Source organism: Atheta coriaria, unplaced genomic scaffold (genome assembly GCF_025399875.1).
Source record: "Atheta coriaria isolate IRGN ID8LTWV9N9 unplaced genomic scaffold, Caltech_Dcor_3.1 hic_scaffold_8_pilon, whole genome shotgun sequence".
Taxonomy (NCBI): Eukaryota; Metazoa; Arthropoda; class Insecta; order Coleoptera; family Staphylinidae; genus Dalotia; species Dalotia coriaria.
In genome coordinates, this window is record NW_027045450.1 from 1 (window position 1) to 120878 (window position 120878).

The 120878-nt window shown below is 39.0% G+C and overlaps 12 protein-coding genes across 23 annotated transcripts; 6 read left to right on the forward strand and 6 right to left on the reverse strand.

Annotated features, from left to right (window-relative positions):
• The first annotated feature begins 28121 nt into the window (after positions 1-28121).
• On the forward strand, positions 28122-29874 carry LOC135797043 (protein shifted-like). Of its 2 annotated transcripts, none has more exons than XM_065309209.1 (2): positions 28122-28631; positions 28714-29874. In XM_065309209.1, the coding sequence occupies exon 2, from the start codon at positions 28722-28724 to the stop codon at positions 29616-29618; it is 897 nt and encodes a 298-aa protein (XP_065165281.1). In that variant the 5' UTR covers positions 28122-28631; positions 28714-28721; the 3' UTR covers positions 29619-29874. The 2 variants fall into 2 exon arrangements, with proteins under 2 accessions (XP_065165281.1, XP_065165280.1); XM_065309208.1 differs by having other exon boundaries at positions 28140-28647.
• A 275-nt stretch (positions 29875-30149) lies between these two features.
• On the forward strand, positions 30150-32877 carry LOC135797042 (protein phosphatase 1J). Its single transcript, XM_065309207.1, has 2 exons — positions 30150-30829; positions 30943-32877. The coding sequence occupies exons 1-2, from the start codon at positions 30401-30403 to the stop codon at positions 32014-32016; spliced, it is 1503 nt and encodes a 500-aa protein (XP_065165279.1). The 5' UTR covers positions 30150-30400; the 3' UTR covers positions 32017-32877.
• Positions 32878-32966: 89 nt separating this feature from the next.
• Positions 32967-41453, reverse strand: LOC135797040 (F-box/LRR-repeat protein 7-like). Its single transcript, XM_065309206.1, has 4 exons — positions 41195-41453; positions 34148-35274; positions 33904-34083; positions 32967-33643 (listed from the first exon to the last, which is right to left on the reverse strand). Exons 2-4 carry the CDS (start codon positions 35259-35261, stop codon positions 33108-33110), a joined length of 1830 nt encoding a protein of 609 aa, XP_065165278.1. The 5' UTR covers positions 35262-35274; positions 41195-41453; the 3' UTR covers positions 32967-33107.
• Positions 41454-44023: 2570 nt separating this feature from the next.
• On the reverse strand, positions 44024-49709 carry LOC135797287 (retinal homeobox protein Rx-B-like). The gene is made up of 6 exons (XM_065309559.1): positions 49001-49709; positions 48820-48968; positions 45745-45977; positions 45191-45248; positions 44322-44542; positions 44024-44258 (listed from the first exon to the last, which is right to left on the reverse strand). Exons 1-6 carry the CDS (start codon positions 49471-49473, stop codon positions 44067-44069), a joined length of 1326 nt encoding a protein of 441 aa, XP_065165631.1. The 5' UTR covers positions 49474-49709; the 3' UTR covers positions 44024-44066.
• A 1373-nt stretch (positions 49710-51082) lies between these two features.
• nAChRalpha6 (nicotinic acetylcholine receptor alpha6) lies at positions 51083-71105 on the reverse strand. 6 transcript variants are annotated; one of them, XM_065309020.1, is made up of 11 exons: positions 70717-71105; positions 68677-68816; positions 68403-68447; positions 65874-65983; positions 62403-62583; positions 60966-61041; positions 60642-60836; positions 60397-60483; positions 59491-59577; positions 56357-56466; positions 51083-56205 (listed from the first exon to the last, which is right to left on the reverse strand). In XM_065309020.1, exons 1-11 carry the CDS (start codon positions 70784-70786, stop codon positions 55717-55719), a joined length of 1590 nt encoding a protein of 529 aa, XP_065165092.1. In that variant the 5' UTR covers positions 70787-71105; the 3' UTR covers positions 51083-55716. The 6 variants fall into 6 exon arrangements, with proteins under 6 accessions (XP_065165092.1, XP_065165091.1, XP_065165087.1 ...); XM_065309019.1 differs by lacking the exon at positions 60397-60483 and adding an exon at positions 67880-67924; XM_065309015.1 differs by lacking the exons at positions 60397-60483; positions 68403-68447 and adding an exon at positions 67880-67924.
• Positions 71106-71993: 888 nt separating this feature from the next.
• Positions 71994-74981, forward strand: Ubqn (ubiquilin). The gene is made up of 5 exons (XM_065310081.1): positions 71994-72143; positions 72229-72415; positions 72476-72650; positions 72780-73918; positions 73981-74981. Exons 2-5 carry the CDS (start codon positions 72257-72259, stop codon positions 74182-74184), a joined length of 1677 nt encoding a protein of 558 aa, XP_065166153.1. The 5' UTR covers positions 71994-72143; positions 72229-72256; the 3' UTR covers positions 74185-74981.
• A 263-nt stretch (positions 74982-75244) lies between these two features.
• Positions 75245-77952, forward strand: LOC135797616 (uncharacterized). The gene is made up of 4 exons (XM_065310085.1): positions 75245-75506; positions 75973-76743; positions 77034-77119; positions 77185-77952. Exons 2-4 carry the CDS (start codon positions 76112-76114, stop codon positions 77679-77681), a joined length of 1215 nt encoding a protein of 404 aa, XP_065166157.1. The 5' UTR covers positions 75245-75506; positions 75973-76111; the 3' UTR covers positions 77682-77952.
• On the reverse strand, positions 77809-86133 carry PAPLA1 (Phosphatidic Acid Phospholipase A1). Its single transcript, XM_065310079.1, is given in 5 exon segments — positions 77809-79565; positions 79625-79923; positions 79926-79958; positions 80017-81432; positions 85965-86133. Coding segments are annotated over 5 exon segments (3432 nt in total). The 3' UTR covers positions 77809-78050.
• LOC135797612 (uncharacterized) lies at positions 81873-85859 on the forward strand. Its single transcript, XM_065310080.1, has 8 exons — positions 81873-82379; positions 82445-82695; positions 82758-82916; positions 82982-83111; positions 83176-83475; positions 84394-84630; positions 84691-84910; positions 84975-85859. The coding sequence occupies exons 1-8, from the start codon at positions 81923-81925 to the stop codon at positions 85615-85617; spliced, it is 2397 nt and encodes a 798-aa protein (XP_065166152.1). The 5' UTR covers positions 81873-81922; the 3' UTR covers positions 85618-85859.
• On the forward strand, positions 86003-88495 carry LOC135797615 (G2/mitotic-specific cyclin-B2-like). Of its 2 annotated transcripts, none has more exons than XM_065310083.1 (2): positions 86003-86142; positions 86948-88495. In XM_065310083.1, exon 2 carries the CDS (start codon positions 86965-86967, stop codon positions 88324-88326), a length of 1362 nt encoding a protein of 453 aa, XP_065166155.1. In that variant the 5' UTR covers positions 86003-86142; positions 86948-86964; the 3' UTR covers positions 88327-88495. The 2 variants fall into 2 exon arrangements, with proteins under 2 accessions (XP_065166155.1, XP_065166154.1); XM_065310082.1 differs by lacking the exon at positions 86003-86142 and adding an exon at positions 86334-86810.
• LOC135797617 (collagen alpha-1(IX) chain-like) lies at positions 88362-90483 on the reverse strand. 4 transcript variants are annotated; one of them, XR_010549591.1, is made up of 3 exons: positions 89564-89952; positions 89359-89511; positions 88362-88775 (listed from the first exon to the last, which is right to left on the reverse strand). XR_010549591.1 is itself a non-coding variant. In XM_065310086.1 (2 exons), the coding sequence occupies exons 1-2, from the start codon at positions 89135-89137 to the stop codon at positions 88516-88518; spliced, it is 324 nt and encodes a 107-aa protein (XP_065166158.1). In that variant the 5' UTR covers positions 89138-89351; the 3' UTR covers positions 88362-88515. The 4 variants fall into 4 exon arrangements, 2 of the variants coding, with proteins under 2 accessions (XP_065166158.1, XP_065166159.1); XR_010549592.1 differs by lacking the exons at positions 89359-89511; positions 89564-89952 and adding an exon at positions 90001-90483; XM_065310086.1 differs by lacking the exons at positions 89359-89511; positions 89564-89952 and adding an exon at positions 89074-89351.
• Positions 90484-91921: 1438 nt separating this feature from the next.
• vri (nuclear factor interleukin-3-regulated vrille) lies at positions 91922-102412 on the reverse strand. Of its 2 annotated transcripts, none has more exons than XM_065309394.1 (2): positions 102251-102412; positions 91922-94231 (listed from the first exon to the last, which is right to left on the reverse strand). In XM_065309394.1, exons 1-2 carry the CDS (start codon positions 102285-102287, stop codon positions 92973-92975), a joined length of 1296 nt encoding a protein of 431 aa, XP_065165466.1. In that variant the 5' UTR covers positions 102288-102412; the 3' UTR covers positions 91922-92972. The 2 variants fall into 2 exon arrangements, with proteins under 2 accessions (XP_065165466.1, XP_065165467.1); XM_065309395.1 differs by lacking the exon at positions 102251-102412 and adding an exon at positions 97288-97501.
• Between the last annotated feature and the right edge of the window lie 18466 nt (positions 102413-120878).

Below are 120878 nucleotides of genomic sequence, written 5' to 3' on the forward strand. Positions count from 1 at the left end.
TAACTCCAGGAATTTGACCTTGGGTAGTGGCTTGGTCAGCATGTCTGCAATTTGCTCACCTGTTGACATATGTTTAAGAATTATAGTCTTTTTCTCACATTGTTCACGGGAGAAATGATATTTTATGTCAATATGTTTGGATCTTTTGTGGCTTGATGGATTATTAGCTATGCTAATACATCCATTGTTATCTTCATAAATTAAGATAGGTTCTTTAGTTTCCAGGCTTATACCTGCTGCTAAAGTTTTAACCACATTGCCTCCTTGACAGCTTCACACAGTGCCATATATTCATCCACTGTAGGTGAACCTGCCACAGATGTCTGTCTTTTAGTATTCCAACATATTGCACATCTATCATATCACTTAAATAAATATCCCGTTGTACTTCTTCTTTTAGAATTTAAGTCGAGATTTTCATTTTCATTTCCTCCCCAATCAGAGTCATCATACCCTGTAGGTATATTACTATATGTTCCCTGTACATACTTTAATTTTAAATCTATTGTACCTTGTAGATATCTAAGTACTCGTTTTAAGCATTGCCAAAGTTCTTGGTTATTTTTATTCATATATCGACTCAAAATACTTATAGCAAGAGTTAGATCGGGTCTTGTACATACCATTAAATACATAAGGCACCCGATGAGACTTCGACACGGAGCACCGTATTTGTCATCGGATTCCATTGCCTTATAATCTAAATTAGTCACTAGCGGTGTACTTACAGGCTTACAATCAGCCATATTAAATTTATTTAATATTGCTTTGATATATGTGCTTTGATCCAGCGTTATTATATTATTTTGTCTAATAATTCTAATGCCTAAGAAGAGTTTTATCTCTTTTAAATCAAGCATTGAAAATTTATTCATTAAATAATTTTTGAAATTTTTCATTGTAATTTCATTTGCAGTGCATATCGCTAGATCATCCACATATAATACAATGTACATGCACCGATCTCCATAGGAATTTGTAAAACCTATTTCTTTAAGAGTCTTTTCAAATTTTTCAAACCAACATCTGGCAGCTTGTTTCAGGCCATATAATGCTTTATGCAATTTACAGACCTGATTTGCTTTGCCTTTTACACCCTCAGGTAGTCGCATATATATTTCCTCTTTTAATTCACCATTTAAAAACGCAGTTTTTACATCCATCTGATGGACTAACAAGCCATGGTGATTTGAAAAGGCTATTAAAAAAAACTAAAAGATGAAATTTTTGCGACTGGAGCAAATGTTTCATCATTATCTCCAAGATAATTTTGACTAAAACCTTTGGCAACTAAACGAGCTTTATACTTTCATGGATTTCCGAACTCATCGTACTTTATAGTAAATATCCATTTGCAATCTACAATATTTTTATTACTTGGTTTTGGTACTAAAGTCCAAGTTTTATTTATCATTAAAGAATCTAACTCATCTTTAATTGCTTGCTGCCATTGTTTAACGTCATTCCTATTTTCAATTTCCTCATATGAATTAGGAATTGGACATACAATGGTAAGTACTTCACTATCTTTATTCTGAGATGAAGAATTATCAGTTTATTTAATACTGTCTGTGTATCGTCAAGTTCAGATATTGTATTATATGTATTTCTAATACTACTTTTGCTATCTGTTTTATTATTGTAAAGTTTACTAGAGGGGTCGTCTACTGAGTTTAACGCATCGTTAGGGACTGCAGTTTTTCAACCTGAATCGACTTGACACCCTCAAGTACTTTTACTTTCGGTCTTGACTCAACAAAATTGTCTCATCGACAATTACATCTTTTACTACCACATATTTATTACTCTCCACTTCATACACTCTATACAATAGAGTCTATACCCATTTGGCTCGTAATCTACCAGTATTCTCTTTGATGACTTTTCATCAAACTTATTTTTACTGGTTTTTGACATGTGCACACACATACACTGTCGATTCGAAAACCTTTAGGTATTTTAATTGTGATTTCTTATTATACCACATTTCATATGCTATACCCATTTGGCTCGTAATCTACCAGTATTCGTTTTGATAACTTTTCATCAAACTTATTTTACTGGTTTTTGACATGTGCACACACATACACAGTCGATCCGAAAACCTTTAGGTATTTTAATTGTGGTTTCTTATTATATCACATTTCATATGGTGTTTTATTTGCATTCAATGATTTTGTTGGTGTCTTATTAATTAGATATGTTGCAGTTAAAACTGCATCACCCCAAAATATTTTTTTCTAATTTTGCACCTAACATCATTGTTCGCGCATATTCTGTAATGGTCCTAACCATTCTTTCAGATACACCATTTAGCTGTGGAGTTCGTGGTATTGTAAGATGATAACTAATGCCCTTTTTTTACACATTAATCTTTCATCTCGTTAGATAAATTCTCTCTACCATTATCAGTATATAAATTTACTATTTTTAAATTAAATCTGGATTCACTCTTTGCTACATAATTTTTTTAAACTTTGCAAATACATCAGATTTACGTTTAATTAAATATGTTACACAATAATGAGTGAATTCATCAACAAACAATACAAAATAGTTTTATCATTTATATCAGAAGGCGTAATAGGACCACTTACATCCGAATGGATATTAAATTATGGTCTTTCTTTATAGCCTTTATTTATGAATTTATTGAATGATATTCGTGCTTGTTTACCGTTAATACAAGCTTCACATAAATCATTATCAGGTATTATTTTACCTAATTTCTCTAAGTCATTTACTAATTGCTTATTTCTGATTTCATTAAATTTATCTTTTCCGATATGACCCAATCGCTGGTGCCATAATTTGTAATCAGAATCAGATGCATTATTTGAATAATTGATAAAGCTTTTACTTACAGAAAATTCCAGAGTAAATAAATTGTTTCTCAGCTTACCAGTCATTACCGTTTTACTACTACGGCTTACTGTCACTCCAGAATCACTGAAGTTCATCTCGATTTATCAGATGATCCGAGGCACCTGAATCCAACCGAAAAGAAATCTTCTTTTCTTCATTGAAAGTTTCCAGCCATAAATGCAAATCCGCCTTCTTCTTCCTGTGGGGCAGTCTGGATAGCCTGAATGGTTCTTGGTCTTTCTGCATTAGTTTTGGACGTTATAGTTTGCAGGTAGTAACGGCATTCATTTTTATAATGTCCTTTCTTTCCACAATGATGACACTTAACATGCTTCTTATTATTTGTATTTTTCTGTTTTGGTTTGATGATTATTTCTAAACTTATTGAAATGTCGTTTCGAGTCATTATTTTTCTGCTCTATGTGAAGAACCTTTAAACTCGTGTCAACATTTTCATTCCCAAGTTTGATTTCATGGTCTAATAATCGTGTTTTTACAAAACTTAACGTCATGTTGTCTTCCGATAAAGTCTCAATAGCCGTTATCACGCCATTGTAAAATGCCGGTAACGTCAGCAATAGTTGGGCCACTTTATCAACTTCTGAGACGGTCGCTCCGGCTGATGCTAACTCCGTTATCAAGGAATCAAACTGCATAAAATGCTTGCACAAATCTGTATCACCTTTTAATTTTAGGCTGAACAATTTCCTCCGAACACCGAGCTGTTTCGCTACACTCTTTCGTTCGAAGATATTGTCTAGTGCGGTAAAAATATGCTTAGTAGACGATTCCGGTTTCACATAACTTAAGAATGAATCCGACACATATTCTATTAGCACATTTTTCGCGGTCGATTCCGATTTCTTCCATTTGTTGTCAGGATTCGCCGGTTCCGGTTTGTCGATCACATGAATCACTTCTAGTTCAGTCAAAAGACTACGGATTCTAAACTTCCATTTATTATAATTATCACCGTTGAAAGGTTGAATGTTTCTTTTCGACTTTAAATTTTCCATATTATTCACTAAGTAATAATTTACTTTTAATAATTGGAAATAGTTAATTGTTTTCTCTTAGAAACACTCAGACACTTATTTTTAGTTTACACTCACTAACTTTTAAATGCACATTGAAATTTGATTTTCTTTCTTTCACGAAAACTTGTAATTTAATAATTTCAATTAATCACGAACGTAACCTGGGCTCATAACCTGTTGGAATTATGGATTTAGGTACCGGTGATTTTATTAAATAATTACGAAGTTTAATTGTGAACGATTGCCGTTTATTCAAAATTAGAGTTTTCGGAAGTATGTCTTATCGATATCAAGGTTCGAAACGAACTAACTGCATACAACTCAGTATGTCAGAGTTACTCTGGTAACAATTTCCTGTGCGAAAATTTTTGATTGTGGTAGTTAACAGAGGTAGCAATGATAAAATATGTCGATTTGATGATTCTCAAATATTAATTACTAACTGGATTGTTTTTTATTAAATCTTAAGATAATTATCTAAATTATTTGAAAAAATATTTGTCCTACAAAATCTATGGTTTCATCAAAGAGTCCTCCCCCTCCAACATGTATTGATAACGAGATCACCAAAAATTATTACTAACCAGCTGATTTTTTTTTATTACTTAGTTAATATATATATAATGTCACGGTCATATTGTCCTACAAATTCCGTGGTATGTTATCCCGGTCCTACGGTCAAAAGTAGTAGTACAGATCATTGATGTAAATATAATTACTATCAAGCTGAATCTTCGTGAATAGCATCGTTTTGATGAGACGCCCAACAATTTCCTGTGCGAAAATTCTCGATATTGGTAGCTAACAGAGGTAGCAGTAATAAAATATGTCGATTTGATGATTCTCAAATATTAATTACTAACTGGATTGTTTTTTATTAAATTTTAAGATAATTATCTAAATTATTTGAAAAAATATTTGTCCTACAAAATCTATGGTTTCATCAAAGAGTCCTCCCCCTCCAACATGTATTGATAACGAGATCACCAAAAATTATTACTAACCAGCTGATTTTTTTTTTATTACTTAGTTAATATATATATATATATAATGTCACGGTCATATTGTCCTACAAATTCCGTGGTTCGTTGTCCCGGTCCTACGGTCGAAAGTAGTAGTACAGATCATAAAAGTAAAAATAGCGTGGTACGCTATTGCGGTGCTCCAATCACTACATAGTATAAAGTAAAGTCGCTTTTTTTTCCGGTCCCTTTGTGAGCTTAAATCTTTGAAACTACGCAACGGATTTTGATGCGGTTTTTTTTAATAGATAGAGTAATTCAAGAGGAAGGTTTGTATGTATAATAACATCCATTAAATAGTGGAGAAGTACTGTTGTTTTTGAGGTTTCTAATATGATATTATCGCCGTCTACTCTTTGTGCGATGCTTCGTAGCTTCCCCCCCCTAAGCACAGACGTGTGCGTGTGGGTTGAAGTTGATCGGTTGATGTTTTTGTTTGGAGAAGGAAAGTCGCTTTCTCTGTCTGTCCCTTTGTATGCTTAAATCTTTGAAACTACGCAACGGATTTTTTAAAAATTGCGGACGTAGCGTTTTCGGCGGTACCGGCCGGCCGCGGTTTTCTCTGTAGCACTTTGAATTTCGCAGCGATCGGGCACGTTTATTATATCGGAGCTCTCCAGCGAGGAAAATAGCAATACTTAGGTAATAAAAATGTTCTTTTCAGCGCGACAACGTATCAGTAATTATAAGTAAGTTACGATAAATAATTGTATGATAGTAGTTTTAAAATATAAATTAGAGGTACCTATTTCAGTAAAAAAAAAGAACTGAATTGAATAGGTATCTTTTGTTTTTTATGATTGTTGATTATCTTTTGTTTCTAAATGGTAAGAATTTAGATATTTTTTACTGCGGCACATACTATAAAATGTAAAAAGTAAATAAGTAAAAATGTAGTGTATGAATTTAGATATTCCAAAGATAGCAGGAAATCTTCATGGTATAGGGAAAGGGGGATTGTTTTACTCCAAATTTAACGCGTGCGGGCCACGGGCAGTAATGAATAAATCAAAACTACTGGATCGATTTTAATTACATGGGCTATATATTTTATACCACACGTTCACAGTTTTTCTGTAGTGTATTTAGTATCAGTATTGCAACCGTGCGAAGCCGGGGCGGGTCGCTAGTTGAATATATATTTTAAAGTCATGAAATTAAAATCAATTTATTTCTCAAGCGTGAGAAAAAAAAATCTTGACTTTTCGGTAGATTTCACTTAACAATAAGTTAAAAAATTACTGAACGCCAACTGAAATTAAACAAAACAATAACAAAGAAAACTTTGTGCCGCTTGGGTTTCTGTATTTTTCTACAACAGCTGATTCACGCCGTTACGCGTGCGCAGAGCATTTTTACTCCGTCGTAGTAGGTATCACACGTTTGTGTCGAGTATAAGCGTGTTAGTAAGCATTTTTCAGTTCACGTGCTGCAAAATAATTATGGAGTGTTTTTTGTGTAATTTGCTTTGTGAAAATCCTACTTTCCGAGAGAAAAGGGAAGAAGTGAAGAAGTTTAATGCAGACATTTTTTTAATGTTATTATAGAGTCAGATATCACAAGTGAGGAAAGTGAAACAAATGAAGATGACAGCGATGTTAGTAGCGAAGATTATGATTATGATTATGATGAAGATTAATTTTTGTTATCTATAAATACACCAATACACCAATTTTTGTACCTCATTTTTCAAAAACATAAACTTATTTAAATTTTAAAAAAGATTTTCTCACTGTATCTTATGTTAGAAATCGGAAAACGAAAAAATGACAATTTTTGTCGGACTAGTGATACATATAGAGCGAGAGCCAGTGACGGCCAGACTTTCGTCATTTTAGGAAAGATGAAATTTTGTCCATGTGTTTCTCCAACACAGGTAAGAACGATCCCCAATTATGAAACCTGGATCGTGGTTACTTTGGCAGTTAACAGCTAACAAAGATGTACACTTGATGACCTATGTTTCGTTATTTTAGCAAACTCCATTTTTGCATATTTTGTTCGTAACATTATTATAACATGCGCTGCTCATTGCCAGTCACCTGGTATGGTTCCAACCCTAGCCAGACACCCCTAAAGTATATTATTTTTTAACTTTTTTACTTTCGTTATATTAGGAAAGCTGAATTTGATACACATTATACAGAGAGCTATGAAACTATGTTTTCTTTCGTGCCAGACAGTTTGGCCGGTTCTATCATCCTGCCAGACGCTTTCCAATATATATTCAACTAGCGACCCGCCCCGGCTTCGCACGGTTGCAATACTGATACTAAATACACTACAGAAAAACTGTGAACGTGTGGTATAAAATATATAGCCCATGTAATTAAAATCGATCCAGTAGTTTTGATTTATTCATTACTGCCCGTGGCCCGCACGCGTTAAATTTGGAGTAAAACAATCCCCCTTTCCCTATACCATGAAGATTTCCTGCTATCTTTGGAATATCTAAATTCATACACTACATTTTTACTTATTTACTTTTTACATTTTATAGTATGTGCCGCAGTAAAAATATCTAAATTCTTACCATTTAGAAACAAAAGATAATCAACAATCATAAAAACAAAAGATACCTATTCAATTCAGTTCTTTTTTTACTGAAATAGGTACCTCTAATTTATATTTTAAAACTACTATCATACAATTATTTATCGTAACTTACTTATAATTACTGATACGTTGTCGCGCTGAAAAGAACATTTTTATTACCTAAGTATTGCTATTTTCCTCGCTGGAGAGCTCCGATATAATAAACGTGCCCGATCGCTGCGAAATTCAAAGTGCTACAGAGAAAACCGCGGCCGGCCGGTACCGCCGAAAACGCTACGTCCGCAATTTTTAAAAAATCCGTTGCGTAGTTTCAAAGATTTAAGCATACAAAGGGACAGACACAGAAAGCGACTTTCCTTCTCCAAACAAAAACATCAACCGATCAACTTCAACCCACACGCACACGTCTGTGCTTAGGGGGGGGAAGCTACGAAGCATCGCACAAAGAGTAGACGGCGATAATATCATATTAGAAACCTCAAAAACAACAGTACTTCTCCACTATTTAATGGATGTTATTATACATACAAACCTTCCTCTTGAATTACTCTATCTATTAAAAAAAACCGCATCAAAATCCGTTGCGTAGTTTCAAAGATTTAAGCTCACAAAGGGACCGGAAAAAAAAGCGACTTTACTTTATACTATGTAGTGATTGGAGCACCGCAATAGCGTACCACGCTATTTTTACTTTTATGATCTGTACTACTACTTTCGACCGTAGGACCGGGACAACGAACCACGGAATTTGTAGGACAATATGACCGTGACATTATATATATATATATATATATATATATATTAACTAAGTAATAAAAAAAAAATCAGCTGGTTAGTAATAATTTTTGGTGATCTCGTTATCAATACATGTTGGAGGGGGAGGACTCTTTGATGAAACTATAGATTTTGTAGGACAAATATTTTTTCAAATAATTTAGATAATTATCTTAAGATTTAATAAAAAACAATCCAGTTAGTAATTAATATTTGAGAATCATCAAATCGACATATTTTATTATTGCTACCTCTGTTAGCTACCAATATCGAGAATTTTCGCACAGGAAATTGTTGGGCGTCTCATCAAAACGATGCTATTCACGAAGATTCAGCTTGATAGTAATTATATTTACATCAATGATCTGTACTACTACTTTTGACCGTAGGACCGGGATAACATACCACGGAATTTGTAGGACAATATGACCGTGACATTATATATATATTAACTAAGTAATAAAAAAAAAATCAGCTGGTTAGTAATAATTTTTAGTGATCTCGTTATCAATACATGTTGGAGGGAGGACTCTTTGATGAAACCATAGATTTAGTAGCATAATAAAGTGACTTCTAGCACACTTTCTTATGGGATTTAACATTAGGGTAAAATCTGCAGAAAGTGGTGGGGGTAAAAGTGGGAGATCATCCGAGGTGAGGAGTGGGGGTACTGACTTGACATTTGACAGGTAATATTTTCTTGGCGGGAATTTTGAAACTTGAGCCTTCGGTATTTGTCGGCGTTCATCGGAGATTTGAATATTCTGTTGGCGGGAATTTTGAAACTTGAGCCTTCGGTATTTGTCGACGTTCATCGGAGATTTGAATATTTTCTTGGCGGGAATTTTGAAACTTGAGCCTTCGGTATTTGTTATTTTGCGTGCATTACACACGATAAGATACGGTGTGTGGATGTGTTGACAATTACGTGTTCGGCGCTGTTCGGCTGCGGAGTTACAGCTGACAGTTGACAGCGTGCATACTGGATGTTGCAAATTGTATATACAGGATGTTAAAACAAATCAACCATTTACATGAACATGGTTACAATGAAGTAGATTGTAGGTAGTTTTTATTCTTTATTTTTTAAATAGTTCGAGTTAACGCGATTAAACCAACTACGATGAGAGATAATTGTTTGTCCAACTAACGATTTATACTCGTTAAAACAATCAGTGCACACATGTAGGTTCCCACTTGGTATTATAAAATATGAATGACACATGTTTACATAAGGTGGTACAATTACATCCTCGTGGTCGTGATCCTCATTGATGCAATAATTGTTGTTGTCATCATCGTTGTTGTCATCTTCGTTGTCGTTATCGTCGTGACCAATGGGTGATGATGGCGGTGGAAAATAAAAATCGCACCAGTCGTTGTAGCAGAGTATCATGAAGAAATCTCTTTCTTCGGCGATAAAATTACCAAAATAATAGTCATTCCACACCACATATGTAGTTTTTATATGTTTCACCATTTGAAACAATTTTATTTGCTAACGCGGATAATGAGATGCGTTCTAGCGGGAACATTTTTAAGTGTGCACTATTTACGTTTTTGTTGAAACACTGATTTGGATTGAAGCACTATTTAATGTTGCGCGATGCGCTAGAGCGACACTTGCCATTGAGTGTTTACTTAAGCAATGTCAACCATTTAATTATAATCGTAAATTTTGTACTTATATAAATAAAGTTATAATTTTAATACAAAACCAGTCTTGCAAACGTAACTAACCCGTATTGCAAACGTAACTGGCGCTGCGGAACAGGATAATAAACGGTTTAATTTCGCGAATCCGAAATAACCGTCCAAACGACTAATATCATTAGTTGGTGATTTTCAAATCTTTATTGGAACACTTGTGAAAAATCTGAGAAGGTGATTGAACAGTTGGGACTTTCCATTGTCGCATCAAGGCAGAGTGATCAGAGCTTCATTCTTTGGCGTTCATTCCAATCAAGGGGAACAACAATCGAATCTACGATCCTCAACAGCGGCGAGGGCGACGGAACATCTCACATACCATCACGTCAACTTCGATCATGATAAAGGAACTTCTTGTGTGAGTACCTATTTTCCATTTCCTATTTTATTATATTATACAAAATACACGTAACGGTTGTTCATGATATGAAATCGTTCGCGATCTCCATTAGAAAGACAACGAGAATTGTCTGATTCTGAGGACTCATCTATCGATTTAATCGCTGAGCCCTTACCGACCGAAATGGCCAATCCTAATATTTTTGGAGAATTAAACCTTGCTAAAGAGATCATTCCAACCTATGAGGGTGGAAGTAAAAATTTATCTTACTTTATTATACAATGTGAAAAATTTATTGAAACATACAGAGACCAAACACCCGGTAGAGAAAACGGTAGTTTGAATAAATTGTTATTCGAGCTTTCTCTCGATAGTAAAACTTCTTTTTAAAGTGCGCGTCTGGTTTGGATTTCTTTTCTTCGGGCTGGTGGCGTTGATATTTCATTAGCGCTGGGTTACGACTTGGGCTTTTATAATAAATTTTTGCATAACTCTACCTCCATATTCATCCTTAAATAAACCTAGCTGTGCTTTATTTTGTTGTTTTATGTTGTAAACATTACCTTTCTCAAAGTTTGATGTGTCGAAGAGTGTTGGATTGTTTAATATAACATCATAGATGCTTTTGTCATAACAATGAATAGTTAGGCTGTCTGTATCAATGTATAGAAGTGATGTTAGGTGTGGCACTTGTGAGGGCAGATGATTAAGGATAAGCATGAAACAATGAGCACTTGTAATTGTAAAAGAATGTCGAATAGCGTTTATTGAATAAGGCGTCTCTGTATCAATGTATAGAAGTTTGCTTGCATTATTTGGAGATGTATCAGGCAATCTCGTTGAATATTGCGATAGCTGGAGATTATTTTCTTTTGTTTCATTAGAAATTTTCATGGTAACTTTATCGTGATTCGTCTGAGCTATAGGAATTACTTTTGAGATTGCTGCCGATTTATTCACAGTGGAGTTGGCATTAGTATTAATCCGATTCGATATCGGTTTTTGAGTATTAACTTGATTTTCATGCGAATTTTTCGTAGGTAACAATTGCAAATGGTTTATGTTAGGGCTTCACGCGATACCGAGACTTTTCTCGTATCATCTCGGTCTCGTCTCGGAAAAGCGAGACGATACCGAGACGAGACGTGTTTTATCAATTTCTCGGCGATAGCGAGACCACAGCCCGAGTCTCGTTTTTGGTCTCGTTATTGGTCTCGTGAAATTTTTTGTATGAAGTTGATATTAGTAAAATGAGAAAAGGGCCAATATATGAAATCCAATATATGACCATCTGTGAAATATTTCTTTTGTATATTCAAAAGAACAAGTCAGTAACCGAATATCATGACCTTCTTGACTTTTTGAAAGTTTTATGAAAATTTTGTCTTTGTTTATACATCCGGGGACATATTTTGGTGTTTTTCTGTACTTCTTGAAGCAAATATATGAACAGCAAACGTATTGTATTCACTGGGCAAGGGTATATAATAGATCTTGTCAAATAAAATTTATGCTATAGTCCGGGACGAAAAAGTGTTCATGGTGACAATATTTTGTAGACAACTTAATAATATTGTGATAATGAATATTTTAACCTATGTATGTATTTTGGGAGTAATTAAGTTACTAAATTTTTGAACTGCAAAGATCTTCAATGTTTTCTTTACACTTAAAACCATTAAATGTGAAAAAAAATTATAAGAACAAAGGCTTCACGGGTATCGCGAGACTTTTCTCGTATCGTCTCGGTCTCGTATCGCTTTTACGAGACGATACCGAGACCGAGACGATACTGTTGATAGTCTCGTGCACTCTCGTCTCGTGTGAAGCCCTAGCAGCAACCGGCAAGAAAAAATACTCAAGTTTCAAATTCTAGCAATGCGCAATTTACTAATCGGAATTTATTTTAAAGATAAAAATCTAGAAATTCCATTTATACAAGCATGCCAAGAAATTTATAACGACGAACTCAAAATTGTTAAATCTAACACGATTTGTCAAGACATTACAAACACTAGTGATCAACACAAAATCGTTGAGGAATACCACACGCAAAATCATAATGGTACGACCGAAACCTTAAACCACCTGAAGAAGGAAGTTTACTGGCCAAAAATGCACGAAACAATAAATAAGATAATCAATACATGTGAGTTATGCCTTCAAGCTAAATACGAAAGAAAACCTTACAAAATTCCAATGTTAGGTCCGATGCTTGCTAAAAAACCATTCGAAGTCATTCACATTGACACATTCTCATTTGATAAAAGCAAATTTCTTACCATAATAGACCTTATCTCAAAATACGCACAAGCTTATTATGTTTCTGATTTAACAGCAATAATCATACTCAACAAATTAAGACATTTCTTTTCGCATCACAACTACCCTAACAGAATTGTTTGCGACGAAGGAAAAGAATTTAAAAATAGTGTGTTTCAGGAATATTGCAAGCTTTTCAAAATTGATTTACATTTTACTACAAATTACAATCCCAGCTCAAATTCACCGATAGAGCGTTTTCATTCCACCATTCTTGAAGAAATCAGGATTGCAAAGCTCAAAAATTAAAATGACACCTCTCAAAATTTAATGATTTCTACAATAACAATGTACAATCAAACAATTCACTCATCTACAGGATTCACACCATTTTTACTTTTATATGGTCCTTATGACAATCTTAACGCTCACCAACTCGATTTAGACAAAACTTTATATCAAGATTATAATAACAGGAGAAAGGATGAAATATTACCTTTCTACGAATTGTTATATCACCAACAGTTAGAAAAGAAAACAAAGATCAAAAATGAACAAAATGAACGAAATAAAAACGATATACCAACAATTGAACCAGAAGAGTATATCAGACGACAAAAAATAAGAAAAGCTGATCCTGTTTTTGACAAATTGAACGTTACGCGAATCAGTAATTATAATAAAGTCGAAGGGATTCGTGAGAATTCTAATAAACCAACAAACATAAACCAAAAGAAAATTAAACGACATAAGAAATCTTTTACGTTGCAGGACTTTGATGATCCTGGCAGTCCGCAACCAGACCCTTCAAGTAGATAGATATCATAAGTTTTATTTTTATCTTAATATTAGTGAAATAGAATCTAAGTATCATAAGTTGTTAAGTCATGTTTACATAACCGAGCTAAAATCAGCTAATTTCAGTAATGCGTTGCGAATTATGACCATCTTGAAATCAAACTGCGAACAGATTGAGGATACTTTAACAAAATTCAATTTACACCAAAGAAATAAAAGAGGACTTGCAAACATAGTAGGAACGGGAATTAAGTTCATTACAGGAAATTTAGATGATGAAGATTTACAAGAAATTAACAAAAATATTGATGCACTTTTCAAAAATCAAAATGCGATAATAAAACGTATTGATAAATTTACATCTTTCGCCAACCATTTGACTGACAAATACGCTAAAAATTTGGACATTATCGAAAGCAACATTAATAACTCTTTCGCAGCACTTCAAAACCTTCATACCGAGTATGAATTGCACTCTATTTTACAATATGAAATTTACCTAAGCCTACAAATTCTGGAAACCCTAAAGTCAATCGAACGAACAATAAGCCTCGCTTTTAACGATATTTTCAATTTAGAATTAATCTCAACATCTGATTTATTAAATATTACAAATCATCTAGCATTAACACACAAGCCAAATGAATTATTAAAGTTGGATCGGACTCACCCTTTCAAACTGCTCGAATTTTCCAAATTCAAAATAATTGTCAAAGAAAATACTTACCTATACCAACAAATTTATCCGATCCCTAACGATGACATGCAAGTACTTGTGCCACCATCGCAGCACCACCTCATTGGAGCATCAGAAGAAATGTGGACGGACGAATCGTGCAACGAAATCGAGACTGAAGTGTTGTGTGTTGAAAAGCCCAAAAGTGATAAGTGCTCGTTAGAAAGTCCAGAACAGTGTACTTTTGCGTCAGTGAAAAACAATTTTGAAACAGCAATAGAATTAAGTAATAATCAAGTTCTCGTATCAAGTTTTGATAAAATCGAAGTTTTGGAAGAATGTAATGTAAAAATTGAAAAATTCATTATTAAGAAAAATGCACTGATCGCATCAAAATGTAAAATCCTAGTGCATGGGAAAACCTTTGAAAATTCAAATATCAGCTACAAAATTAAATTAACAAAAATCAACGATCTGGATATCAAAAGCAATTATGTTATTAACTTGGAAAATAAGCATTTGGAAGATGCAAAAGAATTAATTCGAGATGTCAGAGTACTGGATGACGAAGAACTTGAAATCAACCCCGTTGTTCATGTTACGCACTTTACCATTACCACTGTATTAATGTTTGTATCAATAATTGTATTAGCGTTTATCATAATTAAGAGCATTGTAAATGTTAAGAAGGAACGCAAAAACATTATCACCAAACCTCAAAAAGACGTGGACGTCTTTAGTTAAGGGGGAAGGAATTATATTATGCGCATCTCGCCTTATCTTCTAAGTTGTAGAGTCAGCATTCTTCGCGACTACTTATGGCGCGCGTTGCAAAGCAGCGTCACTTATTATTAGCAGCTCGACTAGATAAGTCAAATAGTATAAGGCATTTGTTCAAATTATAATTAAAACACAAGTAATAATAAACGTTCTATTTTAAACTCATCTGAGTGTTCAATATAATTATATACACAAAGTACAAATATATGTACACATATTTGTGTGGGGATCTACTCAAGTTTTTCCTGATAGTAGACGCTGGCATGCTAATTTTTTTGATTATTGTTTTTCCATGACAAACGCGCCAACCTCACACGGATAAATAGCTGTATCATTTGCATTTCATGTTCAGTCATTGTGGCAATAAATCGGTATGTTTAACTTTAGAGAGTGTTTTTCTTGAGTAAAAAAACATCAATAGATTTAGAAAAACCTAAAAAAAACATCAGCACTGATAACAATGTAAATGAAGTGCCAAAGAATACTGATGCGACCCCAGTAAATCAGGCGCGGGTAATTAGCAGAATAAAGAGACTGAGAAATCAGATCTTGATGAAGAGGCCCTCCGGGTTCTAGGGTTTCGAGTTTCGGAGAAGGTTGAGGAGCTGAAGATACAGCCGGAACTGAACTCATTAATGAAAAACTGGCTAACAAAAGACCATACAAAAAAGATTGACGAAGATTTGATGAATAAATATCCCTGCTTGATCCAGGGTTGCAAAGTCGTGGCTCTAAAACTCAGCCATAAAGTAGTGTCTTGTTCTCCTGAAATAATAGTCAAAAGAGACAAGCACTTTGTAACAAACCAGAATATTACTGACTCGGCGTTGGTTGCATTGTCTGCTGCAGTTGATATGCTTTTAACTGCAGACGAAGACATGGAATAGTGTGATCTGCTTGTAAAGATGCGTAACTCATTGAAGATTGTAGCACAGCTGCATTACAATTTTTCTCAGGAGAAGCAGAGAGTACATAACTCCTACAATTAATAAAACTTGCAGGGCTACGCTAGAAGAATCAGTGCCTTCACTTTCCTATATAGGGAGAATCTTGCAGAGAAAATAAAATCTGCAAAAGCAATCGCTAAAATCGGCGATGACCTACAGATGAAGACAAGCATGACGAAGAGCGCAACCAAGCCTTTAAACTGGAGAGGCCCTCCTGTGCGTCAATTCAAGCAAACCAGGGACGTGAGCAGACGCGGAGACAATTGAGCTACCAACGGAGCTCGAAGACGAGACGTTAGAGGGGTATAAAATTCCATTCAAAGCCCCGGCCTTTTAAAATTTTGTGTCAACTGAATCCACGCGATCCTCAAGTGAGGTCAATATGATCAAACTTGCAATGGGAAAGTTAATTCGCATTGAGTTCCAATACCAGAGGGCACAGCCAGATTTATTCTGAATCTTAAGGGCCTGAATGAATTTCGCAAACAGCAACACTTCAAATTAGAAGATATAAGAACAGCACAGACATTTGTTGATCCTAGTACCTTTATTGGTTCGATAGACATGAAAGATGTCTTTTCTTATTCCTATACATAAGAAATATCGGAAATAATAAAGATTTATTTTCCAGGGTAAAATATACGAATTTAAATGTCTCTGTTTTGGGCTATCTTCAGCTCCATTTGTATTTACAAAGATTATGAAACCTACCGGTTTATAGGCTATTTGCCAGAAAGAAGGTTCATATCTTTAATTATCTAGATGATTTTCTCTGTGTCGGCTACACCTTTAGTTTTTGTTTAAATAACATAACAGACAGTAGCCTTTCTACGAAAATTAGGGTTTGTAATAAATTTTAAGAAGAGTATGATAGTACCGGCACAGTGGTGCAAATACTTGGGATTTATAATTGATGCAATCAAACTAGACTAGAATTACCAGAGGAAAAGCGTAGATCGCTCGGCAAAGGAATTAGTATAATGCAGGAGAAGAATAGATGCAAAATTAGGGAATTTGCTCAGCTCATAGGATCACTCACACTCTGACCATACGATAGAGATTTCAAAATTTATCGAATCTGTCGGGGGATTATAGCTAACGGCGGTATTCTTGAATTTTAGAACTTTTGCGCTTAATTTGACAAATTGTGAAGTACCTCTACGCACCCACAACAGCGGTATCGTACGTGAGTAGGTATGGGAGTAAGCAATACCATATTGCTAAGCAGATTTAGCAGTGGTGCGAGGCCAGGCGACTTTGAATTTTTGCGTCTTATAGTTCGTCTAGACATAACTTCGAGGCAGATCGAGAATCACGAGTAAATAGTAAAGAATAGTAAGAATGTTTAGAAGGCCGGATATAGATCTATTTGTATCGAGAACTAATGCTAAATGCAAGATGTATTGTTCTTGGAAAAAAGACCCATATACCTATGTAGTCGATGCGTTCACGTTAAATTGGTCATCATGGAATTTCTATGCTTTTCCACTATTCTCCCTGATCCTCCGTACTTTACAAAACGTTAGAATTGATAAAGCAAATGATATTATTGTAGTGCCATTATGGCCCACTCATCCTTGATACTCGCTTTTTCAATCGATTCAAGAAGCAATTACATATTGAATTCCGACCTTCTATCACTCTTTTATGTTCTCCATGTAGGACACTGCAACATCTACTGGCCAAGAAGCTTTCCCTAGTGGCAGCATGCTTACCCTGGAAAAGTACATGAAGCAGAAGCTTTCAAGACAAACTGCAGAGGTAATTTTAGTATCGATTACCTCATCTACATTAAGATAGTATAATGTACACCTTAAGTAGGAGAAATGGTGAAAATACTGCAACGAGAAGAATCTAAATGTTCTCTCAAGAACTGAGGAATTAATTATTGAATTTCGCACAAAACGATTCAAGGAAGGATCTTCGTACAGCACCTTGAATTGTACCAGATCCGCCATTAAAAACTTTATAAGAAAGAACCAGGAGAGAATTCACTGATTGGGCGTTTTTTACAGGGAATTTTTAACCTAAAGCCCCCAAAGTCAAAAGACGAAGTTATTTGGAACACTAATGAGATACTTGAGTTTATCCATAAACTAGGGCCTATAAAGAGACTACTTTTAGTTACATTAACAAAAAAGATGGTGCTATGAATGACATTATTAACATGTCAGAGGTTACAGACATTAGCCAACATAAATATAAATGATATCAACCAATCTAGCCCGTCTAAAAACCACACGTCCAGGGGTAGCTCAGCCGTTACTTTCTTTACCATATTTACTTAGAGAGACAAGATTATGTGTTGCTAGAACTTTTGACGAATATATCGAACTTGCCTCGATATTACGACAAAACGAAGAGGGTCTGTTTATAGATGTAAGAAAACCTTTTAAGAAGGTTTCATCCCAAATATTGAGCCATTGGCTTAATAATGCACTGGAAGATACGGGGACGTTTAAAGAGTATAGCAGCAAGAGCAAGAGGAATAGACGTAGTTTTTATAATCGCCCAATTGTCACAGTATGATAAGGAGTATGCAAGAGCTATTCTCCCAAGGAAAAAGAAGTAGAATAATTATATAATATGTAATCCTTACTAATATTATAAATGCGTATGTCCTGAAGTTTATCGTGCTTTCACGCAAAAACTACTTAACAGATCATCATGAAAATTTGTACACATATTCTTAGTGGTCCCCGATAGGTTATAGGCTACTTTTTATTTAATAAAAATAATTATTTTTTTAGATAAAATAAAGAAATTGTTTAGTCACTAACACCTCTGCATCTGGTTATTTGACTACTTTAACGCCATCTAGCATTCCAGCAATGAAGCTCACACCTAGGTACTATAGTACCATAACACTGTATTACCGACAGCTACGTCAACATCAAATCCGTACACATATTCTTAGTGGTCCCCGATGGTCCCCGAATGGTTATAGGCTACTTTTTTATTTAATAAAAAAAATTATTTTTTAAATAAAATAAAGAAATTGTTTAGCCAATAATACCTCTGCATCTGGCTAATTGACTACTTTAACGCCATCTAGCATTCCATCTAAAATTTAAAACTTTATTGCATGTAGTAATTTTTTCACATAGATAATCCTAGCCAAGCAGTGAAATATACATTCTTTCTATCAATCCGTTTCAACTATGTATAATGATTTCTAATATTTATTTGATGGATTCAACGCGAGCGAAGCCGCGGGTTAAAGCTAGTGTATTATATAATAACCGTGTTTCTTAAGTAAGAGTAAGCGAAAGAATACCGCAGATCTATAGAAGAAGATCATGGTACTTTTTATCTTTATTTTGTTGTTTTTTCTTATCTCTCATCGACATTCGAAATAAAATAGAACGATTAAACGAACTTACCTGTACGTGAGGTTCGATCGTTATTTTATGAGAATATCGCTCTATATAAAACGTTTAAGAACTATTCATATAGAAAAACAACATGTTTTTACCTTGAATCTGCGTTTTAACGCCAAAAAGAGCATCAAAACCCAAAAATGTTTATTGTTTTTTTATTAAAAATAAGGATTTTAATGCTCAAATAGTTATTTTAAACCACCTGAACAATGCAAAATCGCACTCTTTATATTTTCTTGCACATCACAACTATACTATACTTGCAATTGGAATAATAATTAAATAAAACCAAAATAAATGTTTAATACAATTTTAACAATATAGAAATTTTGAAAATCAATAATATAGCAAAACAACATGTTTTAAGTTATAAATGGATTTTAACTGGGTGAGTTTTAGTCGATTATTCTTTCCTGACGTTGTCCTCACCGGCCAAACAATTGTCGATTTATCAGTAAACTTAGTACAAATGGACTAAAACTCTCTCAACAACTGGTTTAAATTACCAAATCGCCACCTGTACACGTGGACATCACTCCGAGACGGATACCCGATTAAAAATCAGATTAATTAATCAACAAACAGTGAAACTGTATCAAGAAAATACAGAATTACCCAGGTGCGAACATTGGATCAGACCATAACCCACTCATAGCGGACATAAAAGTAAGGCTTAAAAAATAGAGAGACATATCGCTACAAAACCTATCGACACGTCCACGTTACAAGATGAAACTGTAAAAGACATGGACACAAAATCCCTCATCGGTAAACTAAGACAAATAGCAAGATCCAAAGATGATACAAATGCTCAGTGGGTCCTCATCAAAAACACTGTCAGGGAAACTAACACCCAACACCTAAGGCGAAAAGAAATGGAAAGGAAAAGGCGGTAAGAAGAAGAGATGGATGACTAATCCAATACTCAACAAGATGGAAGAATGCAAATTACTGAAAAACAACAGCACAAGATATGACATTATACAATGCAAAATACGTAGAGAAATAAAAACTGCAAGAGCACAGTGGATGGTCATGAAGTGCAAAGAAATCGAAGATTTAATCGCTAAACACGTCATATTAAACATGCACAGACTGATTACGGAAGTTGCTGGCATAAATAAACGACATGTACCCGTGACAATCTTAGATGACCGCAATAGGCCTATACTAAACGAATCAGAAATTAAGAACGTTTGGGAAACGCACGTTTCGAAACTATTCGAGGACGATGGAACCCGACGTTCTAAAATCTGAGGTATTACACATGATAGCGATTTCAAAACCTTGGAAATTAATAGGACCTGACGAAGTCTTTATAGAGTTGATTAAACTTACTGAAGAATACAAAATCGACCTAATAGTAAGGTTATTGAACAAAATATATCGTGGTTAATGTCAATATTTATATCAATCCCAAAGAAACAAAGCAAATGAGCCTCATGTTGAAGTGATTTCTGCGAGTAATCCACGGTCGAATCAGACAAAAGTGCGAGGATGATCTAGATCAGCGATGGGCAACTGCCGGCCCGCGGGCCTAATCCGGCCCGTTACGATGTTAAAGTTGGCCCGCGGCATAAATGAAAAATTGTGCAAGCAGTGTGACGAGATTGCGGTGTAGAAAAACTTTGAGCAAAGATGATGATGATTGTGAATGCCAGACAAAGACAAAAGACATTTAAAGGGTGAGATGGAGAACTTCGCAAGCTAAACGTGCATTTCAATCGTGTGCAACCTGATACTTTGAGCGACTTTGAGAGACGAACGCGGCGACTGCGGTCGCCGACGCACACGTGCACACACGTGGTTGAAAAGTTAAAACTATTTTAGTGTTTCATGAGCCACGGGTAGGTGCGTACGTGCATCGTGGTTGTTTATTAGTGTGCTGTGAGCTAGAGAACAATTCGAACAATATTTCCTTAGATTTTGGACTTTTATAAGGTATTTCAAAAAAGATAGCAAATTATTTTTTTTGTAATGAATAGAATTTTAATTTATTACAGCCCATAAAATGAGCCAATTAAAGAAGAGAAAAATTGATGGCGAAGGCCGCAGTTTTAATGATAATTGGACCTTCAAATATTTAATTACAAATATACAAGATAAAGCCGTATGTTTGGTTTGTAATAAAACTATTTCCGTTTTTAAGGAATATAATTTAAAACGGCACTTTTCAACAAATCATTTCGATAAATATAAATTATTTTCGCCAGAGCAAATGAAAGTTGAAGCAGAGAAATTAAAAAATGGTTTAACTAAACAACAAAATACTTTCAAAAGCCTGTCAGAGACAGATAAAGCTTTAACAAAAGCTGGATACATTGTTGCACATAAAATTGCGAAACAAGGCAAAACATTTTCTGATGGAGAATTTTTTAAGGAGTGTTTGTTAGATGTTGCCGAATTATTAATTCCTGATAAAAAACTACTCTTGAAAAAATTAGTCTCTCACGAAGAACAATTGTAAGACGTATAAATAATATTTCACATAACTTGTGTGATCAATTGAAATTAAAATTGGAAAACTGCACTTATTATGCACTGGCTTTAGACGAGTCGTGTGATATTACCGATACGAGTCAACTTCTAATTTTCATTCGAGGTATAAATGATCGATTTGAAATTATCGAGGAATTACTTTCTACATGTCCTATGAAAGGCACCACCACTGGCGAAGACTTTTTTACGGCGATCCAAGAAGTACTGGAAAAACAAAATGTTAAGTGGGACAAAATTGTCAATATTACAACCGATGGATGTCCCAGTTTTACAGGAAAAAACATTGGATTGTTAAAAAGAATAAGTGATGACATAAAGTGCACTCCAGGAAAAGAAATAATTTTTTTACATTGTATTTTACACCAAGAAACACTTTGTAAAAAGGTTCTGAAACTAAAGCACGTGATATCACTTGTAACAAAGGTTGTTAATTTTATCCGTGGACGAGCATTAAACCACCGTCAATTCGTAAACTTTTTGAACGAAATTGAATGTGATTTTAGTGATATTCCTTACCATACGGAGATTAGATGGCTAAGTCTTTCAAAAGTATTAAAACGATTTCACTTGATTCATAACTCGGTTTCAGCAAAGCATTTGGGACAAGGAAGGCACGTTTTGGATATAATATACTACTTCAAAAGTGCCGAGATTAGAGGAAAGTCGTATTCGCATGCTTTATCGATTATGAAAAAGTGTTCGATAGGGTACAACATAACCGATTACTACAGACTTTACAGGACATTGAACTGGACAACATTGATGTACAAATTATCAAGATCCTATACTGGCAACAAAAAGCTAAAATTACAATGGGCCATCTAACAACAGAGGCACTGAAGATTTTCCGCTTCTCTTCAATCTATACGCAGACAGAATCTTTAAGCAAGCACTAGACGAACTTGAAGTTGGCATCAAAATTAACGGCGTATGTTGTAATACGATCAAATACGCAGATGACACAGTCATTATCGAAGACCTTTAACTGCTCTTAGACAAAATCGGTACAATTGGGAATTAAACAAGATTGAACATCAACATGTTTAAAACTAAATTTATGATTTTTAGCCGTCAAAATCATCCGGTCGCATCCCCATACATTGGAAATGTCCAACTTGAAAGGGCGAATAAAATCAAATACTGAAATATAATGTCGGATCGAATATGTCAGAACTGCATTTAACAAAATGAGAACTTTTTTTGCATAAACCTCAAACTACGTCTGAGAATGATAAATGCTATATATGGCTTATACTACTATACGGGATGGAAGCAAGACCATTAAAGTTGGCAGCATGAATCGCATAGAAGCCTTCGAAATGTGGCTCAGAATTACGTGGATAAGTAAAACCACTAACAACGAATTGCTTCAAAGAGCAAACACAGACCGCGAACTTCTAACCACAATTAAACTCAGAAAAATAAGCTATCTGAGACATGTCTTGCAAGGTGAAATACACCCTATTCCACCTAATAATAAAAGGAAAAATTGAAAACCGCCGAGGAATCGGTTGAAAACAAATGTCCTGACTAAGCAACATCTGCCAATGAACAGGGATTTAGAGGACCAAACAACTTTTTTGAATAGGCAGAAGATTGCCAGGAATTTGCCAAAATGATCGCCAACATCAGGGGGACCGGACAAGGTAATTAGAAGAAGAAGAAGAAGAAGAAGAATGGAAACACTTAATTTTTAAATTTTATTCTTGAACAAAAATAAGTTTACAGATTTATTTATTTACTCAACTACTACAACACTTGTAACCTTTATCAACAAATACAGTTCGCAACGGTAAGATAAAAAAATATACCTAATATTTAATATGTAATATGTGTGCTTATGTTAGCGTTTTAAAGCAAAAAATACATCATTTTTAATTATTACCGGAATTGACTTAAATTTGACTAAAATTCAGAAAATGTCGTTTTTTAATCAAAAAACCGATTCTTATGTTTATATCTGAATTTAAACTGATTACATACTTCTAAAATACCCTATAGGTTTTTAATTTCTAACCTAAATAAACTAAACTTAATACATTAATAGTAGGTATACAGTGGAATCCCGGTAATCCGGACCCGGCTTGATCCGGTACACCTTGTAATCCGACATTGTCATATGTCATATGTGTGTACTTTAGGATTTGTAATTTGTTGGATTACAAGGTACTTTTTTGAAAAAAATTCCGGACCGTAAGGGGTCTTAGGCACTTTTCTATAATCCGGCAAATTCGCTCATCCGACACTGCCCTGCAAAGTGATTGTCGGATTACCGGGACTCCACTGTATTAAGTATCAAGTGGCTAAACGAAGTTTCCTTTAACAACGTTTAGCCGTGTGATGTTTACGCTCTTTTTTCTATTTCCACGTTTATGATTTTATATTGAAATTTTTGTATTTTAAATCTTCGAATTTCGCTCGTATACTACTAGGAAATGTAAGGTTATAACTGTCGTGCCTCAACGACACTTGCAGCAACAGCGACTACTCTGTCTTGTATGACTGGCTTGTCTTGACTGCGCATGGCATTTTACATGGTCTGGTGCTGCACCGTTGATAAATGCGCAGATGCAAACTCCGCCTCGTAGATAATGCCCGTGACTAAAGTAGTGTGCGAGCAATTTTCGTAGATTTAAATAATTCAAATAATTCAGTTAATACGATTGATAAAATGTTATAAATATTGAAATATCTAATTTTTTGACCTTGTCAATTTGTGACGAGAAACGCAACGCGAGTGCGGGTACAACTTTAACTCTCAGTGAGATTGCTAAGATTAATTGCTAATTGCTTTTATTGTACAAAAATGTCCAAAAATACATACATAATTTAAAATATTAATTTATGATTGCATCACTTTTAATTGAAAATATATTTTTTAATGTTTCAAATTTATAAACGTTAATGTACACTAGGGTACAATAATCGAGTTGATTGATGTTGAAAGTAAGCGGCGCACGTCTACAATTCCTAATTTACCCAAATGTATATAATATCTTTGCTTCAAGAAGTACAGAAAAACACAAAAATATGTCTCCGGATGTGTAAACAAAGACCAAATGTTCATAAAACTTTCAAAAAGTCAAAAATGTCATGATATTCGGTTACTGACTTGTTCTTTTGAATATACAAAAGAAATATTTCACAGATGGTCATATATTGGACCTTTTCTCATTTTTCTAATAACAACTTCATAAAAAAATTTAACGAGACCAAAAACGAGACTCGGACTGAAACACGTCTCGTCTCGGTATCGTCTCGCTTTTCCGACACGAGAACGAGACGATACAAGAAAAATCTCGGTATCGTGCGAAGCCCTAACTCTCACGCTGCAACAAATCAGTTACATTAAAGTTTTGGGGGTGAATTGTTCTGCGATATATATGCTTTTATGCTCGCGCGCAAACGTCGAAGAGAGCATGGTAAAAGGAAGAAATTTCCTAAGGTAATTAGTTTGGATATTGCGTTCAACAGTTATAGACGTGTAAACATGGAGTTCACTAACGCCGAAATTCGCGCTATTTTAAAGTTTTCCTTCGTTAAAGGCAAATCCGCTAGAGAAACGTTCCGTGAGATTAATGGTGTTTTGGGGGATGGTGCTCTCTCACTTCGAACCACGGAGGAATGGTTTCGACGATTCAGAGCCGGTGAAAACGACACCATGGATAAGCCAGCCGGCGGAAGACCTGTGACGACAAATACCGATAAAATCATGGAATACATCGAGTTAGACCGGCATGTGGCATCTCGTGACATCGCCCAGGAGATGGAAGTTAGTCACCAAACCATTTTAAACCATCTGGAGACGGCTGGATACAAAAAAAAGCTTGAGGTTTGGGTGCCGCATGATTTGACGCAAAAAAACCTTCTGGACCGAATCAACGCCTGCGATATGCTGCTGAAACGGAACGAACTCGACCCATTCTTGAAGCGGATGGTGACTGGCGACGAAAAATGGATCACATACGACAATATCAAGCGAAAACGGTCGTGGTTGAAGGCCGGTGAATCGTCCCAAATAGTGACCAAGCCGGGATTGACGGCCAGGAAGGTTTTGCTGTGTGTTTGGTGGGATTGGAAGGGAATCATCCACTATGAGCTGCTCCCATATGGCCAGACGCTTAATTCTACCATCTACTGTGAACAACTGGACCGCTTGAAGCAGGCAATCGACCAGAAGCGTCCAGAATTGGCCAACAGGAAGGGTGTAGTGTTCCACCAGGACAACGCCAGACCACACACTTCGTTGATGACTCGTCAGAAGCTACGGGAGCTCGAATGGGAGGTTTTATTGCATCCATCATATAGCCCGGACATAGCGCCAAGTGATTACCACCTGTTCCTGTCCATGGCGAATGCCCTTGATTGTGTAAAGTTGAACTCAAAAGAGGCTTGTGAAAAGTGGCTGTCCGAGTTCTTCGCAAATAAGGAGGGGGGCTTCTACGAGAGAGGTATTATGAAGTTGCCGTCTAGATGGAAACAGATTATCGAACAAAACGGCGCATATTTGAACTAAATCCGATCACTGTAACACTTTTTATAAAGCATTGAATAAAGAGCAAAAAAGCAGAAGGAGATATTTTCCAACTATTGCAAACCAAAAAATAAAATATTTAATCGTTTTTTGGGATTAAATCCGCAATAGAATGATTTTTATGTTTAGTTTACGTATGGTATTCAATGGCATGTGTAATTCCTAACTATTCATGCATCAAAATATTAGATATTTGCAGTAATCACCAGCGGTGACATTTTTGACATGAAAAACACACAGAATGCAAAAACTAATATCACGAATGCGGATACTGATAAATTGCAAGTACACTGATAAAAGTTGTAACTCTAATATTTGTTTATTGTGTATTATAGAAGTCTACGATTATTTACACAAAAATGTCCTGCGAACTTCTTCAAATGTCGATTTAAAAACAAAAACGTTAAATCTCTTAATCTCTTAATCAGCAATTGCGTGAAGCAATACAGATAACAAACACGAATAACTAAACAAATATATGCAAGAAATCCATGATGCCGGTTAAATGTCTGCCCTGATGCCAAACATCATTCAGAGAAAGTTTTCTATTCGACAGCAAGCAATGTTCAGGATGAAAATAAAATAAATGATTGTTCGTATAAAAATAATAATTTAGAATTATTTTACCACAAGAAAACAAAAGTTTAATATTTATACATATTTTTACGCGTTTGATAGATGCGTTAGTGAGTGAGTTAAATTCATTCTAATCCGGTTTGCTTCATTGCAAAGAATCGATGATATTCGCGCTCTTCTATGGGAATCGTAAGTACTTTGTGGTTTTGCTCAACGAGTGGCTTCTCTTCTACAATTGTAATGAGAAAATTGAAGTTCAGGAGATTTACCCGTTGAAGAATGAAATTGAGCAAGTCCGGCAATTCTTTTATATTAAATGTTTATGAAAATACTCTTACTGTAAATTAAACGCCTTGAATTTATGTAACTTAACCTATATCAACAATTATACCCTAACACGTTGAGAACGGCGCGGTTTTTGGGTGTCTGTCGCATCGGGCGGCGTTTGAGCATTTTCAACTCCGTCTAATTAATTCTGCTGTGCGCCACTGGTGGTTATGCATTGCTGTATCAAAAAGCGATTGTTTTTGCAGTTGCGTCGCCATTTATTTATTTTCTTTGTAATGAATGCCTTTATCTTTAGAGTGCGACCGAAACTATGTGCAAACTGAGATGGCAAGTGACGACCACGACTTAGCCGCGAGTTAGCCGAACGACGCTCGTTTCAAATGAGCCGTGTACCACCGGTGGTACACGCCGTCCTCAACGTGTTATCTAGATGATAGCCAAGACACGAAAAGAAAAATTGCAGTGGATATTTGCTATTAGTGATATATACAACTATAAAAAGTTTTAAGGAATAGAAACATACCATTTGACTGCTGAGAAAGTCAAACACATTTCTATAGAGAGTGAGACAAGCCATCAATATCCAGATCAGAAACGAAGGTAGGACACCTCTTTTATTACCAAACTGATGATTTAATTAAATGTTGATGTTTTTATAGCAGTCAATATTTTGTAATAATAATATTTTACGATTTTCTCAACACTTTTTACGATGAATTATCTTTGAGTACAATTAATAGTTTAATATATCTTGAAAATATTTCTCTACCTGTGCGTTATGTATTAGGTAAGTTTTTGAGTAGTTTCTACGACTTAACAATGCAGTTCTTGATTGGATCTCGTTTGGAGTCTTTGCACGTTGTGCAAACTCGACAAGATGCCATCAAAAGCGAGCTACCGGTTGTGCAGTGGCAACTTGCCACCTTACCACCAGTTTTATCTTGTTTTCTTCGTCTCTCCGCGTTCGGCTATAGCGTACACGTTTTCAGAAGTCATTGGTGTTGGTGTCGGGTCGAGTGTCTGTTCGACGCTTCTTCACTCGAAAAAGCAACCCGACTGCACACATGCGCTGCGCGCAGCTTTGAAAGCTCGCTTTGTCAATTTTGCTGAATAGCTCAGTTCGGTTTCAGTAGCTGGCGCGGGCGCACGTCGACGCTTTCATTCGACCTTCACGCATCGCATGTTGCATTAGATAAACAGTCGTAAAAAGCGTTTTACGCGTAAATCGCACACAGTCAGCGTGGGCAAATTTAGAAAAGCGATCAATTTGTTTGGATTTGTGTGATTTGCGGTTTGTTGCAAGCGCTTTAACGCTTTTATTTGCTTGCTTTTACGTGGTTAGGATGCGGGTGATGCTATTCGGGCGGAGAGTGCGAGCGGCGAAAATGAAAATCGCAGTCGTTGCCGCGTGCTGATCGCGGAAGGAGGTACCGCATTCTATATCAAGACTTCGTCTCAGTCACACTTCACACAATGTGCGTGTCTTATCTTCTGCTGATTATCGCGGGGATCGCTTTGGCCAGGAATGATCTCAAGAATGATGCGAGGAATAATGGCGATCTGGCGCTTTGGATCGATGAGAATCAGGTCAGGATGTTTAGTGGTAGGTCGAAAACTTGAAATTTAATGCGTAATTATAATATAATTAAGATAATTTTTGCATTTCTAGGAAAAGTAATGGACGTGTATGCGATTTTCAACGGAAATGTCTTACCGTACATCCTGGACCCTAATTTTGATAAACAGATGCCAGTGATACCCGCTGAAGTGGGCTACGTGAATTTCACCTGGAAAGCTGGGCTGAAAAAGTATTATTATCACTTTGACCGGCTGCAGTCGTACGATGAAGACATTTTGGAAGCCCCGGTTATTTCTATCAAGACCCGTGGGAGGGTTCCACGTCGCCCTAAAGAATTCAGTATACTTTTACCTTGTATTGGTAACAGTTCTGGTATAGCTACATTCAGTATTGGATTATTGATTGAGAGTAGGAAAGGTCGTCCGTTAAATGGCACTCCACTTCGGTTAAACCTCAGGAAGGAGTGTTCCCAACGCGGACCCGACCCAGAATGCGATAAGACCTGTGCCAATCGTGGTTGGTGTAACCACGAGAAGATTTGTCAATGTCCTGAGGGTTATATGGGGCAGCATTGTCGCACAGCGCTTTGTTATCCGCAGTGTCTCAATGGAGGTAACTGTACTTCACCTGGTGTGTGTAGTTGCCCACCAGGCTTTCAAGGTAGGCATTGCGAAGGTGGGATTTGTGGAGAAAAATGTCTCAATGGCGGTAAATGCGTCCAGAAAGACACTTGTGAATGTCCCAAGGGTTTCTACGGTTTACACTGTGAATATTCGAAGTGTATTATTGCTTGCCACAATGGCGGAAAGTGTCGTGGTGTTAACAAGTGTAAATGCCCCGAGGGTTTCGGTGGCGATCATTGCGAAATCGGCAGAGCAATGGCGCACAGAAGTGTTTGTGATCTGGCGTGTAAACATGGCACGTGCGTGGATCACACGTGCATTTGTGAGCCAGGCTGGTACGGAAGGTTGTGCCATCACATGAGCATGAAGTAGAGCTGCTTGTTAACGCATCTTAATCGCTTTACCCGTACATTTACATAAGACTGTGTTCGAAATTCCTAGTATGCTTTATTTTTTTACGTAGCCATTTCTTTTCGTGCCAATCAGAAAGCTGTTCGACGAATAAATAGAGTTAGATTACACTATATCACATTTATAAATGTTTGTACTATATGATATTATGTTTGTTGCAAGAGAGTGTGTTGTTTAAGTTTAGAGTAAGTTTATTTTAAATAAATATTTAGATATACGCGATGGATTTACGTCTTATCTGTGTCGATTGTGCAAATATACTGCTGAATCCGTGGCTGAATCTGTAGCGCATTTTGAAAAACTTTGCTTGATGTGTATTTTTGGTTGCCTAGCATAAACCTTGATTTTTATTATATTTATCACTGTAATCACTAATAATATCAAAGAAAACCCAAACATTTCCTTGAATTTTAAACAAATTAACTAAATAAATGTTTATTAAGTTTTTTTTAACTTACTATTGAACATAAACGATTCCTTTGTTTAATAATCCAGGTCAGTATTTAAGTCTAAAACTTTCGTTGTCAACTCGACAGCTGTTTTGATGTCAGTGGCAGTTGATTCGTATTCGTTTGCATCGTTTACGTTTTTCCTGCTATAACAACACTCATAAGTGCAGTGCAAGCGCAGATAACACCACACAATGCACATTAAACTCAGAATGCGTGCATAAACGAGCAAGCACTGCTTCCAATCCAAATCGCGCGCAGCGAGACAAAATTCGTCGTAGTTAACCCTAAACAATGTTCAACAGACTCAAAAAAGTGGTTTCTGGGGCGGTGGAAGGCTTCGAAGATGCTTGCAATGTACACATACAACCGATGATTCAAGGCACCAATCATCTACCACATAAACATGAATATTCTCGTCCTGCGTTTCTGCACACATCAAATGAGGCTCTATCAGTTGCTAAGGATAAGAAAGTCCGGTTGATTTTGTCAACAAGTGGGGCTCAAAACTCACTGGAGAACAATGCAGCTTATGCAGAATGTATCAATGCTGGAAAATCAACTTATAATGAGGATATGGCTCAAGTGTATAAAGGCACACTAAGGTGTGAGAAGTCACAAGGAAAAGATGACCTACACTATTCATACTATGCAATATTTGATGGGCATGCTGGGTTTGGAGCTGCCTTGGATGCCAGCAAACAATTACATCATATTTTACATGTAAGTTGACATTTTAAACCAATTTCCACTGAAAATTGTAGATGATTACTTCAGAAATCAACAATTTCTTGTGAAATTTGTGTTATTTATTAAGAAATTTCATGTTTATGCAGCAAAAATTAGTAGACGCTCAAGATTACATCCTTGCCGCCATCAACATTGAAAACACCTCGAAGTACATCAATGACCCCAACAAAAAAACCGTCAGCGTACGAGATTTAATCATCGGCTGCTTGGAAACCTCTTTCTGTGAAATGGACGAAGTGATCAAGGAAAGTAGGTACAACTATTACAATCCAGGCGGGTGCACTGCTCTCGTTGCATTGATAATCTCAGGAGACTTGTACGTCGCCAACGCTGGCGATTGCCGTGCTGGAATTGTCAATGGCGACACTTTTGTTCCAATGAGCAATGATTTTTCTCCATACTACGATAAAACCAGAATCTACGAGACGGCAGCTTCAAATACCGCGTTGTTAGGCGATTTTTACACAGTTCGAGAATTCCTAGAGAAGCCAGGAAAACACGACCTAGGTAAAAATGTTCTGTACAAAGATCCTTACATGTCTGGATGGTCACTGAAGACACTAACATCTGAAGACTTACTTTTACCGCTTGTAATGGGTGTAGGCAGACGTAGTCGAATAATGGGCACGATTGGCGTGGCGAGAGGTTTTGGCGATTTTGACCTAACCGCAAATCTTTGTAAACTCCCCATAAAACCTTTACTTTCCTGTGTACCCGAAGTAAAAGTCCATTCACTGGCTGAACTGGAAGATGACGCCGTCTTTGTCATGGGTAGTGATGGAATGTGGGACGCCATGGACGTAAACGATGTGCTAGCTGTGTGTAAACAACAACGTGAGAATCACTCGGTTGATGCACGCAATGCGCATGTTTATACGGCTTTGTCATTGGTTGGCAACGCGCGAGGCAAACGCGACAATGCGTCGGGGATGTGGCTGCTCAAGAATCAATCCACGGCATCCATGGATGACATAACCGTGTTTGTGGTCCCTTTGGGCGCTGGGAGTATGATGCAAATTGAGGAGAAAAGCGAAGCGAACGGATCTACAGCTTCGGATGAGTCAATGTCGGATACAACACATCCGCTGTCGCTCAGTTCTTCCTCGAATGAGTTGATTGATATTGACGGGCAGGAGGTGACGCCGTTGACGTTGTTGTAATCTCAATGAGATTGGGTCAAAGTTAGGAAATTTGCTTTTGTTTTCATCGTAGCTTTTGCAATTTTCGATTCCAGTCCAGAATTTGTTCAAAACTTGGATTTTTAACTTTTTATTTCCACCGGTGCTGCATTTTAAAAATATTTCTGCACAAAGTTTTAGTTGAGTTGGTTTATACCAATTCATCTATGCAGTAAGTAATTGTACTTAAAATCAAATGAAATTATTTGCGTTTAACTTTATTTTTAATTTTCTAGAAGTGCAATTTATTTTATTTATCTTTTCATTTGTGCTACTCATTATTGTATTTATTCAAAGCTTTTAAAGTTTTATCCGTCTGTAAAGTGATATCATTCCACAGAGACTTTAAGTATTACTATAAATTTTATTCCTTTCGATTTTTTCCTCCTATTTTATACTCTTATCACATAGAACAATTAGTAGCGTAGGTTAATTATGTACGATTAGAAAAATACCTTGTATAGGAAAACAAATGACGCGAGCGCCAGCTAAATCATGTGCAAATACATTATACCTCAACACACGTTTGAAAAACAAAACAAAAAAAAAATAAACGTTTATCTAGAAAACCTAAAACAAATGATTTCCCACAGGGGTTTCGTTTGATTTGATGACTAAACACGATAGATATTCTTGTAAATTCGCAATGTACATGTTTAAGTACATAATATTTGTATATTTTCTAGAATAAGATAAACTCGGCGAGATTAATGAGATAACGGTGAAATATTTAACGATGGAACCTTGTATTTTGATAATTCACGCATGAAATATGAAAATTGACTAACTGTTGTGGTAAACTTCTTCATTTTAAGCCTGATCATTAAAGTATTTATTAACGAAGTAATGTTCAATCATTTTTCCACGTGATGAACCTTTAACAGCGTCCGTTTGAGGTTATGAAGGTGCGTGAAAAAAATTAAGGCAAGGCATAAAATATATAATTGCTTTTATGTCATTATTCCTATTTAATAATATGCACAATAATTAATATACAGTTATTTACAGAATAAATACGAAAACAACATGGCAAATCTTAATAACCACCAATACGAACAATTTCGCAAGCTGTGCTAAAAGAATCCGGGATTTGTATGTTCAATTATGCATCGTTTGCAGTATTTCTTGACGGCACGATAACCATCCAATGAAATTTGACAGTCCTGAATGTTTAATTGTTGTAAACCTCTACAGTAATACGCAATTGCTTGTACGCCCCTATCCGTGACGAGATCACAGTTTCTAAGGCTTAGTTTCTTTAGATTTGGACAGCTTTCAGCAAGTGCTCGTAGTCCGGCATCACTCACATCGCATTTACCTATGTCTAGTGCACGTAAGCGGGTGCAGGACCTTGCGAGGACTGTAATGGCGTCGTCTGAAACTGCTTCACAGCCACGCACGTTGAGATATCGCAGTTTGTAGCACCGACGTGCGACGACTTTCAGACCAGCATCGCTTACTTGGTCGCATTTTGCAACACTAAGGTATCGGAGGGTAGCACCTAATTTGGCTAGCTCATAGAGGCCGAAATCTGTGATGTTTGTGCAGTCGCTGACGGAAAGCTCCCGTAGACCAGAACAAAATGACGGGACGAATTTAAGACCAGCATCTGGAATATATAAAATGCGATATAAATATAAGTCAATTGCAACATGAGTGAAGGAATGGTAGAAGTAGAGGGATCGCGTTCCAAGCGGAACCAAGACTCTAAAGGGAAATGGCGCGGAGTGTCCTGTATGCTGGCCTTGAATATCTGCGAAATGTGATAGGGGAAGGCGTGAGTGTATGTTGTTGTTTGTGTGCGGTAAACGCGCTACGAGTACCTAGAAATTGTGGTGGGGGTTGAGCATTGGTGCAATTTGTATTTACCTGTAATATCCGTACATCTCCTCAAATATAGATACGCCAGTAGAGGACAGTTCCTCACAATAATCCGTAATCCATTGTCCTGTAGAGTAGCACAGTCGGTAAGGTCTAGATATTGCAGTTGAAGACGTTTTGGAGGATCAGGTCCCATCATGTTTATCAGACAAGTAACTTGCACACATCCTACACACCATACAAAATAAATAAGTAACCATTACAATACCTAAAGATAACCTATACTACTAACCTGTTACATCTAAATGCTGCAAATTACCACATCTATTGACAATCTCATTGAGAGAAGCATTAGTAACCCCAGCAGTTTGTGTGATTTGCAAATGAGTAATCTCTGGACATCTCCTTGCAAGTAGAGTCACTCCTTTATCTGTAATCTTAGCACCATCCGTGATATGCACCCTTTCTACCTGGGTACAGGCACCTGTTGTTCCCTGCCCACAGAGTTGTCTCAACACTGCTCGAACAGCTCTATCCCCACTTAGGGTCTCTCCTGCGAGAGTTATAGTCCTCCACAATTCAGGTTTCCATACAAGTCTATCAAACCTCCTGCATACTCTAGCACAGATAGATAATTCGTAACTGTTTAACATAGAGAATACTTTCATGACCAATTCGTCCTGTAATCTATCAAATGAATTGTTCCTTGCATGAAAACGTGACTTCCCTCTGTACAGCTGAGTTTCGCATCGGTCCCAGATATTGGGAGTGGAACAACCGGGACTAGGTGGAACGAGTGTATGGTATCCTTGGTCTAAACTAGGACTATTCTTTCCTAGTTTCAGAAAACTGTCCATCAGATAATCGCTGTCACTGTTTCCACTCACACGGGACCCATTCAAATTTGTATTTCCATTACTCAAGGTCAAACCACCTTTTGATTTGGAATTTGGGGTGAAATTCTCGCGTTTCTTTGGTCTACCAGTATGACGCATGCGCGCATCAAAGAACTCAGAGCATTCTTGACTAGAGTCGGAACTTTGCATGCTCTTGCAGCTCTCCCAGTAAGCCAAACCAGCGCTGAGCGATAACGAATTCAAAGGACCATCGGGACGATTGTAATAATTTTTACCACCACTGCGAGGATTACCACCCTGTGATTGTGTGGTGGTAGTCGTGCTTTGAAACGAAGTCTCTTTATAATCATAGAATCTATCATTGATTTTCCTCGTGTATAATTCAAGGTTACGTTTGTCGAGATTATGCATGTAGTAATCATCCGGGTCGTCATTTTGTGAACCGGAACTCGATGGCTGTTGACTATCCAACAATGGCGTCGTACGACCAAGACGCACCAAAGGACACGCAGGACGTGGTGATAAGCGGTCTAACAAAGTGTTATTCATCTTATCACTCAATCTGAAACACATAGATAAATAAATAATCCAATATGGCGCTGACAATTGTGACGGCAATGTTGAAAGTTTAATGAACATTACGAAATCATTAAGATGCCAGAGAAATTGCTTAAAGATAAAACGAAACCGTTGTTTTCGTCCATAAGCGGCGCGCATTAATCGTCGCATGACTTGCGCTAAGTGTTTTTCGCTGGAAAAATGTAGAAAACGTTGGGATCCCCATGTCCGCAAAGAAATTCTTTCGGGAAAAACATTCAGTACTTGTTTCTTTGCACATTTTATCATTTTTTGCTTGTTTTGTATCTACGGTGACATTTTTAAAGCACTTACAGGGTGTTGTGACAAATATAACCTAACTATCTTGTAAAATCATAAAATTTTGAGGTTAAAAACCTAAAAAATTGAAAAAAAAAATTAAAGAAAAACTTATATATCTTGATTTCTAAGAAGTATTTTGTTGTGTAGGAAATTTAACGCGAACTAATTTTGTTAATTAGCAGTAATTAAACTGTAATGCTGCAGATTTGTGGAACGTACGGCATGCGCATCGCTCGTTTCAAACGCATTACGCTTTTTACTTCGATTTTTTTCGAAAATCTCCGCGATATTCTTAAGGTGTATGACTTGTATGACTAGTGTGAGTGTAAATATGTAGAAATCCACTTAGATTTCGTCACTAATTGATTAATGAAGCGTTGTAAACTTATTAATTACACGTTCGCCACCGTGCTACCTGCGTGCCTAATTAATTGCGTCCGTAATGTTTGGTTGTGCGCGCTGCGCGGCGTCCTTCTTCTTGAAATCTCTTCGCGGGATGTGTGCGCGCCGGAGACTGGCTTTCATCGTTACCACACATTGCTGCCGTCGCTGCCATTCCGCCGTCATCATCAGAAGAGCAGCGGTTGGCGTTTTACGCTCGCGTTTTATTAGTTTCCAATCGCTACTTGTTATTACCGCAGCACGGGCACCACCCCATGATTACTCTTTATAGCTTCCGGTTTTCGATCCTCACTTCTTTATCTTTGACTCGCGTGTGTTTAAAATATATCTTCTAAGTGGTAAAAATGGTAACAATTTATTGTTTTCGATGTTTTTGTGATTGAATTTTTTTGTAATGATTTGATTATGAGGCCATCGGCTAGAAAAGTCCGCGCTGAATGGCAGCTGGCCGTTAGAATAAGCGGCGAGTCTCGAATTAAGTCTCCGCACAACTGCAATAACTCGCAGAGCAAGGAAAGGCACGAAATGCCATCGGAGAAAGATTAAGCGCGAGCGTTCGTGTGCCCGTGCGCCTGATCGACGACGGGGCCGGGGCCCGATAATGTATGACACTAATATACATTCGTAATCGTGCAAATTCCTTGTTCCGTCGAAGAAGTCACGTCGGCGAAAAATGCGCATTCTGCGCGACGATTCACAGTTATTTCAAATCGCGTCCGCGCGAATCTCTTTAAATCCACAATCGGCTATACTGTGTGTTGAAAAAGCGACGCGCGAACAAAATGGCCGTTAATGTAAATTGTGTTGCCTAACATTAACTTCACACGAACGCATTAAGATAACACAACTATTTATTTGATGTGTTTTAAGTGCTTTCAGATTTAAACTTTGCCTGAAACTAATTGTTTATGGTATTTTTAAACCCTCTGGGTGCGAAATAACATCAGCGCACTCCAATAACTTATTCAAAACGCGCATTTTTATGCTAGAAGATTACGATCTGATTTAATAAACGCGATAAGTAAATATATCGCGCATAAACACATCTTTTAAACAGTTTGAAAATTAGTATAATTATGATAGAATCCGTCCGATAATTTCCTGCGCCTTATATATTTTTTTATGATTTTTTTTTCGTACTTACAGCGTACATCTCTTACATGTTTATTATTCGACGTCTATATTTTTATCGTCGGCGGCGATCGCCAGCCACCTGGTTTGCGCTCGGAGCGCGCGCGCACAATGCGCGCAGTTAGCGATAAACATAATTACAGTGTCTGTTAATTTAATGAGCTCGATTAGGGATTAACGCTGGTGAATTTCGTTGTGTTTTGACATGTTCTTCAGAGCATGGAATATGAACAACACAGTTTTTAATCGGCGGAATTTCGAACGAAACTAATTTTTCGTGCGGTTTTTAATGTTTTCGATCTTGGAATTATGCAAATCGAGGAAAAAAACTTCGATTCAGATTTCTAATTGTTGAATACCAGTTTTTTGTTTGTTACGAGTTGATTATTAGGCAATTTTCGTGGCGCCAACATAGTTTTATACAGTTTTGACGACATAACCTAACTTTTGTGCTGTAAAAAAGATAGTGGTAGGTAGTTTTACCATGGGTTTCATTGAAAATTCAGTTAATTAAACTCAATTCTATTTTTATGTAACAAATTCTTCACAAATTCAAAGCTAAAAGCTTGTTGTTTACATTTTAATAGATTTTCTTAGGGAAAATTATGATATTTGCTCCGCCCACATGTCAACTGCGCATGAGCAATCTTAATTAAATTTAAATTAATAATTTAATACTTTTTGGCGTAAAAAAAGCAATTTCACCCTAACACATGTTAAATACGCATGCGCAACACACTTTTAACTCCTAAGTGTCTTGGGCGTAGCATAATACATTGCATGCATTGTTTTGTTTATTACGATTCGATTATTAATGGTGTTAACAAAATTTGTATGGTATAACCTAACTTTTGAGCTATATAAACAGCTAGTGGTAGTTTTAGCGCGGGTTGTGTTGTACATTCACCTTGTTAGCGTTATTGTTGCAACAACGCAGGCGACACGACACGAAGCATTTACATTTGCGCCGTGAGTCGGCGAGCGCATTTACAATTTTGCGCGTTGCTGCATCACGTGCCTTGCGAGAGCGAGGACTACGAGTTGCGCGCGAGCGTATAAGGATAATAAAATGTAGGTTTGCATTCCGCCGCGAAATATAATAAACCCGGGCGTCGTAAAGCCGCGCGCGCCATCGACGTCTCGCAATGATAGAAAATCGAGACCGAAATCGAGACTGTTGCGCGCAGAACACGACAAGCGCGACAAGTTTTCGCGCGTCTCGCGTTTATTTCTTGTAATTGTTGAATCGTAGACGACAACTACGGGAAAATACATCGGCGACATGACAGACAAGGCTATCTGTCTAGACTTTTCGAATAAAAGTAGAAATTCAAGCTGGAAACGCGCAAGAAGCGAATAATATGATTAGTGCGCATGCGTAATAACTATGGCGGCCGGTGTTTAGTGAAATATGTATTTGTTGCAAGTACGCCTCTGCACTCTGCATTGGCACGAATGTGCCATGTCTCGCTCGCCGACTGGAAGTCGCCTTTCAATAACATCGAATCTCGAATGTGAAAGTCGCGCGCGTTTATATCTCTTCTCAGCGGTTGCGGCGCAGAGCGAGGCGCGTCATGCACGCGCAGCCATAATATAAAATATATATACATCGCCGGCGCGGCGCGCACTTAAGGACACACGCACGGCGATATTATATTCGCTGTTCTTCGCGGTCGCACGGCGAAGACACGGCGTGCGCATTAAGCGACGCAGGCGTCCGTCAAACGAGCGACAAACGCGCGTCCTGCAAATTGCAATCGCTTCAAATTAATATGTTGCGCGCGCCGCGGCCGAGAGAGCGACATTTCCCAGCGTAATAATCATAATCGCAATCGGCGTCCGACCGTAATCATCATAAACATTTTTGATTCAACACCAAGCGCTGCAAATCCGCGATTCATTATTGCTAACACATGCAAATCGTCATAATTTTAGACAAAAATTACACATTTGCTCCGCCCACATCTTTTACTACGCATGCGCAACGCACTCGTACTATAAAGTAAGTTTATTATACGTGCATTGTTGAAAATTGAAATTCTAAAAACGCATTCAATTAAACGAACACAAGTGTCGCCCTGGGAGCGCACGGCGTGATCCGACTTTTTCGAAATATAAATAAAAAGCGCGCAGCGGTCTACGAAGTCGGACAATCGTGCGATGTACAAAAATGCGCGACCGTTTAGTGCAGAGGACGACGGCGCAGTCGTCCGGACGAAGGCTTCACGCGGCGAGAAAATGCGTCCATTAAGATGGGGAATTTATTTATTTCGTATGCGCTGCGCCGTGACAAATTGACTCATATCTCATATATTTACTTAAGGACGCGCCACAAATTACAGATATTGAATCGAGAATAAATGACAAACTGCGCGTACGTGACGCGTCCCGGCTGTAATTTACTCGATTCTATTTTAAATTAAAAAATTCTTCACAAATTCAATGCTATAAACTTGTTATTTACGTCTAAATAGAATTTCTTAACAAAAATTATGATTTTTGCTCCGCCTACATGAAAACAGCGCATGCGCAGCTCAAATTTAATACTTTCGCTTTTAAAAATATTGTTTTCAGTGAAATTTTTACTGTTTTATTTAAAAAATACGATTTTAAACACAAAAAAATAAAATTTGCTCTTTTCATATGTTGATTGCGCATGCGCAGCACACTTATAACTCCTAAGTGCCTGGGCGGAGCATAAATGCATTGCGCTCTAATTAAAATAGTCTTTTGACTTAAAAGATAAATTTCTCAACTTTTTTTCGTTTCATTGTTGAATAGTCGCGCTCGGCTTAATTCCGAAACGCGTTATATACGTTATATAATTATATAATCACAATAATTCGACTATCTGCGTTTGATATCTCCTGTCCGCTCGGGGAACGAAGAAGCGATGGAAGCGATGTGCAGACGATGGAAGCACCCGGAGCGTATCGCCGACGCGCGAGTCGCGCACAGCGCGATAGCAACTCTTCTTCGGCTTCTTCGCGGCCTCGTCGGCGTCGACCGCTCGAAGCGCTTCTCGGACATGCCGTATCGTCCACGTGCATCCACATCCACGCGAAGAAGAAGCAAAGAATGAGGGGCATAAATGTGAGGTATGCATGCGAGCCTCGAGCCGTGAAAAGAAATACTCGCTGCACGGAGATGAAATCGTTTTTTGTTATTATTTGTTGTTTATTCTTGAAAGCGCTTCGAAAAACGTCCCACAACGCTGGGATTTAGTATGTTTATTTATTTATACCCAATTAGAAGCAAATTAACGTATAATCATCGATAAATTTAAAAAGAATACAACTATTAGGTAATATTTTCAACTAATTGGCAAAGATTTGAGTCGTTTTTCTATTCATAAATTCGTCGAATTCCTCACCGCCTAATTTCTCGAGTTGGTAAATTGTTTTGCGAGCGCTCGCATTCTTTCGTGAATACGATGCTAACGAACTCATGAATTATTCACTCGCTTCGATGATTCGTCCACCAATTAAACGATTAGGTGCTTAATCTTATTTAATCTCGATGCGCGCGCCAAGCGGTTGACGTGACCGCGGCGAATTAACGTCAAGCAGCGAATCTTGCGCATCCGCTACCAACTTACAATTTGTCCCTCTTCTAATTATCTCCAAGAGTACAAAAACATAACAAAAAACACACGTTAACTTTCAATCATTCGAAATGCGTTCATAAATTATTGCGCGATGTGAACGAAATCAATTTGAAAATTGCACGTTCGTGCCAAAGTCTAATTCGTCAGCGCATGCGGAGGGATTAAACTTCTTAAGCTCGACGCGCATCCTCTCCTCCTCGTGGAAGTCGGGCCCCGGCGGGCGAGTCGAGTCTCGGCCAGCGCACGCTGCGCGGAAGGTCGACGACCAATTGACGTCGTGCTCGTCTCTAACCTAACATATCTCGCAGCGTTTTAATATTTTATAACATCCCAATAATTCCAGCACTTGTTTGATTTGACACCACTTGAGTCAACTTGACTCAACTCACATTAACCGACTAAACAAACTTCACATGCCAAGCATAACTCTTCTTCAATCTTCGCGTGCTTTAAAGTTACTTACTTTTGTCATTTGTGATAATATACGCGCGCATCCATGACTTAAGCCATTTGCTCACAATCACTTTGATCAACTATTGTTAATAAATCCATGGCACTTTAATAATAAACCTTTTTAAAGTATTTTCAATGGTTTATGATTAACTTGATGAAAATAAACAATATTCACGATATTTTTCGTAACGGTATCCAAAAAGCTCCGGAGCTTGCGTTGCGCAAAGCGCGTTGCGCGTCGTGGACTGACTCAACTCGACTGAAGACTTAAGTCGACCTCTCCCTCTTCGCAGCCGCTACGGCCTCAACGTTTGCTTTGGTATGTCGCGGTGCTCACCAGGTGTACGCTGCTCAGCCCAGGTGAACAAGAGGCGCGAGAGAGACGCTTCGACGATCAGAAAGCGACAGTCAGACCCTCACGAAGAGAGAACTGAAGAACTCTAAGCGTAGAGAAGGAGAGAATCGAACAAAAGAGCGTGCGAGCCGAAAAGAGAAGTCTCAATATAACTAACTATAAGTACTAAACTTAACAGCAACAGAAAATAAAAAAATTATGATAAAATTTATTTTTATTATTAATACAACTCTGGATATTTTACATTTTCTGTTGTTGGTACTTTAGTTGTCTGCAATAAAATACAATTTCATAGTTTTCTATTTCTATATACTTAAGTATAATATGTTTGTGTACGTGTGGCTTGCGGGCAGGCTTTTTGCGACGCCGTGACAATAATAATAACCACGACGATAGCTGAGCGTCGTACTCATCGTAGTCTCCTCTTGAAATTAGTTTTTGTATTTATGATTATCTACTATTTCCAACTATAGGCACGCTTGGAAAATTTAAGACCAAAAATTCTCCAACGATTGAAAGCAAGTTTGTATTTTGTTGAGGAATTATGATGATCGAAGCACCTGAAGCTGAAGAGATATTTCTTGAACGATACTCATCGAATGGAATGCTCGAAATGTAACGAATGTCGTTCTCGAAATATCCTCGCAGTGCGTTCTCCTTTGTGTCCACGCCATGTCGCGATGAGTCGTCATTAGTCAACCGAGCTATCTTACAATCTTCGAAAATTTTTATCTGCATCTTTTGCTTTGCATCTTCAAATTCATCATTAACTTTTTTATCTCCGTAGGTTTTGATAATAATACTTTAAATTCCAATAAACGCCAATCATAAATTTCATTTTTTGAATTGTTTATTTCGTTAGTATCGGGAGATAAATTCTAATTACTGAATCTAAGCACTGAATGCCAATTGCGTCTACGATGTGTCACACAGCCACTTTCCGAATGAGCGTCTGAGAATTCGAATTCGATTAGAATTTAGTGATACCACTACGAAGTGGACGCACTTAGTTTTCACGTAATTGGCAATAAATTACGATTAGGACATCGTTTACAATCGATCGAATCAATTAGCCCTGTTTTACCCTCAAAATGTCCAAAAATAAACCAAAAAATCTTATAAATTCAATATAATTACTTAATATTATTACGAAAAATCTAAACGGTCAAAAATATGCAACCCCTTATGCATTTAACTGTTTAAAGAATTGCCACCCTATATTTCCGCTGTGATTGTATTCCCTCTTCATTCGTTTGTAGCTGGCAGCGTCCCCTTGTTTGTAAACTGCGTTTACACGAAGCCACTAATCAAATTAGATCCAATCAGCGCGAGAACGACGCGTAATTGTCAGTGACAGTCGGGCGCATTGGCGTTTTGATTCATGCCCGACGCACAGCGTCATTTTTCACCAGTGCACCGCAAAAAAAGACGCGCATGACGTCACATCCGATGCAAGTCACTTCGCTGACGACTCTGAGACAGGCATCAACGCAAAACTACCACAACACGACGTAATTGAGAAATATGAGCGTGATCAGAATAAGACAACTATAATCAAATCAATTTTATTCGATAAATTTCATATAATCGTTATTAGTATTCGTATTTATGTCAGCTACACTCATTATACGTATTTTAAGATTTAATTAAAATATACATTGAGTTTATTTACAGAATAATTGTGTAGGTTTTGATTTAATTTCATATTTTTTAATTAATTAATTTTGCAGCAAATAATGTTTTGTAAATTGTAATCAATGCGGTGTGCGTTGCCTGTGAATATTTTAGGCGCTTAGTCGTTATAATAAAGCGGCAGTAAACTCTCTGGTCGGCATAAAATCCGATCGTAAATTCAATTTCGTGCGCTCTTGGGAGCGATGAGCGCCTTCTTTTCATGTCGACTGCAAGGAATCGGCCAAATTTAGGCTTATTAGAGTATTAATCAAACACAAAACGCACGAAATTCGCATAAAATTTCGTTTTATTCGAAATTAAACGGTGTCATTAACGAAATGAATTATTAAACTGCTAATATTTATATTTGGGATTAAAAATATAATAAAAGAAAACAAGTTTCTTTGTTTTTAGTGTTTTTTTTTAAGTGATTCCGTATTGCAAATGCAAAGTACACTGCTTGTAAAACAAAAGTTTAACTATAAATTGTTAGTTAGAAACATGAATATCTAAAGATCGTGTAACTGACACCGGCGGGCACGCCTCGACCTTCTTATTACCTTTCTGGTCGAACGAAAAATTGTTGCGCAAATTAAACGCTTCCTACTTTTCTGCTCCTGCTGCTTGGTTTTGCAGCGAGCTCAAAACCACACAAAATATTAAAATCATAGTTATTGCTGAACATAAAGTTCAGAACATAAATCAAGTTTCGTTTACAATTTTCGTTCACTTCAAATGTTTTAAATTTACATTATAATACAATACAATTAATTGTGTGGAGCATAAATAAATAAATAATGTGTTGGAGGATTGAACATTTCGATAGTTAATTAGTTGATTTTGAGTTTGAAGATTATGATTTTTCGCGTGGAGCGGTTAAACCAAGCGCCTCGGCGTGTTTGCGCGCTTTGAGGCGGAGGTCGGCAATACTAGAGTTCTTGTGCGCCGCCGCCAACGCCGCCAACCCGAGCGGGTATTGCGGATGGCAGATGATACTCGCCGCTGCCGCTGAACCACCGCCTACTGACACAGCCGCAGCAGCATACTGAAAACAAACAAAAATTTTAATTCAATTATTTTTACCTTTATAGTTTTAATAAATATTTACTTGATGAGCAGCCGAAATAAACGCTGAATCGAACGCGGAGAATGGTGTACCGGCTGCGGGTGGAAAAGGTGCCAGGGCCGAGAGGCGGTCATAGGCCGACAGTGCTACCGCACCACTAGGAAGTGAAATTCCTCGCAACGCCGGCATATTCATGTAGGGCACCACCCGACATGGTTCTAAGGGTGTACTGGCCGGCGGGCTGTGATTGTTCAACATCATTCCTGCAAAACATAAAATTTTTCGTATTTAAAAATCTTTGTCGCAGGGTCAGACCAATACGGGGTGTGTTGATGTTCCGGGGCAAGCGCTAAGTGTAATTTAGTGTCCCCCAGAGTGCGCGTCGAGACGCTCTGCCCCTCGCTGCCCTCTCACACCACCCGCTCCTGAATGACTGAGCGGCGTAAAATTGCTCCCGCGGGGAATTATTTGATTTGATTGAAAACTTTTTTCGCCGAGTGGATTTTTTTAAGCGCGCCTCCACTCTCTTACATTACACATATAAACTCGATTATTCGCCGCAGATTTGTTATGCCCGGCGTTTGGAGGGGGCGGCGCTCGACGGCCGCCTCACCCGCCTTCGTGCAGCCGCATGATATATTCATTGCAGTTAAAATTATGAGGGTAGGCGAGCGCCGAGCGGAGCCCGCTCGGTCTAAAGATCATTTCTCTAACAAATTACGTACCGTCTTCTAAATAGTTTAATGCTCTAAGTTGAATTTATGTGCCGCCCGCTAACCATGAACAATGCAACATAACTGCTTCATAGTCGCGGGGTTTAAATTTTAACTACTGTTTAATTAAATTTTATTCGCTGCGATCATATTATACGCTTAACTAGATTTATACGAGTATTGCGCTGTTTTGTGTACCTTTCTGTAGTTGACTCTCGTGTTTTCTACATTTTGCGCGTCGATTTTGGAACCAAACCTGCAACAAAAACAAGAAAATGGAATAAAGTCATTAATCACACTTCACTTCACCCTTGCAGAGATGTAATTGCAGCCACTTTGGGACATTCATTTCTATTTTTCCTTCTCTACGCGTTTCTTTCCAAAATATTATTTAATTCACGGCCGTATTTCACGCGTAATGCGACGATAATATGATAATTGAATTGAATATATGTATTGCCAACCCTATTTCGTAATGTCCGAAATGGTCATTTATTCATTTCTTTATAGCCATTTCCAGTATTCGTGTTGTTTTATTATGATTTGCGCATTTAAGGATCATGAAATATGTGCGTTCATAAAATAAAAATGCCGGCAACCCTCCAGCGATTATTTTTTATCTCCGCGTTCACCCCCGCTTCGTACGCACGCAATTCTTGTTTTCTTTTTTCGTTTCATTTGCGCGTTTCACCCGGCAATAATTTTTAATATCTGCATTATTTACTCCTTGAACTACACCCTCTTGAAATTACCTGTACGCGCGCTTCGCTTAATCCCAGGCGTTGACTAAGTTCTTCGCGCATGAACGCATCCGGATAGTGTGTTTCGTCGAAGAGGCGCTCAAGTTCATTCAGTTGATCCAGGGTGAAATTCGTACGGGAACGTCGTTGCTTTGCTGATTTACTCACGGAAATACTCAACGCCGCCGAGGAATGTCTGGATTTTATTCGGTCGTCGTCAAAGGAATGCTCACCATCGACTGCAACTAAAACATTATCCTTATAAATATTGTCTTTCGTCACTCGTAATCAAATTACGCTAATTGAGTGTGCATGTACAAGTTATTCAAGGGGTACGAGTGGTAATCCGTCGCATTATTAGCGAGACTGGTGGTGTTAAACTTACCTTCCCCTTTTGCAACCCTCTGAAATGATGCTATAATGCCATATGTGCAACTGGACTGTAATTTGTACATTCATAATGAAACAGTTTGCAGGTTTTACCCTTGTGATAGTGGATTTACACGCTTGATATTACTCGCTGGCTTTTCAATTGACTACCAGCACTTTATTCCTTGGGATTCGGCTAGGCTAGACTTGAATTTGTTTGCGTATAAAGCTGTGTGTGTGTGTGGGACGCGCATGTCGTCGCTTAAATTATGCCCCCCTGGATTTAAATCGAATTTACGCGCCGGCGACGACATTTGCATTTGATTACGACGCGCGCGCGAGTCGGGAAGCCGCATTAATTCGATTAAAAACATCCCTGGCTTGCCGGCCGCTGATTTATTGTCTTATTAATATCGGATCGAATATGCATGGATATGTGGTAATCCCATTGGATGTTTAGATTATATCTTGTCTTAGTTTTGGTTATGTGAGAGTTGTTTAACCTAAAAATGTAATTTTTAAAGGTTAGATTTTGTCTGTTTTATGTTTGTGCATATTGTGTTTACTGACAAATGTAAAAATCAACGAAGCACGTTTTGTTGAATAGTCGAATGCAAGTTTCGATTTGCTTATGCTCCGACGGCAGACGTAATAAGATTAAGGCGTCCCTTGTCGCCATGTTTGCATTTGTCGGGCGCGCCGCTATTGTTTGAAACGATAAGTTTGATTTTTAGTTCGTTTGACTTTGCGATCGTCGATTTTATTTACAACTACGTGTTCATACTCAATATTCAAATCAAATCTTTCGAAATCAAATCAAAACGCGTAAAGAGTAGCAGCAAAATTGTGTTTCTTGGCTTAGAAATGTTGATAATAAATGATTCGGTCGTAAAATCACACAAAACAAAACGTTGCCGGGCTGTTGTTTCTTTACGCCGCAATTTGAATACGATTTGCATTCGTTGCGAAACTCGTTGATGCGAAAAAGATGCAAATCTGGAGCGAAACTTTTGTTTATTGCTTAACTTTAACGCGTTAAAAACCGTTTCGCATTCCATGCGCGCGTCACTGCGAAACAATTGTGGGATATTTTCATCATCAGACATTTTTGGAAACTGGGCGATTCCGGGCGAAATTCGGACGCGATACAAATCGATGTTAATTCGATAATGTGCGACGTCATGATTCGTTGCACGATTGCACCGCGTGCTATATCCTCATCCACTGAGACTTTGATCAGAAGCAAACATTTGCACTCGCTGGGGAACGCTTCGGAATTAATTCATTTGCAAGTTAGCGGAATTCAACTCGGTATGTGTGATTTGCTTATATTGATATTAAAACATTTTTTCAACGAACAAAAGTGACATTGTTTTAATGGCGAGTGACGCAGTACGAATATGCTGGCCCGATGCCGATTGTAGAATTGCGGGCGGCAACGCCGCGTTCCAATCAGTGCGGCCGACGCTTTATCGATTACGGCAATTATCGGCGAGTGCTGAACGCCGGCGGTGGGCGGCCGAGAGGCGGCGACGGCGTAATCGAAATCAGCACAAAATTCAACACGTAATCAATACGACAACAAATTGGTACAGTTCTTAATATTCATATCAGCAATAACACTGCTATAAAAGTATAAATATCTCATGTTTCGCTTTCACACCTAATAAGAATAAATGACCAAAAGTACAATGACTTATGCTCTTAAGGAAACATGTCAACAAACTGGAGAAATAACTAAAACACCTACATCAGCAACAAAAAGGTAAATAAATCGTTGTTTCAATAAAGTTTTTACTAAATTCTTATTTAAAGTGCACGGATTTAAGTGAAACTTGTTGGTTTATTTTGGCTGGAGTGGCAGGAAACGCTATTATTTAATATACACAATTCACTTCACTTACGTCCCGACTAATTCGTCCCTCGGGGATGCTTCAATCAATCCGACGCGCGCGGCGGCGCCGAACGAGCAAAGGGATGGGCGCACAACCCTCGCGCCGTTTCGCACGGCAGTTTGTTTTGTCACGGGCGGGACAGGTCCGCGTTTACGTGCAAACCCACGCCATATCAATCAATTACTGCTATTGAATTTGGATTATTTTCATTACTCAACGACTCAGCTCACACTTGACTGCATAATCTACAAAATGAACTTTAAAAACACATTTCTGCATTCGTCTAGTTTTATTTTATTGTAATGAATTGCTTAAAGATTTGACGCTGCTGGTTTTTGTGCGCTTCTAATTTTCTAATTACTTAAAAGAGTTCTTTATCCCTTCTTAATCACGACGCGCACATCTCCCGTGTTAATTAATTACATTTCGTCCGGGGCTCTTCTTAGCGTGGCGTCTTTGCGACAAACTTAGTGAGCAACAACAAGGGGTTAAACCGTCAGCATATACCTGAGCTCACCAGAGAAGGGGCGTGCGTAATTAAGAAAATAATTAAGGTAATTGTTTGTCCCGTGAGGCTTGCTTGGCGCATGTAGCAAAACTCGCGTTTCTTATCTGGCGCCATTATTGATACACTTACTTTGTTCTGCGCTCGGCTATAACTTGCAAATTAACTGTCGTTATGACTGGGAAACTTCAGCAGTGCACCAGCAGTGTTATATAATGTCTACTGCCAAGTTATGGGACATTTAACGCGTGGATTTTAATGGTGCGTGAAATTTTGGCAAAGATATTCATTTGGTTTTGTTATTTAAAACATACTTACATATTTTCTTATCGTTTTCCGTCGCATTGTTTGTGGAATTCTCTTGTTTTTCTGATTCTGCATCGTTTTCCTGTTTGTCTACTTCCGGACATGATTTAGAATCTTCTAGATCAATCGGACTGGAGGAACCTGATCGAAAACTGTTTTTGTTTCGCCTGTTGGAGAGTTTGCCGACGGCGGCGGAGAACTTTTCATGCGTTCAACATCAAACCAAATTTTTCCGTTTTCATGTTTTGGTAAATTTTGGCTGTGCACACTTCCTCCTCCGCTTCCAGCCAAGATTAACGGCTCGAATCTGGTTTGATTCAGGATTAAACTTGAGGTGTAGATTACATTTGCGTGATGATTAAGACTAAGATCTATTCCATGCGAGGTCGTCATTGTTTTTGGCACCACTGGGTCGTTTGATATCAACCAGTTCTTTGCGGCTGGTTTAGTCGCCAATGGTTTATCAACTTTTTCGGAAAGAGTTGAATCAGTTTTGATTTCCGGCAGATTGGTCAATTGAGGTGTGGTGGCGATGGACTCAGATAAATCCTCACTTTTGATAGTGTTTTCCGGAAGATGTCCTGGCGTTTCCGAGAGTATACTTCCTAAACTATTGTTGTTTTCCATGCAGAATGATTTCGACACGAATTGAGTGAGTTTTTCCATGTTTGCACCGAATATCCGAATTTCACTTGGTAGGTTCAATCACAATTGCACTGGGTTAGTTTTATTGCAACGAATTGGTTTGGATATCACTTCCGGTCATTACTGAACCTCGGATGCCGCACGCACTGATTGCTGAGATTGCACAGATGAGGCCCGTCTTTGATGTCTCAATTCGGTCGCACTTCAGCAAACAGCATTTCAGCGGCGATAACGCAATATCAGTATCAGCGACTCACAGTAACTCACGCAACTTACTTTCGATGCGAAACGATAGCGATCCGCGCCAGAGTAGAGAGTTATCTGTGTGTCGAAGTCGCCATGGCTACGGGTAGTTTTTGGTGGTTGTGATTGGTGTAAGGGATGATTTGGCCAACCCTTTATAGGAGCGACGTTGGCGTGCGATTGGTTCGCGTGTTGCGTTGCTGGAATTGGAGGCGTCGCGACGCTGCGCTACCCTCGTCGGGTTTTCTTTCGTTGAGCGGCGCGTCGAGTGAGTGCATAAGGGTGACGCGTCGTGGAGCACATTTTATTTATAGCTGCCAGATAATTCAACAGCTTACTGGAAAGTGGCTAACATTTTTACTACTTTTGCAAGTCGGACGTTTTTTTTTGTTCTTGTGTGCTTTTGGGAAAAGATGCATGTTTTATTATATTGTTCCAATTACATTTCCTCTTTTTTGTTAGGCAGAAGAGAGAAACTAGTTTTATTTTAATTACCAAAGTCAAATTGAAGATTATATTGAAAATTAACTCGCAATATAGTCAAATTATGCATTCTCTAAATTATTAACAATTAGTCTTATTTAGAAGAGGTGAAAATTTAAAAGACATTTGATATATTTTAATTGAAATTATATTAATTTTTTAATTATTCTGTGGATGTATTTTAGTGAGTATTACAATATTTATTTAAGTAAAAACTAAAACATTGTTTTAGTCCTGCATAAAGCAATGAAAACTCTGCGACTATAGGCAACCAACTACACTCCTAATTGAAGTTCACTACATTATTGTAAATCAATACTTCTGTATAAACTACTAAGGGTGTAAGGCATAAGCAATTTAAGGTTTTTCAATATCTTGCAAGAGTAACAGAAACCATTGTGTGTTTGTTTTATGCGTACAAAAAATAGCATAAATTATTTGAAATTTTTCAAAAAAATTAAATTTTCACGGCCATTTTGGGGCACTTTCGGAGGGCTCAGAAGGTCGGAAGGATACTCATCTTACAAAGGAAGTCTTTAGCTATTACAAGACGATGAGATGGCCTAAATTGCTGAATTAGTTCCGGAAATATTGAATACTTTTCATGGCAACTTTTTGAAATAAAAAATAGGCAATTTTTAACGTGAATTTTGGGGCATTTCCAGACGTTTTAACGGGTCGTGATTGTAATCTGCTTATAAAATGTCTTTCTAATTTATAAAAAAACTATTAGGGAATCAAAATTGTTTTGTTAGTACAATTAGAGGGTGTTTTACATGGCAACTTATAGAAATACTCACAAAAAGGAGCACGTGAATGCATTTCTTGAAGGTTTTGAGACTTGGAAATTCCACTAATAAAAAGATACAATAAAAGATCTTGGATAGTATGTAAAGAAAGCAAATAAAAACTGAATTCTGCGTTTATTGTTTTCAACCATACGTTTACATTTATTCACATAACTCATCTATTTATACCAGCATCGTAGATAATGTAAAACGAGCATTAACAAAACGTAGAAATATCTCCATGTTTTACGAAACGAATAAAAACTTCTCAATTGATAACAGTATACGCGTCGACAGTGAACCACAGCGTTTGTTTGTGAATGCATTTACCAGCGGGGGCTCCCGAGCGCTCCCGAAAAATGAATAAAACCAACACATCGAATCAGTTATTATTGACGGCGCTGTTGTGAAAAAATATTGAGCACATCTCGCAAAGATGATAACATTGTGATTTTCCCAACGCTGAAATATTGCTCCTTGTCGTTATCGTCGTTTTCACGTTGTGGCGCAATGAAACGTTGCGTTTTCAATCAGAACAAGTGAAAAACTTACGGCAGCGTAACGCAACTCATACCCGCAATAACAGATATATAATCGATATATAAAATCATGTAGCAAAATATCAAAGTACAACATAGTTTAACAATAGATTATAATATAGACTCTATGTCTAGCGGTAGATATCTCAACGAAGCAATTTTCAAGAAGATGTTTTTTTGCTATAAAGAGTGTGAGCATTTTATTTCGCTTATGGGTAAGGAGCATCTTTTTGGGGTGGGAGCAAACATTATAATATCTTCCTAGCATTAGATAGTTTTCCTTCCTCGCCATCTTCCGTCTTCGCCGGCCATCGTCATTATCATGGTGATACGCTGATCAATCTAAATATTTTTTTGTATTTTTGGCTACACATCTTTTTTTCAGCAATTTGACTAACGTTATAATGTATTTTCTATAGATAGAGTTGTCATTAATGATTAATCTTTGATAAAAGAGTGGACATTTGTTTAAATACACCGTTTTACGTTTCAGTATCAGTTTAGCTCGTTTTTTAAGTCTGTTTGGTTATCGTTTTCAACTAAAGAGCGTTAAATCGTTTCCTAGCAGCGCACAGCGTTGAGACAGCGATACAAATTAAAAATCGCGCCTTGAAAGCTCTCAAGCAAATCGAGAATCGTCTGAATAAAACTTTCTTTTCGAAATCAACTCGATACCACTACAAATACAATAAAAAACAAAACAAGGAATGAATTGCATTTGCATACGTTACATATGGTTGTACATAGTACAATATCATATTTCTATATCAGTTCCTGTTTTTAGTTTCATTTGTTTCATTTTTAAGTACTCTTACGATTTAATGATTCTGCTGGTTTAGTTTCGCCTACGTTTAGGGTATAATTCGACGATTTGCAGTGTTTTATCAGTGTTAGTTTTTTTGTTTTGTTTTATTTTTGGCGGATGCTAAGATTCTACACACGCGCTCGATACGGATTCACACACATGACGTTCTCAAAAATTATTACGTGATGAGAATGTGTTCTGCTTGTTGAGGGCGAAGTGGGTGTGAAGTCAAAATGATAAGTAATCGAGTGTGCGTTATTCGTTTGTTTGCAACAAGTTGTAATAATTGAAGTTGTACGCGACAAACCTATGAACTCCGTCATTTTATAATTTCTCATTGTTTATCATTCCAAATAATAGATTCTTGGTTTATTGTTAATTGTACGTTTAGTCGCATACTAGTCGCAGTGATACGATTAAGAATTAAGTAGAAATCTTTTAGTCATATAGCAATAATGATGAAAAATTCGAAGTTTACATCGTGTCTTCCTCGGTGTCTGTCTGCGTGTGTGTGTGTTGTGTTTATCGTACAGTTTTATTATTACAATTTATCCTCTTAAATATTATATTAAAAATGGTACATGATATAAAATGCAGGAGGGCGGTCACACGTCGTGTGCACTCATCGATCTCTCATCTGCACGTCGCGCACGCAATTCAATGTGTGTCATCATGTTGATTCATTTATACAATATGTGTGTTTCGCAGTTATTCAACATTTGTTCACATTTATCATCATATCTTAATTAAAAAATCGCTTTATAATACAGGTTTTAGGTTCGTACAATGTGGATTAATGATTTAATTCGTTTCGTTTGTTTAAAAGTCTGTTGTTTAAAAATCGCATCTTTACATCACTTGAGTTTTTCAGTTTTTTATTAATGTCTCGAGTCAATATAGTATTTAATACGAGTATATCTACATTGTGTACAAATGTGGCATGAGTTTACGCGCTTGGCATCGTTTTAATTTCAGTTTTATTTTTTTAGTTTTAGTCATTTTTTTACGAATCGTAGTTTATACGCGACGAGTAAGAAAGTGAAAACTTATGCAAACTACGCTAAGAGTTACGTGCGCGAATATTGTTGTTGCTACGCGGTCGTGTGCGGTCGAAGAATCATCTCTTCATTGGAATTGTATGTTTGCTTGAGTTTAGCTCGTCGTTAAACTTTTAATTAGTACGTATTGTATAAAAATGTGCGTGGAACATTCAAATTGGCTCGAACGGAAAGACACGAACGGACATTTTGTACAAAAATCAAGCGTCACATACAAATATATACCGAATGCTTTTCATTTCCCGTTTTTGCTTTTTTTGTTTAAAATTTATTTAATTTACATAATGTGATTTCATCAGTGCGTCGTATAAAAAACCCTCGCGCGCGCGCGTTTTGTTACCGAGTGCATCATTTTATTATCCAAGTGATCCTTGTATTAATTTTAATTATAGTTACGGCTCGCGATTGCATCTTGTTGTGGCTGGTTCATGTTCACCGTGTTACCGTGTTACGTTTAATTATTAGTAGTTTTTTTTTTTTGTTTGTTTGTTTCTTGTTTAGGAAGACGACGACCCTTTTGTTGGTTTTCGTGTGACGCAATGTGTGAGTATACTTTGTTTACTTGGTTTTTTGGTTTTTGTTTAACTTCTGCTCGTTTGGTAACCATCCCGCGCTGCAGTCGGCAACGTCCAACGTCCATCATCACGTGATTATTTATAATCTGACATATTTTATACACTTACTCGTAGTTTATACAGTTTAAGTCGTTTTTTATCATCTCTTTGTGTAACAAAAATATTCGTGAGCAATTGTGGTGTATTCATGTTATATAAGAGAGTGCGCGTGCGCGACGCGCTGAGAGCACCGCAGTAAGTCATGCGACGCATGCGCCGCCCTCCCCGGGAGAGGGTACTTTCATAATATCTTTTTAAAACTTTTTCATTTATTTTTTTGGCTTTTATTCGCCGCGAGACGCGCGCGGATGAATGGCGGCGCGGCCTGAGCAATATAATGTTTGGGCGCCGTCGCCGGCCTTTGGTGGACGGCGGCGGCGTCGTGCGTTTAACAACGGGGGTGTACCGCGCCGTCGTCTCCGCCGCGGCACGCGAGCGCCCTTTTTTATCATAATGTTTTGGATTTGTCTTCCGTATAAAATATTCTGTGCGTCTAAGACGCTTTACATTTTTTCATCTCATTTAAAACGTATTCATCAGCTTATAATCGCAGTGTTATAATCATTTATACAATTTGTTTATCTTCAATATAGTTTTCTCTATGCGGGGCTCCGCATTTAATATTTCGTATTTTACAATTAAATTGTTTTAATTCTCATATATAAAGTTCATTCCCGTGCAATTGCATATCGGCGCATTGCGGCTCCGCGCTCCTCATTTGTTTAAAAGTGTTCATGGTTTAAAAGTTGCGACAATCAAAAACTAAACTTTACAAGGTTGATTTCTCATTTTAAATTCGGTGTTATCAAATGTACATTACCGCGCGGTCGATTCGTTATGTCTAGAAATTGGTTAGCTTACAGAGTTGTTTTTTTTTTATCAAAAACGGAATCAACGCAATCGATAACGTCGTTTGCATCGCATTCGTATGTGCTTCTCTGCATTCAGCAGAAAAACAAACACGCGTGTGTGCAAACCAAAAAGTACGTTTTGCTTACTCTTAGATAATGATTAGGTATGTAAATATGTGTGTTACGCTTCTTTTGACTCTTGCTTATCGCTTACGTGGTTTACAATAACGTGTGTTGCGCACGCGCAGTGTGTGCGAGTGTGTACTCTCAACGTTTGCTTCTTTTGCAGGATTTTACTCTTACTTTACGCTATATAATAGTAGACGCGGTAATATATGTGTTGACATTTTTGTGTTCCGCCATCTTGACAGCGGCGGATGTGTGTGTGCTACGTCTGGTTGTTTTTTTTTTGTTCGAGTTGGTTGGCTTCACAATACATTACTACCCACGAGTACATGGATTAATTCTTTAACTTGCTTTTTGCTTAGAGATTATACGCGAACGTCAAAGTGGTGATATATAGTTGAGCGATACCAATGCCGCTCTCGCCTCCGATGTGCCATTTCCGGTCGTCTCTTCCGGCGCCGTTCTGCCACGTGGCCGCCGCACGGAGCGCTCCCGCATGCGCATGCGTGAGCGCCGATGCGCACGCGCGCTCGCGCCCTCGACGGCGGCGATGCGCTGCTTTGTATCACAGTATACGTTCATTATTTTAGTTACATATTATAATAGTCTATCTAGAGCGGTAATCATTTGTTGTGTGTCTGCTGGTGGTTTCGTATATGAACATACGTTACTATTTAATAGTACTGAGGGTGCGGCGGCTGCGGCTGCGACGACGATGGTGGCGGCGGCGGCGGCGGCGGCAACGCTGGGCGCGTCCCTACTGGACGATGATGTGCGGCGCCGACAGGAGCACCGCCACCGTCGCGATGATGGTGAAGAGCGTGAATATGATGAGGCAAAAGCGGTCCACCACCATCGCGGCAAACTTCCAGTCGCTGATCACCTCCGCCTCCTCGTCCGCCTTCTTCATGCGGTTCGTGATGAACTGGAGCTCGCGCAGAATGTGCTGGAGATCTCGTTGCGTGCCCGACGCCGGCATCGCGGCCTCTTCGATGGTAGTCGGGTGGCGCATGCCGTACGCGCCGCCCAAACTGGTCGTCATCGATGCGTTGTTCCCACCGCCGGACACGTTGCGGAAGTCATCGTCGATGTCCAGCACGTTCGCGAGCAAACTCTTCGAAGAGCGCTCCTTCAGCTCCAGCTCCTTCATCCGGCTGTTCATCATGATCGTCTTGCGCGTGATCTTCTTGCCCGGTCGGCTCATGCCGAGGAACCATGGCAGCCATTGCAGGAACACTGTTTTTATCTACGAAACGAGGAAAATCAATTAGCCTTTGATTTCTGACCTATACCATCCGCTGTGTGCCCTTTCTGGTCAGACGAGCAAAGGGTCCACTGGCGGATAAGATCGTGTGCTGTCCCGAGTTAACTCGAGTATGATTAATACGGTCTCTCACCCATTGCGGCATCTCATGTATGTCCGCTGTTCGATGGTGGTAGTTCAACACGACGACGGTGAGCACCACCGACGATGCCACCATGAACATAATGCAGTTGAAGTAGGTGCCTGCAACACAGCATCATACGTTACCAGCCATACACACACAGCGGCCATCTTGGCACGTGACCTACTACACGAACACAAACACAAAATAACGCCAACAAAGTGCTACGAGAACCAAAAATGCACGCCAGTGATTAGACGAAAAATCATTTCATTCTTTCATCATTCACACTCGACAAACATTCAAAAAGTGCGTTCGCAGCTAAAATTGTGCGCAAACTTGGAGCATTTGGTAGTGCAAATGGCAGCTGTTTTCGCCCAGAGATTTATGGTCAAACTTTCAGCGCATAATTTTAAAACTTGAAACGTTTTGAAGATCGTAAAAATTTTCCAAAAAATATTGCGCCTACCAAACGCGCGTGGAGTTACAAACAACAGAAAACAAACGAGCAAAGAAAAGTGCAGAAAAAACACCAAAGTAACCAAAACTAGTACTTAGAACTAATCGACTACGATGAAGTGAAACGGTGAGAAGTGATTATCACATTCGTGAGCTAAATTGGTACCCTGCTGATAAAAGTAGCTACGTTATTATACTACGGTGCTTAAGCATCGCTCTGGGGCCGAGGTCGGATTTTTACACATTTAAGACTTTAGTTTGGCGTGTCAGAAAAAAACGTACGGATTCGTTAAGCTAGAGTTGTTAAAATTGTGCGTTATCAAAACACTTAAAATATGATACACGTTTATGTTGACGATTAGATTATTAAAAGACAAAACATTACAGTACAGCCGTTTAGGTGCAAAAATTTAATCAGCAGCAAAATCGATTGCCGCTTTAAGTTGATTAGTGTGATTCGAGGGCGAGGGGAGGCTTTGAATGAAAGCTGGGGGCGGCCGAAAGGGTTGAAAGTAAGTGACAGTTATCTAGCACTCTAATCGAACGAAGCAAATTGAGATATGATGAAATTTAATGAGGTTTTCATCGATGACGATTATGATCGAATGGATTACAATGCAATTCAAGCCATCTAGGGTTAGCATCCCACTAGGTTTCAGGTAAAGTTTTTTTCTTTAACACAGGAATTTGTTTAGTTGTTTTGGTTTGATTTAATGCAAGTCGGCATGCAGAAATCCATCGCAATATCGACATGCGTCTGTTTTTAGGGTTCATCATCGGTGGTGGTTATTTATTGAGCGGGTTTAGATGCGATTTTTTATGTTTTGCGGGGTGACGTCGAATCTGTGTTGAACGAATGTCAAAAGCGGACGACATTGACAGACAGAGCGGCTTGAGAGAGCTATTCATTTTGGCTTTTCGCACAGTTTGTACTACGGTGAAGCGACAGTTTTGATAGATCTGTTGATGTAGAGGCAATGAGGAGATGACGTCACTTTCTGACATTCAAGATGGCCGCGAATGCGATTAAGACTCGTGTGGCGAAAGAGTGGAAGAGAGCTGCTGCGGAAAGTTGCCGATTCGATTACGAGCGTTAAGAGGCGCTTAAGAAAGGAAAATAGCCGAAAGAAGAGGTTATTGATGGACGTTCTTTTCGAGGAGGGGATTAACGATGACAGGAGTGAGTTTTTTGGGGGTTTTATACGTTTTTAAGTTATTTAGCATTGATCGCTTTTACCTTTCGCTGTATTGCGTTATTGCATAAGTTTTATCACCTCGAGACCACATTTCCGCCATCTAATTTGAAGCATTGGAAGTGAAGTGAAGTCAATAATTCATGTCAAGAGTCATCTAAGTTTCGAGATCGCAGCGGCGCATTGATTTCGAAACGAAACGGAAGAGATAGACTTTATAGAGAAAACAGAGTTTGGAAGATCATAAAAAAGCAAAGTGTCTCGGCGAACCAAACGAGATGGTCCGACGTGTTTAGTGTGTGAACTTGGTGAGTGCACTAAAGGTGTATTGGTCCCGATTGATGGGCCGGTCTGAATTGCAACGTAAAGAAAAGTCGTATTAAAGATGACGCAGTTGGACAGTCCGCTAAAAGACACATTTGCATTGTTAAATATTCGATTGTTGAGTTTTGATTGCATTCGGTGTGTGGGGTGGTGAGTGTTTGGAGGGCGCTAACCTATCAGCGGCACCGCCTCGGAGGTCTTCGTGATCACGTTCGCCACCAGCAGCGAGAACACGGTCTGCGAGAGCAGGATCGTGACACCTGCGAACAGACAGTGCGTCAACGGGCCGAGGATCTGTGCATATTGGCTACCTCCCATCGGGAATGTCCTAAATGCAAGAGAGACTCAAGACTCATTATTGCTGGCGGAAATGCCGGACTGATTGGATGGACAACCGGATGCTGAACGAGAGAGGATGAGGAGGACGACGGTGTTGTGGTGCCTCACCGCTCGCCAAAGAAACGGTTCCAAGTGGTTCCGAGCATGTCGCTGCGCTCCTTCCACAGTTTCGTGTGTTTGTGACAGCGCACAAAGAAAAAGAAAACTCGCCCGACTCGCATCCGAGAGGCAGGTATAAACCGGATGCGGAATGTAGGCAACCCAAAGGGCATTATGCTTTGATCATGATCAAAAAATGTAAAAATGTAGATATATAACCGAGAGAAAAAACGGGGGTTTCTAACGCAATGTTTCGATAAAAAGCCATTCCATTAAAACGAAACGAAATGAGAAAACGAGATGAGAACTGCACACCGAAATAAAAACAAACCCGGTTTAGAGGTATGCCTACTAACCCGCGAAATGTATGCACGAATAATGCACGCTTGTTTGCGCGCGGCGCGCTTAATGATATACGCTTAATGCAATTTCGAGCTTTTGATGTCGAAAAAGAGTTGCCCACGAAATGCAACACAAACATACACGCACGCACACATCATGAGCAAATATAGAGAGGTCGAGATATATAGAGATCAAAAAACAACACAACACAAGAAAACTCATCGTATATCAACACAAAAACGAGGAAGCGAATCGTCACAGCTCGTTCATCATCATCCTTTTTAAAGTTACGTATAGTATAAATTTAGTAGCGGCAGGCAAATATTTATATATAGAGAGAGTATGTTCAGACAGAGAATAAGAGAGACAAAACGTGTTCATGGCGTGTACCTAACAGAGGGATGGCGTCAGATACTTGGGGCAAGGTTTCTGCCACGAGGTTCAGGAACACGGTCAACGAGAGCAAGATGGTCACTCCTGCAACAGAACACACAGGCTTTTTGAACACATAACGGGAGGAGAGTGCGCGAGCGAGTGAGTGCGTCACAAGAAAACAAAAAAAGCGAAACAACGTTTTCTCCAGTGGCGCCATCTGTGATCCGGGAGGTGCGCGGACTGATTGTGCTGCGTGAGAGGTGGAAACTCTGTTTTGCTTTTACGTGTGGCTCTGCCTGCCCGCCGTATTTCATCACTTTGTATTCTTTTTGCTACTTACCACCGCTGATAGTGTGTCACTAGGTCACTACATTAATATATGTACCATCGTATGTTGCGAGTACGTTTTGGTTTGAGTGTAAATCTGAGAAAAAGGGTTCGCTAATCGTTCAATCATCTAGCATAATTACACAATCAGTGTCAGCATGAAAATTTAAATAAACATATCAATAGATATCAATTGCTTGATTAATATTATCATCATCCAAGCAAGAATCGCGCAAAATTGACAGGCAGGTCACGGGTTCAGATATTAATTACAGCAGGCGATGCTCTACGAACGTCATGTCTCATTCGGTGTGACCAGAAGGCGACTAGCATCTTAAGTCGCTGCAGTCACAATCAATATTCAATATAGAAACGGAATAAACAAACAAACAAAACGTTCATCATGTCATCGCATAAGTTACGAATAGTAAACGTGGATGTATATAATAACTAAGAACACGACAGTGAAACTGTGGACGGCCGCCATTTTTATGGTGGTAAAAATGGCCGACGGGGCAAATCTCGGGTATTCGCTAATCGGACGGTGTTACGATACACTCAACACAACGTCACGCTACATTCGCGCGCCCGTACCTATCAACGGAACTGCATCGGACGTGGTTGGTATCTTTTCAGCTACTAGGTTGAGAAATACAGTCAATGAAAGAAGTATGGTGACACCTGAAAGAAAGCGCACGTTTTGACACTGTATACATGATTATTTGGTTTTCAAGTGGTGTTGATTTCGGTAGTGTCCTCCGTGCGCTAAATTCGTCAGTATGGGAAAACATGTGAATTATGTAAGGTACCACGTGTGGTTTTGGAAAAATGGCACCTACCTAGTGTCAGCTTCTCGCCAGAGTCCGGCGGCAGCGTGAAGCCCAGCAGCGCCATTGAGGAGATGAGCACGCAAGGAACTATCAGATTGAAGAAGTAGTAGAGCGTCCGCCGCCGGATTTGAATTGTGAACGTGACGTCGACGTACGGCTCCGGACAGCACTGGTAGACGATGGTGTTTTTCTTTCCGGGCATGCCTGTAACCATTCAGCACACGTGTCTTTTACAAAAAGTGCAAAATTCACTCATTTAACATCCATCTAAGAATAAACACACGTTGTTTATGTTCCCGACACGTGACCTGGTCAATGGCGGATTGCACTTACCTATGAGGTACCACTCGCCGTTCGTAATAAAGTCGGAGAGATCACCGCCGTCCTCGGAGTTCAGCTGCAGGTCCAGCTGCCGGAAAACTTGTCATGTAATTCTATCCGGAGTGTGCGTGCGCTAAATTGCAGCCTATATGCACAAACACACACACTAGGAAGACGAGAGCGTGCGCGTGCGCGCGTGTTCGATCATCATCTTCAAAAATCAAAAACAAAAACAGCACGAGCATCGCTAGCATGCGACACACGCGAAAAACGAGAACGAAAAATCACAGAAAAACAGACATGCAGATGTCTTTAATAACCCGACAACCCGAAGTGAAGCGCGTGAATCACGCATGCGCGGTAGCGTTAGTCGCTCGAATATTAACGCGACCATTTCTATGCTTGCTCGATGAACGACGTGAGGATGGCGATGTCCGAACCTAAATTAAACTGCCATTAAACTGCACACAACAAGTTCATCATCATGATCATCATAGACTCGATAACTCTAGCTACTGTATCAAAAATAGTAGATACAGAAAAACGAAATGGTAAGCATTAAATCGAAAAGAAAATTCTCAAATTTGCTAACTGTACAGAAAGTGACGACACACACAATATACGAAATGATCGTTTTGTGTATTTTTGGTTGGTTGGACGGTGATGAGACATTTTTGAATATTTTATTTTTGGTGGGAACGGTGTTTTCGTTTTTCTTGCACGCACATCCCTGCCAGAAGCATAATCATCAAGTTCGGCGGATCCCACTGTTAGAAACAGGCACGCCAGTCGATAACAGTGAGATCGCCTGCACGTCGGCTCCATGCAAAATAGCAAATCTATAGCGATACAGTCACATGGTTCCCACAAAAGACGCAGGCGACGCGAGTCTAACATAGGCAACTTTACGCGCTCGCGTACGTTTACATAGCCTCGAATACACGCTATTCACGTCACGATCGAAAATGTTTTCCAGAACGAAAAGTGTGGAAAAAGCGCTCGTGATGTGTGTGGTGACAATTAAGTTGGTGTGAAACTAGGTGGCAAATGGTGGCAGGTCGTGAGCGAAATGCGATTCGTGCATGCACGCTCCCGAAATCGAATTTCGATTGCAGACGAGTTTACGCCTCGTCGCATGTGTAAATCTAAAGCTAACAACATTGACGTTCGCTAATAACACTCGCAGTTGGACATATTTGCATTGCCATTAACTGGACACATCAAGCCGAGCATAGCGCAGTTCAACAATGAGGTTATCTCTATGTCAGAAATGCGTCCAATTAATGTGCACTAAGTGTGTGTAACGTTCGGCTAATTCGGTTGAGATATTTAAGTGTGGCTAAAATGCATTTTAATTAAGTGTAGACGCGTTGGTGTATTGTTTTTTGCACACACACATAGAACAATATATATATAGATAAATCTACCACATCTTAATAGCTTGTATACCTGGTTGCCGTCATACGTCCAGCTACCGAACTTCATGTCACAGTGTTGGTCATCAAAGGGGAACCACGTAATGTCTATCTTGCATGTGCTCTTGAAGATACCCGGAGGGACGTACAAGCAGCTGCCGTTATGTTTGACCACAACGTTTGTTTGGAATGTCCCGTCGAAACCCTCATCAGCACTTCATATCAACAACACACAATTCGTTAAGTCAAAAACGGGCGCTGAAAACTCACACCAGCTGGCATTTTTTTTTTGTTTTTTTTTTGGCTTAGAAGCAATGATTTCCGTTTCTTTTTGAATTGAAAATTCTGGTGTGTTAATTTTGCGGAAAAAAGCGTTGTCTACACAAAGAGAAAGAGAGTGTGTCGCGCGCGGGGCTTGTTTCTTGCCTGGCAAAAATCTGTTTCTGTTTCAAATTGGCATATCATGCAACAATCATCCACCGACTGCATCGCAACGCATCTCAACACTGACATCTCGCACGTACAACAGGTAAAACAGCTAAAGGCATCCGTTGTTTTTCTCTTGCTCGGTCTAGTGATATCAAGTCAGAGTGTTCCAGTCAGTTGGCGTACAAAAATTGGCGTGTCACAAAAAGTCACATGCTCCAAACACAAAAATTGAGAGAAAAAATCAACACGTCTCGTCACGTCCGGTTTTCAGTGAGTCACGAAGTGGGGGGCACGGTTGCAGTGACCACGGCTATATATAGATATATGAAATCGTGTCGGGAGCACAAAATGGCCGCTCCCTTGTTGAAAACTATCGCAATCAAGATGCAGATAGACAGATCAAGAGAAAGTGATGAAAATTAATCGAAACAAATCAAAGAAAAACAAAAAAACTGGTGACAGCAGCAACAACGCGTCGTCAATCGGTTGTCTTTTAACCGCAAAGGAATATGCCAAGCAGTGTGATTGCCTGTCAAATCCTTACGTCAGTTTTACGCGCGTGGTGTCATTTAGCCAGCCGCCGACCGCGGCGCTGCGTTGATTTTAAGCTTGATTTGGTTTTAATCGGGCGGCGTGAACGCCTTTAAAGCGTTTAGCATCACCCGCCACCCGGGGAGCATGGGGGGCGTGGTTCGATATTTAGTTATTAATTAGTTTAGAAGCTATAGATAGCGTGCTTTTTAGTTACCTTCGTTTAGTTTAGTGAGCGTCTTTAGAGCGAGCGGTCTCGATTTAGTGGGTTTTTCTGTGCTGTTACATTGAGAGATTTCAGGGACGTTCCGGCCCAACAGGAGTCGAAGTTTCAAACTGCTACCAGCCGCACGAAAATGAAAACAAATAGAGGCATATTGATTTGGTTGGTTTCTTTTTTTGGTTTTCTGAATTTCAGGTTATGTGTGGATGTCAGACATGCAAAATGTGTAAACTATTGCACATATTAAGCGCCATCAAAGTTTCCTTTGAGCTAGGGTTGTGTGCTTGGTTTGTTTGCATGTATCGTGTGTCAATGTTTAAACTGTGAGTTTGACTTTGTAGGCGGATTTCGAGGTTAGAGGATTAATGATCCTAAAAATGGATGACCACGCCATCTGGTGGCGGGCAGCCATTGAAAGTAATCCAATGGCCGCCCTGTGTTTTATATTTAACTTGCGAGATATTAATAGATGAAAACAAGCTTTTGGTGTTCGATATATAAATAGCGAGCAGAGATTATGGTGAGGTGGTCCGTTCGCAGAAAAAGAGTTTGAAAGAGGTGGTCAATTGGTGAGAATTGGCAGAGAGAGACAGAGTGCGCATTATACGGTATCCGGTATCAGTCCGGCGTTCGACTCCGGAGGGTCGGAAGTAGCTGTGGCCCACAGCAACGGCTAGCTGTCTGTGTACTTCCCACCCAACATATTCGCAACATACACACAGTTCATCATCATCATCATCATTATCATCATCATCATCATCACTTTAAAGAGACCAAGTTGTACATTCCTATTTGTGTCATGGTCCGACTTATACATAACCTCTTCTAACCTCTAATAAAGGGGGTTGAAATAAAGTGTTTGATTTGAAGAGAAGAGTTTCGGACAATCACACAGGTAAAAACGTAGAACAAGTACAAAACACTATTAGTAAGACACAAAAAAGGTGGGTGAGAGTCGAAATGAAGGTGGACATCGAAACACAAAGATGTAAACGTAGCTAACGTAACGTAACAGAGAAAAAACAACGTGTAACATTTTTTGCAACACTTATACAATTGGGCTTTCCTTTTTTGCGGTCGGTTTTAACCCCGGTCGCCTCGAGTCACTGTAACAATACGCTCGTGACCGAAACCGTTTTAATTAAACACACGACGGCCCTACCCCCAGACGCATAATCGTTATCTACTCTCGTTTTTCTTATCGATTAGCGCGAACGCGAGCGTCTATCGGGGCGTCCGCTTCGCACTTGGTTCTTGGTCCTTTATCCTTCATCCTTCACTCCTGACTCAAGCACCGTACCTCAAGAGCCAAGAGAGTAGATCGGGAGTCCGAGCCGGTCCGTTGATCGCCAATACGCGATCATCATTTAACGCAAATGGTGTTGACGTGCTCTTCCCGTCCGCCATTTTGACGCGCGAGACGTACGTCTCCGTGTGTATGCGTGTGTTGTTTTAATGAGTGCTTTTCACACATCACACACGCGTGAGGATAATTGCGCGCGGCGAACGGAAAGGACGATTGTTTCGAATATGTAAATAAACGTAAGTGGCGCTGCTGTCCCCCGACGCGCGGCCATCTTGCGCGAGCCGAGGCAGCGCTAATTGTTATTTACAGTGACCCTTTCAAACAAACGCTGGCTGAATCATCGTCGCCTTGTTTCGCGCTTTTCTTTTAATGAGCATGGGAAGACATGCACGACACGTGACACATTACCAACCGGGCAAGGAAAAGTGCGAAACAAGGCGGCATTGATTCGTTTCATTGAGTGAAATTTTGTTTAATTTTGTAGGCGTTCTGTTGGCGAAGTAGTTCGAATGTGATCCAAGTGATCAAAGATAGATATAGAGAGACAATAGCGCAAAACAAACATCAACCAAAGGCATTCGTACAGTAAAAATATTAGTAGTGAAATCTAAGGCATGCAGATAATCAAATTCATAGAGAGCGAGAGATTGATGAGAGACAAAATGGCGGCGTTGAGTGGTCGGGTGTGTATTAGCGTGTGTGTGCGGTGTGTTGCCTAGGCTAAGGTGTCAACGGTTAGGGCTGGGTAAGCAATGAGATCATGTACACATGTGGGGACACAAATTCGGGGGAATCACATGTACACACACACACATCGTATTCCACATTGATACCATATACAGGGTCATGACACAATGGGGCTGAGGGTAATTACACGGCTTTGGAGAAAGTTTCAGAGAAATATACACAGATCTAGAGTGTTGGGGGAGAGAAAAGAGACCAGAAACACACACAGAATCGTAAGAGTTAAGTGAGATAGAGTAGAGTAAAAAGAGGCATGGCACTACACTTGTTACCTGTTGTACATGAGCACGTCCGGCTTCCAGAGCTTGTTCGGAGTTATGCGTAAATCCTTGACCCCCCCGTACTCCGTCTCGTTCCAGCGCAGATTGTAGTCGTTCCATTCCTGCGAAAACGGGCGCGCAACGAACGGGCCGCCGCCGTCGACAACGGCATCGATTAGTGTTTTTTGCGGCGCGCGCCCGCCGCCGCCACCGCCGCCGTCGTGTACGTCGTGTGGAGCGGCGGGCGGGCGAGGTGCGTGCGAGCGAGTGAACCAGCGAGCGTGGCGTGTGTAATTGAATCGGGCGCATGAATCGCAAACGCGTGATTCGTGCGCGCGGTCCAGGTGGATGTTGTGAATGTGACTTATTAATTACCAACTGTCCCACTAACGAAATTCTACAACTTATACACCATCATAACCTATACTACATCAATGTATGCAACCAAATTTACATTTTTATGTCGTACAAGTTGCAGAATTTACTTATGCAAGGATTATTTACATCAATTTACAACAGATAACAAACAAACAAGCAACTACTGCGAACGCTGGGTGCCAACTTCAGGATAGTCACAATTAACGTACGTCCTGCGCGTTTGACACGCCGTGATAACATCGAAACTTTGATTTTGAGTTTTTATGCGCGCGTTTTTTTTGCTCGTTCGTCTGGCGTGTGACCGTCACCAGTTTGTTGTCACCGCCTCACGACGCAGCTATAACTTTCGGTCGTAAAATTCAGGCAACTTTGCGTCGCCGACATAAAGCGCACAAGTTTGGTTCGGCTCGTAAAATCGACGGGCGAATCTCCATGGCTATCTGCGGCGGACATTATGCGGTCTGCAGCAGCTTGCGCGTGGTGCACGCCCGCAAATTTGGAAAAGTTTCACGATGCGGCGTTTTTGCCACGCCAGGGCGCACGTTAAGTGTCACGGGTTGCGGACTTTTCGACTATTAGCATTCACATTTTGGAAGCATGCACACACGGTATAGGTGATATAGATAGACGGGGATAAACCAGAGGGGGTCGATACTTTTAATAATATTCATTTAACGATCGATGCTTTTTTTAGTGTGGCCATTTTACAAGTATGTTACACTTTATGCTTCGTTTTTGTTAGGTCAAACTCAGAAACAAACGAAAAATAAACTAGAAAATAATAAATTCGAAGAAAATCCAAAGTTAATAAGTTAATTACGGCAAGAAACATCGAATGTTGTAGAAATCAGGCAAGAAAACGTGCGAGAAAATTTTAATTTCAGACGCCAGGGTCAAATCAAAGTGTCGAAACTACTTGAAACGAAAAGCTTCGAAATCAAAACGAAGAAAAGTTCATATTATGAAAGCTTATAGTTAATGTAATCAGTTTAGAGAGTCGTACACACACGGCAGTCTTGAAACAGTCGAAACACTACAAATGGCAAAACATAATTCAACCAATAAATCAACGAATCGTAAACTAATCAACAAAAATGATAGACTTCATCAGCGCGGCTTTATTTCGAACGCCAAGTTAATAACCAAGAGAGAAGCTCGTCTATTGTTCAGTGAAGAATGCCGCACGCACCGCACTGGTGCGGAATGCACGTAATTACGCTGATAAAAGTACCGCGGCGTCTCGGCAATTTGCAAAAAGCCAAATTCCCACGTCTGCACGTCGCTGTATCATTGTCGGAATGTGAGCGTGTTGTCTTTTGTAGTATTTGTACCAAAAACGTTAATAAGCTACGCAAGACTACTTTAATTAAATGCGTTGTTGTTATATTTACAAATGTGTCTAGCCTACAAAGATAAAATAATCTAATTTGGGTAATAGTAATAGTAACAATCTGCCGGTTCCAAGACCAATGCTAGAACCAGCATAACATTCCAACTGGGGTTTGAGGTTAAGTCAAAACTACTCGGTAGTCATTTTTACTCAATCGGGGGTTGAAAGTTGATATACGAGTAGTAGAGTTGATATCTGCCGTGTGTGTTTATAAATGTTTTAAATTTATTTAGAATTGGTTTTCACTTACCAAAGAAAGCCAAATATTTGTTATTAGGAGTTGATTCTTCTCGTCCTATGTGGTTGGTGAGAACACGAAAAAAGGGAAACACATCGGTTGTTAGTCACATGACAGACCGCATGCAAACGGAGAGAGAGTGAGATAGAAAGAGAGACAGAGAGAGAAATAGACGGCCGAGGCGATGCTGCCCCCGGCGTGCCGCCCCACAACCGCCAGCGCGCCCGAAAGCTTCATCTCGTTTTCGTTTAATATCTCATCTGTGAGTGCATGAACAATGAAACGCATCGACGCAGAGGGGGGCGGCGGGTGTGTGTGCGCGCTCTCGGCCGCCCGCTTCGGGAGCTATACGTCCATAGCCACACAGTATTGCTGCGAGGCATGACACTATATGCATGATGCGCGCCCACGCAAATAGTGTCCTTGCCGCCCATCGAATATTTATATATATATATTTATATATTGAGTGTGTGATCATAACAATGCGAAGAGGCTGATATGCTGCCTGTGGTGGCTCACGAGCGGGCTCACTTACCAAATTCAACCACGCGTTTGTCGTGAGAATCTGATTCTTTTCGTCCTAGACAGGGGGAAAACACGTCTTAAGAAAATATTCGTGACATTGCATTCAATACCCGATGGTGAGTTTCCCTCCTTACACACTCTCATAACCTAAATTCTGGTACATATAGTTTATCATAGGCGGCCATTTTGAAAACAATCCTAACCAATAAAAGTTTTATATAGATGAGGGGGGTTATTAAGAATTGTTTTCATTTTGAGGTTAGAAAAAGCAAGCAAGCACTAACCACATCTATGATCTGCTGCAGCGTTAGGCCGAACTTCACTTCCAGCGGTTCCGACTCGTTGGCGACGGGCCGCTCCAAGACGTTGTACGGACCGAGCAGGTTGTTGAGCAGCCGCTTTTCGTGCGGCCCTTGCAGCGTTCCTGCAACATAACCAAATTTTTTAAAACCTTTTGTAATTGTTCAGGGCCCAATTACAGATTGATCGCGCCTGAGTAAATTGTTTAATCATTTAATGAACACCTTGGAGAGCGATTAATTCATTTCGTGCGCAGCGTGGTAATGTCGAAGGCGTTGCGGACAAAGAATATTTCGTGTTTAACGTAATGCGATCCCGCGGGACGCGTGCCGACGATGGAATTCTGGGACACTGGCCGCCGGCGGGCATGGGATATCTAAGGAAAGCTTCTTGGCCCTCGGGGGACTTGCGAGGAAGACACGGATGTGAAATAGTGTGGAATAACGCCGGTGGATTTGCCGATTTAGGTCAGTTAATATCATATACAAACATTTGTTGGCCCGAAACGAAGAACTGTGTGGCGAGAACCAACTTCGACGGTTAATCGACAAGGGAATACCTAGCAACCAGATATTTACAATCGAACATTTGATTTAGCAAAATTTTTGCTTAAATTTTATTTAGATTTAAATATTTCATATTAATTTTCAATGAAAATGTTTCTTTTGTCCTGCGGATGAATGAAAACAAATTTAAAAATCAATTTTGTTGCATTTAGGTCAAATAAACCATTGAATAAAAACTGATAATGAAAATAATATCAAAGTCATGTTTTTAATCTGTAAAATTCTACGTGATATCATGTTACAATTGCAATAATTAATTATTTACTGTATTATTTGCGTTCTACAGTTGTGGATTTTGTGCATTATGCAATGTTGCCAATTTTATCCAAGCCGTGGTCATAGGTTATGTTATTGCAACGTCGTATCGTAACATATACTACCAAATTGACGCAAAGCACGCGAACAAAATGGGTTGCCTATATTTCTACTAAAGCCACCTTGTGACATAATAAAACAACATGTTTACTATCTTGATTCAAAAGTATCATTTCCGTCGCCACATTTTCCATTGTTCACTAATATAAATACTCAGATATCAAACAAAATTAATTAACAGAATCACAATCATCACAATGCAATGTAAAATGTGATTCTGAAGGCAAAAGTTTTAGTATAAAACTAATTTAAATTAAATTTACGTGATGAAACTCGCTCTAACACAAACTGTAAAGTAATCTAACTCATAGTTTTCAATGTTTGATTGAATTCCCAAGCAAAATAAATAGTTGAAAGTGGTTTTAAAGCGTTTGATTTGTTTGTAGTTATGTGCAGATCGAGTCGGATAAACATGAGGGCGTTGCAGCGAGGTGCTAAAGACGTTAATTCGTGATGGAGTGGTGCATTAAAAATGAAGAGGCCAGCACTCCATCGCCGCGCGGATTATACATAATTATGAGCACACCGGGCGCGGTGCAATTTCCAGCGCGGGCCAGCGCCGGCATGTATGATTAGTGAGCTTAATTGGAAAATATGGCCGAGCGTCGCCGCATCGCCGGCAAGCGCCTTGTTAAAAAGTGTCGGAAAACATGCGAAACACTTTCATCAATTCCCCAGCACGCGCAGAGTCACCGCTAGTCGTGTTCTGCGTCGAGGGGCGGCCGAAAACCATTAAATTAGATTTTTATTTTTGTGCGCGGCAAAATAGGATTTGAAATAATTGCATTAATTGATTGGTTGTCTGAGGGGGTGGTTTTTGTGATTTACGAGGTTGACTCGGGGATTTGATGACAGGCGGTTGAAAATCTAGGCGATTCAATGTAAACAACACATTGACCTAATTTCCGCACGGCGGGCCGCGCGACACACCACCGCCGCCACGCTAGAGGGTGGCCACCCTCTCACTGGCCAGATTAATGTACGCATTAACACCGACTGTGCGCGCATGCAGCATGAATTTTAAATTTTTGAATTTTTGGGTGTTGCAGACTGTTTTTTTGGGTGTGTGAGTGTATGGTATACCTGGGGGCATGACGACGAGGAGGAAGGCAGTGGCCAGAAGCGCCAGCGGTCGCTCGCAGCACGGCAGCATCCTAGCGCCTGGTCGGTCCTGGTCCTGGACGACGACAGCGGTGGCTCATGTCTGTCCCCCGGATTTGGCCGTCATGCCAGAGCGCGCCGCCGACGGAGTCGCTCGCACGCCCGCACGCCCACCTCGACTACGACTCCTTGGTGGTGATGGCGGCGTCGCGCGCGCGTTCGGCGTCGTCTCGTCGTCGCCACTAGCTCAGCGCCGCGGGCCGCACTCGCGAGGATGCACTGCCCATGATTCACCAGCAATGACCATCAGCGGGATGTGTCGGCGAGAGTGTTCCAAGTCGGGCGCAGCTCGCGCGCTCCCTTCGACGACTGACGGCCGACGCGCCAGCACAGATCGCTCTTCGCGCGGCCTCGAGATGCGTGGATGCAGCGGCGCGCGAGATCAATATGGACCGCTGGTGCGCGCGCCGGGCGCGCCACGGAGCCCCGGGATGAAGCAGCAGCCTCCCGATGCTGGATTCAAGCTGACTGCGTCGCGCTCCGGGCGCAAACCCGAACGCACTGGGCGGGTGGCACCCGTGCCGAACGTTCCTTTCTTTTAAATCTCGACACATTCATCAATATCTTCAATAAAACTCACTTTAAACCACTTTGCTTCTAATCAAACTACCCGCAAACTTTGTTAGAGTACATTCATCAACATTTTTGACTTTAAACCGCCCACATCATCCTCATATTTTGCATTTGCGCGTCTTGCAATGTCATTGCGGTTTCGTGTCCCTGACTTATTTTTTACTAACCTACATTTAAGGCCATTATTCACTTTTATTTTGCGCGGGAGCCATCCGAGCGCAACGGCCACAACAAACGCAAAGATAATGAAGAAACAAACGACGATTAGCGCTCCAGCTATTATCTCCAAAGCATATAAACAATAAATTTTATTAAAAGCATCAATTTATAACAAATTATAATGAAAAAAGTTGAAAACCACTTTCATTTTAAATTTTACGCATGATAAGTTGCCTATATTATTCCCAAAAAAATATAAACGTAAAAAAACAATATTTTCATAATATTTCCACAATTTAAATACTTTTAAGGTTGTAAATAAATTTAGTTTAATATATTTTAATAGTTTCAACATGATTTATCGTAGAATTTAACAATAAAATACAGAAATTATAATTTTAGTTTGAATCTTACGCCAACAGATGCCAGCAAGCGTTCCACTGACGTATGTCAACAAGAATAGTACAGTCATCCTATGCGCGGCGTACGCAGTCTAGCCAAACCACGCAAAAGCGCGTTCGCGAGAGGCACGTAATGCATGTGCAGCCGTGATCACACCAACCTCCCCCAAGAAGCCCTCTCACGGAGTACACAAGGCACATTGCAGCACGACTCGGGTGAGTCAACCACCACCGCCGACTCACCGCACCAACCGCGCGCCGACACGCCGCTATAAAACGCATTTGCATTCCCGACTCGCAGCGAAACCCACACAGTCATCCCCGGTATCATGGCGGACGAACAGCCACAGTCGTCAGACGCCGGAAAGCAGGAGCCGGACGACGATGGTGACAAGCAGGACACGCCTAAGGCGATGATCACCGTCACGGTGAAGACGCCCAAAGAGAAGGAGGTCTTCAGCGTCGACCAGAACGCCACCGTTGCTGAGGTAATTGCGTTCGAGAACTAACAGCTTCCTGATTAATTCGATTCATGTTGATTGTTGCAGTTTAAAACACAAGTGGCGCCCAAGTTTAATTCGGACGTTGAACAGCTGTGTCTAATCTTTGCTGGCAGGATCCTGAAGGATGCGGAAACACTAGTTTCACAAAATATTAAAGATGGACTGGTTATTCATTTAGTTGTTAAAGCAGCACCACGTAATCCCGGCCCGCAAAGAGCTGGTAAGTGTTAAACTACTTAAATAATTAATTAATACCATGATTGTACTATTAATTAATACGATAACGCGTCGCGTGACAATCGATTTGGTGTTTTACACGATTTCCAACTAATTAAAATTAAATTTTTAGCTGATATAGGTCAAACACCTTATGGAATGGGTAGTTTAGGAGGTCTCGCTGGTCTAGAATCCCTCGGCATGGGCAACACGAATTTCATGGACCTGCAGAATCGAATGCAGTCAGAGATTCTCACCAATCCGGAAATGTTGCGTCAGGTCCTCGACAATCCTCTAGTTCAGCGCTTAATGAACGACCCCGACAACATGCGCACGCTTATTACCAGCAATCCGCAGATGCAGCAGCTCATGGAGCGCAATCCCGAAATCAACCACATGCTCAACAATCCTGACCTCCTTAGGCAAACGATGGAACTAGCGCGTAATCCGTCAATGCTGCAAGAGTTAATGCGTAGCCACGACCGCGCGATCAGTAACCTGGAGAGCATCCCAGGCGGATACAATGCGCTGCAGCGTATGTATCGCGATATTCAGGAACCGATGCTCAGCGCCGCCACCGAGCAATTCACGCGGAATCCATTCTCTGGCCTTGTGGACACCGGCAGTGCTTCGAATCCACAACAAGGCACCGAAAATCGTGAACCTCTGCCGAATCCGTGGTCAGCTGGAGGTGGTGGTGGAGGCGGCGGTGGTGGCGGAGCGACTAATCCCAATCCAACTAATCCATGGTCTGCGGGATCGCCTGCAGCTGGTAATGATGGATCGACAAGACCGAGGCCTGGTGTGATTAACAACGCACCGATGCAAAGTCTGCTGCAGCAAATGTCCGAGAATCCTGGATTGTTGCAGAATATGTTATCAGCTCCGTATACGCAGAGTATGATGCAGGCTTTAGCAGCGGACCCGAACGCCGCCAGCGCATTGTTGAATGAGAACCCATTACTATCAGGCAATCCAGCGTTACAGGAACAGATGAGAGGAATGATGCCCACACTGATGCAACAAATGCAGAATCCAGAGATGCAGAATATCATCGCGAATCCCCAAGCGCTTAACGCAATTATGCAGATCCAACAGGGCATGGAATCGCTGCGCGCGGTCGCGCCTAACTTGATGAACACTCTGGGGACGCCGCCGCCCCCAATTGGGCTCTCAGGGCTGACGACGCCTTCTAGTACAACCACGACTACGCCTACAACCGGGACTACTACCACAGGCGGGGCTGCGACTAATCCCAACGCATTCTCAGAGGTAAACAATGCTGATTAATAATTAAATAGTTTAATTAACACTAATGATTTTTTATAATTTAGTTTATGGCTAGAATGGTGGCTGATATGGCTGGACAACGTGACGATTCACCACCGGAGACGAGATACCAAGCGCAGTTGGAACAACTGGCCGCGATGGGTTTCGTCAACCGCGAGGCGAACCTGCAGGCGCTGATCGCGACCTTCGGCGACATTAACGCGGCCGTGGAGCGACTGCTGGCACTCGGTCAGCTCTCTATGAGCTAACCTCGCGGCCCCTGCGCCGGCGCAAGCAAATTTTTAAGTCAAACCAGGAGCGGATACTAAATTTCTACTATAAAAAGTAAATGAATCACCCACATAATTTTCTATATCGACGACGACGACGGGGATCATGCTCTAGCCCCCGGAACCACCCTTTACTACCCCCGATTCATCAGAAGCAAGCCTAGCATATTAGATATTTTCCAAGCGCGTTTTTCTTTGTGTTTCTATGCGATTTTATCCGAGTAGGCCCCGTGATACGGCCCAGAATTCATCTGACTGCGCGTGCCAATGCTATAACTTTCTTTTCGCACCATCCCCGCTCCCCCTCTTGTTCGCAAACATACAAATAAAGCAACAACAATAAAATATGATTAGTGGTGCACTGTGGATTCAAAAAAAAAATAATGAAGAGTTTAACAATTTTGGGTTATCTATGAATATATGCATGTATTAGTTGAATGCGAATTGGATTTGATTGTTTTTCTCATTATGTATAATTGTACAATTTCGTTCTCGACGAGTACGTCGATGGTGTTACTTGGATTGAATGTTTTTAGGGAAACAAGCATTGAAATGCGTGCGTGCTAGCGACACTAAACTAACAGATATAAGTGAGGCAGAAATTTATGTGCAGAGCGCACCCGCACGCGGATTTATTAACTATATATGTTTTGAAACAAATATAATAAAGGAGGATGATGTAATTTGTTAAAAGGGAGAGTGTTTTCATAAGCAGAGGTAATTTGTAGCATTCCACTTGTAATATAAATTGAAATAAATATGGGATGAAAAATGTATGAACATCTGGCGCTTCAAATTGTAATCATTGTAAAAGATTTGTAAGTAATGCGTGGTTTGAAGCGTGGTTAAAACATATTTCAACGGTCAAACGCAAAGTGTATGGTACGCGCTCGCTTGAATACTCTTCACACAACTCGTTGGCCTTTGCGGCAGCAGAGAAGTTTGACTTCATACCGCGCACGGATTACGCCAGCCACACAGGTACGCGGTGGGAGAGCGCGAAGCTCTTTCAGTTGGATTGCGCGTTCGCACGTTCGCGGCATCGGCCCTCCATTCGCGTCGCTCGGAAAAATGTGACCGGAGCGCTCAGTCGCGCGCGCGCCCACACGACACTCACAACGCATAACACAACATTTTAGTAGTATTTATTTAAACCACGCCGAATCGGCGGTTAATTGTCAGGTGCGTGAATGGTGCTTGCGGTGGTGCACTCGAGGTCGTCGTGGACACCGCCAAAAAGGTCTCCGCACGCCATCGGAGCTCTGGCCACGTATTACCTCTATCGCATCCTACCTGTTCAGGTAAATAAACTCGCTGGGAAACTAACATGTTTTTATGACCTTATCGGCTTCGAATTTTACCTTCGCGCTCGGCATGTGCGGTCGTGGATCGTTAATTAATTCTTTTCGATAAACGCACACGCACCTAACGCCAGTAGTGACAACTGTGAGTTCGCGCGAAGAAATCCAAGAACCATTAGCGGCATGCGTTTGCCAAGTCCGAGTAATTGTCGTCGATCGATTTGCGCCGCTATTTATAAAGAAATCAATTACGAGACGTTGTCAACACAAACACAACCGCGCAGAATACTCCTTTTGCTTAATACATTTAAAAAGACCAAAGTGGAAGGTGAATACGCAGTGCAGGTGCATCAGGTGCACAAATTCATTTCCGGGACGTCGGCACACGCGCGCGCCAGATGGCCGTTATGTCGTTATAACATCCTCCGACTGAACTATTTCTAATATTACGTGTGTTTCATTTCAGTTCAAGCATCTGTGCCATCAACATCAATGTGAAAGTGCAATGCGCGTGCAAAACCCCGAAAAAATGTGGAAAAACTACGTGACTGACACGAATCATCGCTACAAATTAACACCGAGCGACTAAGAAGACTTCCAACAACATGTTAAAACACATGCTCAACGCGAATGGGAATGTAGCGCGTTCCAGCCGCCCGGATAGCTCGATGGTAATGGAACCACGGCATTCACATGACGTTTCTCACCGCTACCGCACACCAGGCGGCGTTGGAAGCATTGGGGGAGGAGTTCCCAGTACACTCGCGAATAATGCCAGTGCACTACGCACACAATACCCACTCAGTGTGACACACCTCCCAAATCTAGACACATCGAAACATTCCATCTATGCGAAAGCAGCGAATGGCGGATTGAATATTTCACGGCCACGCCCCCCGGGGCCAGTGAACAAATTCATCGCCAAATCAAAACAAGTGGGCGTAAAGGAAATGCTTGTTAGTTTAGGACTGCTGTGCCTTGTGAGTCTACTCCTAGCGTTGTTATCACTCATATTCCTGCTGAAGATCTCTCCGGTGACCGCGAGTGACATTCGGGATCTCTTGAGAGCGGAACAATTGACTGTTATCACCGCCGAGGAATACGTGGTGGTTTACGAAGTGACACTGGCACTGTGCGCGCTTACTTTATCCTTGAATCTGTGCTGTCTGCTGGTGTGCGCGATTCAATTCCTGTTCGCTGTGAAGCTCGTTAAAAGTCCGCATGGTGGAAGCGAACGGTAAGATGAATACCAGGCATAAATTCTATTTGCATAGTTGTTACTCTACTCTTTTGTTTATAATATATAGCGGCCGAAGGAATTCTAACGCGTGTAGTGGTTTAATTTGAGACGATCGCATACCGTTTGCTTGCTTTTCCCTCGCCGCCGGCGTTTTAATTATGAATTTATAATCAAACTCACACGCGCTCGCGCCGGATGTGAGCCGAGATGCGCACGGGAAGTGCTAAGAGACGAGAACCGTTTCAATGTGTAATTATATGCCCGTTAAAATTCTGTCTTGCCAACAGGACCAACAAATATCTGCAGAAGTCGTCGGTGAGTCGTGTATGCGCCGTCGGAGGTTTCTTCATCTCAATCCCGGTGTTTCTCACAGGTAATTCATCTTCTTTTTTGTCCATCTATGACAACAAATGTAAAATATCTTATTTATTACCACAGGAATAATTCTGTATACATTTATACAATTCCATTCCACACCGGCGATAGTAACAAGCGTATTCATTGGTCTCGGTATTGTTTTCTGCGGCTGTGCGATGGTACACAACGTTTTTATTTGGCAGCGAGAGAAAACTAATGCCGTGAAAGAATTAGCACTGCAACAGGCTAATACGCATAATTCTTTTCATAATATATCAGCGCCTGGGACAGCGCCACACTTGAATCATCTGAATCAATCACACGCGTCACATTTGAGTAACTACAGTGTAGGATTCCTACATTCGACCGCACATGGTTCGCCACCAGCCACGATTCTTGCCAATGGTCCATATATCCTTCGTCCTGCGACGACTACACCGCCTACAACAGAAAATTTAAAATTTTCACATCCGCGAGAGGCTAGCGGTAGTGTAAGTCCTGGTATGCATGCGCCAACGCTTGATTTAAGCAGCGTCGCGACTACAAACTCTCCACACGAGCTCAGCACGCTCGTGTGACTATGTTTTCCGTGAGATTATTTTGTATTTTTTACACGATTTTATTAATTTATAGTGCACGGATGCGTGCACGGGGGACCTGGGACTGATTTTACAAAGCATTCAATGCCATGCCAACGACTTCAAATGTATAGAATTGCATTTAATCGTATTTTAAAAAGATATTATTTGTTGTTATTTTACAATAAAGTACACTAGACAAGTGGATGACATCAGGAACACATTCCAAGGCACTTCGTCTGATGTCATGTCCTTGATCAATAATAAATTATTATGTATATGATAAATTTCCGCCGAAAACAACAACCTTGTCACAGCCAAAACAAACTAACAACATTCAGGCCTCGAAAACTTGAAAAATGTGTAGATTTACGACTTCCGGACAAACCCAGCCATAGGTGGAGGACCAATATTTGTATTTGCATGCATTGGTACGGTCGGGTCCATCCCTCTGGCCGTAAATGTGTCATCATTTGATGACGTTGAAGTTGTCCGTTCAATCTTCATTGTTTGCTGGGGAATTTGACTATCAGCGGATATGTTTTTAGAGTTGTAGATCTCCTTGACAATCAATAGGATTGTATCGTTTGATTCCCAGTAACAAACGTGGCTTGTAAGCGCAAAGATATACTCATTAAAGAATTCCAAAGGAGCTTCCTGAAGAACATAGTCAACCCTACGACCACCATTTAGTTGACCCAAATTTAAGTCAGTTTGCTCTGCTTCGATGATACTATCTTCATCGGAAGTATTACCGTCTTGTTTCAGTTGTTCTTCAAGAACTTTGTTAACCTCTTCTTCTAAACTCGGTGGATTTGCTTGTGTTGTTTGTCCTTTAAACAATGTAAACTGATAGAAAGAATTCCACGTGTTTTTCATTGAATCAATAAGTTTCTGTTTTAAATCAGCACCTACTCTCGCCATTGTTTCTTTCAATTCTAAATGCATGCGTTTTCTGCCTTTGTGGTGCGGAATCAAGACGGGTTTTAGATTAGCTAACTCAGGATTAATCAGTGTTTCTATTCTGTATGCGACTGGGTCATACGGATGGAAGATATTGAAGTATTCCTGGCATGTAGGTAGCGCAAATTGTTCCCCAAGGTTTTCTAAGCCTCTTACCATCACGAACATGCCAACCGGTGATCCCAACGCGAAGAAATGTCTCGGTTGAAAGTGTAAATGTGGATAGTTTATCTGCGCTTGGCCAGTACCCATTTGGGCCATCATGTAACTAATCCTCCTGCTCATCTTTCTCACATTAGGAGGTGGTTTCAATGGAGACAATTGATCGTCCACTGGTTCCGCACCAGTTGGAGTTTCTGGATCACCTGGTTTTTCATTTTCCGGCTGTTGATGACACAAAATATCGAATAAAATCAATGATCCCAGACTGTGCCCACCCAGAGACACACCACCAGTGAAACTAGGATTTCTTTGTTTGAATAATTCATAGACACGATTCAATTCATTACCGACAGAGGAAATAATCGTCTGGCAATAAACCGGACTGGTATAAAACAAGACATCAAGAATTGTATCATTTGTAAATTCTCTCAAACGCGGAATGCTTTCCAGGGTGATTCCTTTTATCTTCTTATCAACTCCAGTTTCTTCTGAGTGTAATTTACTGTGCCAACTTATGGGTAATATTTCAATCCTGTTTGCGATTTCTTTCTCACATGATGACCGGTAGTGTGACTGTACTAATTGTAGTGCCATGCTTCGGAACTCATCTACAGCTTCTTCTACACCACGGAATTTTAAGTCGCAGAACTTTCCTATGCCGTGGACCATGAATAGAAGATGGTCGACTTTTGGTGGTTCTCCTTCTTCGATGTGGAATTCATCCAGACCACGTTTTACTACACGAGGTCTAGGTTGATTCTATAGAAATAAAATGTGTTTTAAGTAAATATAATTTATATAAATTGTTTATTACTAACCGGTGTATTTCCCCAACTGTCAGGACACTGTGTTTGTGGAAACAGGACGAGAACATCCGGTCCATGGAAGACGACACTTTCGCCATTTGCAAGATCCACACGTCTGTTCCATGTGTTTGTTTCAAACGCAATTTTGAATTCTTCTTCTAGTTTAGTAGCAACGTTTTCTTCATAGGGGACATAGCGTCCATCGGTGTTACCTTTGTGAAACCATGAACAACGACGTACCTCGGCTTTGGGGCCTTTCCAGTAAACAGGAACTCGTTCTCGGAGTAAAATATTGACGTCGTAACGTCCCCGTCAGTGGCTTCGACTCTATCAGGGCTCAAATCGGCTATCCAACGAAAAACAAAGTAATTATAGATTCTAAACAGAAATGTATGGAAACTCACGTGATAAATATGCAGTATCCAAATTTAATGAATCCATCATAGAGAATGGCGTCCACACCACTTTGGTATCACTGGCTGTTTTATAAAACCAGTGATGATAAACTGGACGATACATTTGTGTGGTTTCATTGTGCGTCAAAATTGGTTGCTCTGTGGAATCAGCTCTGTGTGCGTTCAAACCCGGCGACGCACGCGGAGAATCCCCGATGGTTTTCGACATTTCTGTATTCAACAGTGTAGAATGTCCAGTCAATGAAGTAGCAGGATAATATGTGGATGGAGTGAGTATAGTCGGAGTTGCAGATGTGTCAAATGTAGGTACAGTGTTTGGAATGGTAGGAATCGATGCTAATTGAATCTCTTCTGTTACCGAAACTGGCGATAAAAACGGCGATTGCGCTTCTACTTTCGGAGTAGGTATTTGAGGTACCTGTGGCGTGACAGGTAAAAATGAGGGGTGTAAAATTTGTTGTTGATGTTGAAAAGTCGGTGGAGGTGGTGTAGGTTGCTTTGCAGGCAAAACAGGCAAAACAGGAAGTGAAGGAGGTACAGAAACAGTAGAAACAGGTATAAGTGGTATACTAGGAATGACAGCTGGTTGTACTTGTGATGGAAGTGCGTTTAAACCAAAATCAGAAGTACCACTTGGTATATTTAAATTGGTGCTACCAAGAGTATAAGGTGAATGTGTAGATGGAGGTCTCGGTGGTAAATGGACAGGATTTACCGCAACCGGAAGTGGTGGTATGTTCGGTTGAAGTTGTACTGGAGGTGGTGCAGCTACTTGTGCACCAGCAGTAAGTCCAGGAATCTGCGCGTATGCCGGACGTTTGAATCCACCACGCCTGTATGTATTAGAAGTAGCTGGTGGTGGTCCTGTAGGTAAAACAGGAGATGGTAGTCCTCCTAAAGGTACAGTAGGTACTAATTCTGCAACACTAGGTGCAGAGAAAGTAGTATCCGGAGAATAGAACTGTACGGGTGCTGCAGAAGCCACTGGAGCGTTGGGATCAACCGAGCTCAACAGGGAATCAACAACTGAAGGTACAGCAGTTACTTGTTCTTCTTGTGGGCGACTACCTCCGAGTTTTAAATAAGAAGAGAATGAGGAAAAGACTGATTGTAGGCCAGCTGGTTGTTGTTCTGGTATTGATTGTGGTTGTGGAGGAAAATTAGAATTCACAGTGAATTCAGGTTGTATAAACGGTTGTTGTGGTTGTTGTTGTGGAAAAGAATAATCTTGTTGTTGTTGTTGTTGAGGATATTGTCCTCCCCAAGAGTTAGAGTTAGAATTTATCGGTGGTGAATAAAAATTATAATTTTCCGGTGCAGGTTGTTGATTATTATTGGCAAAACCGGAAAATTGAATCGGTTGGTAATTCTGTAAGTCTTCTTGATTTGGCACCAATGATATCTCTGCAAAGAAACAACAAAATCAGTATTCAGGTCAAACTGCTTATCAATATTACCATAGAAATTAAAAACTCATTACAGGATATGATTAACAATCACTTTCATTACATTCAATACAACAATTATGTGTAAAAGTGATTCATTCTTAATCATAACTTCATAACATTTAAGAAATGTGACGTGTAAAGTGTAAAAACCGTGTTATCATCTGCATTTAACCAATCAACCCGTAGAACACCTCAAATCGTCTGGAAATAGTGATTATTTCAGTGTTAATTCAATGTTTACCTGCCAGTTAACACGAATATTGAAAATATGTATGTTTCATAATTGCGTACACAAAATAACACAGATAACGATTACTACAATTTCCTTTCCAAACCCACAAAAGATGACAAATTCTTCCGTCGTAGTATTTTGTCGACTACAAAAACGTGTTCCGTACACTAAAAATTTCAGTTCCGATCTGCTCATCTAGCAATTAACAACAAGAATGTTACATTTAATAATATTCTTTTGTATTTGTACAAAATTAACAACCAGTTCGATACAAACCGAACAGTTTTACAATGTAAACGAAGAAATACCGAATTTCAATCGAAGAGTGCCCAAAATTTTGGCCCCGGGAAAAGATAATATGATATCAATAAAAATTATAAAACCACATCATCCGAATATAAACGAAAATTATTACAATGGAGAATATCCAGTTGAAGAAGTAGATATAAACGGAAATCGCGAGAATAATCCACTGCAGCCGCTTTCAAACGAAGGCAAGCAACGCGTGAATGAAATCAGTGTGAAATTACGAAATGTATGGAATAGTCCCATTGCACTCGTAATTCAAGACAACCCGGAAGTGTTACGCACAGCCGGACTCTACATGGATTATATTTTAAGAAGACCTGAACTAAGAAATGATTTTTGGTTGATGAAATATAATTCAACAGGTAAAAAATTTAATTTTTCTTTATCAAAGGTTTATACGACGCCATTTTGTATTTTAATCATACAGGTGTGTCCGGGGTAATCGCACAGAGTTCTCTGACTGACCCGGAAACTTTCCGGCGTTTATTGACATCCGGTACATCAGGGACGAGACAAAACATAGGACAAATGGAAACCGCAGCTAGTTTTTTCAGTGTGCTGAAAGCAACGCGTGCATTACCTCCGAATGCGGCCATTTTGATGTTTACTGATTCACCGATTGAAGATGAAGATGTCGCGCAGATCGCTATCAAAGAAACGCAAAAGAAACAAATACGCGTGAGTGTTTAAACTTTAAATTTACTTCTTTTTATAGAAAAATAATCTTTGGAATGTTTTAGTTATTTGTGGTGTGGCAAGGTGATTATCCGACTGCTCGCCAGGAATACAAACTCTTGCAGGAAGCGACCGAATTGACTCACGGCGCGTTTGTTATCGGTAACACCGAGCGGAAGTACGCAACAGATACTAACTATGTGCAAGTCAGCGGGAAAGCAAATGTAAGTACACAAAATAAAGAAAAATAGATTTTTGGATGTTTATTGTATGTTAATATTTTCCGCAGCCTGTAATTACGCATCTGACGGGTGTTCACGGTCAACGGCGTGTGCGCGTGCCAATCGAAAACGGCGTGAGCGCGATTCACGTTTCCATGAGTAATACAGTAACCAAAGCCGTTTTACACACACCAAATGGTAACATAATCATGGTTATATATTATCTTTTAATTTTTTATTATATTGTGATAAAATTCCGCAGGTTACCTGATCGATCTGTTGAACATTACCGCTGCGTCACGATACGCGCGTGGTTCATACGTGGTGAAGACTGACACGACCTTCGAATGCGAGCTGGCGCTCACCGCCGCCGCCGTCGGCGAAATGTTACAGACTGACCCAACCAAGCTGGGCGCCGCGACGCCTGCCGCCGCCGTCGGCGAGTGGCTGTTGGAAACCGACGCGCCTGCGCGCATTTATTACGACATTGTTGTTTCCGCGCGACACGCGCTCACGGTCGAGGCGAATGTCGTGGCCGCAAACCGCAATGGACAGCCAACAGGTGAGTAAACTTACAAAACATTACATCGTACGTACTGGGAAAGTAACTGCATAATAATAATTCAAAGAATCATCTTAAAATCTATTAAAATTCATGATTTTAAAAATTCACTTAAAAACTTCAAACATATCTTAATTTACTTAAATAAATAGATTAAAAATAAGTTTTGGTATAGACATTCACACAATAACAAAATAAACAGAAAAAATATCACGTTCAATGTGTTCACGTATTAATTCTACAATAATACTTTTAAAAATCATTTTTAAGTCATAAACTCACCTTAAACTCTCAAAATTCACTATAAAACTTCAAAATTACTTCTCAGACAAAAATAAATAGGTTTAAAATAAGTGTTCGTATGCATATTCACTCACTAACAAACTAAACTCACAAAATATCACATTAAAAACGTGAAGATTGTTGCTTTATTTACAAGTCTCACTTCTATCGCGATTGACAGCTGAACGATAACTTATAACCGTTCCGCCAAGCTCACCGCATATGTTTATAATAACGTTATAACGTTATGCGATGAACTTTGATTCTGGATGGCCACGCAATACTTTATGGCTGCGGGAAGAGGTGTTGAAAAATGTTGACCTTGCTGTTTACCATCATTCAAACGCGCGCAAAATGTTGCGCAAATTCATTCACAGAGAGACAAATAAACACAGCACTTAAAGCCGGACCTGAATTTACGTCTTAGATAAACCTACGAAAACAATTTCTGCTTTTATGAATCATAACAATCATAACAATTCGTCATTAATTTAATAAGTTGCAAGAAAATGCAATTATTCAAGTGCAAAGTTCAGAGTAATTGTCATTTTGTTTTTTTCTGTTTCTAAACACGCAATTTATTGATTAGTTTTTGTTATTAATGCATAAATACTTGTTATCAATGCAAAATATTAGGCAAGCGACGTCTGCATTTGAATATCGTCGGTGATTACGCAAAAATCGACAACGTCACACTGATAACATCCGATGGTAAACGACTAGCATCACAAAACCTACGCTTCAGCGTCAATGACCGTCTTAAGAGTCAAGATGACATCGAAACATTCAAACCTGGTGGAAATGTGGACATTGACTTGGAAGATCTGCCCAAAGAGAAACTTTACATACAATTACACGGAAAAGATTCAACTGGTAGGTTAAAAACTTCATCAATGAAGCAGCTTTATTAATATTTTTAAAATTCGATTTCAGGTAATGATTTCCAAAGAATTTCATATTATAATCCCATGAATATTCATAAAATCATCGAACCTACGACTATAACTGTCGGTGAAGGAAGTGAACTACTCCAAGCACCAGGAAGGAGCTCAAACATCTTGTATAAAGTCACAAATAATCGAGATAATGTGATTTTCATGCGTTTTCAAGCGACTGATGAACGTGCATACCTTAGACATCTATCACCATTATGGTAAACTAAAAAATCAAGTTTAAACCTTTGAAACGCTAAAAAATAATAAAATTAATACTTTAAGGGCATGGATAAACCCGCATCAAACAGTAGTAGTAACTCTACACATGGTTTCTAAGGGTGGTGATGATCTAGTCACACTTTCTGCATCCAGTGGTTCAGACAGAATCGATAAAAAATCAATAGTTCGTTCTACAGACTCAAATACAGCTTATGGCCAAGATAATGAAGTTCCACACATGTGGCACAAGTTTACAAGCAATTGTCAAGATGTAATCTTCAGTAGATGTGAAGATCATTCATGGACTATGGAAGTGACAGCTCAGGACAGAGAAACTGGTCTACTTTTGATACAATCAAGTCCTGAAGGATTGTACTTTCCACATGGATATATCAGTGGTACAACTGATGAAGTGACTGGTGTTTTGAGTGGATCTTGTTGTCAGTCAGGTGTTGTTTTGACTGCTATTGATCTTAAGAATAATAGAAGATCGTATGAAGCTAATGCATATTGGGCTGCATTGGGTTCTGCAGCAATTGCTGCAATTGTCATCAGTATTTTGTTGATTTTAGCGATTATAGGCATCATTGTGTACTGTTGTGTCTGGGGACCTGGGAAGAGGAAACAGAAGGCTTCGCATGATATTCCTGAAGCAACGATTAGGTATAGAGGACCTGAGAATTCGGCAACTACAACTAGATATTAATTATTTAACATTTAATTTGTGTTCAGCTGGTTTTCCATATTTTTTAAGACTTTGTAGACTTAACATCTCAAAATATGTGCCGTAATTATTAATTATCTTTAGGTAAGTCCGTAATAAGTTAAAATAATACTTATTTAAGTTAATTTTTAAGTATTTTATGACTTTTTATAACTTTTTAAATTAATGCAAACAAGATGTATGATGTGTTGCATATAGTAAATCACTCAACGTCACTGTCAAAAGATGTAACCCGCGAGATAAAACAGAACAAACAAGTGCGTAACACGGAACCCATATAACCTATCAACCTAATTTAATTTTAATTATAATAACACAATTAGACGTACCGGAAGTAGGCTGTAACGTCGGGGGTGGTTGTAATTGTACAGGCTGTAAAACGGGCGGCGCCTCTGCAGCTGGTAGAAGAACAGCGTGTTGAGAGAAATCTTCCAGGGTGGCGCCGGTCACAGACACATTTAGCAGAGGGTTGATCACTTTCCGGTGGTCAGACATCATGCACAATTAGTAAATATAATTGCACTTTAGAATTAAGTTGTAGAGTTCAGTATAAGCTGTCGCGCCGTGCGTGTGGGCGCTTGTCAAACGATTTTGAAAGTGGTGCACGACGCACAGCCACGTAACAGCTGGGAGGCACACGCCGTACGCGCCACAGAAATGAAATCTAGACTACTGTATAAAATTAGGACAATGTATGGGTCTCTGCGTAAATAGGGACAAAGTTTGATAACAGAAAGTATATACATTCATAGAGTATAAAGGAAAATACAGTTTCATGGTAATTGAAGTTCCGAAACACCCCTGTAGAGGGCACAACCAATACTGTTTAGACAAAATGCAAACAAATCAGGCATACCAACTGTATTATGCACAATCGTGCATGTTCGGTACAAATCGATGAATCTAGGATTGCAATGGGCCAATCCGAACGTCGAGTTTAAACTTCAAATTTTATAACTGTCAGTTGGCTGATTGGCGAGTCGGTTACGGTTGTTCGCCATTGCCGATACAAGCAGCGCGTTCACAGTTGTTTCACACCCTGTTCGTGTTTGGGTCGACGCTGCAATATCTTTAACGTCTTTTTATCTCAACGCTGCTCGTCGTGATCGTCCAATTTTACAAGCTATTTACTAAACGTGCCATACGTTCCATCAATTTTTCATTTTCCTTGGACCGTAAGTGTTTGACAGATGTAACGTAACGAATTTTAACGGTTTTTTGCAAAATCTTGTTTTTTATTGTTTTTATTCCGATATCTACACGTGTTCACTGTGCAATCATATATTTTATTACAATTCATATTTATCTCCAGGTGTGGAAGTAACAAAAATGGATCGCATCAAGGGCCGTAGGCGTATCGGCGTCGACAACGTGCAAGAAAACAATCCACGACAAGCAGTCGCCACTGCTAAATTGGCGATCAACCCTAAACCCGTAACTCGCACAGTCTTTGACGATGTTGGTAATCAAGCACCGCGGCCAATCCTCGCCTCAAAGACAAACGCCCTGAACAAACCTACAAAACCGCAGCCTCTAGCCACGACTCGCACTGTCTTCGGCGCTGTTAAGAAAGAAAAAGAATCTCTGCTGAAACCAGCATTAAAGAAGCCAGTAGCAGTATTAAAGAAACCAGTACCAGCCCCAAGTGCTGTCCAAGTGGCAGCTACCAATGCTGGTGTACCAACCACAAAAGGGCAGATAAAGAAAGTCATGCCTGATGCGCAAATAAAACAACTAATGCCAACTATTCAAAACACTAAACTAGATATTGCAAAGGCATTCAATGCAGGGAAGATCATCGAACCCATTTCCAGGTCCAATGCCGTCCCCTACGGAATACGTGACGTGGATCTCGAAGACGACCCGCAACTTGTCTGTGAATACATCAAAGACATCATGCGATATTTATTGGATCTAGAAGATAAGTATCCGATAGCGAAAAATCATCTCAAAGGTCTTAAAGTGACTGAAAAGCATCGCGCAGTGCTCATCGACTGGATTGTTGAAGTCCTTGATTCATTCAAGTTGACAAAAGAGACACTATACATGAGTGTATCTCTAATTGATCGCTACCTAGCTCTAAATCATCGCATTACAAAAGACAATTTGCAACTTGTTGGAATTGTCGCCATGTTTATCGCGCATAAATACGAAGAGCTAAACATCGTGGGTATGGATGATTGGCTGTACATCTGTGACGATGCGTACAAAAGCAGCGAAATACTCAGCATGGAGATGCATATGTTACACAAGATGGACTTTTGTCTTGGTAGACCGACAGCGATTACTTTCCTCCGACGTTATCATAAGGTAATAATGGCGTCGTTGCGTCAACATGAGCTAGGCAAGTATTTAATTGAACTTGCGCTGATTGAGTATGACTTATCCGCGGTGAAACCAAGCGTGCATGCCGCTGCGGCGTGTTGCCTAGCTCATTGGTTGGTTGAAATGGACGGCGGTAAACCAGCCGATAGCTGGTCGGATATTTTGAAGCACTATTCAGGGTATAAGTATTCGGACATTGCATCTACAGTAATGCGTTACGCCGTAATGGCGCTGCGTGCAGAGACTGCTAAACAACAGGGTGTTCGTAAGCTGTACTCTGATGAAAAGCGACAGCGCATCGCTTTGGATGAAGTGTTGCGGAGCGCTAGGCTGAAGGCGTTCGTCGCTGCGACTGCGCAAACATAACCAGTTTTCATTTTATATATTTGTGTGCGTGGGTATATTGTATATTGTATTTTTATTTTAAAAATGTATAAGCGCCTTTTCTACCATTATTATTGTCATTAGGCATATTATTATTAATATCGAGATACTCTAATAGACTAATTTTTCAATAGATATTTTTGAAAAATGATTGTCGTTACTTTCTGACAGCTAGCGGACCTTTATTGTATGCCAACTTTGCGCGTAACTATCGCAAAACTCACACCTACCCGCAGGGTCAACCGGCCCTGGTTCACTACGAATGCCACGTTGATCTGGTTTAGCTGTTTCGCCTGTGGTCCTTCCCATTCCCTCAGTGTCCTTTTCACCGTGCTTTTCTGGTGGCCCTTGAGGTCCCATTGGTGGTCCTGACACTCCCGGCATGCCTTCAAATCCACAATCGCCTGGAATACCAACTGTTCCTGGTGCACCTACACAAAATTACATGTTAATTAAATGTATTTAGTTTATTTTTCGCTGTGGTTTTGTTTGTGAGAATGTTTGGTGTTACCTGGAATGTCAGGTGGACCAAACAAGCCCAAGCTATTAGCATCGTGCATGCCGGGAGGCCCGGGGGACCTTTCAGCCGCTTTGTTAGTAATGGCAAGTCATTTACAAAGAATAACTAAGCTAACTTGCGTGCAAATGTATAAGCAGCATGTTCGTGTGGTTGCCTAAATTAAATGGCTGCAACATGTTCAAAACAGTTAGAAATAAGATTTTTGATACCTGGAGGACCTGGCGGACCCTGCAGTGTCGCCATTATATCATCTAGTTGTTTAATGGCATACATTTATATCATTTTCAATTTTCACATATATAACACAAAAATATTATCAATTTGCCTCTTAAAACAAGCAGACATATCTCTCTAATCTCTGCATCACCAACAGATCGATCCTATATAATATAAAACAATAAATAGCTAAATAGTATTATGTTAATATTCATCCTCTCGTAAAACTATTGTTTTTCAAGCTAAATAGTATATAAATTTTGTTATGTAACAATTACTTTCAGATGGTCCTGGAAGACTGGTTTACCCCCAGGCTGACCATTTTGTCCCGGTGGTCCTGGAACACCTTGTGGGCCTTCTTTTCTAAAAATACCTGGAAAACCCAAAAGACCAGGAGGACCTGTTCCTCTAGCTGATCCCCGTTCTCCTGACTAAAATCAAATAACACAAAAATATACCCAAAAAAGATATAATTATATTTACCAATCCAGTTAAACCAGGATGTCCTCTGGGTCCTTGATCATCATGTGCATAACCAGAATTAATCGCAACTAAATTTTGCGTTCCAGGCTCGCCAGGAGCACCTGTAGGAGCTAACGCTCCATCACGTCCTGCAGTTCCTGTTAAACCGTCTTGACCAGGAAACCCCCTCGGGCCAACAATACCCTAACAAATAATAATGTTAATAATAGTTACAAATATTTTTGTAACACACTTACTGGCAGGGCCGATGAGAGGGGGGGTCAACTGGGGTAAATTGCCCTGAGCTCGGCTGATCGCTCTTAAATCGCAAACACAAAAAAATTAGCAAAAAAATACCGATTGCCGGGACTCGCAGGTAGTCCTCTTAGACCTGGATGTTCAGCAGTGCGTAAAACAAATAAATAATATGTAGAAAACAATGAAATAAGGAAATTTACCTGAAAAAGCGGGTTACCGTGTTCACCTCTAAGTTCACGTTCACCTTGATCACCCTTTTCATTCCTGGATAACCTTCAGCACCGGGTATACCAGGTTGTCTGGCTAATCTAGGCAACCCTGGCATTCCCCCCTCCCTGTGTGATTTTGAAGGATCACAACTCATCAACATCCATGGCAAATCAATCAAAACTTATATCATGAATTAGAAAAACAACAAAACAAAAGTTGCCTGTATCGTGGGTTGCCTAGCGCTATGTCTAACCTATGCCTCTAATGTGATACAACAGATGACGCGTACTTTGAAGATGAATTAGCTGCGTTCCTAGTATCATTACCCACTGAAATAATCGTACAAATTTGTAGCTGTTTGTTGTTTTGGCAGGGAAAACACACGGCATGCGTGATGTACGACCGGGAAAGTTCGAGAACATTAATTAACTCGACATGCGCTGCGCTGTCGGTGGAAAAGTCGATTCGATCTAATTTCTACGAACTGCCAAAATTGCTAAAAATATATTCACGCTCAACAATACTCGGAAAAAATAAAAAATCATTTAAATACTTGAAATATAAATAAAAAAGAATTGATGATGGTTAATTTTAGTAAATAAGTAGTTAAAAACGGTCCATATATGACAATAGTGTTTATAGGGGATAGGAGACTTGTAGACAAAAGCTGAAGGAGAGAGGCACGATTGAGCACTGGCAGCACGCAGCGTTTTGTGGACTACCCGCAAAGAGTGGTGGTGGTACGCTTAGTAGGGCACGTATTGCAAGTACCTCTACTTTTCTCGTGTGTACCAAATGACAACGGGTACCTATTACACATATAAAAATTATTCTATCTATTATTAGTCATATACATTTAAGATTAACAAAACAAATCATTGCGCAATAATACTAAACGTCCGTTTTTTCCAACGACTTCTAACGATTTGAAATACGTGTACGAATATAAGCGGTAGTTGTTTGAACGAGTGTTCGGCGCGTTCGGCGTTTTGTTGGGCATGGTCATGGTCGAAAAACCGACGAAACGCACACGCCTCACACGATCCGAATGCATAACATCCACGCTCCACACAACTACACATTGATAGAACACGATTTTGTTTAAATATACGCGCGGAAGGCATGCAACACATGTGAGTACGTGACACTGAGCGCATACGGAGAGTAGGGTTCATCATACAATTAATTGCATGACAATATCACAATATGACGTGCATTATGCTGTGCATTCTATGATTTATGCCGTGTCAACGCAAAACAGAAAGAAAGAGAGGAAAGTCGCGTCCTAATTTGGTTAGACATAAAATAATAATAAAATTAGACGCGTAGGATGTAAGTGAATCAATGAATACGATAATATTATGCATTAGAAGGGCTTTGATTCGCTCTCGGGTCTTCGACAGTAAAGAGGCGTTTTATCAATTGATAATATGATAATTAGCGGAATTAGAATACAATTCGATTCGGAGAATAATAATCACGGTCGTGTGATGACTCACGGGAAACTACAATGAAGAAGTGTTGCATGAAACACAGGAATAAATATTATGTCTGAATTTCAGCATAATATTTGTTTAGTACTGGCTTTTATAGTTTATTATGAAATTATCCTCAAATAAATATCTTTTAACGCCATTTTAAATTGAAATATGTAAGTATAATATCTGTACCAACTTTCATTCCTTATTTTACACCCTTTAAGTTATTTTTATGCAATAAAAAGTAGCCTATTTTATTTTCCAATATCAAAACTCTCTTTATACTAAAATTTATTAAAATCACTTTATTGGTTTTGTGCGTAAAAGTGAAACAAACAAACTAAAATTTGCATTTATATGATTATTTAGGATCCATAGTTATTTTATGCCTAGAAATTTAAAAATAATGGATTTATTAAAGAAAAGTCTGCTATTTTTTGAAAAACGATGCAAATATTTATTCAATATAATATTAATGTTTAGGATACATTTAACGGTAATATGAAAATATATCAGAATATTTTCCATTTTAATTATCATAGAATATATCAATATCGTATCAATATATTGTGCTGGACATGATATATTTCATCACTATCTCTTCTCTGCTCATTCACATAAATTGCATATAAATATAATATCGTTCATATAAGAATATAATTTCTTCCCTTCTTTTCTCTTCTACCTACGCCACAACCATTCATCTGTTTTATGTGTTTGTGTGTATTCTGTGTGAGGTATTGTCCAGCACAGTCTTACAAACATATACATATCATACATAATTGTTTAAATGTTTAATGAGATAACTTAAAACGTCCGCCGTTTTCTCTTCTCTCTCGCACTGGTAAAATATGCTTACTCAACCCTTGCGCGCGCTTCGTATAACAAAAATACAATACATACATTTTATACATAAATAAACGCAATCTTAGGATAAATAGTTTTGTTTTATAATCACACATTTTTCCAGCTAAATAATAAATAGGTACGATTAATTTCTACCGAAATGATATGATGAACAATCTGATGATTCATGCGGTGTGTTTTGAAAAGACGAGTTGTTTCCGAATTGAGATGAATTTTTCGTTTTAGTTTTAATTAATAATTCGCAATAATGAATGAGTAACAATAGGAATACATTGGCATATCATCAAACAGCGTGCGCTGAGTTTTTTTTACAAACAAAAGTGTAAGTATAGTGTAGTATAGAAGTGAAAATATTTAGTTTTTTTTCGTTTTCAAAGATGTTGCCGTAGCCATTTTGGTAGTTTTGGCTCAAAATCGTAATAAATACCTACACTAAATAATAAATATCTTCTCTTGCGGAATAATGATATGTCCCATCAACTTCAACTCAGCTGAGATGCCTGATATTATAATATAAGTTTAGTTGTTAATGTTTTACTATATAGAGTTAAAGCGGGCGCGCTCCTAAATCACAAAAATCGGCTCACTATTCGCCACCAGAGGGCGTCGTGCATGCTCTAGGGCAGACGCTTGTCCGACGCGGCATTCTTGGGTATTATCGACCGGAGGTACGCCACTTCGTTGGTGAGTCGCGCCAGCTCGCAATGCATCGGCGTGTTGTTCTTGGTGTGTTCACCCTGTGCCGGCTGCTGGTGGAGATTCTGCAGGGTTGCAGCGGCGGCATTAGCGGCCGCCCATTCAGCCGGCAATGGCAGGCGTGTCTCCCTTTCGTTGGTCCCCAAAGATATACCCGAATCACGCTCGTCGCTAGAACCCTCGGTATCGTATCTAGGACTGGAGCGTGGTTCAGGTTCCGGTTCCTGTTTGATATTCTGAAGGGACAACAGGGTATTAGCCGCGTCCTTTTCTCCAAGATGTTGTTTGTGGCGGAGTTTTAATGGTAGACTGTTGTTTGCTTCGGTGGTGGTGAGTGCAAGTGGAGTTGATTCATCACCAGAATTACTACTGACGTCATAGGGTGGTGTACGTCCACGGTAGCGGGACCGGGACAGATTCAGCGCATTATTGCTCTCACTTGGGTAGTGAATTGGTGAGGGGTGGTAGGGTGTGAAGGCGGCATACTGCTGAAACTCGACATGTTCACGATGATCCCGAAGGTCACGGTGATCCCGATGGTCTCGGTGGTAGTCTGGGTGCGACGCCGGTGGCGGATGGTGACTGGTAGGTGGATGGTGTGGTTGATGCGGCTGTGGGGACGGTGAGCTTGGCATGAGCATGGGCTGGTGGATCACAGACGTGGGTATAGGGCTAGGACTACCAAATATAGGTCCGCTTAATTTCGCACGTTTAGGGAGAGGCATTTCATTCGCTGCGGCGAGCACCTTCTCCATGGACACTCCTACTTGATCACCAGCAATACCGAATTCCTCTCGGATGGTCTCCAACTGCGCGCGCAGCATTGCATTCTCGCGGGTTAACTCCAACACGCGTTGTTCTAGGACCATGTCATTCAGGCGTCGTTTTTCTCGCGAGCGTTTGGCTGCTTCGTTGTTACGTCGACGACGATCCCAATAACTATCATCTTTCTGGTTGTCTGGGGTAAACAGGCGTTGTTTACGTTGGGGGAGCATGTCTTTAGAGCTGCCCTTTGGACTCATGTAGCCATAGCCGTCCGAAGCGGGCGAGGAGCTTGTTGGGTACATTTCGTGGCTGGAGGGCATGTTTGAATTCAAGTGGGGTGTTTCGCCGTTGACTGGAGAACCACTTTGACCGCGGCCTACTAATTCGGCAACCATTATACGTTGCTTGAGCACATCTGCAAAGGAAAATATAACAAATGAGTATACTACTCATACAATATGTGCACATGCAACAGGACTGGTTCCGAGACGCAAGAAGAAGGGCATCGGGTTTGCAGACGCATTCCCGCAGTATAAATACCCAAGCGTCAAGGTCGTCTTGATTCACCTGCGATTTATTCACGACTAGTAGTACCCTACTAACCAGTTTACGTTTAAACTCGCGCAATATTTCACAATGATTAGTTGTTCATCATCACCGCATCGATTTGCAAATTGACAGTGACCTTTTATTGAGCGCTCGGCTTATCAATGTAGGTATGAATTGTTGTCGAGCGAACAATTGAGGTGTTTTTACACGTGAGTCGTACGCCTCGCGCACGCCGGCGTGCAACGTGACGGAAAACTCACGTGCGCCGCGGAGTTGTTAATTATTTTTATTCGCATGTCTTTTGTTACTTAACAGCCGCAACGTGATCGTTCGCATCCGCACACATTTCACATTATTTAACGCGGCTGAATAATCGATCATTTTTTTATTATTACACGCTGCCAAATAATTGTGCAATTGATGTTTTACTACGCCGTACGCGAAATAAGTCATCGCTTTGCTCATCGATTGTGTTTGTTTATGATTAAGCCGGGCGCATTGCATTCGCAATCGATTTTTTATTGTTTGTACGTCACGTATCCTATCGGGAATGTGTTTTGTTTGTTTGTGACTGTTTCATGCAAAAACCATTCAGTTAATTTTAATAAACTTTGGTATGGGGATATTTTATTTGTCCGAGAATAATTTAGACTACCTTTTGAGGCAAAAATTTAACATACAGAGTGTTAAATAAGAGATTAAAGTTAATATAGAGATTAAATCATATTTTTAGTTATGCAATTCGAACCTAGATGGCGCTGGTGTGTACTTTTAACTTTTTTGGTTCTTAAAATTAAAAAGAAAGTGATTAGTTACTTCTTTTTAACTCCTACGCGTTCGTGGACACTGAAATCATTTGCCAAATTGAAGCGTAAACAGGAAAATCGCTGAGTAACACTTTAACTCTTTATATGAAGTTACTAGGAAATTTTATTTGGTCGTAATTTTCCCTGAACCCACTCATCCCATTTTCTATTTTCTGCGAACGTAATTCACACGTCAAAACACAAATAAAGCAGCAACACACACGCTTCGATTTATTTCAGTTTAAGCACACATTAGATAATACGCTCCACTTATTTTCATATATTTATAAACAAACATAATCGTACCAATGATGCGATGTTTGTCGAGCAGTTAGTCATCGTGTGTATGAGTAAAATTATTGCGCGGAATACGAATGATAATGATCGCCGTGTGCATCACATCGCTTTGCACATATACGCATTATTTAAGTGCGTCGCATGTGTTGATTTTAATATAGGTAATACGTAAAACAAAGATTTTGAAACTTATTGACTTGATCTAGTTTCGGGCACACCCTGTAGCGCATTGTTCTCGAACTGGCGCAAGTTCCACCGCACGGCCGCGTTTACTAGACCATAATATTACACTTTACATTACTCATTAAACTGTGTTACTACACATTCGGTAAAATTTTCATAATCTGATTAATAATTTAGTGTAAACAATTTGAGGCGATTGTTTTGTTCGTTTTGTGGCGGCGATTTGAAGGTAAACTCGGATGCATTGTGAGGCGATATTACGTTTTATTAACTCCGCGTAGACTTCGACTTCGACATCGCGCTATTAATTACGCAATACGTTGTGTTGCACTAATGTTCTGCAAGAGTGATTATTTGGACGAAACGCTACATCGGCGTGAGCTGCCTGAAAGGTTAGCATTTACATTTCACCACTGTGACCTAACCTAACAGAGCTGTATTTAAATTTAACATTCCAACCTTAAAATTACGCGTATTTAGCACAAAGATGACTCGGCGATTTTTCGGCTATGTATTGTTTTTATTGCGCTGTTATGCATTCTATTTATAAATCTGTTTACTCCGCGCGATGAAATTCAATTGTATGCAACCAGTTGTACTCAACTTGATATAATACAAACAAAAATGGTTGCCGCTTATAAAACGCCACGTAATGCAATAGTAAGAGGATTTTCCACGTGGAAATCGTGATTCATGCGCGTTTCATTGATGCCAACATTCGGGAAACATCCAAGTCATCATTGTTTATTAATTCATTGAAGCTATGATGAATAAAATAAAAAGTTGCGAGGTATAAATAAAAATGTGTAACAAATTTGTAGGTTGACCGGCCAACGGATTAGGCCAAGCATCATCTGGCACGGTAGCTCACAACTTGCAACACGAGTTCGTTCTGAATAGAAGTTGTGCGCTGGTAACGAGCGCACGATGGAACTAGGCTAGTGGCGCGCGCGAATGCTCAAGAATGCCCTACAATTCCTCCGACTTCTACTTTGACTCTTTTATTTTTCACCAATATTGCATAATTGAATTTTATACACGCATTTTTATCGTGAATATCCTGTGATTGGTGTGATTATGAACCATTATCAATGATGAGTCATCCGTGTGAATTATTCATGCTAATATTGCGCATCGTCCACATTACACTAGAAATTAATTAGAATTGCGTCATCGTTGCTCGCTGGTAATCTGCATGCGTACACGTGGTGCTTGATTAGAACAATCAGCGAACCGAAAACCACCCTCGATGGTTAATTTTAGCATTCGTTCGCCATGCTTATCGTTTTATGATAAAATTATCGGAAGCGGTGCACTGTGATCACATAACAGATTAGCGAGGTACTTTTAAGGGGAAATTTTCGAAGAATTTGCATACAATGCCCGAAATTTTGTGAAATAATTCCGAAACGACAATGATTAAGCATGTAGATCAAGAGTTACACGAAATAACTGTATGGCACACGTGTAGAGGCGATGTGAAACAAACTGTGTTGGTGTTATTAGACCGTATCTGTCACCTCGAGGCACGCGACCGTAACGACACAACGTGAAAAAAGCCGATTTAACCGTAATCTGCCTATCTAATAACGCACTTGAATTTTCTTTGGCGTGGGGAAAATAACACGACACCTACCAACAAGTTGACTGCTGATGGCGAACGAAGTCCTTTTGCGCGTCACGGTGTCCAATTCGCACAGAGAAATCCAAGAATATCCAAAAATTCACCAAAACTCAATCAGTTAAACACAAACTGTTAACGCTTTTTTTCTTGTTGAATGTTTTATGTTCGTACAGTCTGAGCGCACTTTTCGTACTGAGCGACTGCGTGCGTCCGCGGCGGAATTAAATATAACACGAGTGTGGAAGCGCGCGCGAACGTAGCGCGAGCGCCGACGACGGAGTAAAATCAGAGTGGGGGTAAAACTTGGCGGCGGCGGCGGCAGCGGTGGGGGCGCGACGACGACGAGGACAACACCCTCTGTGAGTCACCTTCGGCGACGATTACGTAACATTGTGTCGCGCTCACAACACTCACAGAATATTATTTCTATTATTTCTAGTGTTGGTGAAATTTCTACGAATAGTAGCGATTAGTTTTATATTTATGATACATTTTTTCGTGCACGTAAAAATTACTGTAAACAGAACTGCGCACAGACAAAAAGTGATAAACAATTTTTATTGACGAAAACAAGTTGTTTATTCGACTATTATTAAATAGCAGCGCGCGCCGAGTCTCTGAATGAGTGCGATAGTGAATATTGTTTTAAAATTAAATGCATAAATGCGTCGTAATTGTGTGTGTATCGCAATTATAATTATTGTTGTTTTCATAGACGGTTGGATAATATTTTCTGTTGGTTTTATGCATTACGCAATTGCTCTGTAAATTTAATTTATCAACGCCGATTCAATAATATCCCCGGCGCCTCCACCAGCCGATTTTTAGATGAATTTTTTGATTTGTTTTGTTTTTCTGTGCGCTGCGACGCGGCGAATCGATATTTTACGTAGTCTATTACGCAGTTGGGTCGTTATCCTTGATCCTGTGCTCTTGAACTCGAGAGTTTGTCGTGCTGTGGTGGGAGGCGGGTGTCTGGCGCTTGCATTTTCGGCGGTTTTCAGGGTGGAAATTAAACGCGCCCCAGACGTATCGATCTCGCTGCCTCTGCGGAGTTCGTTTGCCTAGACTTTGGGTTACTGACCATCGCATTGTTTCATTTCTAATGAATTTATTACATCCAGACGACCAACAATTTTTTTGTTCGTTTCGATAATGTTTCATCATTTGTTTTCGAGGTGATTGACTCCTTTACATGGACGATTAGCGGGGAAAAACATTTATTGTTTAATTAATAATTTCAGCGGATGTGATGCGCTTTTATTTTTAGTGTTGTATGTATATTGTTTGCTATCAATTATTTGTTATTCGAGGCGCTTTTGTACGATTTGCGCTGACGCGGCGCAGACGTCTGGCTATTTGAGTGCAATTCGATCGGTCTCAAATTAACTAACTGATACTAATTAATACCTTTGGATGCATTGCTACTAGTTATCTATTGAAACTTCGAAACTTGAGCTGCAGAGTAGTAAAAATTTTGTTGGCGTTGCTTTATTTTTGTTTGGTGAAAGCAGAATGAAAGTTTTTGAAGTTAATTAATGTTTTTAGGTGATAATGCGTAAAATTGGAATTTTTTTAAAGTATGTAAGCTTGTAATTTTCACACTCGCCGTAGAAAATAGTGTTTTTCACATTTTTGAGTAATTTACGGGTGTAAAATGTGTTTTTTCGTATTTTTAATCACAAATAATGCAACTAATGAATTTTCTTTGTGGCATTTTTTGCATTTTTTATTGAAATTTATTTTACACAAATAATACATTTTTCAAAATTTTCAATGGTTAAAGTTGCAATTTTACACACTAGTATTTAAAAATAGCATTTTTTAGGTAATTTGCGTGTATAAAAATGATTTTTTGCATTTTTAATTTCAAATAGCTTCATTTTATTAAAAACTAACCCCAAATATCACCCAAATAACAAATTTTTACACCCAAAAACCTTTTTTTGTTTTTACTTTTGAAGACTTTCCTTCAACATATTATACATTGTATTAACTTGTAACTTGTTTCTCCCAATAGCCAACTTGGTAAACTCAAGTTGTACGTAGTTGTAAGATGGACGCGGATAATATTAGTTTAGTACCTCAAGCGACGCGGGCGGCTATGAATAGAACGTCGACACCGATGTCGCGACGCGAAAACAAACGCCGCCGTACACTGCGTACGCTCGCTGCAATGACCCTGACAATGAATTCTATAATTTTATTAGCGAGACTCCTACGAGCGCCAACTAGCACAGAAAGCGAAACAGAACAATTCGCATGCATTTGTTACAAAAACTCTCAACGCACGTCATAAGCGATTAGAATGAAGCAAGGAAAAAATAAATGCAACACGCGCATATTTTTCGGCCAAAATGTCTAATCGGCATTTATTGGAGACGAGCTGGCTGGCTGGCTGGCTGGCTGGCTGGAAACGAGGGTTCTTATCAGCAAAATACTCTCACGATACTTCAAATCAATTCCGAGAAATTTAGATATCGATTAGATTTTTATCAAGATAAAAAGTAGTTTTGAAAAAAATAACGCCATCTATATTTAATACATGTTTGTTTGCCTCTTGACGATTAGCTTCCTTGATGAGCCCCTATATTATCACATTTGTAGCGCAATCAACAGACAATCAGGTGTCGAGGAAGTCCAAGTATTATTTATCCACTTGTACCGAAATTAAAATATTACTTAAGTTTTATTTTTTATAAACTTTTTGATATAAAAAAAATAAAAATATCAAAAGTTTAAACTTGGAGGAAAGCATTTAAGGCCACGACAAGGCCGCCAGCGTCGTTTACAACACTTGCCAACAACATTAACTTCGCGACATTACGATCAAGTTGTTTGCGTACGAAAACAAAACGTGTGTAATATGCGTAGTGATATATCCATATCAATATCGTTTTCGATGACCTCTTGTTCCTTCTTTCCGGTAGTCCGCGCATGACTTCATTATTTACGCGCGTGAGTGTACGAGACACACCGGTTTTTACCTGTGTGCGATAAATTTAAATCGCCGCGTTATCGACGCGCATGTTTTTCTTTATTTGTTTGGGTATGATTAAAATGGAAGAAAGAAACGGACGAGGAAATCGTCGCCGCATGCGCTTGTTTTATCTGTTTCACCTTCGATCGCTTCGTTTAGATTCTGTGTTTGTTCCATTTTCGATTTAATTGTACAGGTTTACACACGACGCCATCTTGTTTTCGGTTTAAATATGGCCGCAGTGTGTTTTTAGTGTTTTTTGTGTTTTAAACTTGGATAATATGTGGATCGGGGTTAGTGGGGCAAAGAGCAGATATTTCGGCTTTTGTTCGCTTTGTTTAAACAATGCATTACGTGGTTATTATGTACTTATGAACCTCCTTGATTCACCCAGCGTCGCGCCTCACTAAAGTACGTGTGGACGTGTGGAAATCAATAAATTCCCAGATCGATTACGAACGATTACTCGAAAATCTATTTATTTGCCACGTGTTTCCAATGATAAATAAATAACTAACAAACAAACAAAGATAACATTACAAAACTATTACTGGTAACCTTTTATTTTGAATTCTTTTTCTTCGTTGACTTGTAAATTGCGATAATAATAAAGTGCTTTAACTGGGCCAAGATCTGCAAACGCCCAACGTGCGAAATGGATTTATTATTCATATATCGACATGTTGAATGGAGTGATTAATTAGAATATTATTTAATACATACGCCACGCATTGCCTGACAACTATATCACTTATAAATATTAATGTGTATGCTTTTAATTAATAAATGTAATTCAGAAATGCGATAAATGCAAAGCTCAAATTACATGTCTGATATTTTAAGTACACTTAACGAAAAATTAGCTTAGGGGTCATGAACACTAAAAATTAGCTTACTTTGTTGTTTTAGTTGGAATATCCTTATGAAGCCCGATAATTAGACAGTAATAATTTAAATTATTAATTAATTACTCGTAAACTATTTGAGATATTGTTGTAATGGTTTCAGATATTTCCTTTACATGAAATTCTACGTTTTCTGATTAAAAATGATGAATATGAGATTGTTAAATAAAAAGTTAATAAACTTTGATTTTGTTGGAAAAAATAGTTATTTACAAATTCATTTATAACTTTTGATAAATTTAATTTATTAATCAAATAATAGTGCACATCGATGTAGAATTTAATAGTGTATAAATTTCTGAACAAATCTTAAATGTAGCTTTATTTGTTTTTGAGTAATTAATTAATAACTATAACAATGGAACCACTATAATTGCGCCACGTAAGATTTGCGTGATTACAGTTCAATAGTTTAGTTATTTCTGAATTATTTAGAAACTATTGTCACTAATCTCAAAATTGTTTCAGAAATTGATTCGGTATTTAATTCTACATCAAATAGCATTTAATATAAACAATTCCCATTTATACTCAAGAAAATATAAACAATTAAAATCAACTTTTGCAAAAATCAAAAAATTTAAACAAAATACTAAATATCTTTTGCTACACCATTCTAATCATTAACATCTTATTAAAATTAAATAAAGAATTTAATAGGTAATAAATATTTGAAGAAATTATTATGATAACTTGATTGGTTTGCGAGTTATTAAAAAAAAACTATCAAATTAAACGCTTTTTTGACATTCAATCTTTTCTCGCCGTGATTTAAGCCAGTTAACTGACTACCAACTGTTGTAGCAGTTTTCTAGTAGCGTTAGTAGGTTAGTAGTTAGATAGTTTCGAGTGCGCACGCCTCGTTTGCTCAGTGGCTCACATGTTGGTCCCACACACAACACACACTGGCGGCCAAGCTTCAATGTCGCAATACAAGAATTGACAATGACCCCCAAAAATGTTACGCGAACATTTAAAATGTAAAAACATTTTACGTGTGCGAAACTACTAAATAGCTAACAACTGAATGTCAATGTTAACTTTTATATACTTAAGTATAAAAAAATGTTGGTGATTTCTTTTTACTTACCTGGTGCTTGAAATAATAATCCGTTATCAGGATGCATTGGCAAATGCAGCGCACCCGGAGGCCGCGCGAATCCTTGAAGCGACGCAATGATGAGGCGGGTTGCGCGCGCACTCACAACTTTGGCGCGCTAAGTCAAGTCACTTAAGTCACTTAATCTAATATAAAGTCACTATACGCACACAAATCACTTAAATGTTTAATTTTACAATTTTTAAATTTTATACTGATGAGTGTTGTTATTTGGATGATTGACAGATGAGTATCTCTGCGTGTTTGTCCCGTTTGCAACTTGCGCCGACCGACGATTGCCGCCGAATGTCGCTCTGCGAGCGTAGCGGTGAACGCTACGCCACCAAGTGCAAGAACACGGCGCACCGCCGAAGGTGGGACCACTCTTTTGCTAGGCCGGTAAAAGTCCGCGGCGGTAGTGACCCAGTTCTAGCCGTGTTGCGCGGTGTGGGCAAAAGCAAAACCGCGATGAAAGCGGAGAAAGGGACCGCCAAAAGGAAATGCGGTCGGCGTGTGATGTGTAGTTACGTGAAGATTACCACCGCGCATAATCAGCGGCCTCGTTCTTCTCTCCACCAAGTCTCTGGTGGTACGGCTGCATTGCTCGGATAAAAATGAAATCGCGGACTTAAGCTCATACGCGCGCTTAGATTAGGTTAGGATTGGAGAGAGTAGTGATTAACGCATCTTGGCTGACCGTAATTGCTTTTTGCTCTACTAATGTGCAATGCTAATGCTAATATCTTCTGTGGCCATGTGATTTGTTTCAATTTCACTCAGAAAAGCATGATAATAACATGTAGGTCAATATTTTATAAATTTAAAGAAAATTTTGTTTTGAAAAAAATTGAGTTAAGAATTGGAAATTGCTGCCGCCGAATATCTAGGCTAAAGCCAAAACAAAGGCATTTAATTTATAACTTTCTAGGTCGACTTAACTCAACTCAACATTACATAAATTACCAAATCATTTCGTACCGCGCCATTGTAATACTTTCGAGTCTTTGATTATCGTTTTAATTTATAGAATCTTAAGACAAAAGATGAAAGATTTACAAGAAGTAGGTAATAAAATTGTTTTTAATGCGTAATTAACTTAATATTAACTTCAATTTTAATTAAAATAGTTTATTTTATTGGTATGAATTTCTGTAATGTTGATGACTCAGTTTCTTTTTTGTTCTTGTAGTCTCATAACAAAGAGTTTTGCGTCATTTGATGTCATGCATACTGACTAATATGTCGCAATGGCCAGTCAACAATGGGCAGACTTAATTATCGTGTTTTTGACCCACGAAATGTATAACATTAACATCTGAATTATTATTATTTTAAGTGTTATACTTAAATATATCAATAAAAATTTTCTTTTTTAATTTTGTTGCAATTTTACTGTGTTTTAAGTTGTTTTTTATTTAGTTTAATTTAATTTTAGTTCCTTTATCTAATCATAATATGATATTAATGATTTGATGATTTTAACATAAGTTATCGAGTAATTTATGTCTATTTTTTGATTTTTATAAACCTGAACTGAACAACTAAACAAAACTTTTTGTTTAGTTTGGATACAAATACGAATTTCTTACATTATTTAAGTTCTCCATATTTCCATATGTGACTTGGTAATTTCACCTTGCAATCTTGTTTTTACTCTTTTTTTTTTATTTTCCTTCCTGCGAATTCGTAAACAGCACTCAGACGCTCGCTGCAAGGACGATTGTTCCTTCGAGTCGATGCACTCGCTCTCACGCAGCCGTACGCATCCTTATTTTTATTTCATCCTCGTACAGTAATGTTTAATGTGCACTTAGGATCAAAATAAGTACGGTATACATGCCGCATGTACTTGAGAATTCTATTTTTTACCTTTTCCTTGTATTTATCGATTTCTACATGTTGCATGTTATAACTGCGGTGAAGTCACTGAAGTAATTGATAAGTGGCGCATATTAATAAGTCATAATTAATCGATGACGACTCGTGGAGTATTATATAGGTATAAGCTTGGGTCGCTGGGAATTTGCGACGGCGATTTGTGGTCTGATGGCGTGATCATGACGAAGAGCAAGGTCGACCCTGGATATTTCACTGACCCAAACGACAATGTACACAATGTAGATGTGGTGAGCGTTTAATAATTCCGTGGAAGTGCATTTTTAACCTTGATAAAGACATGTAGGGTAATACGTAGCAACATGAAAAAACATTGGTTGGTAAAAACATGAAGATGAACGAAAAAAATATTGCATCAAAATAGTAAACCAACATTGCGGCCGTAATTATTAGTTTAATTGTTAAAATAAGTAGGTACTTTTTACGCTTGACTTTGCTTGTGACGTCATTGTTGAGTTAAAAAAATGGAAAAGGTATATTAATCCAAATTCACAAAAAGAAAATCAATTTATCAAAATACCATCGAGTTTCTCGTTGCTAACAGTGACGTCATTGTTGAACTCATTAATTTTTTATAAATTTTGAAATCTAATTAATGGTCTGATAAATCAAATCACTAGCCAGCACAATTTTCTGCACACAGGCAAAAGTATCAAATTGCATTGCCATGTAATTAGCGCTTAATGTTGTTGACTCCGGCGGTGGCGTTTGACGTTTGCGCAATTTTCGCGGCCGTTGACGCAGCGGATGTTTTGATAAATCGTCTGGCTCGCGAACCGTCCGCGTTTTGCACTGTGCAATTTGCACTCAACCTTCTGCATCACCACCCACACGCCCTTCAATGATAAACGTTCAAAAATTTCATCTCTCACAGACTCGTACTTATTTAACACATTCAAAACTATAAAATATCATTAATATTATTAAGACTGTCCGAAAATTCCTACGGTCCTGATTTTATTTCGTTGGTTTGGTGGGTTTCATTCCGCAATTTGCAAAACAATGTATAACATGCCCCATGAAACATATTTACATGTTCAACATGATGATTTGTACTTTAAGCGGAATGTCGCTCAAGAACAAAGAAAACCCCAAAACGCGATGATTCAATGATTCAATTTAATCCTCTGTGTGTGTTGGGCGATTACACGTCGGCGAGACAATGAATGGAATCGTCTGAAATTCGGCGACTTTGAAGTTGTGCTGTGTCCGCGCGACATTTGTGACGCGCCCGAAAATTGCATCCGGAACAATTGCGGTGCACAATGGTGTGCGCTTTGCATCCGAGTGCAGCGACCTCTTCGGGGTGTCATAATTGCGGTGGATAATTATTTCGACGCGACTAAGAACAAAAACAGCACAACGAACTTGTTTGTTCCAAATTCGATCCAAGTTCCTTTTGCATTTTTCGTTTTTCGGTTATTGAACGCGCGACTAACAAAGGTGTTTTGGACAAAGAAAAAGAAATCATGGAAAAAATGTGATTTCATCGTTTTTAATTAGCTTCCAGAATTTTTTTCAAGAAAAATCACAAAGAAATAAACAAAAATTTGTATTAAATAGTATTTTAGTGCCTACGCAGTAAATTTCTAATTAAAACCATAGAAATTATATTTTTACCTCTTTAATTAAGAAATTTATAAAAATATTTAGTAAAATCAACATTAAATTAGTATTTTTTACCTAGGCAGTAAATTAGCACTTTAATGCCTCAAAATTCAAATTTTTATAATTTTAATCTACCAAAATCAACATTAACTTGTTATTTTAATACCTAGGCAGTGAGTAATCACTTTATTGCCATTATTTATTGGCATTAAACAAAAACCAAATAAAAATTACGTTTTTGAAATGTTTCTTTTATATTTGCACGCATATGATGCTAATACAAGCTCTCAGTCAAGAATAGCGCTCGCAAACGTGCGCTTTCGATAAATAAACTCAACCATCGACCCCGAACGCAACTGAAGTCATAACGCCAAAGACATCATACTTACATGCCGCATGTATGTGTGTATGTAGTAAGTACGCAGTTGAAGTTCAAAACTAAAAACCTCGCGAAATGAGAAAGTTGCCTCACGCCTCAGCAGTGATTACCAATATGTGTATTTTTACGTGCGCACTTCTAGCGATTGCAGTGCGCGAGACGTGTCAATTTTTTTATTTTACTTACTGTTATTACCATGACGTGTAAACATGGTACACGCAGGTCGCTGACATATGAGTACCACACGTCTGCCGTCTATGTTTGGGTCATACTTTGATCGGTGTCATAAATCAATGTAATTTGATCTGCAATTGGATAAAAATTATTTTTTGTTTAGTTTTTTGATAATTACTCAAAAACTATTTGAGATATTTGAGTAATTCTTTTAGGGTATATTAAATATTAAATTATGAATATACTTATGTATAATTTATATTGATAAAAAGGTTTTATCAAAAGATATAGAGAAAATTGTTGAAATTTTTTATGATTTTTAAAAAAATTCAACATTAATTGTTTATAACTTTTTATGTAATAAATTTTTTAACATAATTTTTCTTCAGGAGGATAAAGAATTAAATTCTTACTTTATTATTAAAAGAATTATTAATTTAGCTCTGGTAGTTTTCGAGTAATTAATAAATAATTAACATTATCGCAGTAAAATTTTCTTGCCACGTAATTTATAACCGCGATTGTATAAAGGTCGTAATATAATGAAATAACACAATACACGCAACTCTTGTCATTGTTCAACGATTCATGTAGGGTAGTCGCCCCCAAGGCGGCTTTTTATGCGTCGGGGCAAAGATCATTGCCACCAAATCACAAAAAACATATACAATATGCTCTCAGTTAAAAAAAAAGAAAGAAAAATTAAATCAACATAAAATTAATTTAGGAACAAAGTAATGCGCGCATGCGCAGTAAAATTTTATTATGAGTATTTGCCCAATAAAAATTGAATATTATGACACACATACAATCGCAAATTGTGTAACTTGGTGTAATCGGTTAGACACTGCAACGATTATGTCTAGCGCTCGCGCAAATTATCAGCAATGCCGTTATCACACACATGCACAAAACGTTAACGCGCTGGGCGCGCGCACCAGAGCCGGTGAGTCAGTCGCGGGGCCGTCTCGCCGGATCCCAGCGCGGGCCTCACCCGCCACAGGACGAGGACGATGCACTTGTTTTCGCAGGATTGCTCAGACCCGACGGCCCCGACGAATCCACCGGCTAAAAATATACGCACACCAGCTTCTCAACATGCTTCATCACTTATATCCCTTTATTTTTTCTTTTTTTACCGCTTTTTTTGTTGAATTTTTGGCCAAATTGAATATTTGAAATAATTTAAATCGTCGGTGAATTTTGGTGTTTATGTTTGGTGTTTATCAGTATTCATACAATATAATTGCGTCGTTGGAAAAATTGTTTTTCGAGCGCAGACGTCGCGCGTACTTTTTATCATTGAAATGTATGTAAAAACGTAAAAATATCACACGCAAACAAACTCGAAATGTTTGTGCTCTCGCTGTGTGTGACTTGCACAACATTTTTTGTGTTACATGCGCGATGTGCGAAAAAATAGCGTTATATCATTGCGGTGACACGTATCGTCTTGTCGCGGCTAGTATAGCAACACGATAATTTTTTTTTTGAATTTTTAATTATTGTGCGCTATCTGTTGAGTTAATGAATGCAATGCGCGGCGTAAATATTTTTGTTTCAAGCGTGATTATACGGTTTCGGCGGTCGTGAAACGTTTCAATGTCACGGTCGGATGTGTTGCATTTGTCTCATCGTTTCGTTTGTTTGTTGTTATAAAAATTGCGCGTCAAGTGGGCCAATGGAGACGTGGAGAAGTGTTTTCAAAACTGCGCGCCAATTTTTGTTTAGTTTTTTATTAATTACTTGTAAACTATTTATGATAATGATATCATTTTTTCAGCAGTATATTATGATTAAATTTTACGTTGAAATATGCCAAATATTTGTTTATCAGATTGTTGAAAACAAAGATATTAACAATTAAAATTTGTTTTTGTGAAATTTTAATTATACACAAATACTTATTAATAACTTTTGATAAAATATTACAATGTATAAAATATTGTGTTCTTAGAATCAGAATTTAATGCTGAATAATATTGTGTAAGAATCATCAATGTAAGTTAATTAGTTTTCTCGTAATTCATAAAAAACTGAAGGTATTCAACGGGAATTTTTCAGTCTTGTAAAAGCACGTAAACTCTGCTTCAATTATTGCAATAATTACCGAATAACTTAAAAACTATTCAAGCTATCATTATAATCTTTTCTTGTTTCCTAATTAAATTCTACATTTATGTACAAAATATTTTGTTTGTAATTTTATTACCTATATAAAAAGTTATTAACAAATATAATTGCTTTTGTAATTTTTAAATTTTTTTCCAAAAAGAGCTTGTAACTCTTTATAATTAATTCTTATAAATATGATATGCCAAATTTAAATACAGAATGTATTATTCTCTAAATAACCAAAAAAATCATTGAAATATGTTAATTATTTTGCATGCCATTAACAAAAAACTAAACTTTTCGTCTCCACGTAACTACCACACACTAGATTAACAATAATCTGCATAAATATTAGCAAATGTCTAGGCACCCAATGTTTATCTGCAGTCTTTTGTCTGAATTTTCTGGTGTAATATGTATTTTTAATTTTTTTTGATAAATAGTCTGCGTATCTGTGTATATACGCGTGGAAAAATTGCTTGCGCAAAGCCACTATGCGCAATGTTGAAAAAAAACGGTTAAAGGACAAAAATAAAATGTTAAGCAAGGTTAGGAACACGGAGCGTTTTTTTTTTTTGAGTAACGCACGCACATCATCACGCCGCGTTTATGTATTTTTTGTCTGGCTGCCTTCTACATACACATCAATGTGGTTCTCGTATGATTTTTTTTATTTTCGGCCGCGAGGCGCGCATTACTGCGTATTACAACAACGATATGCACTCGCCGGGAGACAGATAATGAGCGCCTCGTCGATGTTTGGCAATTTTTGTTTATTTGGCTGGGAAAACGTAATGTGTCTAGGCGGCGGCGGCGCGAGCCACTTAAAAAATCCGCGAGCGCAATGTTTGGGATTTTATTTTACAACAATTGCTGAGCTTAAGTAAACATAGACGAAAAACGGGAAAATAATGTCAATAATGGTTCTTTCGATTGTTTGATTGGGTGCATATGTTTGATCATGTAGTAAATTTGGAAATGTTTTTCTTCTTCTGTTTGAATTTGGTTATGTTATGTTATGCGCTATGTGCTATGAGTGCCTCGCGGGCCTCACGGGCGCACATCCGACCTGATCCGACCGCGCGGCCAGACGCTACGTAGCGCGAGGCGTGCGTTCGCTCGCGACGTGTTTGTTCGGATTCGACCTTCGCGAAAGTGCATCGCACGGGCCCAGGGACTTTTGTCTCGTTTTAACTGACCTATCACCATCTGACGCGCCGCGGCAAAGCGCGCGCAAAGCTTTTGCCCTCTTTCGCGCTTCCGAAACCGCTCTATTTCGTTTTCATCGGGCATCGGACGCGATTCAAACGGGTAAATTCAAGTCAATTCATGTTGAAACAGCACAAATACGTGAAAAGTTAGTTGAAGTAGCAGACAATTGGGTAAAATTAGTATTTTTTGTAGTTTTAGTTATGTTAAGTTACTTAAGTCACATAATTTTATTATTTTTTAAAGGAATCTGTGCAGGAATCGAGTTTTTCTGTAGGTAAAGGAATTTTATTAACAAAATTTATTTTATAATAACTCGTGAGATAAATATTGTAGAATATTGAATGAAGTATCATAAGAAAGAGAATTTAATTGAGAATATTCAGAGTGAAATTCAAATATGTACCCCCATCATTAACGAAATTAGAAGACAAAAACTGAATAAAAACAATTATCTGTTATAACTTCGAAACAAATAGAGATAAATTAACACTTTTTTTACTATCGATAAATTTTATCAATATCTATAATATACTTACTTAAAAAATATTATTTTCATAAAACCTGCTTACAAAACAACAAAAAAACCTAAATATAACTACGTTAACACATGTTATTTCTTAGTTTACAAGTTTAATTAACTAATTTACTGCATAATTTTACGATCGCATTCTGAAATATTTAAATTACGTCTGCCTTTCAGCCGAATTTTCAGCGCGCCACAACGTGCAACCGCTGTTGCGTTGCGCGCTGCTCACCAAAAAAAACCATGACATACACAATGATATTTTTATTGAGCAAACAGTCTGGTGTTAATTGCGTTACGCTTGTCTCTCTTTCCAAAGAGACGCGTTGCGGCCGTAATTATTATTTTTTCGCGGGCGATTATCGCCCATTTTACATTACATTCACATTTGCATTTTGTATTGTGACACACACGGCGTTACAAAACACGAAAACCATTGATAACACGTCGAATATTATTGATGTTGATGTTTACCGAATAATATATTATCATATCACATTACAATGTTGCAAGTTGAATTTTTTTTATTTTTTAAGTTACGTTGAATTTACGACTGATTAACATTTAATGAAATCATCCCCCTGATGTGCCTCCGATAATATTTGTTTTTCGGATGATTGTTATGATTGATTCCTGATAAGCGGATGATCGGAAATTACTAGAAGCTTAATCGACTATTAATAGCGCTTATAATAAGCACGTAATTGAAATAATTGGGTCGATTGTTTGCGCAACGCAACGCGAACGCAATTGTTGTTTACGCCGCTCGTGCGCGCTGATATCATGCATAAAAGCACAGGAATCCGCGAAAATATTATTCAGACGCGTGGCAATAACCTAACGTCCTAATACAATACACATCCTGTAATTGTTTACATTGTGATAATATGATATATATATTTCAATAATAAATTTAAGTTTATTATGTTTATTAAAAGAAATGAATGAAATTTTCATGGTCACGCGAATGATAAATACCCAATCGTCGTATCCATTGTCGATTGTTGCATTGCGAATAAAATGCACTTGCCCTTCGAGCGATGCAACGAGTTAGCGCCCACCAAGGTTAACTAGCTGAGGTCCTGTCTGATATTTCTTTTTCTACACTTTGCAGTACATTACTCGACGGTTACTTAATAAAAACTGGCTAAAAATTACTCATAATGATATTATTTAATAACATAACCTTAAATTTTGACGTTTACATTTGACAGTTGACGGGAAGATGAAATAACCTCAAAATTTTAGTGTGTTTTGTGTTTTTTGTCATTGAAACACTTTGTATGTAACATGTGAAGAGCAATATGTGCAAGTTATATCGTTGATCATTGAACAAGAAGTCGGCGGGAGTTTGGTTTGGTTTTTCGCAGCCGGTTCGGTTGGTTCATGGGCAACCGGCGCAAGTTCAGCGTCGCGTCGAGCACGCATTCGGAAATGAATTAAATTGCATCGGCGCGCGCACACACCTCCTTGAGACTTATTTTTAAACTCTCTTTGCGCATATCTACGCCGTCTATGTGCGTTACATTTTAATAAATCTGGAATCCAACAGTTTTATTCAATGAATATTTTTTTTCGAGTTTTGTGCTTTTTTGTGTGTTTTATGCACTTTGTGGTTGATTTTCTTTCAGTTTCAGTATTATTATATACTTGTGTGGTGTGTGTTTGAGCGGCCGACTGCCTTGAATAGTCCATTGGCCCTTGCGAGCGGTTTTGCAGCGGCGCGCGCGTTCGCGAACCCGTAAACACACATAACACACACGATCGCGTTCGCTTTCGATGGCCTCTTCCTCCGGCCGCCGCCGCCCGCGGCGCGTGTCCCGTCTGCGAGCGCTCCTAATGTCTCTGACCCCGCTTGAAATTCGGGTGTTTGGCCTTATAAACCCGCCTAACGATCTGCACCTGCAGTAAAATCACCAAAGAAAAAAGAACAAAACTAACACACCATTTTTTTGTCTAAAGAAATACAAATTGCACATTTTTTCTTCATAACTTTTAAAATAATACCAACACATTTATGAATTTTACATGTAATCATCTCCTTTAAATTCTCTTTATAATGATACCACATACAATACTATTCGATGTAAATTTCCTATCGTTTTTTGTGTTTAAAGTTTAATGTTTAATGATAACTAGTTTTATGACTCTTTGTGGCGTTTATAACGTTTTACAATAGAAATAGTTGATGACATTGCATAAGCCATGCATGTGTTGGTGTATTATTCAATATTACATAGATTACCGCACCGGTATCACCACAATAATAATGCACTTAATAATTAAAAATGGTGGAAATGTTGATAATGATATTAACCGCGTTGTACTTGTCGCACAGCTTACTGACCTCCAAGTTGTAGTTAACGAAGTAATGCGCAATCACACAATGCGCTGATGACCTATCCTATCAGATACTTGACCCATTTTAAGGATGCACTTCTTGGACCTTCATTGGCGTGACGCTGGATTAAATCACGATATTACAATAACACAAACGAAACGAAAATTAGGTCGACTCACAATTTAGGTCGGATTATAACGTGCGCCTGTCAATTATTTTATTATTTCGTTTGCCTGGTGAAGGTCCTGTGAAGTCCTGAAATAAAATTAATGTGTCTGGTGGTATTTGCACGCCGCCGGTGCTCATAAAACCTTTTTAATTGAACACTATACAATTGTGTGTATAGTGTGTTGCCTATATGTGGTGTTATAGTAGTAGTTCAGCAGCTAGACACTTGGTTGTCGATTGCAGCCTGCTTGAGTGGCCATTGTTGAGTGTGGAGCGTAGCGAATAAAAGCGCAGCTTAGGGGTCATTGTGTTTCTGCACGCGTGTGAGTTTATGCGCGGAGACAGATTTGAAATTATCGCCCAGTCGCGCGCTGCCTAAAATAACTCCAAGGTGACTTGCATCTGCATCTCTTGCGACCGACAACGCAACAACCCAATTACGACGAGCTGGCGCAATTAAATTTTTTGCAAACTGCGCATGCGTGTGCGCATTATGAGGATTCCTTTGGGTTTGGCGGAAACCTTGACGCCAATTTTGATACTTTGAGAAGTTGAAAAGCCGAGAAAATATTTTAAGACATTGCAAGTCATGTGCTTTTCTTTATTTTTGTGTTGCACGCGGATTTATTTTGAGCATTTATTTTATCTAATCATGTTAATTAGTAAAATTGAGGCTTAAAAGGGTACAAAAACACTTGAATTTACAGTTTTATATATTTTGTTGTTTAATCTTGTGTGCTTTAATGGCTCAAAGTTGAGTTTTATTGCATAGAGGATCACAACTTGTTGCTTTTTGCGGTTGTGTGCCGCCATAACTGTATCTAGCGTAGAATGCTCGCGCTCGTGCAACAGTTGCGCGTTCTATCGTTTTGCTCCTGCTGGCCTCCTGCACGCGCGAGAGCGCGCAACTTTCCCTGGAACTGGAGCACGCCGAATCGCCGTGATAACGATGCAACGCGATGCAGCTTACTTTCCACGCTTACTTTCCACGGCCGCGCTGCAATTATGACGTTTCATTCGTTGCATGCCGACTTATCTAGTCACAGCGTTTTCTTTTCCAAGTAAACTAAAAAAAAAAAACACTAAAGTATACTTAACTTAAGTAATATTATTTGTTTCAATACGATATATGATAAGTAAGTTGTTAAGTCATCCGCGCATGCGCACAATATGCACTGGCAGTTGCAGTCGAGCTTTTTTGTTTTGCGGTGCGCCGGAGAATGAAGACCGCAGGCGTGCAATAACAGGGTCAACGTCTGATTGACGAATAGTTGTCCGACCCAAGGTCGGCGCGATGACGTCAGCGGCTGCGCCGCCCGATCATTTGCACATAATGGCCGCCTGCAATTATCTGGCATCCCCCTTCGTGGACGTAAAATTAATGCGCCAGTCGTCGCCGGCTGCACGCACAGGCCGCACACCCACACAACATGTGCATATATGTGCACGAAATAAAAAAGGCACGAATAATAAGCGAGCATCAAGACTCATGTAGTCGGCGATATGACTTAAGTCACAAAGTGAACAAAGGATGAGGGTTTTTTTCGGCAATTGCGCAACCGCCCAACCGCACGTTTACAGGAAACTGTAACTTGAGTCATTTTAACAGCAACTGACTTAAGTTACTTTAGTACAAGATAAAAAAGCGATTTTGAACGCTTCTTTTGATTTGACTTAAGTAATATTGTGGATTTTGCATGCGCGTTGCGTAAATTGCTCAATTTCTGTTGGTTTGCAGCTGTAGACATAACAAAATGTCAGATTTTCAGAAAAAATCACTAAATATTTAGTTTATAATCGCCACATAACCAAACATAACCTCAAATTCGCATAATTTAATAATACTTATTTAATTTAATGAATTTGTTTGGAATGTGTAATTTTATTGGTGTTTTTTTCGACTTTCGGTTTCGTTTTGGTGTTGTTGGTGCCCCCGAGATCGGTCGTTGATGTTTCATCGCTTGTTTTTTGCATCTGGTGCATTCATCTCTCGCGCGATCGCGTTCGCACGTTGCGGGCCCCGATGTTTTTCATTAAAGTGCATAAATATCTAAAAATAATCACGCCGCCACGTCGATTTCTTTGTCTCGGTTTAACGGCCCGGTTACTTTTTTATTCTGGCGCCGAGATAAACAAAATATCAAGGCATCAGCCGCAGCATCCAGTGTTTAATGTTATTAAGCAAATAACAAAATTGACGGTTATTATAATGTAAGTTGATTACGCGCACGTGCGTAGTGTTTTCTCTTAAAACAAATGAAGAATAATAACTGCTGATTAATTAATCTTGTGTTTTTGCAGCTGAATGAAATGCAATTTACAAGTTGTTATCGTTGTTATTGCATCTGCATCTGCAACATGGCGGTGAATGAAATCAAATTGAAATGCTCATCGTGGATGATCGTAAATGTTCAACTAAACGAAAATTACGCAACAGGCATAACCTAAAGGACGTGTTTTTGTAGAGTCAGTTGGTATTTTTCGATAATCATATCTTCTCCTTAAAAGGTAGAAGCATTAACATGATGTAAGTCATTGATACATGCTTTATTCATTTTGATAAGATTTACACGTATTAATGCTAAATATTATGTTTTTGCAGCTGAATATAACATAATATGCTTATTTTGCATAGAGTTACATTACACCACCGCCAGATGGCGTCAAACCTGCAGGAGTGTTCCTACTGTTCGTTATCCGCGTGTGTTTTTCTGCGATCATCATTATTCTAAACAACAAAAGAAGTAAAACAAGGTGAGTGATTGATACATTTATTCTCTTAATGATGAAATTTGTGCCGCTGAATAAATATTGTGAGTTGTTTTCGCAGCTGAATGAAACACTGCACACAACTTGCAGGAGATTATCAATTAGTAGTATAATAACTTGTTTGTGTGACGCGCGCGCGCCTCGCTTTTTGTTAATTGCATCGAGACGCTGTTAACACGTTAAATAATGCCGCGGTAAATAAAATAAAAATAGCGCAGGGCGAGCGCAGCGACGAAAACAAGTCGTCGGTGTCGTCGCACTGTGTGTCCATTCTATAGCGCGCCCGGCATGCAATGTATTGCAATCGTGAATCTATCGCGAAAACAAGCGCGAACGACGACCCAGCCGAAACTCGCAGACGCAAACAACTTTGTTATGATCACCGCGGCCGGCTGATTGCGGATCAACGTTATGCGTGCGGGCGCACGTTTTCTGCGATCGTAAACGTGACATGACAAAAACACATCAAACAAATCGTAGGCTAATTGAAAGCAATACAAGTGATACATTGATGCTGCGTTTGCGCACGCGCAAAAAGACAATGGCGTCTTATTAAAATGAATATAGGCTACTTTAAGTACACGTCGATAAATTTCGCGTCATACTTCATGCCCGCACCGCGTTATTTATTAGTCTGCAGTTGCGCGTTGATAATATGTGCATACAAGTTTCATGGTCGCATCGCCTGATTTGCAGCGCCTTGAAAACGAAACCTTGTCGAGTCAATTATCGAAGAATTTGCGTTTAATATGAAGGTTATACATGCATATACTGACATCTTGCGGAAGAAAAATGAGTTAAATTTGGATTTTCAAGTTTAATGCCTTGTAACTTCAGATGTAAAAATGCTAACTTATTGAGTTATACATCATTTGTAAGAAAATGTAAAGGAGAATATTATTTATTACATTCAATTGCACACATACACCCTTAATAAAATTATTAGGGTTGAAAGAATTATTTTCGAAAAAATTATTTTTGTTAAAAATTTGTTTATAACTCTGAAATTAATAGAGATAAATTAATTTTGTTTGTTAGGTTTGATAGATCAAAACATTCTCTAGAAAGTGTACAAAGTACAGTTCATAAATTTTTAATGGTTTTGTCATAATTTACTAAAAATGATGACAAACATGTAATTTATGAAATATTTCATTTAATAAATTAAAAATTACTAAACCCATCGATAACACACATTAATTAATTATCATTCAATGTGCTTATTTGCTGTTTCTTTGAATAACACACGTTGATGCTTGTGGCAAACTCTCTTTTTAATACACTTAACTAAGCCTAAAGACTAGTTCCAGTTCCTTGCATCTCCTCGCGACTGCCGCTAGTAATTTGCCGCTTGTAATTGCACACACAATGTCTTTCTCCGCCAGCGTCCTGCTCCGGCGTTATTATTGTATTTATTACGATAACTCGATGCGCCATTAGTAGGCCAAGCCTCTCACCGGCGCGTGTAACTAACACATAATCTCTCTCGCCGGCCGCTGAAGAGATAAAAGAGAAAACGCAAAATGGCGCCGTGGTGGTCGTGGCATTCGTTTTGCTTTGTGCGCGGATCAACTTATATTAGAAAGCTATGTTGTGTGGCTGTTCATTTTCACGAACACGATCGCATCCACAGCTGGAGAGAGTCGCGTGTTATGCATACAATGTGCATTGTGTCAGTGTAATCTTTTTTTCTTTCTTTCACCTCCGCTGATATTGCAACGGCAAACATAATTTGATCTAGAAAATTATCTACTGTAATACGATTGGTTAAATAAATTCTTTTTCTACTTATTGTAGTGATAACACGCGCTGTAAAGGACGCATTATGAAATAACCCGTTTGATAAGATTATTCAGTTTAATAATAACGCTGTTATTGTCATTTGTGGCGTTGTAACATATTTAATTGCTGGCGTTTCAACAGAAAAATTAAAATTAACTTGCGAAGAAAACAATTTATTTTATAAATGTAATAATAAATGGATTAAGAGTAGTTTTTTTATCGTATTGCATTGTGCGTTTGTAAATTATAAATTAAAACGTACAAAAAAGAAGAATGCGACAACCAGGAAGCGAGTGTTAAGGATACATCCTTGAGGCACTTGTTGTGCAAGTCGTGTCCTGCGCGTGACTATATATAGCACAAAAACGAAATAAATCTCGGCGCGGCGAAAACCTTGCATTTCCAACAATGATTCATGCGGTTAATCAATATATTTCTCATGAGAGAAATGTTTTGTGAAGATTTTTGTCTTTATTTTTTTTTGTGTAAATTTTGCTTCCGCCATGTCGAGGCAATTACGGCCATTTAAAATTAGCGAATAATTCAACGCGAAGTTTTCTGGGACGAAGCCGACGGTGCTGCGGCTCTCTGCGCGCCGCGACCTGATTGCAAACTGGGTCACAGTCACACATCTGAATCAAACTGTGAACACACGCCGCACAACTGCTAACGAGCATCGAGCAGTCGAAAGCGTTAGATTGTTACAAATTAATAATAAAGTAATCATCTTTTTTCGCTTTGCGATAATTTCATCGGATTTTGCAATTGGTGGAGGCGCCCAGGCGATACTAAGAATTAAAAGCACTTACGATGCAATTACAAGAGCAGTCAATTTCCGTGAAATGCGCAATTTGCTTTCCGCGTTTCCGAATCGATTGATTTAATGACGTGCTCTTGACGCGGCGAGAAGCGTAATTTGCGTGAATTTCTTTTCGAACTTTTTCCGCGCGTTTCACACGAGAAATTTTGCATTTTCTTTTTGAGTGGTGCTTAAATTTTATTGTTAATTCAACAACAGAATGCGTAGCTAATAAAATGATTTGATTTGTTTACTATTAAAGTTAATTTATGGATTGCTTTATTTGGTTGCATTTTCGAGAGAAATTTGCATTTCTCTCTGGACGATTGTGTTGTTACACGATACGCATTGACGTAGATTGAAGGCATTACGAGTGCGGCGAGTCGAGTTGAGTGTGTGTGTAACTTCAACTTGAAGTTGAAGTCGACTTCAATGTCGAGCGGCGAGAGAAATCCGCCGCGCGCTCCTGACCTAAGATACTGTGCGTAAATTACATTGTTAAACGGCGTGCACATACGAATCACGCGTGTAACTAAGTATGTATTTCCGAGAATGACATACAGTGCGTTTTATCCTTACAGATTGAAAAAATTATAGATTTACAAGTAAAGGCATAGAAATTATTTTAAAATTTGCGTTATTTTCATTTGAAACTTTGATTTATTATAAAATCAAGCTTAAAATATTAATTTTAAAATATTTTGCACTCTAGATCCTTCAAAAACATGTGATAACATTTTCTTTACTTAATTTCTATTACATTATACTGCAATACTGCATTACTAGAAGACAATTGTAATTCAAGTGCACGTAGACTAGGTGAAAACGTTCTTTGTTTAACAATAACGTCTATCCGCGCACATTTGGCGTTCGTGATTGGCGCTTGGCGTGTTGTTGTGATTATCTCGCAAATTAAGAGACATAGAAAGGGACGGATTGAAAATTATTAATCTACGGGAAATTCTCTCTAAGATGTCCATAGTTACGCCACTATACAAGTATATCTGTGTAATCAGTGTAATTAACGTGTTTTCTAATTTCCACGTTGGTGTACCGTAATAAATTTCTACCCACAAACACTCGCAATGACATAAAAAGCACTCACTCACTTAGTTTATTAACAAATAAACCATTTGTGTGATAAATTGGAATAATTAATAACTTGTTATTCTTAGCAACTTTCTTTTTAAGTTGTTGTGTGGTGTTGAAAAAATAAATTACGAAGAATTAAGAGTCAAGGTGTGCGCATGCATATTTCAATTGGTAATGAAAATATTATGCATGACGTAACGCGCCTTTTCGACAAAAATATTACCGTTGCGCGTGTGCGTATAATACTTTTACGTGAATGTAGAACATGCGCGTAATGCATGCGCACGGTTTGCCGGCGAAGAAGCGCAATGTTGTATGGTAAATGGTTGAATCATTTTCGGACGCGGGCGAAAAAAGAGAAACGCGTCCAGGTGGTTCCGCATTGGCTTTCGACCTTGCCATTGAATGTGCACAACTGTAAAACTTGAAAAATGTGTTATAAATCGTGACGTCATGATTATATAGAACCCAGATTAAAATTTAAGAAAATTTTGGGATATTTTGATGAAAATTTGCGTTTTTTTAGTGAAAATTCTGTGAGAAAAGTTTTAAATTTTGTTAATTTAGTTTACCATCCCGAGAAATTAAAATAAACACAAAAAATTAATGAATTTTGTTAATGAGGAGTATGAACAGGTTAATTGTGTTTATTTTTGCTTAGAGTAATCTCTTCTGCGGTCGTATTAGATAGTTTAGTCGGCGATTTGCGTGTTCAAGACGCGCGTCGCGGCATTGCCCGTGAATCGCGCGCTCCGGATGGAACAACTTTTTGCGCGCTGCCGGCTAGGCGAGGAAATTTCTCTTTTGCTAATATCGCGCAGCGTAACAAGGTTACGACGCACGGTCGCGCTGTAATGAATGCAATATTATTAAACTTTCCCTCGGTCGCTCGTTTACCAACAGCCGTCTATTTCTTCTCACACACGAAATCAATCATATTTCCTACGAAAAACTATAGTCGCGGCATCTTTACATGGTAAATTTTTAGTTTTTTTAATAAGTAACTTTAAAAATATTTGTGATATGTTTATAATTGTTTCAGAATTTGGTTGCGCTTTAAATTCTACGTTTGTAAACGTACAAGTATAGAGTTTGTTGGTTAGATTCTTGTATCAGATGTTATGTACAATTCAAGTTAAATTTTATAAAAATTATAAAATTGACTTAAAATAACTTGTAACTATTAGTAAAAACATGGAATCAATAATATTTTTACATAATTTAATTAAACATTTAATAAAAAAATATAAATTTGAGGAAATTATTAATTTAAATCGATTTGTTGTTGATTAATCAATGATTTTATAGCCAGGAAAAGTAATAAACTTACTTTTTACCTTTCTATTATTACGATTAGTAATTTTATTGATTTTTGTTATAAAACTTCTCTAACTATAGTAATCATATGTGTGTCACCACTCAAAATTCAGGCCAACCCACCAAAAGCATGATGCTCCAAAATATCTAACAATAAAATACTACGTAGAATGTTTGTACAAAAAAAGCAATAAAATTTTAATCTAACAACCAAAGCTAAAGTTTTCTAACGCCAAATTAAACATTCGTTTCGAAAGTTTGCATCTTTTATTAGGTATAAATTAAAGATAACATTAAGTAAACTTATGATTTAATTTAAAATGAACTGTGCGTCAAAATAAATGTACTATGTCATAATATAATTCCGAAATGCGGAAAATAATGATTCATTGATACACTGTGCAAACATCACATGAGGTATTATGAGTGCTGTGACAAATACTT

Bases quoted from the DNA above. Each gene is read 5' to 3' on its own strand.
- vri (XM_065309394.1), bottom strand. From the start codon at position 102,287: ATGCATCCTGATAACGGATTATTATTTCAAGCACCAG. The intron at 94,232-102,250 runs GTAAGTAAAAAG...TTTCCTTTGCAG, and splicing joins ATTATTATTTCAAGCACCAG to ATGTGCTCAAGCAACGTATA.
- LOC135797042 (XM_065309207.1), top strand. From the start codon at position 30,401: ATGTTCAACAGACTCAAAAAAGTGGTTTCTGGGGCGGTGGAAGGCTTC. The intron at 30,830-30,942 runs GTAAGTTGACAT...ATGTTTATGCAG, and splicing joins AATTACATCATATTTTACAT to CAAAAATTAGTAGACGCTCA.
- LOC135797040 (XM_065309206.1), bottom strand. From the start codon at position 35,261: ATGAATAACACTTTGTTAGACCGCTTATCACCACGTCCTGCGTGTCCT. The intron at 34,084-34,147 runs GTTAGTAGTATA...TATGGTGTGTAG, and splicing joins GCAGCATTTAGATGTAACAG to GATGTGTGCAAGTTACTTGT. The intron at 33,644-33,903 runs GTAAATACAAAT...TATATATTCCAG, and splicing joins GAGATGTACGGATATTACAG to ATGCTGGTCTTAAATTCGTC.
- LOC135797615 (XM_065310083.1), top strand. From the start codon at position 86,965: ATGGATCGCATCAAGGGCCGTAGGCGTATCGGCGTCGACAACGTGCAA.
- Ubqn (XM_065310081.1), top strand. From the start codon at position 72,257: ATGGCGGACGAACAGCCACAGTCGTCAGACGCCGGAAAGCAGGAGCCG. The intron at 72,416-72,475 runs GTAATTGCGTTC...TGATTGTTGCAG, and splicing joins AGAACGCCACCGTTGCTGAG to TTTAAAACACAAGTGGCGCC. The intron at 73,919-73,980 runs GTAAACAATGCT...TTTATAATTTAG, and splicing joins ATCCCAACGCATTCTCAGAG to TTTATGGCTAGAATGGTGGC.
- LOC135797612 (XM_065310080.1), top strand. From the start codon at position 81,923: ATGTTACATTTAATAATATTCTTTTGTATTTGTACAAAATTAACAACC. The intron at 84,631-84,690 runs GTAGGTTAAAAA...ATTCGATTTCAG, and splicing joins ACACGGAAAAGATTCAACTG to GTAATGATTTCCAAAGAATT. The intron at 84,911-84,974 runs GTAAACTAAAAA...TAATACTTTAAG, and splicing joins AGACATCTATCACCATTATG to GGCATGGATAAACCCGCATC.
- nAChRalpha6 (XM_065309020.1), bottom strand. From the start codon at position 70,786: ATGCTGCCGTGCTGCGAGCGACCGCTGGCGCTTCTGGCCACTGCCTTC. The intron at 59,578-60,396 runs GTACGGGCGCGC...GTTCTGTTGCAG, and splicing joins CGATGCAGTTCCGTTGATAG to GAGTGACCATCTTGCTCTCG. The intron at 56,206-56,356 runs GTGAGAGACCGT...CTCGTTTCGTAG, and splicing joins TACATGAGATGCCGCAATGG to ATAAAAACAGTGTTCCTGCA.
- LOC135797616 (XM_065310085.1), top strand. From the start codon at position 76,112: ATGTTAAAACACATGCTCAACGCGAATGGGAATGTAGCGCGTTCCAGC. The intron at 76,744-77,033 runs GTAAGATGAATA...TCTTGCCAACAG, and splicing joins CCGCATGGTGGAAGCGAACG to GACCAACAAATATCTGCAGA. The intron at 77,120-77,184 runs GTAATTCATCTT...TTATTACCACAG, and splicing joins AATCCCGGTGTTTCTCACAG to GAATAATTCTGTATACATTT.
- LOC135797617 (XM_065310086.1), bottom strand. From the start codon at position 89,137: ATGTATGCCATTAAACAACTAGATGATATAATGGCGACACTGCAGGGT. The intron at 88,776-89,073 runs GTATCAAAAATC...AATTTTGTGTAG, and splicing joins GGGTCCGCCAGGTCCTCCAG to GTGCACCAGGAACAGTTGGT.
- LOC135797287 (XM_065309559.1), bottom strand. From the start codon at position 49,473: ATGGAAAAACTCACTCAATTCGTGTCGAAATCATTCTGCATGGAAAAC. The intron at 48,969-49,000 runs GCCGCCGTCGGC...CAACAGGCGAAA, and splicing joins GAACGCATGAAAAGTTCTCC to CAAAAACAGTTTTCGATCAG. The intron at 44,543-45,190 runs GTACACAAAACA...TATGTTTTGCAG, and splicing joins CGAGAGTCAACTACAGAAAG to GAATGATGTTGAACAATCAC.
- LOC135797043 (XM_065309208.1), top strand. From the start codon at position 28,518: ATGTGCGTGTCTTATCTTCTGCTGATTATCGCGGGGATCGCTTTGGCC. The intron at 28,648-28,713 runs GTAGGTCGAAAA...TTGCATTTCTAG, and splicing joins TCAGGTCAGGATGTTTAGTG to GAAAAGTAATGGACGTGTAT.